This window comes from Copadichromis virginalis, linkage group LG7, assembly GCF_057382275.1.
Source record: "Copadichromis virginalis isolate Kocher_CV1m ecotype Utaka linkage group LG7, C_Virginalis_male_GT1.1, whole genome shotgun sequence".
Lineage (NCBI taxonomy): Eukaryota > Metazoa > Chordata > Actinopteri > Cichliformes > Cichlidae > Copadichromis > Copadichromis virginalis.
In genome coordinates this window covers 23,451,134-23,554,059 of record NC_140624.1, presented here as the reverse complement: position 1 = coordinate 23,554,059, position 102,926 = coordinate 23,451,134, and the positions used below count along the sequence as shown (strand labels likewise).

Genomic DNA, 102,926 nt, shown 5'->3' with positions numbered 1-102,926 from the left:
ATCCCCACAACATTACTGGCCTTACGGATCAGTTTATCGAGTCTGTTGGCATCTGCTACCCTCAGCCTGCTCCCCCAGCATGCAACAGCATAGAGGATCACACTGGCCACAACAGACTCATAGAAAATCCTCAGCATTTTCTGGCAGATGTTGAAGGACCTCAGTCTCCTCAAAAAACAGAGACGACTCTGGCCCTTTCTGTAAAGTGCTGTGGTGTTTTTAGCCCAGTCCAGTTTATTGTCAGTGTGTACTCCGAGGTATTTAATATTATCTAGGTATCTAATATTTTGTGTTGGTCCTCGTTTTTCTGCCAAAACAGCCCTGACCCATAGATTCCACTAGATATCTGCAGGTGTGCTGTGGTGCACCAAGATGTTAACAACAGATCCTTTAAATTCAGTAAGTTGCAAGGTTAGGGGCCCCATTGTTCGGACTTGTTTGTCCAGCACAGTTCACAGATGCTGGAATGGAGTGAAATCTGGAGGCCAAGCCAACACCTCAAAGTTGTTGTTGTGCCCCTCAAACCATTCCTGAACCTATTTTGCTTTGTGGCGGGGCATATTATCCTGCTGAAAGAGGCCACAGCCTCTTTTCCTGAAAGGATGTACATGGTCTGCAACAATGCCTAGGTAGGTGGTACGCATCAAAGTAACATCCACATAAATGGCAGGACCCAAGGTTTCCCAGCCAAAGCATCACACTGCCTCTTGCCTTCTTTTCATAGTGCATTGGTCGGTGGACAGGGGTCAGGATAGTTACCCTGACTGGTCTGCGGCTTTGTAACCGCATTCACAACAAAGTGTTTTGTGGATGTTTGTTGTTGCACTGGCCAGCCTTTGCTCCTCTCTGAAAAAATGCTCGCTTGCTCCTTAATATAGCCCCCCCCCACTATCAGCTGCCATGATGAAGAGATAATCAGTATTATTTCGCTTCTCTCAGTGGACATGTTAAAGACACACTGAGGACCTTTTACCTGGTTAATGACACTTTACACTGGTTACATTGTGGTAATTATGCTGTTTTCTTCTCTTCTGAGATCTGGGGCTCTTAAGTTTGCTGCTAAGTTTAAGTTTATTTTTATCCTTAATAACTTACCAATTTGTATTTATGCTCTTTATTTATTGTTATTTTTTTATCCTAAAACAAAGTCAAACTGAATTTCATTGTACTGTGTATAATAGCAATAAAGATCATTCATTCATTCAACTTCAAGTATTATCATGTATAGTGTGACATTGCAGATTCTAATTAGACCTGATCTGGAATGGAAATCCTTCATGCAGCAGTGAGAGATGATTGCTTTTATCTTGCCCTTTTCTGTCGTTGTCTCTTTTTATGTGCCATTTTCTTGTGATCTCCTCAGCAACTTTTTGCCAGTTCTGGCCACACTCTGCCAGCCTGCACAGGCAGAAGCTCATTCTTCTCCATGGTTGCTTGGTCAATGCCATGTTGCTTTTTTTTTTTTGCATCCAGACGGGGCCATTCTTTGATAAGAGGGTGGCATGCATAGGTATCAGCAAAACCTGGAAAACCTGGTTAGCACACTGCATTCCTAAACTGTGCAGAAGCAAAGAACACACTAATTAGAAAGCCAGTGATTTGAACGCTGGCTTTTTCAGGCACAGATTAAAAAACTGGTCAAAAAGTCTCTGGGCAATATTCTGAATCTCAAATTGACCTGATGCGTCCATCGTAGTGTAAGTACAACTGTATGTTTGAACTAGTGAATGTAGCCTGCAGTGCACTTTCTGTGCTCAGAGTAGTGCTTTTAAAATACTGGTTAAATTATGCTCTTAACCAAACACTAAAAAGCAACAGACTAATAGAATAGCAGAATCTCACTCCAGACTCCAGAAACGCAGGCTTCTTGGGTCACCTGTACCACACAGAAAGATTAAAAATGTTCAAGGAGGTACCAACAGCACAAACATGTTCGCGAGGTGCATTTCAAAGGTTTGAAATAATGAAGATAAGACTAAGGAAAAGCTTGTTGATCACACACCACCAACTTTAAGCATCAACATTATCCAAATGGATGAGAAATAATTGTAAAACACTAAAACTTGTACAGTTGTTATAAAGCGAGAAACCTGGTACAAGAAAATTTCTTGTATGATCATGCTTTTTATTGCTGCAAAGCTTGGCATTCATGGGAGCTAACTCCCTTTTGGAGCCAGTCTCAGGTAGCTCTACAGGAGTTGATTTTTGCACTTCTGCATTGCTGTAATTTTTTTTTTTAGCCCCAAAGGTTGCTCTTTGGTTTTCACTATGAACTCCCATACAGTGAAATTCACTTTTATTCATACCTAAAAACACTGATCAGAGCATAACTGTGAATTTATTTGCATCTGCTTTCGGATTTAGCTGTTTTCTTCGGTCTATGTGTTCTCCAAACAGATTTGATTCCCATGTGTTTCATTCTGTCTCTATAGTCCCATATTTTCCATGTTAGCTCTATCTGGCTGGCTGTCAGGCTGACTGACCATCAGTTGTTTTCATGGTTCTTTCTTTAATTTTTCAGATTCTTCTTTTGCTTGTTCCAGCCACCTGAACTGTGTTTTTTTCCCCTGGACCTTTTGTAAATGTAATCAACTTAGAATTAAGTTTTACTTTACTTCTTTATTTGCACCTACTTTGTCCTCTTTGTAGCTCCTGATTTTGATCAGATAACAGTTGAATCTTTTTTTTTTTTTTTTGAAATAGCTGTATAATTACGACCCGTTTCAAAGGATTTAAATCTTCAGTTTTAATAATCGGGCACTCCAGGGTGTAGGGAATACAGAAAGGACCAATTGTGTTGGTTGTCTTGTGATTTTTCTTAATAGAATACCACAGCTTTATTATATAAAGTATAATATTAAGGTTTCATTATTGTCTAGGTATGATGATTAGGTTTTAGGGTTTTTTCAAGTCCTAAAATGTTTCTTTTATTTTCTCTTGATTTGCAATCTTGACAGAATTCAGCCTGCACTGGTTATGACATGTAGCTTTTGGGTGTTAACAAATCCTTCACTATATTAATAAATAAGTCCTGAATTTCACACGGCTAGTTATATAACTACTGTCAGTAACACTGAACTTAACTTAAACTGGACTTAATGTCAAAAGAAGATCTTCAAACACAACTACATGGTGTAAATGTAAAAGTCTGAAACTTTAATCATGCCTGAGATTGTGAAACATGTGCGATGCAGAATAAGGTGTAATTGTAAACTATGATGTGGCAGCCTGGGCTTGAAAGATCACCAAGCAGCCAGCTTGAGTTTGTGACCTTTTCATTTTATGAAGACTCCTTCAAACAGATGACTCACTCAACACAACGAAAGCCGTTATTATTGTGAAAAAACACTTTATTTTTCTATTTGATGAAGGTTATTACACTCAGGAGTCGAGGCTGGCCACACTGTCAGGTCTTTGAAAGTGCACCAGAGTGAATGCGGCATTAACAACTGTTCATATACTCATTCTAGTCAGGTTTACATACTGACAAGGACTGCACGGGCAAATCTGATGAGAATATCTTCAGAAATTCATTTACTCCATGACTGTAACTAGAATTTGGAAAGAAAGCCCTGTGATAAGCATGAGGTTAGACTGGGGAACAATAAATTAAAACCAGGCTGGTAAGACTTAGTCTTGTCCAACAGCAAGACTGGAAGTGTTAACCTGGAGTTAAATATTGATAAAATTAGCCCCACCTTCCTTATAAACACGTATAATCTGACACCATGCATTATTCATTTGTTTGTTCTTTAAAATTTTTTAATTTCCAAATCTTTCTATTGCAAGTCTGTAGGATGGTGGTTTATTGAGGACCACTACTCTTAAGTATATCTTCCCAGTGATGTTTCAAATCCATTACTGAATATTGGATTTCGTTTCAGAAAATATGACCTTAATAAAACAGCAGTGAGAAATTCCTGGCTCATCCTCCAGGTGAAGACAAGCAGTTCACATCTCATCCACGGCACTGCCTTTCATCCCGTTCCACTGGGTTAAAATGCGAGCAGTGGTTCACTAAATATGCAGTCACACTGGGAACTCTTGCAACCCTTCAAATTATCGGGTATGAAATATTCAGACCTTGCCTCTGTGGGGACAGAGCAGAAGCATGGCAGGGGCTGATTGGGTGGCTGAGTTTCCCTTTACTGCACACTGTAACTGCATTCACCTCTTACACCAACAGGGCTGACATAAATAGATACACAGTTAGAAAATATAGTAATTGGCAACTGGAAGAGGCAGGTTAGAGGTTAACTGTTTTCCATTACCGGTGATAAAAATAAACATTTGTGAGATTGAAAATGGCCTGATGTTTATATATAGCACCTTTCTACTGAGTTTAGCACTCTAAGTGCTTTCTACTACAAGTCTCATTTGCCCAGTCATATTCATACAGCACTTTTACACTATATTACCAAAAGTATTCACTCACCCATCCAAATCATTGAATTCAGGTGTTCCAATCACTTCCATGGCCACAGGTGTATAAAATGAAGCACCTTGGCATGAAGACTGCTTCTGCAAACATTTGTGAAAGAATGGGTCGTCCTGTGGAGCTTCAGTAAATTCCAGCATGGTACCGTCATAGGATGCCACCTGTGCAGCAAGTCCAGTTGTGAAATTTCCACGCTACTAAATATTCCACAGTCAACTGTTAGTGGAAGTGGTTTGGAACGACAGCAACCGAGCCATGAAGTGGCAGGCCATGTGAAATCACAGATCGGGCTCAGCAAATGCTGAAGAAATGTCACAGAGTAGTAAATCGCTGCAGACCTCCCAACTTCATGTATGCTTCAGATTAGCTCAAGAACAGTGCGTAGAGAGCTTCATGGAATGGTTTGGACAACCAGATGCGTCGAGCAACGTCTCAGATGGTGCTAGAAAGCACGCTGCCACCGGAGTTTAGAGAAGGAGAGATGTGTTCTCAGGAGACAGAAATCATGCTTTTCCATCTGGCAAGCCAATGGATGCGTTTGGTGGTTATCAGGAGAAACAGTACTTGTCTGACTACACTTTGGGGATGGCCTCTTCCTGTTCCAACATCAATGCGCACCAGTGCACAAATTAAGCTCCATAAAGATTTGGATGAGTAAATTTGGTGTGGGATGAATTAGAGTGTAGCCCTTCTTGTCCAACATCAGTGTCCAACCTCACAAATTTGGTTCTGGAAGAATGGTTAAAAAACTATAAACACACTCCTAAACCTTGTGGAAAGCCTTCCCACAATAGTTGAAACTGTTATAGCAGCAAAGGGTGGGCTAACATTGTATTAAACCCTATGGATTAATAATGGGATGTCACTCATGTTCATATGCAAGTGATGGCAGATGAGTGAATAATTTTAGTAATATAGAGGATCTGTACTTTCAAATATTTACATGAACTCACAAATGGATGTATTTGGGGCAACTTGGGGTTCAGTATCTTGCTCAAAAATACTTTGGCATGCAGAGTGAAGGAGTCGGGGGTCAGTCCACCAACCTTCCCACTGGTAGATGACCCACTTAACCACCTGAGCCACAGCTCAGTGTTCTGTGGGATCATTTAATCATAATACAAATGACAGCGTTTATGCACATGTAGTGTTTTTAGGGCAACTTTGGGGAAATGAAAGTTTCAAAGAGATAAATGACAGCTAACAGCTTAGGTAGCTGATAAGAAAATCATAGATGTTTCTCATGTCATGACTGCATCTTAGGCAGAGAAAATAATGCTTAATCCCAGGTTCAAAAACTGACATTCATAAATGTAACTTGATACCGAAGATAAAAAAAATCAGGCTAAGTGTCACAGTTTGAAAAGAGCTTGAAGTTGTCTGTAATTCTGTGGTAGCTCTGTAGCATTTTGTTTGAGTATCAATATAGCAAAATCTCATGAAACAGACTCGGAAGTGGTGTTTTCATCAACGTGTACGGCATGACCTTCAGAAAGGTCAGAGTAGACTTCAGGCTCAGCGTAAACCTCCGTTGTCAAAGTCAAAGTCACCTACAGAGTGATGCCTGGATGTAATGGGAGCTAGAGGTGCAACTATGACTCAAAAGAAAACAAATCAAGAATTTAAAAAAATTAATAGGGCAGTGTCCTTTAACCATTTTATTTAGCAGAAATAGTTTTTCTTGTTATCCTTGTAATCTTTCTGCAACACTTTAGGCTTATCTTGTGATTCTCCAGGGGTCCTGATTATTGATTTCTTCCCTGCAGAAGCTGCATGCATCCAGTCTCACATTTTCAGCTCATCTTTGTAAACACAAAGACAATATGGAGACAGCTAAATCTTTTCCTTCCCCTCCCCTTTTGGAAAGGAAACAACAAAACTGTCCATTGCAGATAACCTGAGAAGGATAAATAGCCCTGTCATGGTTTGTTTGTTCTTTTGCTAAACGTGTGTTTATAGCCCATTTGCGCTCTTTTGCCATCTATACTGTGTACAACTCAACCAAACCCAAGGTTTACTTACTTTTAAAAAAAATATTTCTATTCAGTTTATAAAATATGAGAGTTGTTTTAAATCAATTGCATGCTCAAAAAAATATTTTGTCTCACTCCCATTTCTCCTCGTTGCATGTTGAAGCTCTACTTTGAACCTTGTTAGGCTCCAACCATGCAAAGTAAGATTTTTTCCCATTTTTCAAGTGGCCTTAAACTTTTGATCGGGACTGTATATAGATTCTCTTTGTGCCTGTGGGTCAGCTTCAAGTAGTTTGTGTTCAGCCGACAGTCCAAAGACTGTTGTATTAGCTGGTGATTCTAACTTGGATGGAAGTGTGCATGTGTGCATATAAAGAGCTGTCTCCCTGTGTTAGACACATGAAAGCTGGGATAGACTCCAATTTCACCATTGACTCCAAGCTGGATAAGATGTTAAGAAAATACATGGGTCCCCGCACTAAGCCAGCTAAAAAGGTCACAACTCAAAACAGTTATTTTATCCATACCCTGTTCTGATGGTGGATGTTTGTGTCATGAAGTCAGTGCGTGCACTTATATCCATCGTCTTCTACAAAAAGAGCAGTTTTTAACCCACGTAATCCCATGTAAGCAGTTTACAGAGTGGATATGGACATTACTTTTATTTTTATTGCACAAAAGGATGAGAGGGAGAATGTAAAATGGAGACTGCTTCAAGAGAGAAACATTTGTATTATACTGTTTGCACAACTTTGCCTCCTCGCGAGCATAGCGTGCTAATGCTAAGCTACCCAAGAACCCAGAGAGATGCTAAAGCAGCATAAATGCTAAACCCCAGTCCAGCACCGTGATGAAGTGAGCAGTCATTTGTGGTGTCGCCGCTGAACTTCAACAGGTAACAAACTCCGTTTCTATCTGTTCATATTGAGTCTCTTTGTGATGGTTTTCAATTTGGATGTATGCTGTTGGCTTTGTGTTCATACCTAAATACTAAGAGAAAGATCACGTGTCCTCGTTAGGGGCTGTAGCCTCTAGGTTTGTATTATCAGGTGGTAATTATGAGATGGTGTGTTTCATATCATTTTACAGAGTAACATAACAGTAGCGTAACAACTAGTATAACGAATGCCTTTCTCCTTGGAGAAAAAAAGTATTTGTCTTTCTCCTGTTACTTTTAAGAAACGAGTTCTGTGTAATACTTGTAATTACGGAGCCCCGCAGGGGACATGGGTGAAAAAAAAAATTAAGACGGACTTTTGCGAGATCCCGAGTTTGTTTTGCGAGATCTCGCAAAAGTCCGTCTTAATTTTTTTCTCCCATGTCCCCTGCGGTGCTCGGTATGTAATAACCTTTTACTTTTGGAGTTACTTTTTTTGAGTAATGACCACAACACTGATCACAGGCAAGATGGAAAATACCTCCAACATGCACAAACATTTGACCACACAGTATTTAACAATTTGCATGAACGCAATGATATGCTGCTTGGGGATGGTGGTGACTCTTAAAGTGAAGCCAACGGGAATTTATAAGGAATCCAATGGATAAGTGATATTGATAATGGAATTGGAATCACTAAATTCTTATCGGTTCCCATCCCTATGTTCCCACTGTAATGGCCCTGACTGTGCTTCCCTGGAGCCCGAAAGCCTTTGAAATGGCTTTGTAACCAAAGAGAATAAATGGATAGCGTCTAATAGAGTTAGTATTGCAGAAGTTTACATGTCTCCTAAAATTAGCCTGGGTGAAATACCAGTGTATTTTGCATGCCTGAGCAACTCTGGGGCACTATTCACATTCTCATTCATTCATTTATCCATCAATCATGTATCCACTGCTCCTCTCTGTTTTGTTGCTGAGCTGTGTCATCTGCTTCACCTCAGAGATCCAATGTCCCTGTTTTACCCGATGTCATTTGGATTATAGCCATTTTTTATTCTTTGCCTGAGATATTGATGCTCGCATTCTGCCATTCAGCAGTAGTTATTTACTGCCACTCATACTTTCTCTAAGCGACATGCCACAGTCAACATAAAGCTGCAGCTTTAGTTAGTGTTTCAACAGTTTTTCAGTGCTTTCACAATCAGTTCTGCAGTATATTCTCTGTCAGTCACACACATAAAGAAACGCCTTGAAACGATGCCTCACACATGTCACCTCAAAAAGCAAATTATCACAATTTTGATGTTTTGTTAGTCTAGTCTTTTTTTTAATAGTTTGAACAAAAGATGACAAATGACAAAACAATTTAATAACAGAGAAAACATCTCGTAAATCAGTATGTAGGGAGTGCAACTCAGATAAGTGTGCTCATTTGGGCTCCGCTGCTTCTCCAGACGCTGGCCAAACAGATCAGTTGTCAAGTGTTTGGGGAGCAACTGTTCTCTGACTTCTAATTTTGCACCCCAAAATCTGAGGCAATCACCCAATCAAACACAGCAGCACTGTTGTCACCATGATAAATAATAGGAACAGATGAATAATTATGCCAAGAGGAATCAATTCTAATTCAAAGTTTCTGACAGGCTAATGGATGGCGCTCCAGTTCTGTTGTGCTGGTGATGTGAAACGCTATTGGCCACCAATGATGGAAGAAGAAATCTCACTGCTGCTGCTGTTATAGTCTACGCTCTAACAGTGTTTGGAAATCGCATGATGTATGGAGGTGATGAGGGAAAGTATTGACTTTTTTACCTTGAACAATCATTGCTCTGACTGCACACCGCAAGGTCCAGTATTAATCATTCATTGCATCATGTTTTGAGTTAATGGTATTTCAGTGGTGAAAGAAGTGCTTAGAACCCTTACATAACACCATCTGTTACAGGTTTTCATTAAAGACAGGAAAATTCTCCTCCTTTATCTTATTTGTTCTATTCTATTATCAACACAGATGGTTTGTAAGCATCATTTTTGCTGTCGTAGCTGCTTAAACCCAGGTGAGTTCTATATACAGGTTGGTGGTTTAGTGGGTCAACTTCACCATCAATCCCCCTGATCGTGAATGATCAGAGGATGATTAACAGCAGGGGAAAGATGATGAAACAAGATTTTCCTTCATGAATGTTATTAGGATGTTCTTTTTCTCATGAAATATTGAGAAGCTTTACCTTTTCAAGTTTTCGACAATTATCTAAAAAAAAAAAAAGATCTAAAAGTTTAGAGGAGAAATATCTCTTAGGTTGAACTCCAAATCAAACATTTATCTGTTTTCTATAGATGTGGTTCCTTTGTTGTTGCTGAGCCAGTTCTGTCTTGCTGCTTTTTGTGAACCAGCCAGCATTTTTGAAAAGTTTGATCTTCAAGCTGCATATGCAAATCTGATGTAAATTTCTTCCCATAGCCTCTAAAGTCAGTGATTCTCACTTCGGGACCAGTAATTTCGTGCTGCTCTGGCACCTGTATATTTGCTAGAAACAAGTGGGGATGATTCTAGTTGGATGAAAGGTAAAGGACCTTGGATAAGGTCACAAGCAGATACAGATATTGTATTTATTCAGACCACTCAAACTTAAAATGACTGTGGTGTTAGAGAATACAGTTAAAGTGTTTGTGCCATCACCCAAACACTCAGTTTCACTGTTTTGACTCTGTATGATATACAAGAAGGGGGAGAATATCTAAACTGGTGATCTCAGGCCCATTGTTTTGGAATTTCAAGAAATTCTTTTGACTCACCAAATAAACTATTATTTTATGTGAGAGGAAAATCTGTTTAAAACCACATTAATCAGGCAAACACATTAGATTAGAGTCTGTTGCTTGTGTTTTTGTATCCGTGGCTGTTACTCATTTGCTATCTGGCTGCGAGGCTTGCACAGAGCTGTTATAGTTCTAAGTTTGTTTGGCAGCTAAATATGATAAGATCTTCTTTCTAATGTATGCAGATGGAGGAAATAGTAATTTGCATCCGTTATCGGAGAGACAAGACGAGGCTGTGTCAAACTGTTTGAGAAAATTCAAATATTTTTCTCTGTCCTCGCCTTCCACCCGCCCTCCTGTGTTTCCCTTGGATTAAAGAGTCATCGGTCGACCTCAAAACATTCTTGGAGAGTCTTGAACGTCTAAAACCCTTAATTAAGCCGTGTTCTGAAACTTTCATAGCCAGTTTTCCGAACAGGAAATCCATATTCACATTTCATAAAGAAGAAGGTCATGAAGTACGACACCAAGAAACCAGTACATGGTTGTATTTGAGCATATATTTGTATCACTTCATCAGTTTTCTATTGATTTATTCATCGATTCACTAAGCTTAGCTTTTCTGCAAAGCATGTGTGAATATCTAAAGTACACACTAAGCACCCGATGTATAACTGAACAACCTTGTAGTGTTGATAGAAAGTATAGAAATATTAAATAAATAATATTTAATAAAATATACTAAATATATGGCTTTAAGTGTGTGTGTGTGTGTGTGTGTGTGTGTGTGTGTGTGTGTGTGTGTGTGTGTGTGTGTGTGTGTGTGTGTGTGTGTGATACTGAGCATCAGTGGGTCTGGTGGACACTGATACCTGTTTTCTGTTTGAGTGGACTGAGCATCGACAGTTGCTTCAGGCTTCTGACTTAATCATCATGTCAACTCTCACTGCATCTTATGCTGAGTGGCGCTGGCAGAATAATAATGATAATTTACTCATTTATATTTCACAAGTGGAAGAGCAACTATTGCAAAATTACCTCTTCCCTTCAAAAACCTTTTTAAATTAACGCTTATGTGAAGTCCACTGATTACTTAACAAAGACTGCAGCCATGCTAAGCTATGCACTATGAAGCTCTAGTTAGTACAGGGTGGGATCACAGACTAAAGATACTATTCATAATACTCCACCCACACAAATGGCAGTTTTATAATATTTGATCATTATGATAATTTCATAATCAAGTTTATGGATTTTATATTAATATACATTTAATTTTTATTTATTATTGATTTCGTTTAGTTCACTAGCTCCAAGTTTAGCTATCGCCTGTTAAAATTATTCTTCTAAACTGCTGTGCATTTACCATTTAAGCCCTCGGAGAATGATAAAGTAACAAGGATTCAAATCAAGTAAAACTGAAGATGTAGCCACCATAATGTCAAACTAAAGTAAAACTTTGGAGCCACAAGGGACCATAATTGGAAAGCAGGGTAGGCAGTGCTAGGAAGCATGGCTAAGCCCCAATCAAACAGGTATAGAGACTGGTCCCCTGGCAACAAGCATTTGCTAGGAAAGTGTATATTCTCTGATGCCAGCCACCAATTAAGTTAAAAATGGAATTAATTCATTTAGTGGTGGCTGAAGTTCACAAAGATTTTGGGTTGCCAGGGGGGTCCCCCACCAATCACTAGGCTTATGTGACTAGGGCTCTAGCAGCACTGGTTAGCACATTTCATCCATAAAATGTGTGGCTGTAACACACAAAGACCTGCTAATTACAGCTAAGTAACAGACTAATAAAAGACCACAATTTCACTCTGCAAAACTAAAGCAAAAACTTATTGGGCCACATTGTTTGTCATGTATTTTCTTTGAAAGTGCTCAAAAAAGCACCAACAACACAAACCTGGTGAAGAGGCTCAATTCAATGATTCAAATCAGACAAAGTCTAAATGGATGAGTTATTAAAAATACCCACTGTTCAGTTCTCATGAAAGGCCAAATGCCACATGTTTTGTTTTTTTCCGTGTTTCTGGCTACTTTTCAGCTCATTTCACAATCAGCTCATAGTTCCTGTGTGCTACCCTTCATGTCATGTTTTTTTTAAATTTTATTTACTTGTTGGAGCTGGCTCATATCAGATGTTATTATACACTATATTGGCAAAAGTATTCCCGTATCAGCCTTCACATGCATTTGAACATGTGACATCCCATTCTTAATCCATAGGGTTTAATATAATGTTGGTCCACCCTCTGCTCCTATAACAGCTTCAGCTCATCTGGGAAGGCTTTCCTCAAGGTGATGAGTGTGTTTACGGGAATTTTTGACTATTCTTTCAGAAGCGCAGTTCAGACACTGTTGGATGAGAAGGCCTGGCTCAAAGCCTCCTCTCTAATTTATTCCAAAGGTGTTGTGTAGGGTTAAGGTCAGGACTCTGTTCAGGCCAGTCAAGTTCTTCTACACCAAACTCGCTCATCCATGTCTTTATGGAGCCTGCTTTGTGCACTGGTGTGCAGTCATATTAAGGGCTTCACTGAGACAAAAAAAATATCGGCCTAGAGTTTTTGGTCCAGGTGTCCCATCGTGATTGCACACATACAAACATGAAGTTGAGGACCACATGAAGTTTGGAGATCTGTAGTGATTGACTCTGCAGAAAGTTGGACATCTCTGTACTCTATGTGCTGTATGATTTTATACTCACCACTTCATGGCTGAGTTGCTGTTATTCCATATTGCTTCCACTTTGTTATAACACCACTAACACTTGGCTGTGGAATATTTAGTAGCGAGTAAATTTCACAGCTGGACTTGATGCACATGTGGCATCCTATCATAGTACCACAGTGTACCCATTATTGACAAATGCAGAGGTAGTCTGTATGCCTGGGTGCTTCACTTTATACACATGTGGCCACGGAAGCGATTGGAACACCTGAGTTCAATTATTTGGATGGATGATTGAATACGTTTGGTAATATTGTGTATAAGAAAAATATTTAAATTAGTTTAGGTTGCAAGAAAATTTATGTTAAAGTAAGCGGTTGTTCAGCCTAGAAAACTGAAAGTCAATTTAAGTGTTTATGTTTACATGGATTCTGATCCAACACCACTGGGGTCACTTTTCAGTTCTCAGTTTTTGCAATCATAATTATCATAATCTCAAATAACTGTGCATTTGGGAAGATCGCAGAAACATTCATATTCATCCTTGAAATATATCAAACAGCTACTATAATAAAATATAAGTGTGAAGTAATGATTTCATTACAATATTGGTGCATGTGTAAAAGCAAGTTCTTCTAGCTATAACAGTATATGTTTATTTGAACTGCATCATCCAGACAAAATATAACATTAAAAAAACGTATCTGCATGTCTGTGAATGAATCTCAGAATTGTAAATAAAGATGTGAAGGTGCCAATCACAAATTTAGATCTGGACGTCCACTAAGGGAGTCCCTCCACCAAATTTCTTCAGGATAATAAACAAACAAGCAGGCACGGAGGGATAGAAACACCTCTCACATAATCGACAGACACTCCAGCCCCCTATAAGAGCAGGACAGATGTTCCAGCAGTCCTCTTTAATTTTCTGTCATATCAAAGCTGCTGCACCTGACTTAGGCTCGTGCTTACAGCAGTGCTGTAACAGCAGGAATGCTGTGCTCCTGTGTGGTCTTACACGGTGTGATCTGCATGATTTAGGACCCTTACATTTTTAAAACAGCAGCAGCACATTTTCTGATAGTCAAACATGAAAAAACACGGAGCACCTCATGCCTTCAGCACGAGCGCATCACTGATTCTGCTTTTAATGTGTTTTCCACGCTGAATTAGAGCAAATATCATATAAAGACAGGGCGGCATGGAGAATACACGGGCTCTACATTTAAAGGGGCTTGAAAGCTAATTATAATTGCAAATTGGGAACTTGACTCCTGGCTCTCCTTTGACAGAGATCCAGCTTGAACTCATCATTAAATGTTGCATCCACTGATATTCCCCAGTCCTCAGACATTCATGGCCATATGTATGTTAAATATTTGTATCACATTAAATGCATCTCTAACTTTTGTTATCATTTTAAAAAGAAATCTCTTTATCAGTAGATAGCTTTGATATATAACGATGGATATAAAAGACACGTTATCACGTCTAAAACCGAAGCTAAAACCTGTTACTAATGGCAACACTTGAAGACGGAACGAAAAGTTGGACTTTAAAGACAGCGGGGAGGCACGGTAAAGGTACAAAGGAGATAACAGCCTTCATGGTGTCACAGCAGTTGTACACAAAAAAGTGACAGAAATAATGAGAGCATAAGAAGTTCAAACCATTTCCAAGTTTTTCAGCTCCACGTAGCAGACTAGTTACTTTATGAACTCAGATGCTGCTGGACAGTCGAAAGTATAGAGTCTGTTAACTGTCTCAGTGGAGAAGGAAAATCTTTGAGAAAATAGGAACAAGGATGTTCAGCCACACCCAGGTGTTGTCTTTAAACTGCATTTATGCTTATTTTGTTAGAAGACATAAGCTAGTGCCTTCACAAAATAGCTTAGCTATCTAACAGTTAACAGAAATGAGAGATAATTATATCACTGTTAGGGCTGCCACAAACGATTATTTTGATAGTCGACTAGTCACCGATTATTTTTGCGATTAGTCGACTAATCAGATCATGCATCCATTGGACGTAAAACGTACAGCTTATTGCACCAGCATGCATCTGCTCTTATATAACTATCATTAGCTTACAGCTTGAAGTGTTTAAGGTCTGTGCTAACTAAAAATAAAGACAAGATGATAGTTTATTAAATTTTAATGAAATTTGCAGATTGTTTCGGTGAAGTTTAATAAACTCCTTGCTATCTAAAATATAACAGGACACTGGAGTATATTCTCGAGCATCTCTCACTTCTGATAATCAGTTGTCTGCTTGACGTTTAGTCAGCTGTGTAAAAACTATAACTTTAATCTCAGCCAAACCGATTTACTCAGGAACAAATAAAATACTAAAAAAAGCCAAATAATATCATTTTTAAGTTATCTCAGTGACTTATATATCATGTTTAACCTGAGTAGCGAAAGACGGCGGTGGGTTTGAAAACGATTTGCCGGGAGTCCGGTGTTCTCACCGGCTCTATTGAGCCTTGAACCCCGGCTAGCTAACGAGCTAGTGGGTAACAGACGTCTCCGAAAACGTTGGAGCGCTTTTGAAAATATGTGGTGTCCTGATAAACTGAGCAGATATTTGAGGTTTACACAGCTACATTCTCACCTGAAAATATGTTAATATTAACACTAACTAGCTGCTGCCATTGTTGGAAACTGAGCTGGGTTGCGCTATGAATTCTGGGACAGAGCTTCTTCTTCTCCGGGGTTTAACGGCAGCTGGCATCCTTGCACATGCAGTGCTGCCATCTTCTGTTTCAGTCCGTTATTACACTCTTAAATACTACTACTTATTCCTGCGTCTTTTGTGATCTTACAAAGCTTCAAACGACGCGTTGACTATTAAATCAGTCGTCGACGATTTTGATAGCCGACGTAATCGTGACTAGTCGACTAATCGTGGCAGCCCTAATCACTGTGGTAACAGGACTTCATCGTTCGTCATCATTTGCCTTTTATGGTTTGGCTGGATTGGAATTGGGAACCTAAAATCTCTTCAGCTGTTTCATAGAAGAATGCTGCATAAAAGACGGACATTACCAACAGTCAAAGATTAGTTTGTAGGTTCTCATTCTGAAGTCTTAGCTGGAGCATACTCACTGACTGACACATTTAGTTTTTGAAGAGCCACAAGGTAACATATTAGAAGGAAGTGCTAAATAATCAGCTTAAATGCAAGACTGAACTTTGCCATTACTGACGCACAATTAACCAAACATCGACGACAGTCAGATAACCAGGTTGGCACCCACCTGTCACTCCCATGTCCCAATAATGTCCTTTGGAACTCCAAGTCGGGGGTTCGACTCCCAACCAGAGCATCTGTATTCAGTAAGGGTCCCCCAGCTAGACCCACCCCATGCTAACCTTGGAGATGAGCAAGAAAGAGATAACTGAAGCCATACTGGCTTGGAAGTCACCCAGATTAACAAGGTCCACATCAGGTGTTGAGGAACCAGCAACACTGATGAAAACTGGGCTACTGTAACAAGAAAGCATAAGTGGGCAAGGGATGAGAACCGGGCTTTTTAAATAATTCTAATAGAACTCTATTAGAATATGCCCCAAGGTTTCATTAGGTTTATTTTATAACCTATGGTCATTTCAATAAGGGGAGATCATTAGAAAGAATGAACATGATTTGTTGAAAATATGAACAGAATATAGATAGGCGTTTGGCCGTTAGACTCCAATGGCCTGTCTTGGCGGATCGGCGCTTGAGTGATGAGCGGTGGACATGGGGAGAAGGTCGGTTGCACAAAGGCGTCTGCAAAAGAGAAAGACAGATGCGCAGTGAGATTTAAATTACGCAGCATGAATCCTGATTGGCCTGGAGAATGCCGGGAGAAGGTGATCTGACCAGACCAGTGATAACACAAACAGCTTGACAGCGTGGGAAAGTGAGAGTGAAAAAGCTTAGATTTAGCCAGCAGCACCTAGGAGTGGACAGATGTGAGACCATCAATCTTCCTTATTGAATGCATAAGTTTCATTAACAGAGTCTGAAAAGAGGATTATCCAGGCTAAGCACACTAGCTCATAATTTGTCAGTCACAAAGTATGAGCCAATGAATGAGCGCCATTCTTCTCAAAATCCATTTCACTTCGCAGGTCAGGTCCGGGTTCAAAACATCAAGCCGGTGATGCTGAAACTGCTGAGCTCGAGGTTTCAAAATGCAACTTCGTAAGCCACGAGCCTCTGTATACCAGCTATGTTTGACATAAAGCGAACAAAGCACACTGTGACTACATTTATTTATGCTGTAAAGTAGGGCATTTTGACATTGGAGTGTTTTGTTTCAACTAGCCTTTGGAACTGGCCTCAAGTGGCCATTAGAGGAACTGCAGTTTGCCACACTTGGAAGCTGGCTTTAGGATGTTTTGCAGTGTGTCTGGAGATCCCTTTTTAAAGAGGACCAGAAATGTATTTTATGCATTTCAATCATGCTAATAGTGTTAGTAAAAATAAATTTGCTTGAAGTAAAAAATAAAAGTGCCTACACAAAGCGACTTGGCATAGCCTTCCAGGGCTCACAACTCCCTGAGGCAGGCACAAATGCGATGGTGGTTTTATGCGATGCTTACCCACTTAGAATAAATAAAGCGGCTGAAGTGACATGCTTTGAGTTTGTGTAGCTATAGGTGTAACACGTTGCCTCTTTAAGGCAGAAAATCCAGAGAGAGAGAGAGAGATAGTGCAGGGTGGGGGCTGGAGAGAAGAGGAGAGAAAAGTGGGAGCCAATAAGAGGCAGTGGGAGCAGACACAGTGTTTGTGACACCTTGTGGTGGAGCGTGAGGGGGTGGCAGAGTTTGAGAGAGAGAGAGAGAGAGAGAGAGAAAGGAGGGGGTACCACTGGATAGAGAAAGAGAGAGAGAGAGAGGGAGAGATCAAAGCGAAAGAAGAGACAGAGGAGGAGAAACGAGGATGAGAGATAGCAGCATTGCAGCGAGAGCGAGCGCGCGAGAGCCCTTCCTGCCTTTGCAACGAGTGTTTACTCCACTTTTCCTGAGAGCCGGTTATCTCCCCTCTGCGTGAGTCATGGAAGTGATTTACTGTAGGTGAGTGGAGCGGCGCGGCAGCAGAAATACACAGATCTGTGCGTGTGCGTGTGTGTGCGGACCGTGGGGAGGTAAGATCGCTCCGTATCTCCCTGGATGTTATTTTCACAGTTTGGTCCCTCCATCCTCTTTTTCTTTCCCATCTCGTCGTGAGAAGCCGTACAACCAACTTCTGCGGAGTTTGGGTCTTGTTCAAACAGCCGCTTCTCCTCCTTTCCCCACATTTGTCCTCTCAGGCGTAGGATACTTTGTGCTCGTGCAGGCTGTACACACACTGTGTAAAGTGTGAAAGGCACGCTGCAGTCTCTCTCTGACAGTCTGAGCAGCATTTAGTGCTTCTGTATTGACAGTCGGACTCAACGGGGCTGAGGGCTGGAAGAGGATGAGAGGGAGATGACTCAAATCTCTGCTTGAGGGACCTGGAGGGTAGCAGCATCAGCGATGATGATGTCGATCTGTAGAAGAGCAGAGATGGAGACAGAGAGAGAGAGAGGGAGGGAAAAAAAGAGATAATCTTGCACAAATAAGCTTTGGCTGCTTGTCAGATTTTTACACAGTATTTTTATGTCTGTGACAAAGCTGATGCCAAATGCGTGCATGTAGATCCTGTGTGATGGCTCCACAGCTGGATCTTCTCCCTGAGCATCTCTCTATGTCCCCACTAACTGAGGTGTGCAGCCTGTGTGTGTGTGTGTGTGTGTGTGTGTGTGTGTGTGTGTGTGTGTGTGTGTGTGTGTGTGTGTGTGTGTGTGTGTGTGTGTGTGTGTGTGTTTAAGGCAGGTGATCAGAGATTTCTGGCTCAGACATCCTGAGTGACAGCTGAGCTCTATCACAGCTTTCATCATGACCCAAGCTGGTAAACTGTAGCTCAGCTTGTGACACAACCCCCCCACCCCCCACCGTCATGAGGGAATAACCTGCCTTCATCTCATGGCTGGATTAGAGTGATTTACTGTCGCTCCCCGTTAGCCTGGATGTGTTTGTGTGGGGTCTGACCTATTATGGCACCTAATGGCCTCATATGTTATTTCCAAAAGGACATTGTCAAATGGTAAGCACTGTTGTCAGCCACATCCAGCTGGACTGACAACAGTTGTTATTAATGTTAGCTCTAGTTCTGACCCCTGTGAAAACTACTACTGGCAGATGTGCTGGACAAGAATTAATAGACCCTTTAAAATTAGAAATTACATTTAGTGCAGACTGGATTTACCATCAGCCAGGATTTCCTTGACTCTTGCTAAAGGACAACTCCAGAGGATATTTTTATATTTTCTAGCTGGCCTGCAAAGTAGTCCTCAACACAACTCTTGATTGAATGTACAAAATATTAGGGTCACTGCCCTCGCATTGATCTTCAGGCCCTCTCTCCACATCCCTGTTTTCTTGCAGCTTAAAAATCCTTTTTCATTGATTCGTCTCCTCCTTTCTACCTGCACTCCCTCTGTTGTGATTCATATAGATTTAATACAGGGAATCATTGAAGGAAATGGCTGGATTGACCTCATCTGTGTTGTTTGTGGAAAGACAAAGAGCTTCTGACACCTTTTTAGATTCAGTTTGTTACCCTGTGAGAACTGCCCGTGACTTTTAAACAAACACATTCGCCTTCTTTTAAATTCGAGACATCATATGAAAGATTCAGAGGTGCAGACAGGTGAAATAGCTCACGCTCATGGATCGATGAACAGGCAGGGAAAAAAGTGTAAATGAGAGAAGCAACAGAGCTAATAAACACGAATAGCAAGTTGTACCACAGTTGGTATTACTTACAAATCAGTGTCAGTCTGCTACCATCATATCGAGCGAGCAGAGCTAAATTGGGCAAATAAAGTTTTTGAAGCATGCACCGAATTTCTTGAGAGCAAAACAGTTTTTTTGTTTGCTTGTTTTTTACAGTACAGTCCTTTCATGTTCACTCACATCACTCACTGCACTTTGAGAAATAGGAGTACATTAAAAGTGCACTGCTGTCCTTAAAAGTGCAGTTTAAACAGTAAATGGACAAGTACTTATAAAACACTTTTCTACTCTAACTCAGCACTCAAAGCACTTTTTACTCCAAGCCTCCTTTACCCGATCACACAAGCATTTTTTTCTCTATATTCAAGCACCTTCTCTAATATTCACACCGCAATAGATGAATTGCAACCTAATGATCTGCTGACATGGAGATTGTAGCTGGGCAGCGAATCGTCAACCGACTGGTAGACAATCGGTCGCTCTACCTCCTGAGCCATAGCCGCCCAGTCAACACCGAAGTAGCCTGCAGGGTTAATTAGTGGTATCCAAAGTAATTAGGCGTGCAATCTCAAGGGTAAAAAACCACAAACAATGGTATACATGTTCCCAAGCAATAATAGGTGCATCATTGCACACTTTCATTTAGCTTTTATGATTAAATATAAATATAAAGGGCAGCACGGTGGTTAGCACTGTTGCCGCACAGCAAGAAGGTCCTGAGTTCAATTCCACCATCAGGCCGGGGTCTTTCTGTGTGGAGTTTGCATCTTCTCCCCGTGTTTGCGTGGGTTCTCTCCGGGTACTCCGGCTTCCTCCCACCGTCCAAAGACATGCAGTTTGTGGGGATAGGTTAATTGGATAATCCAAATTGCCACTAGGTGTGAATGTGCGAGTGAATGTGAGTGTGAATGGTTGTCTGTCCCTGTGTGTTGGCCCTGCGACAGACTGGCGACCTGTCCAGGGTGTACCCTGCCTTTCGCCCTATGACAGCTGGGATAGGCTCCAGCGCCCCCCCGCGACCCTGAAAAGGATAAGCGGAAGCGAATGGATGGATGGATTAAATATAAAGTTTGGTAAAATATTAATGTTGCTCTTAGATTTTAAGATTTTTACATTTTAACATGCAATAGTAGAGAGAAAACTCCAACAATGAGGTGACTCCATAAGTCAAGCACTTGGCAACAGTGGGAAGAAAAACTCCCTTTTAACAGGAAGAAACCTCCAATAGAACCAGGTTCAGGGAGGGGCGGCCATCTACCGTGATGACCAGTTGGGCTGATGAGAGGGAGACGGGACAAAAGACAAGCTGTGGAAGTGAGCCAGAGATTAAATATTAACTAATTACTAAATGCAAAGTAGTAAGTTAAATAAAAAAAATAATAATTCAAGTCTCATATTGTGTTTCACTTCTATATTGGTAGCAGACTTTTAGCACTTTTGCCTCACAGCATGAAGGTTCTAGTTTCAGTGGGATCATTTCTCCCTAGGCCTGTTTGGTTTTATGCTATATGAACTGCAGTGCATTTCCGAGGCTATGAATTTATAATTATAAAAATATTGATTGATTATTACCCCAGGATGCAGTATTTTAATTTTTTTGTAAAAGATGCATTTTTGTACTCTTACATTACATTTTAAAATGCTCCTTCAAAGCTGTTCTCTATTGGGCCAGAGATGTTTTCTGTCAATTATCTTATAGGATAGCACCCCAATGACAAGCTTTTGTACCTCTAATAGGACAATAAAGGAGCATTTTTAACACTCTCGTGACGCAACTTGTCTTCTGGTTACAAAATATGAAATGTCCACTCAAGATTTTTTTTATATCTATGAATGTTCCTCAGTGCATTTTAAAATCTCAATTGTCACGTTGCACCTCTGTCTTTGAGAAATATTGTTAGTAAGAAAGCAGAAGTCTGATGGGAGCAATTCGACTTTTGCCAGTTCATAATAAATATTCACTTTCTTTGTCACTGAAACACAGTTAAGTGTTTATGCTTGCTCAAAAGCAGCACTAGAAGAGCCTTGCTGGTTGAAAAGTTTCACATTTGTTACCGACAGGAGGTGCTGGGTGTGGTAACACTTGTTATGCGCAGCTAAAATGTCTTGGTGCTACATCACTGCAGCTGGTGTGAGAGTGGAAGTCAGCAAAAAACAAAGAAAATCTTGGTTGACTGAAATTGTAGCTTCTCTTCGATTTATTTATGTTGGATGGGTTTGTGGTTGTCATTAGATTAATTAAATCTCCTTCAATACACTGAGTGCATACTCAAGGCTTATTCACCAAAATTAATTAGAGATAAAAGTAAAAAACTAGCATTTTAAGTGATATTACACCTTGTTATGATTACAGATTTGTACACCTGCCTATACACTGCTTAGTCAAATCCAGGTGTTTTTTTGTAATGTAATCTTTTACATTACATTATTATGCTGAAGAAAAACAAGCCTTTCTGAGTAATAAATCCCACACATGATATAATTCTTTATATATCTGATGAAAGAGGAGGCTTCTCTTGTAGCATGGTATGCGTGTTGCTGCTGCTGGCAGGTACTGGGAAGCTGCTACAAACCTATAAATAAATCACACATATTGAAATATGTCAATTCTGCTGTGTTTACACTCAAAGCCTTGGATAGTAAATGTAAGATGTGTTGAAACATTGGTACAGAGACAAGTTAGCTTTCTCTTTTTAGAAGATATGGTGTGTGGCTTGCTGAGTTTGTGATATATAAAATGAGATTCAACTCGACTTTTTCTTTTTAATGGGGTCCGTCAGTTTGGAGATAAGTAAACTTTCTGCAAATTTTGGTTAGACATGCAATGTTCATTAGGTTATCATGGACTGAGGAAGAAGGACCCAAATACATACCAAAACAAGTAAAACTGTGAAAACTGACTTTAAAAAGTCCATGAGGTACAAAAATCCAAATAGTCCCCCCCCCCCAAAACAACTGGTGCTCTAAAAAAGAACTCAAGGACAGGCTGGGCTAATAGGGAATGAGCTGGGAAACTAAACACAGCTAAATCACATAAAGTAATGAACAATAGTTGAACTACAAAACATAATCCAATGACATGACAGAGAAAGTAGAACTACGCAGCAAGTGACTGCCACAATAAAACAGGAAACTGTCATGGTCCAGAGTCTGCGACTCCGTGTTTATGTTTAGTTTATTAGTATTCTGTGGTTTTGGTTACCTTGGGTGTTTGTACTCTTCTGTTTCATGGTTCATGTTCCTATGTTCTGTCCCCCCCAGTCTGTGTTAAGTTGGTGTGTTATGTCATTGCGTGTATGTGTTTCCTGTTTTATTGTGAAGGTCTGCGTCTTATGTGAGAGTTTTCAGATTGCCTCCCTAGTCTCGTCTCGTTAATCACTCCCAGCTGTGTTCCCCACCTGTGTGTAATCTCCCTGTGTTCTCTGAGTGTATTTAAGTTGTGTCTTCTGTCATAGTAGTTGCTGGTTCTGTAGTAGTTGTCTTTTATCCTGTCTCATGTCTTTTATCCTGTTTTCCTTCTCTCACCCCAACCGGTCGCAGCAGATGGCCCCTCCCTGAGCCTGGTTCTGCCGGAGGTTTCTTCCTGTTAAAAGGGAGTTTTTCCTTCCCACTGTTGCCAAAGTGCTTGCTCATAGGGGGTCATATGATTGTTGGGTTTTTCTCTGTATCTATGAAGCGCCTTGAGGCGACTTATGTTGTGATTTGGCGCTATATAAATAAAATTGAATTGAATTGAATTGGTTCGTCTGTGTTGTTTCCCCTCGGTCTCCCTGCATCTCTCCATGTGTATTTCCCTGCATCTTAGTTTCTGGTTGGTGTTGTTAGTTTACCCAGTTTAGGTTCCCGGTTTCATGTTCACCCACCATTGCTCTTTGTACCCACCCCTGTAAATAAATACTCACCTGCACCAGAGCTGCCGCCTTTTGGGTCCTTCCTCCAACTCCACACGGCTTGCCCCGGCAAACCGTGACAGAAACAGGAAACCCAAACTGAGACAGAGACTTAATTAAGACACAGGGAACGCAGGATAAACTGAAATACCGAATTATAAAATATTAACAAAACTAACCATGACCAGATCCCACATAGGTAAACTATAACAAAGATGAAAATTAGACAGAAAGAAACCAACCTGGAACATTTTGGAATACAAAATATGAATCTCTAAATATCACAAATGCAAATGCAAAAACTCAAATTCAGGCATGAAACCTGACGTAGGTTTGGGGTGTTCAAAGCTGTCACAATTTAGGGTGTTTAAAGTTTTCTTTTTCCTGCATTCCAAAATTTATGTATTGGTCTTATTCGGCTATTGCAGTTTCCATTATGTCCTTTTTAAAGTAACACATTGTCAGACCAACAAGGATGTGCTTGCACAAGAGCAGGTCAACCGGCCAAGCTGTGAGACCTGAGACTATAGCAGGTCTTACAGGTTTAAGATCATGTCAAGCAGTTCTTTAACATAAAAAAATCAATAAAATAAAAAACAACAGTTTTGCTTGCTTTTAATTTCTGGGTCCCTTCTTTTGTCCTGTCTCTCTCCCCTAACACCCAACCAATTTCTTTTTGTTAAAAGGGAGTTTCCTCTTCCCACTATCGCCAAGTACTTGCTTATTGGGGGTCATTTGATTGTTCGGGTTTTCTCCATTTATTGGGTCTTTACCTTACAACATAAAACACCTTGAGGCAATATTTGTTTTTTATTTGGCACTAAAAAATTGAATGAAATTGGATTGAATTGAACTGAATTCTGCAAAAACAGAGTAGCTGAACATAAGCATATTTGAGTAGACAAAATCTGAAATTCAGTACATATTCCATTTTTTGATAGTTAACCTCCAATCAATTAAGTTTCACTTCTGAATCATTAAATGAATCATTTAATATCAGTCATTTTATGTTGTAGCTGCAAAGTTATGATGCACAAAACAAAATGCAGTACACAAACAACAAGGCTCAAACAGAACAGATATGTGAAAAAAAGCATGTCACAACAAACCTCATAACTAGAAAAGAATAATAACAAAACAATTTCACAATGGAACAATAGAGAGTGTGTTTTGATGTGCCTTGGCCTTGAGTCGTTGCACTCCTTTTCAGCTTTGTCTTCGACAAACTAAAGTGTGAAAAATATGGAGGGTGGGTGGACAGCCTACTTTTAAGCAAGCAAGCGAAGTCTACACGGCCATCTGCTCGCACCAGAATTTTCTTTTAATCAAGGCTGCAGCCCCACAAGAAGCAGACTCCCTCTCACTCCCACAATTTAGCATCTTGTATTAAGTGGGAACAGAACACTCAGCATAACATGATAGCTACATCAAATCCAAGTTGAAATCCAAGAGTGGCTTTGGTGCCATAAACAGATGCTCCATTTGACAAATTAGTCAGAGATTTGCTGTTGGACGCTCAATGCTGATGCTTTTCCTGAGCAGCTTCCTTTTTATTTTTAGATTCTTTTTCTAACTTTGTCACAAACACACTTTATGTTAGAGTTTTACTGAAATTCATTAAAAATGTGAATCAGATTCTTCGAATACACATTAAAGCGGAATATAATGCATTTATAGGTACCCCTGAGCAAGGTACCGTCCCTACACACTGCTCCCCGGGCGCCTGCTTAGTGGGCTGCCCACTGCTTCACTGAGTGAATGGGTCAAATGCAGAGAAAAAACAAGTAATTTCCCCATGGGGATCAATAAAGTATCCATTATTATTATTATTATTATTATTATTATTATTATTATTATTATTATTATTATTATTATTTAAAACATAAGTATCTATGAATACACATTCAGAAGACCAAGTACTTTATTGCAGTGTTTCCCAACCACTGTGCCACGGCACATAGGTGTGCTTTGAGAAATGATCAGGTGTGCCATGCAAGATTATCTGGTTCCACCTGATTAGTGCTCTAAACGATCGGCGTAACGGGCAGAACAATTACATTCTCTTCCACTAGAGGGCAGTACAGCTACCTGCTCTAATTAAATGGGTTGCCAACTGACAGTAAAACAGAAGAAGACTAAGAAGAAATTACATAATAGTCATGCTGTGAGCTGACACAGCACATAATAGCGATAGATAAATATTTGAAAATAAAAAGTAATCAATCTGATCTGGGTCCTGGAGAAAATTCCGACCCAGATCAAGGCCCTAGTATGCGTAGTGGTCAGAAGAAAGCAAAAAATGGGATATTGGGGACAACCTGAGCCAATTCTGCTATACCTGGTGCGCGGGGAAAAATTATCAATATGCTTTTTGTGATATTTTTGTTTGGTGCTGTGTGCCATGGCTCCAAAAAGTTGGGAAACACTGCTTTATTGTACATTTGGTGGTACAATAGCTTGCTACTGCGGCAGTACCCTCGTATGGACCTTCTTATTGTGGTAGGACCATTGTACCCTTAACAAAGAGTAAAAGTTTGTACTTTTGTGGTTTGTCCTTTACAGACACCAGTCTTCAACTTTTAGTGGCACTTTTCTATGTTCATGTAAAGCTACAAAAACTGACATTTAAAAAAATGCATTCATTCATACACAGTGGTTTTCACGTCTACCTAGCACCTATAGCACATTTTTAGCTCATTTTTGTAAACACAAAGACAGCATGGAGACAGCTACATCTTTTCCTTCCCATTGCAGATAACCTGAGAAGGGTAAACCTGTGTTTGTTAGTTTGTTTTGTATAAAATATGATTATAAATTAATTCAAACATTAACAGATAAAACAATAAACAGGTTAGGATAACCCTTTAATGGCCAGCACCCCTGTGGGTACACAGTACCGTACTTGTATTGTTTAATTCAATCCAATTCAATTTTATTTTATTTATACAGCGCCAAATCACAACAACAGTCGCCTCAAGGCGCTTTATATTGTAGGGTAGACCCTACAATAATACATACAGAGAAAAACCCAACAATCGTATGACCCCCCTATGAGCAAGCACTTTGGCGACAGTGGGAAAGAAAAACTCCCTTTAACAGGAAGAAACCTCCAGCAGAACCAGACTCAGGGAGGGGCAGAGCCATCTGTCGCTTCTTTGGTGTTACGTAACGAAACACTTACCAGACACTTTGTCTTTCTAGAACAGGAACAATGTGCTATAAACATTCCTCAAATATTTTGGTTCATATTGACATGATAGCATCACACAGCTGCAGATTTGTTGGCTATACATCCATGATAAGAGCCATACATACATCACATCCCATAGGCGCTCTATTGAACTGAGTTCTGGTTACTGCAAAGATAATCTGAGTAGAAAGAACAAAATGTCATGTTCAAGAGCAGCGGTCCCCAACCTTTTCTGCGCCACGGACCGGTTTATGCCTGACAATATTTTCACGGACCGGCCTTCAAGCTGTCGCGGATAAATACAACAAAATAAAACTAGTACCGGTACCGGAAAAAAGAAGATTTATTCATAACACACATGAAAAGACCGAGGAAAACCGAGTTAACGATAAAAATGATAACAAAATAACGCTGAAAACCAATAAAAACCCTGAAAACCATACATTTCACACCTGAGCCTCAACTCTCGCGGCCTGGTACCAAACGACTCACGGACCGGTACCGGTCCGAGGCCCGGGGGTTGGGGACCGCTGTTCAAGAGGATAATTTGAGTGTTATGACAAGCTGTGTTGACAGCCTTCAGAAGATGGTACACTGTAGTCAAAAAAGAGATGGACATGGCCAGCAACAATACCCAGGCATTGTTGTGCCTGTCTGAATTTTAGCTGCAGTTCCCTGATGTTAGCTAACAGGGGTGGCACCTGGTGTGGTTTTCGGCTGCTGTAGCCTATCAGCTTCAAGGTTTGACTTCAAGGTTCAAGGTTTACATTCAGAGCTCTTCTGCATTCCTTGGTTGCAACAAGTGGTTATTTGAATTACTCTTGCCTTCGAAGCACTCTGGCCAAGCTTCTTTGACCTCTGACAATAACAAGGGATTTTCAGCTGGTGCCAGCCAGTGGATATTTTTTCTCACATTGTGTGGGAAATACCAGCAGATAAGCAGTGTTTAAAATACTCAGACCAACCCGTCTGGTACCAACAGTCATGCTCCATTCAAAGTCACTTAAATCTCCTTTCTTCCACATTCTAATTCTTGGTTTGAACTTCAGTAAGATGTCTTGATCATGTCAACATGCCTAAATGCATTGAATTGCTGCAATTGGCTGATTAGATATGAGCGGTTGAACAGGTGTACCTAAAACGTCTGCTGTTACAGAGATGCTCAATAATGAGAGTGTTCTGTCTGAACACATACGCAATGTTTTGGGAAAAAAACCTGTTCATCAGAGAAAATGCTGTTTGTGAAAGTCTAATGCTCAAGTCTGACTGAACATGCAGTCCTTAGTCTCTAATGGACAGACACTTCATTGGAGTGTGCGTGGGTGAAAGAGCATTATAGTCTTTTAAATGATAAAAATAAAATGTGTCACCTTATATTTGTTTCTTTTCTGCTCTGTTTCTTTTTTCTTTCAGGCTGTCTTATTGTTGTGATTAAATCTGCCCCATGCCAGCCCAGAGAGCGAACACAGGGGACAAGCAGCACACAACCTGACCACATCAGCAGGCAGGTACTGGTTTTGTATTCTAACTCTTGTAGTTTCTTTTTAATGGTGCTTCAGGGTTCAGTATGTGAATGATTTTTTTTCCACAATGTTGTCAAGTTTGTTGTAATCACACATTTTAATTGTTGCCACAAATGTGACTCTTGTCATCAGAACAGCACAGGCACTGCTAATCATTCTGTGTCATCATTTCTTCGAATGTGATAATTCGCAGCTGTAATTGTATGCAAAATCTGTGAATACTGTTTGTTCTGGAATTGGGCTGTGAGTCAGAAGTCTAAAGAAAACAAGCAGAATAACACTTTGATTTTTACAAACCCTTGAATGCTTATCAGTTCTGACCTACCTGAGGCAAAAGGAGATGTGTTGAGAACGCAGATCCTGTGAGAACATTTTTCTGTTAATATCATTTTATTTGTATTTTGAAGCATTGAAGAAGAGCATTTAGTTCTTTCAGGTTATGACAGTTTTTCTGGTTAATGTAACTAAAAGCAAAACTAGGTGTAAAAAAACATTTTAGTTATATGAAAAAATATAAACAGAGGACGTGTCCTTGGTTTTGATCTTTTGCCAATTTGTCAGTTGCCTGTCGTTGCCTCCACTTAAAATTTTGCCAATGACAAAGACTTTCTTTATTATAATAACTAAAAAAGATACATATGTTGACGCTGCTCTTGCAAGCCACTTTGCAACCCAGCTTTACCACAGCACCTCTATTTCATGTTATTTCAGACTTGATCAGTGCCATTTCCAGTTGACTGTGAAGGCTGCTCTGTTCTTTGCCCCTGCTCTCCCTCCTTTTTAGACTTTCCAGGTAAAGCTTGCAGAATGACAGGGAATTCCTAGAACAGAGCTATACCAAATATAACTGCAGATGAAATAATAGTCCCATTTTCTCTAAATGACTGCAAATTTAACAGTTAAACAGGCTCTACTGGTTTATACCTCAGAGTTACGTAAATGCGGGTTAAAGGTTCATCGAAATTGATGCGTCTGAATCTAAATAGCATGTGTTCAACTTCCAAGCTCTATTTCTCAGCAACACCAACCAAAACTACTACCCTATATGATAAACACCCACAAATGTTTGTGTCCAGTAAAAGGGAGACTTTAACATGCATAAAGATTGTTGGTGCTGATCGGGTGTATGCAATTGCTTCAGGGTGTGACCTTAATCTTTGCCTTTCCTGGAAGGAAAGTATGTAGGAGATTTATGATGCACTTATAATCTAACTTGTATATCTAAATAAAACTCTTTTTCTTTCATGCTGAGAGTTGGACGAAATGATTGACAATAAAGATGAAGCTGCAATCAGCTTAGCTTAGTATAAAAACTTGAGATTGAAGAACAGATAACCCGCTGTAAGCTTTGAAGCTTTATTTTCCCCCAAACAATTTTTTTTTTTTTTTGGTTGGGTTTCAGTTAAGCTGCTTTTGACTCCTCCCTCGTCACAAAGGGTTGCTACAACAGGTAGCTCTGCATGTTTGATTTAGCACTTTTACACCAGATACCCTTCCTGATGCAACCACAATGAGTATTTGTGTCTCCAGCTAGAATCAAACAGCAACCTTTTGTTTGCCAAGGAAGGTTTCAGACATGTCAGGTATCAGTAAATGCTATTAATTCTCTGTTGCTGACTCTTTCAGATTGAGAGAAGGTTATGATATTGTCGACACCAACACTATGGTCCAGAGTTCTTCTGAAGTAGACATTAAATTGTAAATGTATTTATTTGCTGAATTACGTAGTACTTTGGCAAATAACTTACAGCATTAACTGTATTACTCTGGGTCAATTCACGTGTACGATGACGTTTGATATTCTCCACAGGTTGCTTTGCTGTAGCTTCTAATATACTAAACCATGTGAATGATTGATTAATGGTCACATTCAGTCCTTGTTTTAGTTTTCTTTCAGCTTAAGTGTTGATCGGTGCTAAGCGATTCCTGATAAAAAAATCAATAAAATGGGACACAGGGATGAATTAAAAAATACTTTTATTAACATGCAGCATGCATGTTTGCAAGGACAGGCATCCTGAAAACATTTAATTGGAGAACCATAGACCATAAAGTCTGTAAGTAATAGTTCATCAAACTATCCACATATTGAAGTGGAACAGACCAATTATTAATTATTTAAGGGTAAAGCTGGTATAGCTTTCCTGACTATTCTCAGATTAAGACAGTAACCAACCAAGAACTGACTGCTAACACAGCTTCTGTCTGTAACCAAAGCTTGATACATCATATTTATGTGGAACTGCATGGAACTTCACTGTTGTCCCGAAACTATTAAAAACTCATCCACATGTCATTAAGAGATATCTTCCTTCATTACCATAAATACATATCCTCCTGCCAAAAATGCTTCTCTTGGAAGAATACACTTAAATTAAAATTTCACAGGTCTACACTACCCAGTATGTTACAGTCTTCTGGGGGTTTTTTAAATACAGAAACTATATATTTTGTGAGTCTTGCACGAATTTCCTTATTTTTATATAAAAATGGGAAATATGTGCAGTTATTTACTGAAGCATGTGGAAGCATTTTGTACAGTTCTAACAAGCTTGAAAGTCGATGTGTTCTGAACACCTTTCTTCTTCAACACAGTCTGAACTCTCTCAGGCAAGCTTTTCTGTGATATCATTAAGTAGTCCTGACGAATAGTTCTCCGGGCTTCTTGGAGGACATTCCAAAGCTCTTTAAAAGCTGTGTTTTGTTCTGTTCTCTGCTGAGAAGATCCCACACTGCTTCAGTAACGTTGAGATCCAGCTCTGGGAAGCTGATCTGTAACTGATAATGTCGTAGTGTGTGCTTTTCCTATCCAAGTATGCACGTGATAACTTGAGAACAATGCGACGTCGGATTTTTAAATTCATACCACAAGTGCATCTGCTGGGAGGCTGAGGGGTAGAACTGGACACTTCTGTATTTTTGCTGTTTCTGAAGGACATGACATTTGGATAATTTTCATTTGCTGTAATTTTTCTTAGGCTTCCCACTGCTTCTTTGTACTCAGATTGTCCAGTTTCCCTATTATTTTTACACAGTGCACACAATGATAGACATATCTAGTTTTGTTGATGCAAAAATATTATTTTATGTCACACTGTGTTATCCTTGACAATTTTCAAAGATTGAGCTAAAGAAATATGAACATGTTTTTGGCTGCTAGTAACAAGTCCCTTGTTAGTTCCTTGCCGGTGCATCCCCTGGTGCCTTTGTCCATCCATCCATTCGCTTCCGCTTATCCTTTTCAGGGTCGCGGGGGGTGCTGGCGCCTATCCCAGTTGTCTTAGGGCGAGAGGCGGAGTACACCCTAGTGATGGGATTTCTGGCTCTTTTTAGAGAACCGGGTCTTTCGGCTCGGCTCACTAAAAAGAGCCGGCTCTTTCGGCTCCAAACAGGCTCTTCAGGTTGTTTTGTTGCTTTAATTAATTTATTATTAACAATAATATAAAATTATGCACAAAATGAATTACTAATGTAAAAAAAAAAAGTGGTTTTATTTATATATGTTTATATATAAATATATACGGTGGCCCCTAGAGACAAAGCACGTACAAACTCCAAAAAGCACGTACAAATTCAAAAACACATTTCTAGCGTTAACTGAACTTCCTAAACAGAGCTACCTAGATCACACAGTGGTGTGCGGATCGATACTGAAATATCGATTCTTCCGATACCAGCAATTTATGTTCTAGAATCGATTCTCATATTATAATATCGATATTTTAGTACTGTGGGGTAAATTTGTAGTTTTTCCATTAAAATGAACGCAGTGGAAAGAAACTATATTCGGATCGTCTAATTTGGAAGGAACTACTTCCTCTTACGCCTTTCATAGTCATGTGCGAAATACGGCTGTATAAATGTGTCGCAGCCCCTGGTGTGCGCACTCACAACAATGGCTGAGCGCAAACAGAGTCCTGTGTGGACGCGTTTTACCTCCACAAACAGCCCAGACACGGTTTGTGATATATGTGGCAAGACAGTGAGGTGTTGTGGCAACACCACTGACCTCGTCAAACACCTTGGAGTAAATCACATTACAGAATATGATAAGCTTATGTTGAGGTGAACTGAAGAGGAGGAGAGGGACGGGTGCTGCTAGGGCGAGACAGACGTCTCTCGCAGACGCACAACGTCAGTTTTTTTTTTTTATTTCTATATGATTATTCTGCATTATTAAGCAATAAAAACAAGTTGTCTGATGTCCTCTAATCATTATGAAGCAATATGGTTATGTTATTATTACAATTACATAATACAATTACATATTGTATTATAAATGCAATGAAACATTAAGTTTTTGTACAGAGTATCGGTATCGGATCAGTATCGCCGATACCACCCTGAATTTTACTTGGTATCGGATCGGAAAGGAAATCAGTGGTATCGCACATCACTAGTTGTTGTCCCTGGCTCTCTTTCTCTCTCTCTCTCCCTCTGGCTCTGTTCCTGTGCTACTGAGTGTAACTACCGCCCCTCCCCCTCTTCCCAGCGCAAAGCACAAGGCTCGCATGCTGGGTGAAGCGGAAAAAAGTGCGAGAGAGAGGGTGAGAGAAAGAAGAAAAAAACCCCCACGGCTCGCGATAAGGAGCCGGCTCGCGTCGTTCACGTCAAAGAGCTGGCTCTAAGAGCCGTTTCGTTCGCACCACATCACTAGTCCACCCTGGACAGGTCGCTAGTCTGTCGCAGAGCTAACACATAGACAGAGACAACCATTCACTGTCTTCTCATTCACTTCAGCAAACACACCTATGGGCAATTTAGTGTTAACCTAATTAAGTGTTTCCAATTAACCTATCCCCACTAACTGCATGTCTTTGGACTGTGGGAGGAAGCCAGAGTACCCAGGGAGAACATGCTGACTCCGCACAGAAAGACCCCGGCCTGATGGTGGAATTGAACTCAGGACCTTCTTGTGAGGCCACCATGCCAGTGTGCCTTTGTTTTTCTGTAATAATTCATAGGTTAGTGTTAAATATCTTAACAGACAAGAAATAAAAATCATCTTCTGAACTTTTGGAAGCAAAATATGAAGAAATGAGAGTTGTCTCATGATTTTTGCACAGTACTATATGTATTATCCTGTATGTCCCTGCACATCATTAGGTGTGGAGTCCAAAGTCCATTTAGAGTTGAAGTTAGGTTGGGAAATGAAAAAAATAACTCGGTGCAAAAGTGCCAAAAACTGCAGTTACTCTGATGGTCATGTGAGGCTGGCTCCAAAAGTGAATGTATCCCTCCAAATTCCCATCTCTGATATTTAGCCATGAGCAAACTCTAACCCTTTTGTGACTTCAAGAAGGAATAAGGCAGTGCCGCACCACTTAATAATATATTAAACTGTCAGCCTAAGAAAATAGATTTCAGTCCAAAACCTTAAACGATCATAATTAAAATGATATAAAACTGATTCATCTTTTGCTAAAATTAATTCTTCATTTTTGGGAGTTCTTTCATATTTCAGTAAGAAACGCTGGTGCGTATTTCTCCTCGTTGCAGGTTTGTTTAGAAGGCTTTGATTACAAAATCTGCCCCGAGTCTGACTGAACTTTTATCCTGAAGTAAGATAAGGGTCAAAGGGAAACCAGGCATCGTCAATAATACGTTTGTTGTCTCTGTCAGATTAGCTCTTTTATTTCGGTTGTGTTTTAAAGGCGTTTGGTCTGCCTCCCTCTAACTTTTGACAACTTAGAAGAGGAAGGCTTATTGTAGTCCCACAAGGCTTAATTATCCCTCCATCTGATAACAACCTGGTAAGAGAGGAGGTCGGCCAGAATGAGAACAGGAACCAAGGGAGGGGTGGGGGGTAGGATTAATGTAGATTGTCTGATATTACCTGGCCTCTGATCAAAAGACTGTGTTGGCAGGCGGAGCACATAATCCTCTTGATTTCGCCTGTCAGTGCCAAAAACTTCTGGTACTGTGTAGCTCAGTGGGTAGGGCAAGACATTACTGACCAGCCAATGGGAACTCTGCCATATCGTTTCCATAAACACATATCTTAAAGCATGAATCATATTAAATATTTCATCAAAATGCACAGGTAAGTACTGACCTCACAGCCCTAGAGCAGAGTGATTTTTTTTTCCTGTCATTTTTGTTTTTATAAATATTGACAAATTTTCGTATGATAGTACTAAGAGTTTTGTGGCATTTTAATATATCCATCCATTCTCACATTTTACTCGCTCTCTGTTGTATTATCTGTGGATCTTTGTGTCCAGAGAGAAAGCAATTTTGAGCAAATTTTCATCTTTAGTCATCATCTTTTTTTTCTCTTCTGAAGTGCATCTCTCTTGCAATAAGATGCAATAAGATAAAATATTATTAGAATGTTTTTTTTTCAACTCAAGGACATTTTCTCAAAAAAAAAAGGAAAAATAGACAAAAAAGTGATGTTTAAAAAAGAGAGCAGCTCAAAAGACACTGACAAAAGAAATGATGATTAAGATTATTATGATGTGTAGCATTATATATAATAGTAGCAGCTTTAGTCTAAACATACAAAAACCACCATATGCATATCTATGTATCTGTCTATGTCATATATGCTTAATGCTAAGCTTACTGTGCAGTCACACACATCAATATGTCCTCTACAGAAAACAAAGAACAACTTGCAAACAATCTATCAAGTGCAGATCCTGATGCCACATTCTGATGGACAATGTTTCTTTTAAAGCCCATTTTTTTTGTATAGATCTGTGCTTTTGTGTATAATCTAGTTTGAAAAAGAATCTATCCTTTGAAAGAGCTGTCCTAATGCTAAACTGCTTAATGGATAGAAAAAGCAGCAATTTGACTTACCTACAAAGAAAGTACCTAAAAGAAATCTACCCATATTTTGCAACATTACCAACCATGGTTAGTTACTATATCATGATAATTGATTTTTCTGACATTTGTCCCTATTCACTTTAAGAAACTTTCCCACAGTGGATTCACCTCCATGCTGAAGGTTACATTTTAGAGATGATCTCAATTGATGATATATGATTATATCAGATAGGAGGAGAGGAGAGCCGAGCGTCCATGTCTAATGATTCAAATAGCCGCTTTCACCTCTGTTGGGAAAAGTAATTATGAGAAAGTCACGTGAGGCTGAAAAAGGGAATGTGGATGAGGACAAGATCAGTGAAATGCACCATTCATCTTTTGCAAAATAATTTTTTTGCTGAAAAATTGCGACATTTGTTGACAAGAAATTGTTTTGCATGCAAAGCAATAATTTAAAAGTCTAAAAAAGGGACGTTGATTATAAGAGGAACATAAAAGAAGAGATGAGAAGAGTTCGATTCAATTGTGTGCAAAGATAAAAATTTAAAAAGTGCAAACTCATTGGAGTATGTAGGGCAGCGGTCCCCAAACCCCGGGCCTCGGGGTTTGGGGACCGCTGCCCAAACCCCGGTCCCATGTTTCATTGCACCATAGGTGCAATGAAACATTGCAGTGCAATGAAACACTGCAATGTTTCATTGCATTTCATAATACAATATGTAATTGTATTACGACCGTGAGTCGTTTGGTACCAGGCCGCGAGAGTTGAGGCTCAGGTGTGAAATGTATGGTTTTCAGGGGGTTTATCGGTTTTCAGCGTTATTTTGTTATCGTTTTTATCGTTAACTCGATTTTCCTTGGTCTTTTCATGTGTGTTATGAATAAATTTTCTTTTTTTCGGTACCGGTACTAGTTTTACTTTGTTGTATTTGCAATGTAGCTTGCCATCACCAGTGTGTGAATGTGTGTGTGAATGGGTGGATGACTGGATATGTAAAGCGCTTTGGGGTCCTTAGGGACTAGTAAAGCGCTATATAAATACAGGCCATTTACCATTTATTTATCCGCGACACCTTAAAGGCCGGTCCATGAAAATATTGTCGGGCATAAACTGGTCTGTGGCGCAAAAAAGGGTGGGGACCGCTGATGTAGGGGACACTGGGGTAGCATGTCCTATACAGTAGATCTGGAAATAACAAAGCGTTGTATGATGCAACACAAAGAAGGAACATTGCCAAAGTCTCCATTATTAAATAACTGTGAGCTGCTCTGTACAAACCTCAAAAATTTCAAGTTACATGACCTGTTAAACTGTTCACAGATACATGCATCAAAAGTTGGTTCAAGGAAATAAACTTGCAACCTTTGCTCATTTGTTAGAAGTGCTGCCATTGCTGTGCCTCACGTTTTATTCACCAAATAGAACCGCGTCACAAGTGTCAGAAGTCCAATTGTTATTCTAAGCAATGACAGACCTTCTCTGCATCAAATCATAGCAAGACTCAAGGTTTCTGTGGAGGTGAGGCAATTCACTTTAAAACACTGTGAGGAAACTGGAACATTTGTTTCCCAAACGCGATCAGGCAGGCTGAAAGTGCCCACACTGTCAGAGGATCCAGACATTTAGCTGTATTGGCAGAGAGACGGAGAAGCAATTTGATCACAGATGATGTGAAAAATGCTTAATTTACCCTTGTTAAGGGACTTCTTACAGATAATGTAAATAAAGAAGAAGAGTCAGAAGAAGGCTGTCCAGCAGAGGAGTCAGGAGTCTCCAAACCGCTTCTTGTGGAAGGAAACAAGGTCAGATTGGCGAGGTAGTCTGAGACTAACATTTCACTGTGATTGACTGAAAAAGGTTTTAGATTTTAGGTTAGTTTTAGATTACTGGCAGTAACAGAGAGGTGTGTGTAAGTGTTATCTACACTGAAACGAGTGGGGAGAATATTCAACATTATGGCTATCATAATTTAGACCCCTGCAGTGAATCGACATCTTCCTGACCAAGGAGCATTACGGTCCTTGGAGTCATACTATTCTGACTGGTTTATATATTTATTTATGAGTATCCATGTCTTAGACCAACGTGCGCTGACTGTCATGGAATAAAAAAGCAGCCACAAAAAAATCCGTCAGTCAGATTTTTCCTACAGAAGCCAATATAAATGAATGATAAGCAATGATAATGCTGTTCATAATGAGCAAATTAGTTACTTAACAGTTCAGTAATCACTGAGTGGGCCATAAATTTGAAGCCAGAAGGACAATCAGATGGAAGCTTATCAATCCTCCATGTATATCAGCACCCTGCTGAACTGTGAAGAGCACACGAGTCAAACACATGGTCTGTGACATGTGTTCGACGGTGTTTCAGATCAGGGATTATTGCGTTAATTAGCATGGATATGCTCTTCAAAAACTGAAACCCGTCAGTGATTGGATCAGATAAGCATTTGACATTCAGAGCTTGCTTTTACCCCTCTCTTTGCAAATCCCAGGGAGGATTTCATAACAGACGCCTGCCTGCTACTGAGCTGTCAAATTCTATTTTCTTCTTTACCATTTTTACTGTCTGCAGTAGTGCTGTGCTGTGTATCAGTGTTAAGTTGTTGTAGAGTAGTGCCATTATGTTTTCCAGCTGAATATCGAGTAGTATTTCTAGACTGTATATAAAAGATGAATATAGCCTCTGGGTCTGAAAAGTGAAGCCAAAGGGGAGCTTCTTTAAACCTGCATTCTTCCTAATAACCAGCAGAGGGCGACTTGTTTGGTTTCAGAAAGTTTGTGTACGGAAGTCAAGTGTCCTTTTGTCTTAGTTTCTGTTGGATTCTTGCCTTTTCACTACTTTACACCTATGACTTAGTGAAACCCCGTCAGCCTGAGTGATCTTTGTCCTCACCATCCTCTGTATTTTCAAACTGTGGATCTGATTGTGATGTGCTGTTTATCTTGCAACCTCTTAATCACAAGTCATTAGTCAATGGCCAATACCTTCTTTCTGAGTCTTTGAATTAACATATTTTAATAATGGTAATTCTCTTAGTATTACCCAAAAATGAGTGACAGAGCCCATAATGTCATCAGAACATTTTTCATTAAGGTTAGAGTCAATTCCTGTTTTCCCACAGACAGGATCAGATGTCTTTTTGCAGCCACAGGTATCACCTGCTGGTGGTTCATCTTATATATTATCTGGAGATGTAAGTGAACTTCAATGTCTCTTTTTGTGCTCTATGTCCAAGTCTCCTTCCTTTATTCACTGCACATCACTTTGTGATCAACAATTGCTTTCTATTCTGGATATTCCAGGCTCTGGCATTGTAGGTAACCCTTGTTTATTTTGAACTCTATCATGTTATTCAGCGATAGTTTTTCTGTGTTTTCTACATTTTTGACAGGGTTATATTGTCTGAAACAGAACACAACAAATTTTCACTCTACTAAAATTATAGTTGAGTGATTTTTGCAAATATGAGCACGCTGCCAGTCCCCTGACTACATAGAAAACAAAAATTTTGACAATTTAACAAACAGTGCCACAAAAGAAAACATCATTGAGTAAAAATACATAAAAAAAAATCTGGTGCTGTTAGGGCTCTCTCACTCAGACCAGAAAATGGGTTAGTGACCCCCTGGCAATCACAGTTGGCTCGGGAAAAAAACATTCCCCAATCAGTTGGTAAATGGTTGCTGGAATTCCCTGGCTGCTGATACAGTACGTAAAACTGGTCACAAAAAGGGTGCTGCACCAAAAACCTCTTTGTAATTGGTTTAGGTGTTGGCAGGTTGCCATGGTTGGTTGTTGCATAGACGATGCAAGCTTGTCTGCAAGCACTTGCCAACTACTTACCAAGTGGTAAGGAGATGTTTATAGATATGTTGTCATCTTCCAGGCAAACTGTGGGGAACCACAGCAACCTGACAGTGACCTCCATACGCCTGTTTGCAACCAACTTCAACTAGTAATAACCAACAGCCAGTCACCAACCAGCTGAGGAATACACATTTTTTTCTAGAAACCATGACTGCCAGGGGGGTAGCCGACCCTACCGGCTCAAAAATTGTTAGCTCCTCCTCTTCAGCAAAATATTTAGTCAATATGATAACCTTTGAACATTAGAAACTTTCAGCATTCATTCAATTTGATTGCAACAAGCACCAGCATCTGGACAGTTGGTAGTGCACTGCAAGTAGTGCAAGCTTAGGTAAGGCCACAGCTGTTCTAACTAAAACAAATAATTCCTTATTCGAGGAAGACATTTTGAGATGTCACGGTAGGAAGACCACATGTGTAAATTAACAATAACAGATTCTTAACGGTTTAGGGTTATTTAAAAAACAACTTAAAGGACATTTTTTTAATCCTTAAGATTTATTTAACACTTTAAATAATAAGTATGATCAAATACTTTTTAACAAAAGAGAAATTCTTGGTAAAATGACTACATAAGTGATGTAAAGGAAGATTTACTTCTCATTCCAGTGCCCTTACAACTCGTACTTTTCGCCATCTATCTTGAGTCATTTCAGAAGAGAAAAACAGTAAAAGGCTCTTGAATTCTCAGAGTGAAAAGCTGCTGTCCATCTTCTTTTTTCCCCCCAACTGTCATATGTAGACAAATAAAAGTATGCTGGCTTCTTTCATTCTATTATTCTGTTACCCTTGACTTCATTGAGTAAAACAGCCCTTAAGGGCATTTTAAAAGTAGAAGCATAAAGCAGAAATGCACTCAGCATCTAACTTTAAGTGTGCCAAACTGCAATTTGAAATGAACTTTACACAACTAACCAGATATATTCTTTGCTTACAATAAAATAGTGATTTTTCTTTTTTACTTTGGCCCTCCAGTATGTGAAATAAATTTGAGAAATGATTCTAGTTTGCATGTAAGTGACTGAGGGGGCCTTTGGGCTATTTTTAATCTGAAAAATATGTCCTGCGCTAAATTGGTCAGTCTGTTTCTCTTATTCATATTTCCGCCACAGTTGGCCCACTGGTGTGGCAATGATGATGGAAATTTTTATATATACTTTTTAACATTATAAGCTTTCATTGTATTGTAATTTTTCACTTTTAATGCAGTAAACTTCCTGACAGAACTAGAGTAGAAAGATTTATGGCTACAGACAGTCATTGATAGATGCTTATTGCCCAAAGATAGATATATCGATACATGAGGACTCTTTTAAGAGCTGGCCGCCCAGCCAATCTGAGCAATCAGGGTAGAAGGTATTTAGTCAGCGGGGTGACTGAGGACCTGAAAGCACTCCTGCATTAGTCTGTGGAGAGAGGCAATCCTTCCAAAAGGAAAACATTTTATGTAGCACTCCACCAATATTTGTGTCTTTGTGGTAGAGTGGCTAGATGGAAGCCACTCCTCAGTAAAAGGCAGATAACAGCCAGCCTGGAGATTGCCAAAAGGCACCTGAAGGACTCTCGGACAATGAGACACAACATTTTCTGGTCTGAAGAAACAAAGATTGAACTCTTTTTCCTAAATGCCAAGTATCTTGTCTGGAAGAAACCAGGCACAACTCATCACCTGTCCAATACCATTTCTACGTTAAAGCATTGTGTGGAGATGTTTGTCAGTAGCAGGAACTGGGATACTGACTAGTCAAGGTTAAGGGAAAGATGAATGTAGCAATGTACAAAGATATCCTTGATGATGTCCTGCTCCAGTGCGCTCTAGACTTTCAACTAGGGCGAAAGTTCAGCTTCCATCAGGACAATGACCCTAAGCACACTACCAAGATAACAAAATGAGTGGCTTCAGGACTATTGGGTAAATGTCCACGAGTTAAATGGTAAATGGCCTGTATTTATATAGCGCTTTACTAGTCCCTAAGGACCCCAAAGCGCTTTACATATCCAGTCATCCACCCATTCACGCACACATTCACACACTGGTGATGGCAAGCTACATTGTAGCCACAGCCACCCTGGGGCGCACTGACAGAGGCGAGGCTGCCGGACACTGGCGCCACCGGGCCCTCTGACCACCACCAGTAGGCAACGGGTGAAGTGTCTTGCCCAAGAACACAACAACCGAGACTGTCCAAGCCGGGGCTCGAACCGGCAACCTTCCGATTACAAGGCGAACTCCCAACTCTTGAGCCACGATTGCCCGTTAACCAGCCAGAGCCCAGACTTGAACCTACTCTAGAGAGATCTGAACATGTCTGCGCACCGAACCTCCTGATCCTGACTGAGTTTGAGAGGTTCTTCAAAGAAAAATGGAAGAAACTTCCCAATAGGGTTTCCAAGTTTGTAGCATCATAGTCAAAGACTTCAGCATGTATTTGCTTCCAAAGGTGCTTCAACTAAGTATTGAATCTAGGCTGTGAATACTTATGTACATGTTATATATGTTTTTTCCAATAATATTTTTTTTCACTTTGTCGTTATGGGGTATTATGTGTAGAATTTGGAGGAGAAAATTTATTTAATTAATTCTGGTATAAAGCTTTAACATGAAAAAATGTGGAAGAAGTAAAATGCTGGTAATATTTTCCAGATATACTCTGCTTTAAATTTCAGCCTCTTAAGGTTCTTCTTCTTCTCTGTGCCCTTTGACTACTATTTCTATTCTGTGATCAGTCCCCAGTTCATCTATTTTCGGGTGTTAAAATATTGCCATATTAGTTACAAATTATATTTTAGTTACCAAAATAGTTTGGTTCCTTGACAGTCAATAAATGTAATTTGCGTAATGTTGGGTGAGCCTCACACACTTTCACAGTAGTTTGTGGTGACTTTTGTATCATTTTATACAATTTTCATTCCATTCACCATTCAGATTTGTCACACTGGATAGCAAAAAACAGGACGGTGATGACCAAAATTCCAAACTAGAGGCTTGTGGTGGGGCGTGGTCTGCGGTGCCGTGCAGGGAGGGCGGATGCACCTGCATGGCATCCGTAATCACGCCGGGTTAAAACACAGGGACTCAGGTGTGTGGGGGTTGTGTTGTGGTGAGATGTGAATAAAGACGGCTCTAAATGATACTCCGTGGTCCCGCCGTGCCTTATTCTCGCCACAAGGCTTAAAAACAGTAGTCATCAAGTCACGACAGGAACATTGACAGTAATTCAAGGAATGGGGAATTGAAAATGTTTAATTTTACAAGTATGCAAGATGCACCTGAATGCATCATTTTTTTCTGTCTGTTGAGACTTTGTTAGTTGGCTTTCAGGTTTCATTAAGAACACAGATTTCACAAGGCCTTCTGCTGATTCAGTCATTAAACTGTAGACTGCTTTAGTCACGCTTAACTTCGCAGCCGGTCGTGTTTGATAGGAAAGACACGCGAAAGGAAAGGTCGACCTCTACTATTAGTCTGTGAGTAGGTGGGACAAACTGCATTATTCCACACCAGACCCTATTTGTACACACATTGTTTTCTACATATCACCCTTTCCTTTCAGTGTTGGAATTCCCCTACTACACAAGCAAAGAAAAATGAAATCCATAAAAAGGTAAAGGATAAAAGCAGACAGCATACAGATTCAAATACAGTTTAACAGTAGAAGATTCTTTTCTTTCAGCTTGCAGGCATGCATAATATGAAGCAGAATGTGCTTAAACTGGGGCAGTATGGTTTGGCAATTGTTCTGAGATTATTGCATGCAAGATGATGCAAAGTTTGCCTTGCTGCGATGTTTAAAGATCCCAGTTGGCAGCTATATACAATACGCGGCTCCTCCAGTCCTAACAAGCTCAGCCTGTCTCTTCTGTTGGTGGCAGGTTTGCCAGACAGCCACAGGACCCAGTTTCAAAGTTTCCTGACAGATCCTTTTGATTATCGTGAATGTTGGCAGCATGAAACAAAAGGCATTACAGAGTTATTTTCTACGGGAACAAAGGCACTGGCTCACCACATTCTTAGAGCAGCTATAAAAAAATGAAACTCCCAACATACTTTAAAGGGGTTACAGTGGGAGTTGCTCTTTAAAATTACTTTTCTTTTGTCAGATCTGATGGTTTGAACCCAGCTGTCCTCAAGCCAAGGTCTCTAAAAATCAGAAAGAAGATGTCTGCGTGTTATGATCTAAGCAATGTTAGGAGCTGGTGGTTTCTTGTAGTCTGCAACAATATTTAGATGGGTGGTCAGATACTGAACAACCATCCCTGTGAATACTGAGTAATACTGAGTAGGTTTGCATTCATCCAGGTTATACAGCCCGTTCTCACTGCCGAGGCGTAACATCCTGACCATTTGTCACGTCCCGCGACGTTCCTGAGGAACGCGAAAGGTGACCTTCCGCATGCTTATGCTACGTGCCAGGTTATGGGTGAAATACAGTAGAATGATGGTCCCGCGGTAATATACGTTCCAGCCATGTATTCCAGCTCTAACCCTAACCAGCACTTTAATGACGTTAAATAGTGTTTTCCAAAGCGATTTAAGTAAAATGAACGAACATGTGTAGATTGATTCCAAACGGTTCTCATGTTTCCTCATTTTTTCCGTTGACAATTTGTCACCTAGCGTTGGGAGTGAGAACTTGTTGGGTTATAGTAGTGCTGAGAGCTTGAAAAAGGCAAATGGATATTTCGCCCTTCTTCCGAGAGGCTTCTTAACCTCTAGAACAGCCAGTGGCGAGTCCGAGGGACTGGGATGAGGGGGTCGATCCAAACATCTTCATATTATGTTGTTATCAGCTCAAGTTCATTTGGGACTTGGCTGTACTTTCAGGTAACACCAGTGTACCAGCAAGTTGTGAAGACCCCGTTCCTATATGTAATGGCAGCTTGGCAATAGGCAAAGCTTCTTGAGTAAATGAAGTTCAGGCTAAAAAAAAAAAATCCATCAAGGTTAAAGGTCAACCAGCACCCACCCTAAAACACCTCAACGGCTACTTTAAGGTTTTAGATAAATACTGCAAAGGTTAAACATGCTTCATGCACATCCTGAATATAAACAAATGAAGACAGATACTTAATACTCAAGTTTGAGTATACTTTTATTTCTGCATGTTAAGGCAACTATAGTAAAACTAACTAACTAAATAAATAATATAAAAATAAAGGAAGGAAGGAGGTGACATTCTGTGAATGAAACCTTCTTTCAGCTGTTCGCTTATTGACAAGATGTCACTCCTCATGTTTGATTTGGCAGATGCCATATGCCCGATGCACTTCTTGAAACAACCCCAAAGGGATCTGGGAACCAGGGATTTTTTCCTAGTTAGACAAGTGTGCAAACCACACTATTGGGCCACTGGGCAAACTTCAGAGACAAAGACTGCAAAAAAAAAAAAAGTGCAATTCAGAAAAAAGAACCCATGAAAGACACATATACATTAATAACTTTGCTCTCACATACTGTCAGAAGTAGGAGCCGTACTTTGCCTCGCATTAAATTAACTTCTTTAAATTTGGTTACTGCACTTTCAGTTAGATATTCACTGTAATTAAAATTTCCCCCAAATGTGCGTAGTCTATAACTGAAAATCAAAGGTTGTAAAATGCACAGACAATCTCAAAATCAGTTAGAAGTCACATTTATAGACCGTGTGACTCAACAGGACCCCCTGCAGCGTGAAATGTAAACAGTGCCTGAACATAGTCACCTGTGCTGCCAGCATGTCTGCCTTACTGACATGGTTGGAAATAGGTGTTGTTTGTCTTCTAATACCATTTAGAAGATATTTGCATATTTGATCTCAAGAGTTCAAATATGCTAATTTCTTTCCAACTCAGCCTTGAAAAGTGAAGCAGCATCACTCCTTCATGAAAAAATGTAAATTTTCATCTTTATTTTTGCTGTGAATTGAACAGGTTTGTTTAATAGAGTTATGCCGTCATGCCATTTCACAGAGGAGTCCACAGTAGAGTGTTACATAAAGAGGTCTCCCTAAAGATGAGAAACAGAATCACAGTGGACGAGATATCTGTGTCTTTGAACAAAAAAGGTGCCACATCAGATCACAAAGTGGAAGTGAGAACCGTACGAAAATGCATCACACATTACGAGATCAGTGAGAAAATCAGATTGAATTTAACCGTCTACATCCACACAAAGGTCCAATAAATAAGGTCGTTGCAGGGGGAAAAAAGGGGGATATGAGGGAAGTATTGACTTTAGGAACAAAATTAGAATTGATCCGGTCAGCAGAGAGAAGATGTTTTACACTTCCTGCAGTGAATTGTTATACTCGTAGTCGAAGTAAACCTCTGGTAGAGCCATCCTCTCATTATTCTTCCAGGCAGGCGTGCAGTTCTCAGACTCGAAATGAGAGTAACTTCAGATGGCTTAAAAATCTTAATTGATGAAGCTGAGGTTGATGTGCAGGTCCTTCTCTGTCACTTTCTCTTCTCGTCAAAACGGCGCCTCTGTGAAGAAAAACCATCAGGGAGCGAGACTCTGCTGCTCTCTGCCAAGAAAGAAAAAAAGAGAAACCTTTTCTCCCAGCACATCCACATCTCCACTTTAAAGCGGAAAGATAAACTGTGACACTGTGGGATGTCCTCAGCTAATCCTTTTGAGAACACAAACAAAATCCCACCCCAACAATCCTGTGTTAATGCTGATGAAATCTTTAGGAACAAGGAGGCTTACAGCAGCTAAGTATTAGCTGATTAATATTCATCTATTCATTTATTGCTACTAATTTAAAAAGAATTTAGAAGTGATGTAGGACAGTTTGGTTTAGCTTTTCAACTTCTTTTCGTCTTAGAGGACCAAACAGCAAATCCTCTTTTATAAAAGTCCGTAAGTCATGTTTTTTCTTTTTTCTAACTTAATTTATTATAGGTATATCCAGTCTAATCCAATCCACTCCAATTTCATCTAATATGAAATATGAAATTCCCATCAAAACCGCTCAACAATCTTCATGTGACATTTTCACAAACGTTAAAGGTTCGTTTTATTACCGACAAACTGTGTCAGTCGGGCAATTTTCGTGTCAGCATGATGAGGGAACCTCATGATGACAGTTTCAAAACCCCTGGAGTCAGACATGTTTTCCAAAGTGAGACAGGAACATGTCAAATATAAATATGTTTGTGTGGATTTCATAAGATGTGTTTCACAGTGAGCACTGAAGTTCAGTCTTGACAACAAAATGTCTTACTTAGCCTAAAGCTGCATTAGCTAAAATCCATCCATCCAAAATCTATAAGGCGAAAAAAAAAAAACTTGCTGTAAGCAGTCAACCCTCTACCTGCAGCCTGTCCCTATCTATTTTAATTCCCTTCCATAAACATGGGCTTATGCATATGTTTCATAAACTAAGAACAAGCCAGTACGTTTTAGATTGTCCAGAATAAACAGGGCCCAACAGAGCTGTGGCCCTAAAACATTCATTGGGTAACAGTTACACAATTGTGTCTTTAATAGAAGTGGTCAGGATAATATATAAAAATCCATCCATCCATCCTCTGCTGTTTATCTGGGTCTAGGTCGCTGAGGCAGCAGTCTATAGAGATGCCCAGACCTCTACTCAGCCACCGGCCTCTAGCTTTTCTGGGGGAATGCCAAGGCCTTCCCAAGCCAGCCAAAAGTCATAATCTCTTCAACATGTAGGTTTAGGGTCTCCTCTTAGTTGCTTGAGGAGAGACCCCTTCCACTTCTTTGGTGTCCCACCAAAGAAGTGGAAGAGGTAGCCGTGGAAAGGGAGGTGTGGGCATCTCTTCATAGACTGCTGTTCCAATTCCCAAGGCCCAGACCGACAAAAAATGGATGGATGGTGCAGATGGTGTCCTGTTGTTTGATAAAATACAAAGCCTACTTTGTATTTTACTTGCTCAGTTTAGCAGGTCCACATGCATGCTGCTCCTTACACTTTAAACATTGTGCCTAACTCATGATATCATCTTTAATAGTAGTGGAGGGGGGTAACTTTATTATACCTGCTCCGTAAATACAAGTCTGAATTTCAGAATTGTTATTTATCCATCTTCTTCTTGGCATGCAGTCATGATTTTGGTTATCACTACCTTGGGTGTTAATTTGAGCAGTAAAAGCGTGGAGGCTTTTCTTATCCCTTGAACGCTTCGTGACACTGCTGTCAGCCCACATTCATAACAGATATTTATTACATCCAAGCAGAGATGTAAACAGTGATCCAAAAAAATCAGACAGGAGCAGTAATTTGGAAACAAGCCCAAAACCCACATTGTAAATGTAGCTAGAGAGTGCAGAAAAACGGCAAGCCATCATTTCTCAGCTGTCTGCCAAAAGCGTGCACAGGAAGCTGCTACTATAAGATGAACATAATAGAATGCTAATAAATCCTTTGGAGATCACCGGGAGTTCAGACTGATGTTTCCCAGAATGCTCATCAGTCAGACATGTGAGGGGTTGACTTACTCCTGGAAAGCATCTTGTTTCACCGTTGCTTTGCTTCATCTTGCGAATAACTGACATTCCTTTTTTTTTTAGACTGATGTAAATAATTACAGACTGCAGCTATCATTTACAACTTCACTGTTACTCAAACTGGCAACACATCACTCCTCCAGCGTTTTCCTGCTCACGATGTCCTGTTTTCCCAGGACATTCCCGACAGTCCTGGCTAGTTATCATCTTTACTGCGCTGCTGTAATGCATGAAAAATTATATAATTTAAAACACATACTGGTACTTAGCCATAGTTTTTTAGGCGTTACTTTGAATTTAATCCTCGTGAAATTAAGTTTGTGAATGGACTTTTAAGCATCCTTTCATTAGTTTCAATGCACAAATCACTTGCTACATGTTTTTATATGAAACCTGAAAGGTCAAATGGCCAACATACTCATCCTTTCTCCAAGGGTTTGACTTGTCTTTGACTCTAATATAGAATATAATTTACAAAGTTATATTCAGCTACCAGTCCTGTCTACACACTGGTTGAAATCTGATCACTGCAAAGCCATAAAGCCGTTCGGTCATATTTCACGCTCTATAGATTACACTAGTCAAGACAGAAATGTGCCATCACAGGAAAGTTAGAAGTAGACAGATGAAACCATGCTGGAAATGCACCCCTCCACTACACAGCTGAGGCACTGGATCTCCTCGTTGTGGAAGAGTTCAGAGTTTTTCCTGAAATATTTCTTCTGTCTGTTGCATTGCAGCAAAACAGGAGGAAGGTTTAATTTTTCACACAGTTTTTGCTTACTTGTTACTTTTCGATGAGCAAATCCTTGATTTCTTAATGACAGGACTCTACATAACAACCATTTCTCATGGAATGCTCTGTGATTAACGGCAAAACTGTCATGTATCCAACGTCAGTCTAAACAGTGACGGGTTGGAACTAATCGGGAAAGAAAAAATATGACCAGGCAACATTAGGCCTACACAAAAACAACATTAGTTAAAGATGGTAGTGATGATAATGATGATGAACAGTTGGTGGACTAATGCCAATAAAACTTAATTTGATTGTATAGAGCGATATTACTACAACTAAATAATGTCATTATCAGAGATGGGCAGTAACGCGTTACAAGTAACTTTCTTCTTCCAGTCAGAGAATGTTGCATATAATTTAATGTTTGCTTCATGCGTAAAGTTAAAAGATTAAAACTAATAAAACTAGTTTCAAAAAGAAACTTTTTTATTTGATTACATTTTATATGATGGATTATTATTATTATATGATGGATTGGGCTGAAAGATCTATTGCTTTATTTCCTATTCAGGCTGTAAATAATTTTTTTAAAAAGGTAACTAAGTAACTAATTACTTTTGAAAATAAGTAATCAGAAAAGTGCCCCTCCCTTCCTTCCCTCCCCATCTCCAGCTGCCTCCCTCTTCCCGCTCCACCACAACCACCCACACATACAGGGCCTTGGAGTAGGGGTATGTCACCAGGGTGCAGAGGAGGCTACCCCCCCCCCCCCCCCCAACCCCCTTCTGGCTGCCTCTGCCTCAATTTTATCCCACAACTTAGACATTCACATTACTCACACTCTCATTGCACATACATATAGGATCTTGGGGGTGGGCACGATACACGGAGTCCAAATTACCATCAGGGTGTACACCTCACCCCTGGCGTCGTTGCCCACCTCTCAATTTTGAATACACGTAGACATTGAGGGCTAGCAGGAGGGACCATGCGCTTACCTGCTGCTCCTTGGCAGGTAGCTCCATGCCCTCCTGGGTTTTAATTGCACCTTAGAACACACATGCATCAACACTACAATGAGCGGGTGGAGGGAGGTTTGGAGTCTTCTCTCACCCCCGTTCTCTGCAGCCTGCTGGAGCGGGGGGGCTAGGAGGAGTTGGCCGTCCGACTGCGGTCTGGAGTGTGGGGCCTCCCTGCTGCTGTGGAGTCGGGGCGGTCTGCCTCCCCCCACCGCAGGGAAAAGGGAAACACCACCTGGGTCTGGGTGCAGTTCCCCCCTCCAGGGGCGGGGGCACCTAGACCCGGTTTGTAGAGTACGCTTGGGGAGTGTGATTGTGTGTACAGCGTCTCTTTATGTCTGTCTCCACGTTGGTTGAGTGTGGAGTAAGTGCATATGAGAGCATGAGGGTGGGAATGGATGTTTGTGTCTGTGTGTGCCTGTATGTCTGTGTCTATATGTCAGGTTGGGTATCAGACGCCACCTCTCTGGGGACATCTCAGGCCCTCCAAGGTTTGGAGGCCTATCTCCCCCCACCACCACTTCCCCTGCCAGTGGCGGACTCCCTCAGGTGTCGGTGCGTTGGTGGTTCTTTGTGTCTGGGGGTGGGCGTCCAGGTACACACCGGCTCACTCCTTGGCGGCCGCTTATCGGGGCCTGGAGCCTGGGGCTCGCTCGGGCCACTTCGGAGGTGGGGTGCCCCCGGCCTCGGTCACTCAGGCACAGCTGGCTGCCGGCGGAGCTCACGGGCGCGTCACTGCAACTCCCCCTGGCTTCTGCTCCGCGGCTGCTGAGTGAGCCCTTATCTGGGACTCTCCTCAGCTCTTACTGGGACAGTGGCGTGGCTGCCCCTCTGTTGGTCTTCCTTGGTCTCTTGTGTTCTGGGGGCCTCTGGATGTCTGGAGTTTTGATCTCCTCCATACCTGCTTCATGCCCTGGAGGACGGGGCTGTGGCTCCCCACACTCCCTAGCAGATCGTTACATGGAGAAACCTTTGGAATGCAAGCATACTGATCCACACAGGTATGCACACAGGTGTACACACGGGTATTCACAGATGCGGACTACAGCTTTCTTGGCTGCTGCCTCAAAGCACACTGTGCGCTGTCTATCTTGCGTGCTGCACAATATCGTTTATTATTTAGTATCTACTGATATCTACTGCTAGCTAGTTTATTGTGATGGTGCCGTTTTTTTTATTATGTTGCTCTTTGTTGTTTGCTTTCTCTTCTGTTTTTTTTCTCCATACAGGTGACCCAGGTGTTTTGGGGTTTTTTTGTTTTGTTTTTTCTTTCTTCCCCCCTTCTCACCGTCTCTTCTCCCCTTTGGTTTTCTTTCTCTCCCTCTCTTTCTTTCATTCTTTCTCCCTGTCCTATCCCCCAGTCATGTCTGTCCCGTTTGTAGCAACTGAAAATAAAATAAATTCATAATTATAATAAAGGTCAATCAAATGGACCAATATGGCAAGGCCATGATGATCCACTTGGTAAAATAAATCCACTTGGCATCTTTCTTGGCCTTAAGACAACAATTCTGATGGCTAAAGATCCAAACGGGACACAAAAAAGCTAAAACAAACAAACAAACAAACAAAAAAAGATTGTGTGGCAGGGGACAGTTGATGATGTGGCACACTTCCTTGCTGGCATACTCAGGATGGCTAAGAGGGAGTGTTGTCTTTCAAATGTAAATCCCAGTTAAAAATGATCCAGACATTTAAAAAAAAAAAAAAAAAGTAACGGGATTACTTTTGGGGGGAAATAATCAGTAATTAGTTACTGATTACTTTTTTCAAGTAACTTGACCAACACTGGTTATCACAGTGGCATATAGCAGTCACATTTAATGTGATGCAAGACCCTGTGGACTGTATCAACTGTAAACCCACACCTGATGAACTGACAGGTCAGTTACATGTAGTCCTTAGTTGATGTGGGAATTCCTGCTTATTATTTTTTTAATGCTTGTAATCTTTTGAACACAGCTTTGAGGCGATGAATGGGCTAAAAATGCCAGAAAGAGCTCATTAACATCAGGTACATTTGTAAATATATATACTTGAAAAATCGCCTTAACTGGAGTTTAAATCTCTACTCTAATCCTTGCATATGGCCATGACTGCAAATACTATAAGAATTAGAGATGGACCGATCCGATATTACGTATTGGTATCGGTCCGATACTGACCTAAATTACTGGATCGGATATCGGAGAAAAATAAAAAATGTAATCCGATCCATTAAATATCACGAAAGCACCTCACAAAACTTGCAACACGCCGTAACTCACCTCAGAACGTTAGCACGTCGGAGCAGTATGCATCACGTGATAGAGCGGCTGTGGCATGCGGGACCTGTGGTGGTCTGGATAGCATTTGGAGCTTCGCTAGCAACCCGGCATTTCATCTCCGACAAAGTTATCCCGAGAGAAGTAAAGCAAGTGTGTAAGTCCATCTCTGAATGTTTGTAAAGCATTCCTGCGTTAAGCTTAACAAGCGATATATGGAGCGACTGCTTCTTCTTGCTGCTACTTCAATCATGAAACTGCTTAATGATCAGCTGATCGGCTTTTCTGTCGGGAGTCCGTGTCTCTAGTTTGCTTTTGGCCCACTTTGCACCAGAAAGAGGAAACCAGCGGCTGAACAACAGCAGCACGTTTAAGCTTGATCAGCTGTTGTTAGAATGTATTTAATATTACTTTCTACTCCAGGATCTTTTTCTACGTAGCTGACGGCTGTAACTGTGCAGGGGCGGATCTAGCAAAGTTTAGCCAGGGGGGCCGATAGGGCATTAACAGGGAAAAGGGGGCACAAAGACATACTTTTCTTTCTTATTCTCATTTAAAATGTCTAGCTTTTAATAAATAATTATCTGACACCCAAAGTTTTAATTTGATGCAAAATGAATAGAAGTCCATTACTGTATATAGTAACTATTAAGTATAATATATATACCCTAGTAAGCTATAGTACTTTTTCCTTTGGGAAGGTACCATCTGTGCAGTCTGCAATTTTGTTGAAGAAAGATGTTGAATCTATTTAATATTTCTTGAAAAATAATTGATTTCTGTGCATTTTTTTTCACACTGCATCAAATTAAGGTTGATTACGTCGATTAAGCATCATGAGGTGGAGCGTGAGGGGTGGTTCCCTATTTTTTATTTATTTATTTTTGTTGCTGGGAGTTGGAACCCTATTAGTTAGGTTGCTTAATATATATGCTAAGTACTCTTTAAAATACCAGAATAGGGAGGATGGTGTAGGTTTACAGTTTTTTACAGACGCTAGGACACATTTCTCAATACTTAGGTCACGTTTGCAAAACTCCTCACACAGTGAGCACAACAGAAGTCTATGTGGGCTAAACTGAGGACCAGTTATCATTGTTTTGGCACAAAATGCATTCAATGACTACATCTCTCAAATTTCATGAATCATCTTCTCACTCAGACACAACAACTGCCAAAAATCTTTGTACGTACAGGACATTTTGCATGTGCTTACATACTGTTTTCAAAACTGTTAAACTTATGGCCAAAACAATAACATAATGCAAAACTTGAAAAGACAGCAAAATCCAACAGCAATATTTTATTGAAACATATTTTAAATCTAAAAATGCAGTTTAACCAGCCACAGCTTATTCTCATTGTAGATGAACATCTACACAGGTGTTACTCCTTCAATTTTTCAACTCCTTCAATTCTGGCATGCCAGAAGATTCTTTCCTAGGTGTATTGCCCTAGATGACATAAGATGTGATGTGGCCAAATGGAGAAGACCGAGTAGATTAGCATTACTATTGTATGTGTATCAGTGGATGGTGTGTATACAAATTCTTGTATTTTGGGATTACTTAGTGCAAAAAAATAAAAATACAGAAACAAATATTAACGAATTCTGCATGATGTCTGATTCATTCCAGTAACATATATTGAAATTATAAACAGAGATGTGTCCTTGTTTTACACAAGAAAACACTGTGTCATGCTACATGTTGTTAGTGTTTTTTAGGTCATTGTTTTGTGGGTGACAAAGTGTGTTTGTCGGCTGTCAACCTTTGCTAGTGTTCTGGAAGAATGAGTTTATTTGAGACCTGAATGAAGTGTTTTGGTAGTTGTAGTGCATTTTGAATGTGAAATGAACTGCTTTGCCAAGCTGACGGTCAGTTAGGAGGATTGTGTGAAGAGTTTTGCAAAAGTGACCTAAGTATTGGGAAATGTGTCCTAGCGTCTGTAAAAAACTGTAAGTTTATTAGATTGATCAGTATTGCTGAACTATGAAATATTTTTTTTGCATACAGGTATAACAGAATAGCTTTAGTGTAGTTGTTGTTTTAAACTTGAGTATGAACTTATACAAAATGCAGCAAGATATTTAAAAAACAGTTTTGTTGATTAAAAAACACTATATCGGATTCATATCGGTATCGGCAGATATCCAAATTTATGATATCGGTATCGGTATCGGACATAAAAAAGTGGTATCGTGCCATCTCTAATAAGAATGAGATCATGAGGTTACAAACGCAAACAGCTGGAATGAGTTTCCTTCATATGGGTTGAGCTTAAAGTAAGATAGGTGTTATAGTTTCTAGGGATGCACCGATCAACCAGCCAGGGACTTAATTTGGCCAATTTCCAGCTTTCTCGGTCCGAACGTATGAGCATCTGGTCAGCCTGCTGCTTACAATTATGAGCTGATTGTTTCATGCATACACAACATCCACACAGTGGCGCATGCAAATAGTTGCACACACACTCACAGCCACACACTAATATATTTATAGTGTTAAAGGTTGTCACAGTATGTAAACACACAAAGTTTGTTTAAATAAAACGTGCGACAACACAATGAAAACGCTTGCGACAACAGACCGAATCAGACACGGAAATCCCCCTTAGCTTAATATTTGAAAGAAGCTAACAAAGAAAAAGTGACTAAAGCCAAAGCTATCCAGAGCCCAAAGCCAGCCACAAGCCAGCAGCAGGGATCAAAACAAAGGATCAAAATTTTCAAAGCAATTTTTTTTTCATTATGAAAATAATATTTTGCATCGGACAATTTTTTTTCTTGATGTAATTCTTAGAAAGGAAATAGCAATGTGCTATTTGTCATGTGCCAAGAGAATTGCAATCCATGTATCTCGAATAGTTTCCAAGTTTGTGGGTTTCCTCTAACCTATGGGAGAATTTTGAGACGCTATTAGGACAGTTTGCCCACAAATAGCCAATTAACAGCTGAAACAGGAAACATTTAAGCCAATCATGTTGTTACTCACAGTGAATGTTCTGTGTTCTGTATTACAACTATTTCTGCGTCATAGTAGAAGGCATAGATTTCAACCTCTGATTGTGGTATAGTGACTTTTTTTTCTTGTTCTTCGAGTCTGGGTCTGCCAGAGGTTTCTTCCTGTTAAAATAGATTTTTTCTTCCCTCTGTATTTGCTCATTGAAAACCTCAACAACCAGAGGACAATCTACTATTGTAGGGTCTTTACATACCTCATGGCATCAAGCACCTTGAGGTAAATACTGTTGTGATTTGGCACTATATAAACAAAATAAGATTTATTTGAATTGAATTGCTTGTGTGGGATGAGTAGAGGTGGGTAGAGGCTAGGGCCACTAAGGAATGTATAATGTAATACATGCGGAGCAGAAGTACAACTTGCTTTTTAAACCTTATTTTTGTGCAAAGCCAACAAACTTTTAAACTGACTTTCCTTGAAGCCAGAGGAATTATCACGAGTCTGCTTATTTAGCCTGCTGACTGACTGAACTCGTACATTTTTTTTGTTTTTTGGTCGTGAGCTCAAGGTGACAGCTTGGATAAATAATAGTCTGAATGCTCTACTGAACTGAATAAGCCTCGAACATCAGACTTATTGTGGCTGCACTGACAACAGTTTGAATGGTGCTGTCTTCTCATCACTGCTGTAATTAGTGAAATGCATTTGAACTGAAAAAGCAGACTACAAAAGCAGAATCTTCATAATCCTTCAAATTATTTAAATCAGTTGAGTGATCTTTGATTTCCATCCCTACTGTTCAGTTTCCTCCATTCTGTCATCAGAACTCACTACATGTCACATGGTGACGACTTGCTTTATATCACATGCTGTTTCCGCGCATCACTTCCTCTATAACACTTCTGAATTAGGACACCAAGCTGTAGTGTGAATCAAGCTCTATTTTTTGATGATGATCATTTTTCTGGGGGGGGGGAAACTGGGAATTTAAGTGACAGCGTGCGCTTCAGAGCAGAGCTTTGTGCGCTCTGACACCTCTCCCTCCTCTCGCTCTCTGTAGAGGTGTGGGATGATTTCAGAGTGAGCTGTATAGTTTCAGAGTCACAAAGATTCGGGCATCTCAATGCCACTCTTCCACTGAGCTCACACTGATGTTTCTATTACACTTGTCGCCATGGAGACCAACATCCTCTCCCCCATATTCTGCTGCATCTCTAAATCTTTTCTGTTTCCCACATATGTACCGCCCAAAGTAGTGGCAATGAGACTGTGCCCTTTTTAATGCTCTGTGCGGATTTCCCTTGTTCCTGCAAAACTGAGAGGAAGTGATGTGCTTTGAGAATACTTATTATTGTCTGTATTTCCCACTCAGGCAGTTTCATTTCAGATGTAAAATCTCACTGCGGGCAGCTAGTGCGTGATTTGCACTGATGCAGCACACATTGTCATGCGTCTACAGTGACAAATAGCATTCTTCTCACCTTGGGGCATTGTTGACTTCTCACAGGAGCGTTGTTTGTTACTGAAAATGTGGTTCAGACTAGCTTGGCACTTCCCAGAACAACCCCCACCCCTTGGTCTTTTCTCACGTGTTGAAATTTATTATTGGCAGGTCCTCGGTGATATCAGATCCCTTCGCCCTATTGCCCCACAGCAAGTCAAATGCAACAACAGCAGAATTGATTATATGTGGACCACAGAGCAGCACTCAGAAAATGTGTTTACTCCCTCTCGTCTAAATGCCAAGAATCAGCTCTCAGCAGACGCTCGCCTGCCCGATGAATGTTTAATGAGTCACAGAGCTTCTATAACTGCCCGCACAAACACATTTTGAAACAGGTAGATCAGCAGCGTGTCAGTCCTGAGGCATTAAAAAAAGGTAAATGCAGGAAAGTATTTTTGCAGAGTTATGTCTGTTTCCTGGTTTATATCCCTGGACCAGCTAGATTGTGTTTTGATGATTAGCTTAGCAGGTAACTGGGAGCAATTTAATTATAGATTCATGTAATAATACACAGAATCTTAAAATCTATATAGTCGATAAGAGTCATACTGACAGATTTCTTTTATTTACTACAGAAGCATTTCACCGATCTGGCTAACTTACTACTACAAAAACACAACCTCCTTGACAAAGGTAATAATGATAATAATCATAAAAATTATTATATGACCCCTGGTACAGTGTACCAGATGTGATGTAAAAAAATATAATATATTTTAATGTTTTCCTGCATTTTGTGCAACAAACAAAATGTTATGTTGCTTGTAGCCGTCTGATAACACCTGCATCCTCAGTAAATTCTGCTGAAGTGCCCTTAAACCACACAGGAGTACCATCAAACTGTCCATCAATAAAACAATGACAGGATGAAATGAAGCAGCTGGATTCACCTATTTTAGTCCAGGACACTCACACTCTCAACACAAATATTTGAATCCTTTTTCCTCTCACAATGTTTTGGTGATTTATAGTTTTGTGTATTAATTTAGATTTTCTGGGTTGTTGTTTTTTGTTTTGTTTTTTTTGGGGGGGGGGCGGTAAAATATACACAGCAAATTCAAAAGTGTTAAATTTTTTGGTGTTAATAGTCTCCTTGCAAAAGTAGAGTTAATTTTACTCTAAGTAGAGTCACATTCTTTTAATGTAACTCTGAGGTGTAAAATGATAGTAGTTAAAATCGAGTGTTAAAAATGAGTGTTTCTCTGTCAAATCTGGAGGTGTTACAATGGAAACATTAACTCTTGACCTCTTAACTCTGAACTCCTAGAGGGGCTATGACACCAACAGAGTAAATTCACAGACTCCGCCCCCAGCACGGCTCCAATCAAGCTGAAGTGAAGCCGTTTCAGAACATTTTGCTCTACATATTTGAGTTGTTTGCCATGCTTGGTAAGTCATTTTTTCAAAGATTGTTTCAATTATTTCTATTAACTTTTACTTCTGTGGCTCTTTGGAGTTGAGACAAAGCTGTGTGAAAGGCATTAGCCATGTTGCTCGCTGATAGCATAATATTCTGTTTTAGCTAGCTGAAAGGTATTGTTTGCGGGCAAATACCACAGCCTTGAAAAAAAGCTTGCATGTGAATTTTCAGTCAAACTTTTGGTCAAATACACCTAAAACAATGTCTAGAATGTGAAATGTTGGTATAATGGTGCTACTTGAAGCCTGAAAACGATCGCCCATAAAAAAAAAAACTAAAAAAAAACGAGCAAACAGCAGTAGCAGACGTCCTGACTGGATTCTACGGTAGCATAGATCCCTCCAGAGTTTTGTGCACACGGTTTAGGTAAAAATGAAAAAAGTTGAGGTTTTACATTTAGTTCAGTATTACCTGTTGCCTGTGTCCTTGTTTTTTGGGAAAATACTTTACACAAGTAATGGCTCAAAGAGGATTCCTTTTTTTTTTTTACTGTGCTGCAATTGATTACTGGATTATTTGTGCCATTAATTAGTGTCAACTAATTTTTATTCGATCTCCACACAGGATATGCTTGTGAAGATGGAATATGGGGGAGAGCAGAAGTGCGTTGAAGTTCCACAAAGTGATGAATGAAGGACATGCATATTGTATTGAAGAAATAAGTGATGAGAATGCTGTTATTTGCATTTACCATGTCAGACCTTTTGATAAACAAAATTCTAATGAAAGTGAGAACATGTATACTGTTACATCTTTCAGAAAATGTTTTGAAATTGTGGTGCACAGTTCAGAATAAATGTTTTTCAAAAACCATTGCATCTTTTTAGTAAATGTTTATTTCCAAAAGAAATTTCTAGAAGTTCAGAACAGTAAAATTCCCGCTTTTTAGAATGAATTAGAAGATAACTCTTACGTAGTTAAACTAAAATACTCTTTGAGAGTTAATATATAAACTCTTAACACCAAGTGTTAAATTATCAACTCCAGACAGATTTGGTGTTTAACACTAAATCAGAGTTAACGTACCAACTCTCCAAAAAGAGTTAAATTAACACTCTCTGGTGTGGACCCATATAGACACTTTAATAGTGTTGAAATCAAATCCGACAGTGTTAATTTGGACATGCTGGATTTACTGTGTACTTGATTAAGAATTGACCTGCGATAAGCTCACAAAAGCTTTTAACAGAAGGAAATGCTGAGAGAATGATGCTGTGAATTTTTCAGCGTTGCACGACATGAATTGTCGACATGAGTAATTCTAACTACTAGAAATATGCCATTTCTCTTAGATGATCATGCTGGTGGTGTTAGAGTGCGACAGTTACCTGCAGAAGTGTCACGTGGACGTTATGTAACACCACACAGACTTTCTAACAAGGAGCTGGCAGGCTTTAAGAGTGTTTGAACTCTTATGCACTCTCACATCCACCTCTGTTGAGTAATGAGGGCTGCTGAGCATGTGTGAAATACACTAAAATTTCATCACATATGAAATTCTTTCTTTATTGTTTGTCAGATTTTCTGTCCCACTTCCTCTTGTCCTCTTTCTTCCCTTTACCTTTTTTTTTCATCCCCACTGCTTTTCTTGGATTAAATGAACTGGTTAATTTTGTATCTCCAATCTGGAACATTTGCAATGCAATAATTTGCCAGTCTTATAAATCCATAATTTAGTCACTGGAGAACACAGAAAACATTAAATGTTTATTGTGAGAAAATGTACCACTTTTGAAAAAAGCATTTAGCTTATTTTAAATTGATGGCAGCTCTCAAAAAGGATTGGATGGGGCATGTAGCATCCTTGAATGCCACCCAGTGCACGCTACACTCAACTGCGTGTGTTGCAGATAGTGGGCTTACAGGATGTTACACCCATACCTCTTCTTCACGCTGTGCCCAGCCAGGACCTATGGGCTAAGGCCACCAGAGGCAACCCTTGGGCACCCTCCCCAGGCCTGGCTCCAGGGTGGGGCCCCAGTAACCTTATCCTAAGCAAGGTAAACTGGTTCCATGGTTTGCCTCTCACAGGTTGCCTGATACTCTCTTCATCTGGCCCTTCATCCAGAACCAATTTGCCTTGGTCCTGTGCACCCTCACAAGCCTGTCCTCCACCATGGTAAGGCGGTGATTCACAAGCATCTGACTTGCATGCCTCCTGGCTGGATTCTGGGTGAGGCCCCGGGACATACTGGAGAGATTATATCTCTCAGATGGCCTGGGAACACCTCGGCGTTCGCTTGGATAAGATGGAGAAGGCTGGGTGGAAGGAGGTCTGGGGTTCTCTGCTTAGGCTGCTGCCCTGTGGAAGATTGGTGGGAAATGCAGTTGTTGGAAGGATGTTACATTATTACAATGTTAAACTGATACTATCAGAAGGTGACTGAACTACCATTAAAGAACAATAACAAAACCAAAACATTTAGATCTCTGTGGAATAAAGGTGTGGTATGGTGAAATTAGATACTACTGCACAAATCAAACAAACTACTACAGCCGTCAAAAAGTTCTGAAAATATATTAAAAATTAGTTGCAACTCTGCCTGATAAAGCTGACATGCCATAAGTGTACCCCAAGTAAGCCGTCATTTAAGAGCAGTTTGGGGTGGAGGAGATCTTTGAAGAAGCGTCCCATAGTTCCCAGTGAATATCAGATTTCTTTTTATCAGTTTTTTGCTGTAAAGACCTGTACTACCATGGCAGTAATTTCTCACTGTGAGTCATTATATCTGCCACTAAATACTGCTGGACTCAGATAAACACCTAGAGCACAGATAGAGCTGAGACCTTTATGTGAACCAAGCATGAGGAAACCTGACCAAATGAAAACATCTCTTTCAAAGTGTCTCTCTCTCTCTTACTCAGTTTTTAAGGTTAATCCTTTTGTATGTTTTGCTCTTAAATACCTTTGAGCAAGGCATCTGACCTGTTGTCCTTGTCAGTTCCCGGTGTACGTCTATAGCCGGCGCTGCTGAAAGCATCACACTGACTGACTTTCCTGTGATAAATTAATGGAGGAAGAAAATTTTTATCAAAGTCATCAAAGGCTATTAATGTTTCCAAGGCTACCGTGTTTCTCAAACTGACCCAGCGCTACTCACTCCCCCGCTACCACCACAAAACCAACCACCTCCTAACATTTCTACAGAATTTTGTCATTTTCCGACATTCAGCTCAGCTTTGACATCCCAAAAACCTTGGGGAGAAAAAAGCTCACTGGGTTAGTAACCACGCCCCATCATTGATCCTGACACTACATAATAATCAGTCGAGCTTTTTGCATCCTGGCTCCAACGAAAAGACCGACACACTGAATGCAGAGAACGCTGAGACGAGCAAGCCTGTTCTTTAATAATAATAATGAACCAAACTACTTTAAAAACATCTTTTAAACAATAATAGACGTATTTATGCTTTAACCTTGTAGTCAGACAGGCTTTATTTCCCCCTTTGCTCAGAGCTGAAAGCTCTCATCTGCATAAGCTACATTTAAAATATACAGTATTTTCCACAGTTCTGCTGACTGACAGATGATGAAAGCGGAATATATTACAAAGTGTTTTTGAAGTCTACATCAGCGTTGAAACAGGCGTAATGTTTCCTGGGAGATTGATTCACTTTGAAACTCTTCTCCTTCTGTCATAACTTTGCTTGTATCAGTGTTTTTTCCTATACGCTTACAGGCAGTTTGTTAGCATCAAGCAAAACAAGTTGAAGAGGCAGAAAATGATTTATATGAAAAATTAGCAGTATTAAAAATAATTTAGCCTTTGGCAGATGAAATAAACACTAACATCCTCTGCTTTCTGTACCTACAAATCTTCTCTTACATATTAATGTTTTAACTTGATGTTAATTTCATCAATTCTACATTTAGAAGCTACCGACACCAACCGAACCTCTGGTGCTGGGGCTTTGTAGATTGTACGCTTGACTTGTCAGAGCGCTTTAGACTGTGTGACTCTGGGAGAGAAATGTGGTGATGGTGGTGTTCAAAAGACTGGCCCCATTTTTCACTGTGAGACGCATCCACCAACAGCAAGATTTAGAGCTTTGGAGACAAAAGAGGCGCTTCTGAAAACTCTGCAAGTGTTAGAAGTTTAGGATCAAAGAGCAACGTAGATAGATGACCTGAGAGGCTCTCCTTGAATTTTATTCTTTGATTCTTGGGCTGCCGTTCACCGTACTGTTATTGCACTGCTGGATCTGACCAAAATAGATATCATACAGCCTGAAACTGGCTACGGCCAAGCTTTTGTTAGACTTGTCTCACACAACGTGCAATTAAATTGCAGGATTACTGATATGTCTGTACAGCAGGGGCGGGCAATTAATTTTCTCTCGCATGTGAAACTGGGACTGTTGTGGAGGGCCGCACCAATAAGCTAAATTCAGTTTTGCTCGGTATTCATTTTATCTCTTCATAAACTGCTACTGGTAAGAATAGATGTTACAATTAGGCAACGAAAATGGCACAGTACAAACTGCAACATTTTTTCACTACCAAATCAACATTTCCAAAACCAATTATGAAAATAAATTGCATGTTTTTGTAAAATTTTGAAGACTTGCTATTTTGCTCATAGTTCAGTTACTTTATCTGCAGATTAGGAAATAGGAATAGGAAATGCGATGGACCGTCATGTGAACAGCAAATGTAAGAGCTGCCTTCCATTCTGCATCTGGGAGTCCCACATTATCCTTGCCTTTGTTTTCACAAAGCTCGTGAATTTCTGCTCTCATGTCCCATACTCTTTTTAGCCCAGGCTGAGCCACCTGACACCCGTGTGTTAGCCTACGTCACCATGTTCAGTCTCATTTGCCTCCAAAAGTGCAATAAACGGCCTTTACATATTCAGTGCTCTCCTCACCCTCATGAACAACTTGCATAACACGTCCTAGTGTATTATACAATGCAAAAATATCCATTCATTGCTGGGTTCATTTGAGTAAATCTATCTTTCATCCACTTCAATAGGATGACATTTTTTCTTTTTCACATTTGCAACACCCATTTGTTGTAACACCTGCCAGTTTGTCCCACTGCATGCTGGAACATTCAAATGTAATTATCAAATATAGAATATAATGTGGGTTTAATTCTAGGCTAGGCTAGGACTGAGTTTGTTTTTTGGTCCATGAATTTCTAGTTTCTAGTATTTTATGTGTTAGCACTAATCAGATGTTATCTGTATCGTGCAGTCCATGGAAGCATCATACTAAGAAAACAAGTATACAAGTATCAAGTCATGACATTTGAAGTAAAATGTTTGAGGTCTGAAGATAACATTCGGACCAGAAATATGTAAACTTTTGCTGTTCTGTCATCCTACTTGAATTGTGAGTTGAGACAAAAGCCCCAAAACCTAAAAACAGGTCTAATATGCTGATTGTTTCCAAATTCTTGTCTGTGTATAAAAGTATTCCCTCCAAAACCCAGCTGACATTTTAGACATTCAGAACAAAAGTGAGAACATGTTACAGATTATTAGTGTAACCATAAAACTTGCAGACAAATTCTAAAAACTGTCAATGTGGTTCACCCTCTCTATCATTAACAGACACATTACACTGCATCACATGTGACTTGAGCTTTTTACCGCTCTTTTTGTGGAGCATGTCATGCATAAAAAATGTTGCTGCAGTTAGCCACCCACTTGATGTCATCCCCCACTTAATTATACAAGTCAGGTTTCTAGAGATGAAAGTTTGGGTTGTCATATCTTGTTTTGATAGTTGTTTTTTACTGATACCACCTCTCAGAACTAAAACTTGCATCACCGCCTCCCCGCTATGTTTCCTTCTCTTCGCTTGGTTAAACAAAAAAAATCACAGCTGTCAAAAAAGAAGCTAAACTTCAATTAACACTTTTCTTCCCACTCTTTACTGCAGGTCCTGTGCGTGTCCTTTAGTTTAAATCATAAACTGATCATTTTTGAATGCATTAAATGAATTCAAGTACTTGCATGAAGAACTTGGTTTCATGTCCAGAATAAAATCAGTTAGACGGCAAAACTCGACCAATCTAAACTGGTCTGCCTTGTTTGTGTCAGTGTTAGAATTTAATCCTCAACAATAATCTGAGCATTAGGATTAGGCAGAGACCTTGTTGCCATTTTTTACAACACTTCAGTGATGTTTCATTCCAAGCTGATGATGCTGTGACTTTGTCCCTGTAATATTTCAGCTGTCTGGTGGACTTCTATGACTTCCATGTATTGTGTAGGCATGCAGCCTCAGCTTACAGCTCTTCACCTGTGCAGTTATGTCAATCATAACTAGCTAGCTTTCGCTGTAAACAATACATGGAATGCCACAACTGCTGCTTTATGTTAATTAGGCTGCAGCGCTTTTTCAAGGTGTTTATTCCGCATTTGATGTTGATGCAAACAAAGTTTTGTCACAAAGGCAAATTTTGGTGATCATAATTTACATATGGATGACATACATAGACGCTGAACGTGACAAGTAAGGAAGAAGCAGGGTACAAACATACGTAATGCTGGTTTTATGCTTGCCACGCACCCCCTCCACATCGGTCGCTTTGTGCGGCGCTGCAACATCATCTCACCGTCACTTCTATTTATGCAAGCTGTTAAAATGCACAAAGCTGTTGCGGTATTGTCCTGAGTGACAGGTGTCGCCACAAAGACAATACCACCACATAGGCGCTGATATAGCAAGAGAAAAAGTCAAAAGTTTTCAAACTGTTGCAACATATCCAGTTGTATATCTGAGTTTCTGTACTGGAATATTATTTTTAAAAGGCGGTAAAATATGACTGTACATTCGTGTCTTTCACCCAGCTGTGGCAGTGGTGGCAAGTTACAAATATCAAGAGATGCACGACCGACCGAAGTGCCACAAATACGGTGGTGTACGCCAGAGGATGTGATGTCAAATAAAAAGACCGGCATATTGATGCATAGGCTATAAACAACTTTGTAGTAGCATTTCTATGTGGGTGAGAATTATGTCCTTGGCAGTTCCAGGTATAAGGTGACCGTTATTGTTATTCGTTTGTTTGCCTTTTTGTTTCACTCAAACTAAATTCACTATATGACGAATAAACGCATTTTAGGAAAAGTCATGAATTTTAACAGTGATAAATGATTTTTAAAATTCAAAGGTGTCACAATCACTCCCGTGGCAGTTCGAGTATTAAACTATCAAAATGTATAATCTATTGTGGAAAAAAACAACAACAAAAAGGCTGCTAGCAACACTCTGTGAATGTAAAGTTGCTTTTCCACAGTAACACGCACTCTGTGTCAGAACAGAACAGCTGTTTGGCATAGGCCTGCTCTCCTTGCTTCAGCCTCTTAGTAGCCTAAAATTAACCCCACAGCAAGTCATACACACTGCTGCCACTGTGAGGAGAACAAGTGAAAGAAAGAGAGGGAGAAGCAGAGCGCTGACTGTGTTTTGGTCTGCCGTAATTAGTGACTGAACTCAAGGGACAGATATAAGCTGAAACACTTAAAGTAAAAGTCGTAACATTTTCCTGATTCTTATTTATTTTTTTCTTCTGGCTCTTTCAGGGTGTTTTTTTTTTTGTTGTACAGTTAGCATTTGATTATGACAATAAACCATAAAGACATATGTATAACTGCTAGCTTTATAGTTTTGCTTAAAAACATCTTAAAAACAATGCATATTCAAAAAAAGGTGATTAGCTTATGTGTATCTTGTTACTACCATATTCACCACATCAGAGAGCCACATCATCTCTGTGTGCTGCAACCAAACATGCAGCATGAGCGCATGAATACTCCTTGCAGGTCTTGCAATTGCACATGTTCCCATTCATTTTTAATCACATCTACCCCTCATGTACAACAGCAGGAAGATGGTAACTGTTGGAGTCTAAGAAACTTGCTGGCCGCCTCCACCTTGATGAATAAGTAAACACATCGAACCAGGCAGAGATGCAGTTGGTGAAATTCCCAGCTGGAAGCAAGAAGATTTGCTTTCTTCTGGAAGAAATGCTGTTTACTTGCTGATAATTCCACTGCTCGCACTCTCTGAACTCTATTAACATTTTCCTTTGAGTCTGGATTCCTGCATCAACTTTAATTCTGGCCGGGAGATTCAATTTTAGTGCCTCAATCATACTCAGAGCAACTCTGATTAAAACATATGCAAAAATCTTCTCGGTCTTGACAGTTGCCTTTAAATAAAGTGGCTTTTGCATAACTCTTTATTTACCTGAGTTTCTGATTCAAAGCGCCTGACATGCCTGCTGTGTTGTTAAACAACTACTCTGCCAATCAGCCAGAGATAGAGCAACAGTGGGTTTTTCCTGTTGAGAGATTGTGTTTAGTGTGTCCTCAGTGATTCAAGTGGGCAGAGAGAGTTTTTTAAGGGAATCTCATGCATTAAAAAATTACAAATGTGATAACAGGTGTTGCAAATTTGCTTATTTTTCCTTGGAGATGGGATTAGATTATTGTTAAACAAACTGGTTAGGCTGCTTTCTTTCTGCTAGATTTTAAATATATATATGTTTTAATATATATGTTACTGTTGGTTTTCAGCATTGCATGATATGCTCCATAGACCAATAATCCTGTTTCTCCTTTTTGTAGTCAAATCATAGATAGATAGAGCTTTAAAAACAAATAATAGAACCTTGAAATCGACGCTGTACTTACCTTGCAGCCATGTAAAGATGCAAGTATTGGAGTAATACTGTCTCTCTTTTTGATCCCTGTCAAAATCTTTGCAGCTGCATTTTGAACACGTTGCAGGCAGAACAGACTTGACTGACAGTTGCCTAAATAGAGAGAGTTACAGTAATCAAGACATGACAAAATAAAAACATGGATAACTCTTTCCAGGTCCTTAGATGATAAGATAAGTTTAAGTTTAAAAATGTTTGTCTTGAGTTGGAAAAAACTGCCATGAAACAACTGAGTTTAGTCTTTTGTCCAGCTTGAGAGTAGAACTGAAAATGAAATGAAGGTTTTAAATGTGGAGAGGTACATTAGTTGATTGTGGGCACAAGTTATTTATTATAAGACAGACTTGCGGTTGGCAAAAATTATAATCCAGCAGTTTATGTCACTAAGACAATCTGAAACTTTCTGCAATGTACCATCATCACCTGGCTTCAGAGAGAGATGTTGTTGAGGTCCCTTGTAAGGGATCTCAAAACTGGATTGTAGGTGACAGGTGTAGGTGATTTTTGGCCACCCCCTCTGTTCAAAGATGGTTGTTCACATCGAGCATAGATGGCTTCTTTCACTCCCCTGTCAAACCACCATCTGTCTTCTCTGTCCAAAATGTGAATATTGGCATCCTTGAAAGAGAAGAGGAAAGGAAGGAAGACGAGTTTCTCCAGAACCTTAGACAGAAATGGCAGCTTAGAAATGATAAATCCAAACCAGTTTTTTTAGAAGCGGCTAGACAATAGTTTAAGAGAATGAGGAACAGTCCCTTTGGAGACACTGCTATAACAATAGCGAGGGTGTTGGGGTCAACTGTCTTCACCACATCTCTGAAAAATGGCGTAGGGAACACGTCCAGAGAGGAAGTAGTTGGTTTCATGTGCATGATTATATCAGTAAGATTAGCTAAAGAGACTGGTTTGAAATAAGTGAGAAAAGAAGAGCATGTTTGTGGCTCACAGGGGTCTTGAGATTAGAGCAGAATATTTGCTCTGATATTATAAATTATTTTAGTAATGAACCTCGTGTGTGTGAGGCAGTCTCAGCAATGGCTGTAGTGGCGGGACGCAGGACAGAATTAATTGTGTTAAATAGGACTTTAGGATTACCAGAATTCTTAGTGAGATATTTAGCTCTTTCTGCCTTGATGGTGCGCTAATAGTTATTCAAATAGTCTCTAAACACATTCTACTTTCCTGTCTTACTGCATGAGTGGCATTATTTAACCAAGTTTTAGTTTATACCGTCTGCATTTGAAATGAACGATTGAGTCCATAATGTTGGTGCGAGGTGAACTACAGCATGCAAGTAGCTCATCAGGAATATTGCGATGATTAGAACTTCCATTAATAAAGGAGATGTAGCAAAAGCAGCAGATAAATGGGGAAGGTTGAGACGTTTAGGGTGTATTAAAAAGGGGATGAGGGTTTGTTTAGGTGAGTGAGGAATGGGAATATTGAAGAAAATGAGTTTATGATCAGATGGACACGCATCAAACAAGATGAGGTCTGTGTGTCCTTGCTTGTATGTAGGGCCATTGACAGACTGGGTTAAATTAAATGACTCCAAAGTTGTAAAAATTCAGCAAACTAAGGTTTGGAGGTGTAAATATTGAAGTTACCAAGAATTAGAAGCTTCGTTGTCACAAACGAAAAGTCTGAAAATTCCTGGATGAAATCTTTGATAAGAACACGTCTATACACTAAAGCGCCGAGTACAGGAGAGGACAGATCCGTCACAAACAGCTCTAGTACAGAAGTACTGTAGTCCTTTCTGAGCATCACTCTGCATTCAAAGTGATCTCTGAAAACTGTTGTGGAGGTGGCCTGGCAACATGAGGTTGCTATGAGGTTGCCAGGTCACCTCCACAACCTGTTGTCGGGGAGGTGGTAACCTCGTGTGTTGAGGAAATTACAGTTTTCAGGAGTCAGTTTAACAAAAGGAGCTAAATCACCGGCTGGTAGCCAAATTTCTGTCATAACAAAAGGCGAAACCATAGGAGACAAAGAGGTCATGGAAGGTGAAAGTCTTATTCACCACAGAACTTTCACTGAACACCATTTAAGGGGCGGAGAATCCAGTCTAGTTGAGAAAAATTAGAGACTGTCCAGATGGATGGGACTTGCAGAAAAAGCTTTCCCAAAAAACGAGTAAATGCATGCATAGCGTGGGCTTCAAACGATCCCCAAGGGGGCACAGCACACATAAGTTTAGGGAGGCAGCCGAGTCCTCGTATTTAGACGTAGAAGTTCAGATTTTGAATAGTGAAGCATGTAGCTATTCGCATAAAGGTCCAAGCTTTTGATATGGCTATAAAAACAGCACAGTCCAACAATAAAGCCAAGCAACACTCGGCAAGCATACAGTTAAAAAAGGAGTCATAGTTTCTCCATTTGTTCACACAGCCAGGTTAAACCACATTAGCCAACAAGCCACAGGGCTACGATTAACAAGCCGCTGCCAGAAAAGTAGTTGTAATTACCTGCTTGGCACTATGTATACCACCCACAGCTTGAGAAGCCAGATACTTGAGGTGCGTTAACCAACCAAACAGCAGTGAGGGCTCGTGTTAGGCTGGTGAGTTAGGTGCTCAGAGGAGTTGATTAGCACGATAAACGATACAGCCCAGGTTTTCCAGAGTCAAATCAAAAATAGTGCTCAAGGGCTAAATGGTACGTTAAATACTTTACAGTGAAAATAAAACAAAACCAAATAAACAAACATACAGAGAGCAGCGGCAGAAAGACACAGCAGCATACGCTCACTGCACCACTCACTACGCCTACCTCCAGCTAGTATTTTGGCCTTAACAAGGGCAAGTGGGGGAGTTTTTTCAACAAAGCAAAGGATTTACAACATAGCATTTGTAAACTAGTTTTCTTTAAGAAGAATAAATGATCTCTATTTGTAACAGAATGATTTTAGGAAGAATTAACAGGGTAAATATAATTGTGTCATGGTCCTGGGTCGGTGACCCAGCGCTTTTAGTTTGTTATCATTTTCTAGATGATGATTGTTTAAGTTCTGTGTTATTTTCAATCTGCCTCTGAGTCTGCGTCTGTATCTGTCTGTCTATGGTGTCTCCCCATCTGTTTGTGAATCTGTCTGTTTAGTTCAATGTCTTGTCTGGTTCCATGTATCTGAGTTTCCTGTTTTATTGTGAAGGTCCGCGTCATATGTGAGTGTGATCAATTTACGTTTCCCCTGTCCCGTCAGCCCAGATTCCTCCCAGCTGTGTTGCCCTCCTGTCTCTCAACCCCTGATTACTGGTGTGTGTATTTAAGCCCTGTGTGTTCTCCTGCCTGTTGCCGGTTCGTCTGTGTTCCTCCGTGTCAGTCTGTGTAACTCTGTGTCAGTCTGTTACCCTGTGTTCCACGGTGTCCTGTTCCTAGTCTGCGTCTCTCTGCTATTCATCATCCGTTGTCATATGCTCCCAGGTCTGTTATTTTAGTTCTCCCAGTTTAGGTGTCTTTAGTTGTTTGTTATGCCCCACTGTTTGTTTGCCACTACACCTCTGTAAATAAAACCACCGATTTCTCATCCACTGCCTGCATCTTGGGTCCTCCTTCTATATCCACACGGCTCGCCTCGGCAGCCGTGACAAATTGGGCCTGTGAAAAACTGACCTTTGTATTGAGCTATAGCACAAATTAGTGCAGTACAATGCTTTAACTTTGTAATACTCAAAGCTTGTAAAACCAAGTTACAGCTGAGCGTTATCTTCCAATTTGCATACAGTAAGTTTGAGCTGTCACATGAGAAAGCATCAAACTTCAAACAAAAGATATTCATTTAGACTTGATAAAAGAATTGTTGATGTTCACAGAGCAAGAAATGAATATACAAAGTTATCACAGTGTTTCCAAGTGCCAAGATTGGATCATCATCAAGAAATTCATAGAGAGCAACACAGCACAGAACAAGTCTGGCAGAGATAGGAAGTGAGAGAGTTCAAAGACACCGGAAAAGAAAACTAGTGAGAGATGTGTCTGAAGACATCTGCCGAGACACGAGTGAATGACTTTGCCTAGAAGACAGTCACTATAACCTCACACAGAAATGGGCCGCAAAATTGCAGACCAAGAAAAACTCCACTTCTGCAGAAGAGACACCTTCAAACCAGACTGACGTATGCTAAGAACAACCTGGAGAAAGATCATGGGTACTGGAAGTGTGCCTGTTGGTCAGATGAGATTAAATTGAAGCTCTTTGGTGGTGGAGGTGCTGTTTATATTTGGAGAAAGAAAAAAAGAATACCATCCCCACAATGAGACATGGTGGTGGGATTATTATGCAGTGGGAATGCTTCAGCCCATCTGGAACCGAGAATCTCGTACAGGTGGAGGGAATCATGAAGAAAAAAAGACGTGCAAAGATTTTGAAAAAAACCCTCTAAGTTGCCACTTTGTCTTCCAATATGACCCAAAACTGTCACTTCAAGTAAATAACTACCTCCAGAAAACCAAGGTGAACGTTATGAACTGGGCTGCACAAATCCCACTGAAAACCTGTGATTGAAGTCCAAGTTCCATGATACAAGACCATCAACTCTGAAAGAACTTGAGAGTTTTGCCAAACAAGAATAGGTTGCAGTTTCTCAGGAGACACGTGTGAGACTTGTTGAAAAGTACAGCAAATGACTGCCGGCTGTTATCCAGCAAAAAGAATACACAACTGTTATTATGAAGCAAATAATTACTTTTACCCTCTAGTTTGTATTTTTTGTGAAATAACTTTCTTTCAGTGTATAAACTAAGCTTCCAAAATAAAGCTTGTTCTGTTACTTGTTCTGAAAAATACAAACACGGCTCAAAAAACAAATCTGCAGAAGATCAAAATTATTGGATAAAAAAAGATTGACATGTACAGTATGTATTTTTTCAGCCAGCATGTACACTTCAGTACTAGCTGATAGCAATTCATTTTTGCTAGCGCCCTAAATGGCAATTTAAGAGTAATTTTTTCTTAAGTCACCAATAAAACATACATCCAATTTTTGTGCTTTTTCATTTGGAAAGACAAACATAAAACAAAGACGCCAGGTGTCCCCGTAGTCTAATTTTCAAAGTAATTCCTACCATAAATGAGTCTGTGTAGTTTTAGTATGGTGACCACGGTGTATACAGACTCCTCTGTAAATAAAAACTCAAAGTTTAAAAAAAATTACTTGCGTAACATTTATCAGTTGAATATATTAGAAAACTTCATTTAAAAGAATCATTGAAAAACATGCGATGTGAAAACACTAAAATGTTCTCCCTTCATCAAAAGCTTTCCTGATGCCTGTTTTCCCGACACACCCACACACTCCAACCCACAAACACACAGCAGCTCAGCAGTGTCCGTGTCAGTTCATGTGCTGCCCTGGTGTCAACAGGCAAATGAACAATGGTGTTTACCAAATGGCTTTGTTGTTCAACACGCAGGCTTATTAAAATGGCATCTCATTACAGGCGCTGAGCAGCAGTTTTAAGAGATTATTTGCATTCTGTGAAACCACGTTCTCTTCATTATTATTCCGCATTGCATATGGATTTTCTGTGACCATAATAGCTGTTGATATTCATATTACAGGAAGCTTAGGAAATGGGTAGGGAATGAGGCAAAGGCGGAGCTGCGATTGTGTACACACAGATGCAAAATTTTAAGCTTTCTTGCTTTTGACATTTCTGCTGCTAAACTAATGAAATGTCCAAGAATTTATCTTCCACTGATCTTCTGTCAAGCAGAGGTTAGCAAAAAGCACAAGATTCGTCTAGTAGCTGTTTTGTAGCTTTCAGTAAATTCCACTGATCTTCATAATTATCTTCAGTCAGCCATAAACGCTTGACGTTCAAACTTCAATGCTGATCCCAGAACACAATCACATCCTCTTATCTGCAATAGAGCATTTGATCGTATCTTACAAGCTCAGTCTTTTCTCTCAAGACAAATTACAGCATCAGTCAATTCAGAAAATGCACCCGCACATTTTTTTGCATCTAAATGAGAAAAAAAAATTTTGGGGGGGGGGTTGTAGGAGTAATGTCTGACCGGATTGTTACATAGCAACAAATTCTGCACGGATAGTTGCTTGTGGTGGATGAATGAGAAGCTAATTATCATTTTACTGATTTTGCTTTAACCTCCTAGGACCTGGCGTCCACATATGTGGACATCACATTTTGGGAGGTCTAAACCAAAATACTTAATTTTTCTCTACAAGGGCCTGATATCCACTTACGAGGACATTATACTGCTACTGTTCGATCAAAATTTGAAACGAATGTCCTCATATGTGGATCTCATTTTTCTCAGAGGTAAAAATTAGGTAAAGAAAAAAAATTGGTAATTCTTTGCTTTTACATTCATCGGGTCTCAATCGACCCAAATAGCAAAGAAAAATTAAAAATGCATGCCATGAAAGAGTTCGGGTCTTAGGAGGTTAAAGTCAGACACAGTTCTCCGTGTTTTATTTCATACGAATTGTCAACCTGGTGTTATCATGATAATGATCATTGTATAACCCTGACAGTATGTCTTGCTGTGTTGTTTTTGTGGCTACATTTACATGTCGTGCCAAACAAAATCTTTGAAACAGCTGACTTGAATGAGATGCTGTCATCTTGTCTATAACATTGTCCAAATGTATGTGTGCATCAGTGCCTACATCCTATTAACTGTTAATTGGCTTGGTCTGTTTATGGAAAACAATCCTAACAAGGAATTTGGAGTGTGTTGACCTGAGCTCACTAATGACGTAGAAACCATTGTCTAATTAAATTCAGAAAATACGACCAAATGAGCTCTGATCTTTGGTGCTTAGCACTAATATGGTAACCTCTAACTTAAAACCAAAAACAAAACAAAAAACAGCAAAGACAAATATGACATAACTGAGTATTCAAAATCGCAATCAATAAAACAAAACAACACATTCAATTTATTTATATAGCACCAAATCACAACAAAAGTCGCCTCAAGGCGCTTCATAGATACAAAGAAAAACCCAACAATCATATGACCCCCTATGAGCAAGCACTTTGGCGACAGTGGGAAGGAAAAACTCCCTTTTAACAGGAAGAAACCTCCGGCAGAACCAGGCTCAGGGAGGGGCGGAGCCATCTTCTGCGACCGGTTGGGGTGAGAGAAGGAAAACAGGATAAAAGACATGCTGTGGAAGAGAGACAGAGGTTAATAATAGATATGATTCAATGCAGAGAGGTCTATTGATCACATGGCATCACCGTGGCTACATCTGTCTTTTAAACTCAGTGGTTAGTATATTAGTACCTGCTTTGCAGGTAGAACAACCTTAATTCTTCATGGCAGAAATTCAACAAGGTGCTGGAAACCTTCCTCGAAGATTTTGGTCAATATTCACATGATAGCGTCACACAGTTGTTGCAGATTTATTGGCTGGACATCCATGATGAAATCTCCTGTTTCACCACATTCCAAAGGTGCTATATTGGATTGAAACTGTAGGGGCTATTCGAGTACAGTGAACTCACTGTCACGTTCAAGAAACCAGTTTGAGATGATTTGAGCTTTGTGACGTGGCACATTATTCTGAATTATGTCGCAAACAAGATGGGTACACTGTGGTTATAAAAAAATAACATGGTCAGCATCAATAGTCAGGTAGGCTGTAGCATTTAAAAATATGTACCGAGGGGCCTAAAATATCTCTCGCACCATTGCAACAACACTCCCAACCTGAACCACTAATATAAGGATGTATTCTTATAAAGCCCAGCAGCGCCTCCATTTCTTGAGGGTTCTGAGATGGAACAGGCTGCAGACTGAACCGTGCCACTATCGAGAGTGTGCTGGTGCACGCCATCCCTGTGTGGTACGCTGGTTGCACAACAGCTGACAAGAAGAGACTACAGAGGGTCATCAGAACTGCAGAGAAGGTGATCGGCTGTCCACTCCCCTCCCTGGACTTAATTGCCAGCTCAAGATGTCTCTCCAGGGCCAGGGCAATTATAAAGGACCACCTCCATCCTAACCACCATCTCTTCAACATCCTGCCCTCTGGAAAAAGGTTCAGATCCATCAGGTGCAAAACCAACAGACTAAAGAACAGCTTCTTCCCGTGGGCTGTCAGAACTCTTAATGCAAACTAAGAGTGTGTAAAGACTTCCCCAACACATCCACTCTGACACTGCTGTTGATCATCTATGTGCAATATCTCAGTCTTTCCATGCTATGTGCAATATTTTGGTCCCAGTAGAACTACCATCTCCACCCTAAATGACCATGGCCCCTCCACCCTTATTTAATTATTATATTATATAACTGCCCTTGTATACAGACCCACAATGTTTCTGTTTCAATGTTTCTAACACATACACCATGTATATAGTTTCACTCACATATATGTATACATATACATTGCTTTTTATTTTATTTATTTTCCCCCTCATTGTATATTGGTTTCTCTTCTTCTTACTTTTGATACTAACTAATTTCATAACAATATTCTAATAAATATAATTATTAATAAGTGTTTTATGGTAATGCCCAGCTTTGCCTGAAGTTGATATCAAGTACAAAGGCAGTCTATTTTTAACTGGATTATTTCTTCTTCTGTTTTCTGACTGGCGATGATCACCTGTACATCACGTTTATCTGTTTACTGTGAGTTTATCTCAGCTTCACAGCACCAAAGAAAATAACAGTGTTATCATTATTTCAGTTTTTGCCTTTTGGTTTTTGTCAGTGGCCGTACATTGAAGTTGTACATTGAAGTTAGTCGAAATTTATTTTTTTTAAAAAGAGTAGATGCTGGTTGAAGAACAGAGATCATACTTTAAAAATATGTCATTCTTAAAAAGCCACAAACCATTGATGCTGCAAGGACGTTATCCTTTCAGTGGGTGTGTTTAAGACTTTTCTTTGATTGTTAAGTTTTTTAGTAGTTTTGAATCTAGGAAATCAAGTGTAAACAGTCTTTATAGTAGCACAACACCCAAACACAGAAGAAAGAAAAAGAAAGAAGAGCAATCAAAAATAGAATATACTCACAGTATGTTCATCAGGTACACCTGCTTAGCTTTTAATGCCCAAGAAAGTTACTCAAATACACAGTTGTTACAACCAACGTGTAGCAAACAGCATCTTTAAATAAACACAACATCCAGACTTGAAGCGATGGACTACAGCAGCAGCAGATCACACTGGGTGCCACTCCTGTCAGCTAAGAACAGGAAACTCGCCAAAATCGGACAGTAGAGGATTGGAAAACGTTGCATGTCCTGAGTCTCAGCTCTGCATCAACATTCAGAGTCAGAACATGCTGTAAACATCATGAAAGCACCATTCAGGCTGCTGGTGATGATGTAATGGTGTGGGGGATATTTTTCTTGGCACACTTTGAACCCCTTAGTACCAACTACGCACCGTTTAAATGCAACAGCCTACGTGAGTATTTTTGCTGACCACGTCCATCCGTTTATGGACACAGTGCCCTGATGGCTGCTTTGAGGAGGACAAGGCGCCATGAAGCTCAAATCATTTCAAACTTGTTTCTTGAACATAACAGAGAGTTCACTGTACTCAGTAACCAGATCTCAGACCAATATTACACCTTTGTGATGTGGAGGAACAGGAAGTTTCCATCTGACAAATCTACGAGTGTGATTTCATGTAAATATGGACCAAAGTCTCTCACCTTGATGACCCCCTGTCATGAAGAACTTGTGCAGAAGTAAAGGCAAAAGGGGGACAAACCCAATACTAGGCAGATGTGTGACCAGTGAGTATATATTGATAAAAAGTCTAAATGGACTACAAACAAAAGATTACAAAAGATTCAGCTTTTTACACCAAATTGTGCCTAATTATTTGATTATACTATCATGAGACTGTGACTGAATTGCATATCAGCATCACACAGAGACAACAAACAGTCCACAACCGAAATCAGAATCAGAGGAAAACCAAAAAAGCCTCCAGTACGTACTGATGGAAAACATTTAAACTGCAGCTTTTGGACTGTTGTTCTATGAACGGGTCTGTTGAGGTGTTTTTTCCCCCATAGTTCTCTCCAGGTTCCCCTCAAAAAACAAAACATTTTTGATAATGATTCGTGTAATTGGAATATTAAAAAGGTGCAGCATGTAGCATTTATGCTGAGCAGCAGATCTTAGTTGTTCATTGCGGGGACGGAATTTACCTTAGAGGGTAACTGCACCGATTTTACACATCAAAGTCTGTTTGCAGTTCTCGCACAGGGGGGTGAAGAGCACACGTTTGAAAAATGAAAAAAACAAAACAAAAGATCTGTGGATGGGGAGCTGCATAGTTAGAAAGACGTGAGCTTATCAGACCTCTCTAGAATGGACCTAATCTGCGCTTCAGGGTAGCAGGAAGTAGAATGCATGGAATAGAAAAGATGATATCTCTGCTCCTGCTTCTGCAGATTTTTTTTTTCTTTGTTTCAAACAGTTGTGAGTTTAACTGGAGTGTTATGCGTAATCAAAGGGAAAAATTTTCCACAGCTCCAAAATATGTATACCTACTTAAAACTGTCTGAGTAAAATCAAGCAAGTATAGGATACTCGAGCTGTAGTAGTCCCAGTACTGGTCTCAGATTTTTGCCTAAACTAATCAGATCTCTGTGAGTTACTGCAAAGTGCAGATGCTCTGTATTAGTGATTAAAGTAGGCTTTTGCCCTAAGCACACATAATTCTCTACTTCTAAAGCATGATGTGTGCTGCAGGCCTGCAGTACATGTAAACTGCAGCTGGAGCGTATTTACCTTTCAGGTCATAGACGAACATAAAAGGCTTTTGCGGTCCCAGTGGTGGCAACTGTAATGAGGATGGGCTCTCCACAGCAGTCAGTGCTTTGACCCACATTAGCTCTCTGCCCAGGGCCCGCCGAGGCAGGATGGAGATGGAGAATAATAGCAGGATAGAGTGTGAGACGTACAATGTGTGTTAAATTATATTCACAAGAGTTCCACAAGACGGCATGAAGTTCATAAACTGGAGGGGATTTTAAAAAAGCCATTAAGAGCCCTTGGCACAGATTCCCAAGCACGTCTCAGCGCTATGATGATCTGTTCTAAATCACAAGTGAAACAACCTTACTGCAAAAGCATTGTCATTACTATTGTTCAGACTGCAGTGACTTTGAATGCAATAAATTTGATGTAACATCACTCACTCAGGGCGCTTTTATTTTGTTCAAGGTGACACACAAGGAACTCCTTTTATTTTAGGCTTTTTAGTGGGATAAAAGACTGAAATGGAAAAATGTGAGACATGTGACTGGAGTGCTAGCATTTTGCATGCTGGAAGTCACAAAAGCAGCAAATTGAAGCTATATATGCTGTATCTAATCAGATTTTTAATCTATAATTATCAAACTAACCTAACAAGAAATCAGTGGGCACCGCTGTTAATGCCTATGCTAATGTGAAGCCAAAAACAGTCAGCAGCAAATCCACTATTTCCACATATTTGAACAAGTGTGAGGAAAAGACTGAGTTTGTTAAAAATAAATGAACTACACATTTATGAGATTTCTTTCTTATGTTTTTTTTTTTTTTAAATCTTCAGCAGAAACAAATGGGCTGACTCCTTTATGCAGCAATATCAGACTGATCGCTTAAAAGATAAATGCTCTGTGTGATCATGAGCAAAAGGTTGTTCTTATATTTGTTTTTGAAAATAAAATTATAGTGATAAGGAGAGTGGGGATATACTTGATATCTAGTTAAATGCACCTAACATCAACATTTTCTTAATTTCAAAAACAGTTTTAAATGTATCATCCACAGTCTAGCAGATCAGCAGATGCAGACCTATTTCTTTTTCTGCAAAATTTGAGATTTTTTGAAGTCATGCTGTCTGTAAAAAACAAACAAAAAATTAATAAAAAGGCAAATCTCACTATAGAAAATCAGTTTACATATATATACGAGCTAATTTCAGCTGCAGATGACGATGGATGTGGTTTGGCATTGTCTTGCTGAAATATCCAATGCATTCCCTCAAAGACTTCATCAGACTGGAAGCATATGTTACTCCTGTATACTATAAACTTCTATATATAGTTTTCATATCATATAAAAACTGCTTGAGTGCGTTCAGAGGCAGTAATGCAGCCCCATACAGTCAGAGATGCAGAGACCACAACAGAGTTGTTCTACTTTGCCTCAATCTATTTTAAATGAGTTTTGGCCCAGAGAAGACAGAAGTGCTTCTGGATCATGCTCACACATGACTTCTTTACATGACAGAACTTTAAACTGCATTGGTAGACGCCACGGTGAAGCATGTTCACGGACAATGATTTCTGGAAGCGTGGAAGAGTCCACACAATGATTTCCACGACAGTTTTTAATGTGCGTCCAATATTGGTTTTCAGCCTTGTCCTTTACACACAGACATTTTTCCAGATGTTATGTACTGTAGACTGTAACAGCCACTGAATTTGATAATAAGAAGAAAGACGATGAAACAATTAAAATGCTCCACAGTTTGTAAATGCAGTTTTTTGCAGATTGTTGAATCTCTGCCCATCTTTACCTCTGAGGAACTCTGCCTCTCTAGGATCATCTTTTTATACCCAATCTAAAATTGTCTGGGGTTTTTTGTGGTACGGTACTATAATGCCGTTTTGTCAGAGCGCACATGTTTTAATGTTTCATACAAGATATCCTCCTGAGGGTGGTGTCTGGGCATACCAAGTTAATGCTCCCATTTTAGAATCAGAATCACCAGTGTGTGTTAGAAGGTTGGCGTGATGGTGGTGGAGGTGGGATGAGTTGGTTATTCAACCAGCAGACTGTGGTTTGCATTCGTTGAGGATCTTTGTTTGGTTTAGGCACTTAAACTGACTTATGTTATGTTTAGGAAAAGGTTGTTATGTGAGGGAAAATACACTGGGCTTGAAAAATGGCATCATTACCCAGTCGGCGGCTGTGACAAAACTAATTGATGTTCCAGGAATGAACAAGCTTGAATACAAGTATCGGGCAATATTTGCCTTGTTGACTGATATCCGCCTGTCGCTAAATGGCTTTTATCGGAGTCACGTGCTCATATTTATCTCTCGTGTCACATGAGTTTTGCACTGACTAAATGGTCGAATATAATGAAGACAGCGTGTAGAAAACAGTCTTAAAACAGTTATTAAATACATTTTTAAATGACAACACTTGAATTAAATAACAGGGGGGTAAAAAAATCTGCAAATAAATTATATCAATTCCAGCCATCATCCAAATTGATATAAACAATATGAACAATCGGTTTTGGAGTTTCACATCTAGAGAATCAGCAACGACTGAATCAGGAGGAAAAACGAGTATGTCTCGAGTCTGCTGACAGTAGCATGTTGCTGTTTTCTTTTCCCTGAGAGGCGTTTACAGCATTTGCCTCTAAGTGAAGCTCCTACTTTAAAACACACAATGAAAATAGAGAGCAGGAAAGAAAAAAAAAGAAGCTTGGCAATAAAACAGAGGACATGTGTTTTGACTTTAACTTTTGTTCTGAAACCTGTTAAAGATAATGGTGCCCCTTCACTGTGTTATACGGTACCTTTCTTTCATTTCTGCTTTTTCAGGCTGAAGTGTGCCGATCATCCAGGCGCTAGCTGTCTCTGCTCTGTTTTAGTTGTGCCTTGCTTTTGTGTGGCAGAAGCTAATTGATGGGTAATTAGCTTCATGAGCTACACCTGGGCACGGTTAGCTGTAAAAGCCACTTTCTTCCTCCAAACCGTCCCTCAGGCTCTTCCTGGCTTCCTGACTTTGCCCAGTGCGGTTCTTTTTCTTCCTGCGATTGTTTGTGCATGTAGTTCACTACTGACCTGCGGAAAAACACCCACTCTTAATTGAGTTATGTTTTAGTACATACATTTTAATTTTCTAACTTACCACCGTGTCTTGTTCCCCATTCCTTGTCGTCGTCCAAAAGCCCAGTTTGCATGGAGCTGTAGGGAGGGGTAATGTGGCTGAGAGCTATCTGTGATGAATGTCTTTACACAGCAGATGTGGTACAGTCTCTGCTAGTGTCATTAATTATTTTAAATCATCCGTGTTCATCGAGTCAATAATGAGCCAGCTGTCATGTATAAGAATACATCCCTGTGGAGTCTCTCAGCAATTTCTCTGCTGCAACAAGTATCTCATCCATCTTTTCCTGTCTAAGTGTATACAGGCGAGAGTTTTGCTGAGCAAGCGGTTTCTGTTTCAGCATTTCACACAGTTACACGCGTTCCCACTTGGGAGCCTCCCAGTACAATCACAGTCTCCTAGTGCTGCTACTGACACTAATGGGGATTAAGTGCCTTGCTGAAGGGTACCTAGATGGGAGTTGTTGAATTCAAAGCATTTCTCATTTATTTTCTCTGATCACACTTTCACAGCACTTTTCACAACACACTCACTTATTAAAGCTTCACAAGCTTGGCTCCTATAACTTTCATACAGGCTTCAGGCCTTCAATTTTCCAAATTATTCCCCAAATCAGACTTTTTCTTTTTCTTTTTTTTTTTTTAAAGAAGCTCTAAATCTTCATTTTAGCTAGAGTTGGAATGAAGAACTAGGCACATTGGAGTTTGAAACAGAGAATACATTGAATAAAAAAGCTCTAATATGTATGTCAGATTCATATTTGCTCCATATTTTGGTCTGAAGCTAAAATACTGACAATGTTCCTTTGAAGCTGCGTGGGTGCGCAATTGCGCACTGCTGGCACGGTCTCTGCACACAGAAAATCTGCGTTGCGCACACACAAAAAAAAGGGATTAGAACGATGCCACCTTATCCCATAGTCCAGCCAATGATGCGATTTACATTCGAATATACGCAGCTAATCAACGTCGTTGACAGGCTATGACAGCGTCTTTATGTGCCGACACCGGTGTTTTAGCTAGCAAAGCAGCGTGGCTGATGTGGAGTGAAGCCACGGTAATGACAACGTGGACAACCATTGGAGATATGAGCACGACAGACGGAACAATTGTGTGAACTTTATACCAGTTTTTAAATTGTGTTGACAGGCCACGTAAAACCAGAGTTATGATAAAAAAAATGCAATGTTTGTTTTCTTCCTGAATACTATCGTTGTTTATATTTACTGCAGGAAGAAACAGTAAAAACGGCGTTTTATAAGGAAAACGCTCGAATGCATTCTCCGCCTGTGAGCAAAAACAAAACCTCCACTCTTTCCTATTGGTTGAGAAATGTACCATGTCGACCAATCAAAAAGTGATATGGCAACATGGCATTTAGCTGTTTAGGAAAGGGGGAAGTTTTAGGAGTGATGGCGGTGTTTTGAGATGTGAGAGATTTGCGACGTTTAGCGTGTTTGGAGTCTAAAGTTAGTGTGTTGTCTTGTGTAGTTAGTGTGTAGTGTAGTCAATAGTTTCTTGCGTGCGTCAGAACAATGATGCGACTGCTGAATGTTACAGGTGTTACAGGAGTGATACATCTCCTGCTGTCAGGCTGTTGTTCTCCTTTATCTCATAGTGGGCATTAATTATTTTTTGGAGTGGCACAAATAATTTGTGTGGCATCAAATTTGATGCAGAACAGCTGATTGTTCTGTAAATAGTTTGAAATGTTTATTTAAAAAAACCCCGCCTTGGTTGCATTTTTAGGTAAACAGCTGCAAAAAACTTTGTTGTTTGCAAAACTCAGTTACTGTTTTTTTGAAGAAGTAACTATATAATTAATTACCCAACATTGGTAATTATTTACTGTATTTTGCAGACAGAGAGTTACAGGACTCTCTCCCAGACCACAGACTCATAATACAAGTCAGAGCCTTATAAAAAAAAAAAAAGAAAGTTGTGTTTTCAAAATTGGAGTTCAAGTTATTTTTACTTCCAATAGTGTTAACGTACTGCACAGGTCATGAACAAGATTTTTTTTAATTTTCATTGTAAATGGGCTCAAGCAGTTAATTAAAAGTAGTCTAACATAAATGTAAATGCTGTAATTTGATTATTTTAATAAACCATGTAACTTGGATGGATTTGATGCTGGCGTGACCACAGTGCACACGTCTGCTGTTGCTCACAGTGGTCCAAGAGATCGCTCAGGGAGTTTGTGTGTTCGCTCAGACACATGAAAAATTAGAGGGAACATTGCTGCCAAAAGGTTTCATATGTTTGGAAACTACAGAGCTGTTGTTGCAGAAGCTCAAAGAGGGCCCACCGACTGTACATACTTTCCATATTTAAATAATGTGTTGTGATAACTTGTGCATCTGCCAAGAGGATCAATATGGAAAAGAAATAGAAGCTATTGAGCTAGCAGGCTACACCACACAGCGACATTACCGAACAGTGGACAGTAAGCACAAAGGAGGGGGGCTCTGTATGTATGTGAACAACAGCTGGTGTACCAGACCGATAACAGAACGTCACTGTTCACCGGACATTGAATATCTGACTGTCAAATGCAGGCCCATCTACCTACCTAGGGAGTTCACATACCACCAGATGCTAATGCTAACTCGGCAATCACACTCCTGCACACAAACATCAATAGTAAACAGAGCATTTACCCTGACGCTGTACATATCGTAGCAGGGGACTTCAATCACGCAGACTTAAAAACAGCAATCCCCAAATTCCACCAGCATGTCAAGTGTGCCACTAGGGGTGACAAGATTCTGGACAAAGTTTATTCCAACATCAAAATGGGCTACAGGGCCAGACCTTTGCCACATCTGGGTCAGTCTGACCACTTGTCACTGTTTCTAATCCCTGTATATGCCCCCCTCAAGAAAACTGCTCCTACCATCACAAAGAATATTACCATATGGCCAGAGGGTGCCTCTCAGCGGCTGCAGGACTGTTTTGACAGGACTAACTGGGATATCTTTGAACATCAGGACTTGGAATTGTTCACAGACAGTGTTCTCTGCTATATAAAACACTGCATAGACACTGTTACAGCAGTCAAATGTATCCGGGCTTATCCCAACCAAAAGCCCCAGATGACCCGGGAGGTCAAGCAGCTGCTAAAGGAGAGGAACATCGTGTTCAGGTCTGGCAACAGGGACCACTACACTAGCTTGGTACTGTAATAGGATGCCACTGCTGGAACAAGACAGTTTGTGAAATTCCTTCTCTTCTAAATATTCCACGATCGACTGTAAGTGATATTATGCGGTGGAAGCACTGTGGAACCACAGCCACTTCAGCTATAAAGTGGAAGACCATATAAAGTTACAGTGGTGCACAGTGTGTAAAGTCACCAACAATCTGCTGACTCAGTAGCTGCATAGTTCCAGATCTTCTCCTGGCATAAACATCAGCTCAAAAACTCTCCACCAGAGCTCAGTGGCATGAATTTATAGGGCTGAGCAACTCCTGTAGATGGCCCAGTACTTTTGTCCATATAGTGTAGCTCATTAACATTGTCTCACAGAACCCTCACTATTATGGAACGCCAGGACTGCCATAATGAATTAATTAAATACACCATTAAATAATTAATTAAATGTGGCAATAATTAATTAAAATTGGAATTAATTAATTAAATAAATAGTTATGATATATGTAATTAATTAATTATTGACACATTTAATTAATTATTTATGTATTTCACATTTTAATTAATTATTGACACATTTAATTAATTAATTATTGACATATTTAATTAATTATTTATGTATTTCACATTTTAATTAATTATTGACACATTTAATTAATTATTTAATGATATATTTATTTATTTCATTTTGGCAGTCCTGACGCCTGGCTCTCATCATGAAATAATTTTATCTGTCAGCCTCACCCATCAAACTCAGGGGGCGGGGTTAACGCTGATCGAGTCAAAACCATTGCTTTGGCCTGGTGGCCATTGTTTCTAGCACACAACAACCAGCATGTGGAAGCTAACAGAACTGAGCTTTGAAAAACCCTGTTTGTGTGTTACCAAATACCGTTTTAATATTTTTTTAGCCGAGAATGTAGTGGTTTAATCTTCATGTGTCTGGTCGGTTTGTCAAGATACAGCCTCTTTGCAAAAGTGTTTCGATGATTTCGGAGATGTCCCAGTCTCACGGCAAAGCGTGGGATAGACCCGCTCGCCTCGCAAAAAATCCCACCGACAAAGCGCAGGCCCCGGTACACAGCTGTAGTAACCCCCGCTGACTTCTTTTACTGAGGTTATATTTATCGGTGTTTTATTTCCTGATGTTCTTATGTGTCCTACGTGTTTCAGTCGCCAATTCTGAATTATAACTAACATTAAAAACATGTTTAAGGAGGAGAGAGAGCAAATAAATCTGTTTAACATCTGATCTTTGGGTTTTTGTTCAGTAATCAGCGTGACCTGTGTATAAACACATAAAAGAGATAACGTTGGTGTTTCCGTCATGTAGTAACTGCTGGCTTTAACTGTACAAAGGTTGTTCGACACTATGAAACACATACAGACTTCATGATGTTCGGCTAATATTTTTATTGTGAATATTAATCATGCTGACCTCGCTCTGTACACCACGCAGCGAGGTCAGCATATCCACGATATCCTCAGCTCCATGAGTTAACACAAAGTTTCCCAGCTGACTATCTAACTGCCAACTATTCCAGAGACGTGAAAATATACAGCATAAAGAAAAGTGTAAGAGACTCAGCAGCAGATTAGAATAACAGTTTGTGGCGTGAATAAGACACGGCGGGACCACGGAGCAACGTTCAGAGTCATCTTTATTTACATCTCACCACACCACAACACCCCCAAACCCCTCAGTCCCCGTGTTTTTAACTAGGCGGGCGTGATTAAGGATGCCGTGCAGGTGCGTCCGCCCTCCCTGCACGGCACCGCAGACCACGCCCCACCACACAGTTATACATTTAATAAATCACCAAATGAATCCAAGAAACGAGCAAACCTGTTCTGACAATTTGAATTTGTATTCCCTCAGCTGCAGACTCGCTGCTGTTTAAATGTTTGAAAAGGAAGATTAGATATAAACAAACGTCAAACATAGACTCAGTCTGCCTTCACATTTGATATGAGGCCAGCACGTATAGTGGCCTCAGCAGGCTATTACTGAAATACACGTGCTATATCATAAACTATGATATAAACAGGGAGGTCCTATTAACATGTTTAGTTTTAAAGGACACCTTCCTGCCTTTAGTCTCATTCATGAGCAGTATTCGTTTTCTTCTAACATCCAGAAGTCTGCACAATGTGTTTCATAGTTTGTAACAAGCCTTTGACAGGTAAACATAACATGACCGAAAAAGCAAAAAAAAAAAAAAAAAAAAAAAAAAAAAAAAAGAGAGAGAGAGAGAGAGAGTGTTGACATAAGAAGAGAAAATGCTCTCAATTATGGAGACAGGCAAATGGTTCATTTATGTTTGATGTGTGTTTATTCCTCCCTAAATATCGTCGGTGAAGTTTGCCATGCACGTCAGATTTTCCTGCGCATTTTTATACCTCTGCCAACAGAGAGAGAAAAAAAATCACATTCTAACAGACAGCTGGTGCTTAGAATACAGTTGAATAACTATTAAAAAACAGATGATATTTAGATGATAGTTCAGTCTAACACATGTGCCAGTGAACCATTAAACGTCTGTGAAACTATGCAGTTATGAAACGTAACTTTAACCTCAGCCAAACCGATTTGCTCAGTTGTAAATAAAACAGCGAAGTAAACGTGACCCGACAGACAGAACCTGAGTGAATGAAGTCCAGCGTTTAACCACTGAGAGCTAAAACTCAGCTGAGGTTTGAAAGCTGTGTGCTGGTGATTGGACATCAGCCGCTGATAAAGCTGGCTCGCCTATAAAGTGCTCTGTAAGGAAACGAGCTCCAGCAGCTCTGCGCTCGGGGAAAACACTATATTTACTTATCTTGTGCAGTTAAACTGTGACTATCACCAGGTAACTAGGCGTGTTTCTTGAATTAGCAGCAGGTGTTAAACAGCTGACAGATGAGGAGGAGGATGCATGCAGGTAAACTGAGGGTCTGCTGAGCTGATCGCTGGTTTCGTGAGAAAAATGTCAGCTCGTTCTTTATGTTACAGAAGCACAGAGACACAAGACCAGGCGGAAAGAGACGATCGTTCGGTGAAAATGAGAATCTGCGAATGCAACATGTGGAACACGGAGAGTGGAATATGTAAACAAACCGGTTAATGTACCCCCTCGGTGCGCTCTGCATGCTAACTGTTAGCAGAGCTAGTGAAATCTCTGAAAACATCTGAGCACTTTTGCAAACATGTTCTATGTTGACAACCTGACCAGACATACGGCGCGACATTCGCGGCCTAAACGCTGTTAAAAGTGTAGCTGGTGACAGAAAAAAGGCCTGTGATTTGATCTGCATTCTGGGATAACTGGCTGCCCCAAGTCTACACAAGCAATCGATTATCTAGGATCGACCTGTTTTGACTTACTTTGCACGGCAACCAATCAAATGTTAGAGAAGCTGCATGGGCAGCGTTAACCCCGCCCCCTGAGTTTGATGGGTGAGGCTGACAGATAAAATTATTTCATGAGAGAGCCAGGCGCCAGGACTGCCAAAATGAAATAAATAAATATATCATTAAATAATTAATTAAATGTGTCAATAATTAATTAAATGTGTCAATAATTAATTAAAATGTGAAATACATAAATAATTAATTAAATGTGTCAATAATTAATTAATTAAATGTGTCATACCTATTTATTTAATTAATTAATTCCAATTTTAATTAATTATTGCCACATTTAATTAATTATTTAATGGTGTATTTAATTAATTCATTATGGCAGTCCTGGCGTTCCATACACTATCAGAGGAACCTACCTAATCAAACTAGTGTATCCTGCCGTGTCTTGACATATCTGCAGTATCCATTATGGGGTGTAAAAGGTGGCATATGCTGACCTAAACTGCCTCAGTGTTTGACCTTGTTTTCCTGAAACTCTATCCCTTTAAATATTAACGGAAACTGAGATACCAGTAGTGTAAAGAAACTACTTCTTGAAGCTCCCTGAAGAAGATCAAGCAAGCTTGAAATTGCAACACTTAGGAGCTGCAAAGGCAAGCTGTGTTCTTTTTCACTTTTCCATATCAATTTAAATAAATCTTGCCCTGCTTTTTCTAATGACTGGGGTTAAAAAGAAAGCGACAATATAGACAGTATAGACAATATATACATAGACAGATACATACATCCCATTTGGAAAGGAGATACAAAAGGAGGAAAAACTGAAACCCTGTCAGCTGGGCTATAAAAATGGCTTTGATTTCTGGCAGCTTGAATATGCAGTTCAAGAACAGTCACTCTAATTTAATAAAGTTTGCTGCAATTCTCTGACTTCTCAGAACGATTCAGGACTACGTAAAATGCATTTATTTACTTTTCTCAAAAAATTTATTTTTCCTCCAAAAACCTAATACCTTTACGCATTGCAGCAATTTCCCTTTCTTTCCGTCGGTTTAAGAAAACACGTCGGGAAAAAGGAAATTACCGCTGTTCTTGCTCCTTTTTTTCCCCTGTTTTGTTTGTAAAACAAAAATATTACTGAGCGGACAAATCTCCCCCTCATTTCCGTTTTTGGAGAGACTGTTGTTAATGCGCAGCACTTAAGATAAACCCTCCTAGGACGTATAACAATTTTTAACATTGGAACTCATTGGTATTCCCCTCTACCTGTTATTATTTCGCCGGCTCTAATCTAAAATGACTTCAGTCCTAGAAATGAGCTTACAGGGCAGACGCACTGATAATTTGCTGAGGGGGAGAAAAAAATAACAACTTGGCAGAGAAACATTTTAAACTAAAGCAAACACACTAACAAATGGTGCTTATTTATTCACAGACGCACCTTCATTTCCATATAAATGTACGTGACCTATAAGGGGTCTGTTTGTTGTTTAGACTCACTGAGAGAAAGCAAACAAAAATCTAATTTCTTAGTATTTTCTCTTGCAGCGCAGGCATGTGGCTCTTATTTGGCCTTGTTGGACATTCTTTCATTGTCTCAATATCTGATGTTCGCAGGCTTCTATCTAAAACGACGGTTCATGTGTGAGTTGGTGTGTAGGTGGTTTAGGGAAGACGTTCATAATATTGACTTACAGCCGTCGTTGTCTTTCCACTTATTTTCATCGCTGCATCTCTCAGGTGCCGCCGTTTGGAGCTTTTTCATGACAGAAACATAAAATGGCTTATTTCTCTTGCAGATGGCAGATCTTTTGTTTTTTTTCTCCCCCACCTCTAAAATGGAACTCAAGCAATGAATAACACAATGAATAATAAGTTGTTTATTCAGTTATTGGGCCCAGCAGCAGGCCTTTGCCAAAATTGTCCCTGTAACTGGGGAGCTTGTGGTTTCTCACACTGAATGCTGCATTTTCACGTTACGAAACATCAAAATTAGAGAACGTGTCCTGGGATGCTTAGTTTTTGTTTTTTTAGATGAGGTTCCAAATAGGACATGCTGTGTAGTCGGGGTGATTCTTTTTCATTAGAAGACACTGAGCATATATCACCCCAAACAGGCCTGGGAGCGTTTGTTTTCTTTCGAGAGATGTCACTGATGTTTAATGACTTCTGAAACATCACCGGGCATGTGTTCCTTCTGCACGCAAGCTAAACAGATGACTGACAGACCCCTGCGCAAGCAGGTAGATTAATGACAGAAATTATCCATTAATAGCAGCCGTTTTGCATAATCCAATGATAAACCTTCAAAATCAGCCTTCTATAGCCTATTTGTGCCGTTGCCATTGGCCACATCTGTCATGTTGAGCAGCTCATCAGAATCTAATTAAAGATGGATATCCTTCCAGCTTTGTGATTGATACTCCAGGGCTGCAAAAACCAGCAATTATTATTTTTTGATTAAGCCCTTAAGGCCTAGTTTGATGTAAAAACGGCTCAAAAACTGTGTGGCCAAAATGAGCATTGAACCCTGTTTGTTGGAGAAACTATTGGAACACAAAAAGTCTCTGAGCTAGCCTGAACCACGGAGTCAGATGATGATGAATCTAAACCAGAGCGCGCAGCAGCCTTGTAACAGGGAATTAGTGTAGTACTGATGCTACTCAACCAGCTTTAAAAATTCTCAGTTCCAGCTCTCATGAAGTCATAGTGGTAGTGTTTTTATTAAATAACCTCGTCCTGATACAGGGACCACTTTGAAACAATTGGAAATAAATGTTTTTGGTCTGGCCTTTAGTGCTATTTATGCATCTATATTGTTTCGTGGAAGTTATCCAGTTTTGGTGATGTCGGCTGTAGAGATGTCTCCTTTTTCTGTGGAACAATAGGAGCAGCTGGCTCTCTGTGTGGATGAAAGTGTCATGGGATGGTAGCAGTGAACTAGTTCTAGTTAGAAATGGCTCCTATGCACTCAGTTGCAGACATGCACATAGACACTGTCATTCCTATTAGACTTTTTTCCTACACAGAGCCTTCCATTCCAGTCTGTGGGTGTTAAAAGACAGCCCAGGTCACAGACAATAACATAGGATCAAATGCTGCTAGAGCCTCGCATTCCAATCCGGTAATGCCATTTACATCACTCTGACCCAAGTCGACCCTTAACACTGGTTTAACCTCCTAAGACCCGAACTCTTCCATGGCATGCATTTTTAATTTCTCTTTGATATTTGGGCTGATTAGGACCTGATGAACGTAAAAACAAAGAATTGCCAGATTTTTTTTTTTTGCCTAATTTTTGTTTCTAAGAAAAATGAGAGCGACATATGAGGATATTAATATAAAATTTTGATAGAACAGTGGCAGTATAATGTCCTCGTAAGTGGATGTCAGGCCCTTGTAGAGCAAAATTCAGTATTTTGGTCTAAATAACCCAAAATGTGATGTCCACATATGTGGACGCCAGGTCCTAGGAGGTTAAATCTGTTCACTGAGTTTCTGGATTTTTCCAAGTAACTGGGTCAGGATATCTGGGAGTGATACATGGCTGTAGAGTTTTTCAACAAAACAATGAAGCTGGATCAAAAGTAACATGGGCCACAGGAAAAACATGTATTTTTGAATTCGGAGTGAAACGCCCCTTTAAAGCTGCACTAATTCAATTTTTTTTAAATTCAGTTTCTTGTATAGCAACTGTAGAACTATATAACTATAGAACAGGTGTTTCATATTATAAAGTAAAGATCCCACAATATTATAGAAAGGACCGCAGTGATCAGCTTTCCTATGAGCAAACTCTCTGTGACAGTGCAAAGGAAAAAACAAACTCCCTTTTAACAGGAAGAAACCGACGGCAGAACCCGGCTCGAGGACGGGCATCCTTCTGCCATGACAGTTTGGGTGTGATGGGAATGAGAACAGTAGGGGGAGCACAGAGAAACCACAAATGAGGAGAAAAAGGACAAAACGCAGGCTACAGGAGACTAGACAGAACTTAGTGAAAAGGAGTGAGTGGAGGATGAGCCCACAGTGTATCATAGCGTGGTGGCTCAAACATCCTATGGACATACACAGCCTGAGGACAGCTTTGCAGATCACTGCTGTTGTAGATGTTAATGATAGTGTCACTATCTGGCTCTGGCATACTGTACTTGTGGTGTTGATGGTCCTGCAGAAGATGTTTGATGCTTTGTATCTTTGTGATTTGTAGTAACAAAGTTCTAAAGACACAATCTATAAATTGGTCCTTTGCTGGGCTGTCTTTCACGTGTAGACACAACATTAGTTCATCCCTTGAATTGGTTTATTTTTTTATGACTGAATAATTCATAGGTCAGTGTTAAATGGCTTAACAAGCAAAAAACAGTCCTCTGAAAATTAGCAGGTGCAAGGACTGGACTGAAAATGAAAAAGCAGTCAAGAGCTATTGCTCAAGACCACAAATAACAAGATACTCTAAACCAAGGCACAATGTACATTCCAAATTCCTTTAATTTTAAATATGTTTATATTGTCTATTCTGTAAAATAGTCAGATGCAGAATTCACCTGCTTGCTGCTACTACTGCACATTCACCCAATGCATATACTATATATATATATATATATATGTATATATATATATATATATATATATATATATATATATATATATATATATATATATATATATATATACATTGTATATATATATACAATGTTCTTCCTCTACCCCCCCCCCCCCCATTTTTGCACATGTCGAGAAGCGTGTCAGATTTCACTGTGTGTTTTACCTTGAACCTTGAGCAAGGCAAGTTTATTTATATAGCACAATTCAACAACAAGGTGATTCAAAGTGCTTTACAGAGACATTAAAAAACAAAAACAATAAAAAGCATGATTTGAAATTGATTTAAAAAAACAGTAGATAAAATCAGTAGTTAAAATATAAGTTTTGAAATTTAAGCTTAAAAGTGTGGATTTGGTGCTTTATTCAAATGCAGCTGAGAACAGGTGAGTCTTCAACCTGGATTTAAATAAACTGAGTGTTTCAGCTGATCTGAGGCTTTCTGGGAGTTTGTTCCAGATATATGGAGCATAAAAGCTGAATGCAGCTCCTCCGTGTCTGGTTCTTACGGAAGCGTAGAGCTGCCACCAGGCAAAAGAAAAATACAAGTGTATCACGTTATAACGTAAAAGGTTTATTGTTCTAACAAGATACTTTTCCTGTTTGTACAATATACTTTTCACGTTTGAACAACATAATATCACGTTATTACAATATACATAATTATCACGTTAGTACAATATAATATTTATATTGTACGAACGTGATCCTATATTGTACGAACGTGATAATTATGTATATTGTAATAACGTGATATTATGTTGTTCAAACGTGAAAAGTATATGGTACAAACATGATAGTATATTGTACAAACAGGAAAAGTATCTTGTTAGAACAATAAACCTTCCACATTATAACGTGATACACTTGTATTTTTCTTTTGCCTGGGTGGCAGCTCTACGCTTCCGTAGGTTCTGACTCTGGGAACTGATAAAAAATAGGATCCAGATGACCTGAGGGATCTGGAAGGTTCATACTGGGTCAGGAGGTCACTGATGTATTTTGGTCCTAAACCATTCACAGCTTTATAGACCAGCATCAACTTTAAAGTCTATCCTCTGACGGACAGGCAGCCAGTGTATAGACCTCAGAGCTGGACTGATGTGGTCCACTTTTTTGGTCTTAGCGAGGACTCGAGCAGCAGAGTTCTGAATGAGCTTTAGTTGTCTGACTGATTTTTTTAAGTAGACCTGTAAAGATGCTGTTACAGTAATCAAGCCTGCTAAAGATGAATGCATGGACTAGTTTTTCCAGGTCCTGTTGAGCAATCAGATCTTTTATCCTTGATATATTCTTAAGGTGATAGTAAGATGATTTTGTTATTGTCTTAATGTGTTTTTCTAAGTTTAGGTCTGCATCCATCACTACACCCAAATTTCTCGCCTGGTTTTGGTGGTTTTTAGGTGTATAGATTGAAGTTCTCTGGTGACCTGTAATCGTTTTTCTTTGGCGCCAAAGACTATTACTTCAGTTTTGTTTTTGTTTAGCTGGAGAAAATTGTGGCACAACCAGTCATTAATTTCCTCAATGCATTTACCAAGAGCCTGTACAGGGCCTCGGTCTCCTGGTGACATTGTGATATATATTTGTGTGTCATCTGCATAGCTGTGATAGTTTATTTCGTTGTTCTTTATAATCTGTGCCAGTGGGAGCCAGTGGCGTGTCTAGAAAATTTTTGTTGGGGGGGCCAGGTAGGGGCACAGATTTGGAGAAGGGTGGCAGATGTAATTGGCAGATAATGTTTAAAACAAATTCTACTAACCATTAACCATAATTCAATAACCTTATAAACCTAATAACCGAATGCGCTTTTAACTCTTATTAGAATGAGATTTTAACCACTACGGTGCAAAGTTTTTAGATACTGCGTTGATAAAGTACAAGAGATACAATCAGTGCTTTGTCAGTGTTTACTCAGCATTCAAGGACAGCAATATTTGCATAGTATTTTTACTGCCATGTAGTGCACATATGTTTTGGGCAAAAACAGTTTTTAATATTAAAATACGAACATTTGTAACAAACAATTGACAAATTAGCCAATGCCAATGCAAAACTTTATCTGCCTGTTAAAAAAAGAAGATAATCTTCTCACAAACTGGTGATTTTGAAACAGGAAAAAAGTGGAGAAACAACTGAAAAGACTAACATTTGAATAAAACCTGAAAGCAAGTAAATACTTTCTATGCTGCCTTATGGTAAACTTCTATACATTTTACGTCAGATAAAAACTTTGGTTGTAAGATTCAGATAATTATTTAATAAAAGCTAGATATTTTAAATGAGGATAAGAAAGAAAAGTATTTCTTTGTGCCCCACCTTTCCCTGTTAATGCCCTACATGGACCCCTGGCAACACTTTGCTAGACCCGCCCCTGCACAGTTACCAGCTGTCAGCTACCTAAAAAAGGATCCTGGTGTTATTTGTCTCTCAGAAACAGTTCATAACTTCCCTTCAACTCATTCATGTTAACTAAAAGGTAAACCTGTTTCTCCATCACCTGTTCAGCTCTGATGATTCAGTAAGGACATCTCCTGGTTTCATCTTCATGTTTCCCTCTCACCACATATCCAAACCGACACCATGACCTGCAGTTTTACAGCTGTGGCTCCAGCAAACATCAGCTGATACTAGAAATTAATATTAAATAAATTCTGACAACAGCTGATCAAGCTTAAACGTGCTGTTGTTGTTTAGCGCGACATCCGCTGGTTTCCTCTTTCTGGCGCAAAGTGGGCGATAAACAAACAAGAGAGAAAAGCCGATCAGCTGATCATTGATCAGTTTCATGATTGAAGTAGCAACAGGAGAGGGAGGGGAGAGAATGAGAGAAGAAGAGGCAGCTGTGCAGCGTAACGACAGAATAACTCCAGCTTTGTGTCTTTTTCCATCCTAGCTAAAGTTCGGGACAAACTGCGTCTCTTCTCAGCTCAATACGAAACGTGTAATATTTTCTCTGAATGAGGGACCATTCCATTTTTTTAAGGAGCCGTTGGCAACTCTACTAACTAACCTTATGAATAAAATAAAGTTCACTATCAGTAACATCATAGCACCCACCCAGCTGTATAAAAACTCCGTCAAGCTGGCTAGAACGCAGTACGAGTTATTGTAACTGACGGTAAAAAGTCAGCACAACGAAAATAAACTCCACCTGAACTTGGTTTATATCTGACCCAGATAGACTGCAGGTCATAACTTCTTACCTGAAGCTCAGTTCACCTGACACTCGGACTGGCGGCTGCCTCGGGGCTCTCCTCCTGCCTCCCCTTCCCTCATCCACCTGCTGGCCTCTGTGGAAGCTCCGCCACAGCCACCACCAAACAACTGAGTTATTTTTACACATCGACCTGCATCTGGCCAATCCACCACCTCTCATTGTTCATGCCATTACAAAAAAAAATAAAAAATAAGTCACCGGGCATATGCCCGGTATGCCCGATGGCCAGTCCAGCTATGTTAACCTGCAACCAAATCTGCAGCTCCATACAGCAATGTTACGACTTGGATTATATCTTATAACTCATAACTCTTATGTTAGCTCCCCTCAGCAGCAAACTGTCTGAAATATTCCACAGCTGCAATTATTCTTTAAGTGTTATTTTTTCCTTGGTATTCTAATTTCACCGAAGTTTACTAAACTCAACAAACTTAATATTACTTACCGGGACATTTATTCTGTCCTCATTTTCTTTCACCGAAAAATTGTTTCCTGCAGTGCCGTCTTTCGTGCTTGGCTCTCCTACCTTTGCTAACGTGATGCACATAGCGCAGAAGCGATGCTGCATTCACTTACACTCGGATATCTGAGCTTCACCGTGAAAACATAATCGTACATTTGATATCTGATTGAATTTTATTGTTTTGCCTTTGGGGTGGCACCTGGGGTGGCCAGTCTGGTTGGGGGGGTTGGCCTGTGCCCCCCCAGGCCACCCCGCTGGACACGCCATTGGTGGGAGCATGTAAATGTTAAACAGAAGGTGTCCCAAGATGGAACCTTGGGGAACTCCACATGTGATACTCGTCTGCTCAAAAGGGTAAGTTACCTATTGATACAAAGTATTTCCTGTTTTCTAAGTATGTTTTGAACCAGTTTAGTACAGTTCCTGAAAGACATGCCCAGTTCTCCAGTCGTTTGAGTAATATGTTGTGGTCAACTGTATCAAATGCTGCACTGAGATCCAGCAAAACTAAGACTGACATTTTTCCACTGTCTGTATTCAGACATATGTCATTAAACACTTTGGCCAGAGCGGTTTCAGTGCTGTGGTTCTGTCTAAAACCTGACTGGAAGGCATCATAGAAGTTATTCTGTTTTAAGAAGTAATTGAGCTGTTGAGAAACTGCTTTTTCAATGATCTTACTTAAAAACGGGAGATTTGAGATCGGCCTGTAGTTGTTCATTTGTGTCTTGTCAAGATTGTCCTTTTTCAGTATAGGTTTAATTACAGCAGTTTTTAGTGGTTCTGGAAACACACCTGACATTAAAGAACAGTTGACGATCTGTAACAGGTCTGACTCCAAAGTCTTTGAGACCTTTTTGAAAAAACTTGTTGGCAGGACATCTAAACAGCAAGAGGAGGAGTTCAGTTGACCTCAGATGTCCTCCAGGTCTTTGCTGTTAATAGGGTGAAACTGTTTCATGGTGTTTAAACAGTTTTTCAGTGGACACAGTACATATCCTGGATCTGCTGTTGATGTACCAATTGCTTGTCTAATCTTTTGAAATTTGTCTGTGAAGAATTTGGTGAAGTCATTGCAGGCCATGGTCGAATGAAGTTCAGCTGCCACTGGCACAGGAGGGTTTGTTAGCCTGTCAACTGTAGCAAATAAGACCCGAGCATTATGGCTGTTTTTAGTGATGATGTCAGAGAAGTAGGACCTCCTTGCACTCCTCAGTTGTAAATTATAATTGTGAAGTTTCTCTTTATAGATGTCATAATGAACCTGGAGGTTTGTTTTTCTCCATCTGCGCTCAGCTTTCCTACACTCTCTTTTTTCATTTTTCACTAGTGTGGAGTTTCTCCAGGGAGACTTTTTCCTTCCAGAGATAACCTTCACCTTAATGGGAGCAATAGTGTCCATTACATGTAACATTTTAGCATTGATGCTATTGACGAGCTCATTGACTGACCCTCTGGACAGGCCAGGTGTTAAGGGGAAGACCTGGTTAAATATCTCACTACTGTCTTCAGTTATACACCGTTTTGTGATCACTGAAGTTGATATATTTGTGTGGGCTGAAATTTTACTTTCAAAGAAAACACAGTGATGATCAGACAGGCCCACATCAGACACAGTAACCTTCGAAATGCTCAGGCCCTTGGAGATCAGTAGGTCGAGAGTGTGTCCTCTATTATGTGTGGCCTCTGTTACATGCTGAGTCAGCCCAAAGTTGCCCAGAGTGTTACTCAGGTCTTTAGTCCCTTTGCCCTGAGGGTTGTCCACATGGATGTTAAAATCCCCAACAATAATTACACAGTCGAAATCAACACAGATCACAGACAGCAGTTCACTGAGGTCATTAAAAAAAGTCTGTGCAGTATTTGGGAGGCCTGTAAACATTAAGAAACACAACTTTGGATGGGGCCTTCAGCTGTAAAGCCACATATTCAAAAGACTGAAAACTTCCAGGAGATAGCTGCTTACATTGAAATAATTCATTAAATAAGACAGCAACCTCTCCTGCTCACCCTGGCCTCACTGATAAAACTGTAGTTAGGAGGGGTCGTCTCAATGAGAACAGCTCCACTGTTACTTTGGTCCAACCAAGTTTCAGTTAAAAACATAAAATCAAGGCTGTGCTCAGTGATTAAATCATTAATTAAAAATGTTTTCCCAGCTAAAGATCTAACGTTTAATAAAGTCAACTTAAGTGTTTTAGAGGTATTATTTGCCCCGTGTTTGGGAGCAGTCTGTGGCACACAAGGTATATTTACTATATTTAAAGATCTTTTAGAGTGCAGCTCTCTGTGTTTTGACCAGGCCACATGTCTCCTTCTGTCACCTAAAAGTACAGAACTTTTAAAACCCTGTCTACCCTAGTAGACAGGGTCCCAGCTTCTCCTGGGAAAAGTCACCACTGCCATAATCCTCATAGCCCGGACCCTCCACACATCACACATCAGACTGTGGAGACAGAGCATGAAGGTGGTAAGGAGGAACTAAGGGGGGCGAGGCTGGGCAATGTAACTTCGATTGCTCTGTTGAGGGCGGGGCTCAATGGCGAACCTTTGGCTGCTCTGGTGGGGGGTTTATGGGGGACAAAAAGGGATTGGGCCGGGGGTAGATCTGAGCCCAGCATTGACCCGCTCTATCATCTCCTCAGTGAATTTCAGGTGTGGCGAGGAGGGAGAAAGGGGGGGGGGGGGAGGGTGATGGCCTGTCAGGGGTTTGGGGGACTGGCGAAGGTCGTGGTCCCTGGTCCTGGTCGTTGGTGTTGTTGAGAGAGTTGGAAGCAAATAGGGACCCCTCTTCTTGCCTCTGATGTCTCTCCTTTCTGAAGCTCATCCCAGGTGGGGGCAGATGAGGCTCCTCCTCAAGGTTTCTGGTGGGCTTTGTCTGTTCTTGGAGTACTGTTTGTTCCTCCGTCTGTTGTTTGGACGCATCGTTTGACCCTGTATGCAGAACAATGTTTGTCACAGTTGGATATTCATCTGCAATTTGAAGAATTCCCTCCTTCAGGTTGTTGACCATATTCTTAGGAAAGCAGAGGACTTTAGTGTTCTTACCGCACATGCTTTGTACATCCTTTACGGCAGAGTCAGCCTCAATCAGAGTTTCAGGCCAAGCCTTTAGCTTTCCCTGTGGCTTTTTACTTTTCAACAGATTTTCAGACCTTACTTCACATTCAGTTGTTTTGGAGGTTTCTTGTTAACCTTCCTATTCACGGTTGTCCAGTCCTGTTTCCTCCCGTATACAGGGGTAGAAGAGCTTCTCTGTCTCGTAGGAAGTGAAGGCCAGTCGGTTTCAGAGATTTCAGCTCGCTGTGCCCTGCCTGTGATACGTCCTCCCCCTTCCAGGAGACATGATTTATGTCTTGGTTTTGCACCAAGACAGTCCAAGGAGGGATTATCGCTTGACGATTTATTATAATGCACAGTCTACTTTCTTGGTCATGTTATCTGTGCTCCTAGCTGTGTACTAGCTTGCTCATCGCCATTGTTTTGAATCAAAGGCAAGGTTGTTTCATTTCCACACAGTCCATTTACCTCCACGTTTACTTCTAAGCGATGAATTTTTGTCTCCAGTACTGCAATCTTCTGCAGGAGGCTGTGGTAGTCATCTGTGGAGAGGGAACGCATCTTGTTGCTAGTTAGCCTAGCGGTTAGCACCTTTCCAGGCTATTGAGGCTGTTCGGTGCCCAGACGCTGTAATCAGGCTTCAGCTGTGTCTAGGCCACAGACACACAGAGCGCTGAAGATACGGTAACTATAAAAATGTTGCTGTTTCTGTTAAGAACACTTTAGTCCTAATGATTTATAAGCTATCGCAGGTAAGCTCGTATGGAAAAAAGGGGAAAAAATCAGCATAAAAATCAATAAAATCAATAAAAGAAGCAAAGCATTTAAAGAGCAAAGAGAGGAAGCGTCCACACTCACAAAAAGGGGGAGGAGCAAGCCTGTGTGGAGGCACAATCCGATTGTTCAGTGATGACGCGACAAATCCTACTTCCGGGCCTAAAGTAGTCTGCGTTTAATATGGCTTTTGTGTTGTTAACATGTTTAATGTTATGTATTTTCTTCTATTTAATCTCAAAAAGCTCCTAAAACAGTCAGTGATCACTGTTGACCTCCCTCGGCTTTTATTACCGCTAATCATTTATTTAAGCTCTGTTTTTAAAACCTTAGGATGTAACTACAGCCCAGCCCATGCAGCAGTATATGAATGACTAACCTCGTATTATGAATGTATTATCTCAGTTGTTCTCCTGCCTGAAGTTTGGTCCTTTTACAGCATCCTGCCGTGCGATTGCATTTGTTCCTGACCACCGAGAACACTCACGTTAACTTTTATTGAGTGGAAAAAAAGTTAGCTTGTTTATATTATGCTAACATAGCTGTGTCGCTAGCGGTCACGTAGCACATCATTATATACCAGCTAGCCCAACTTCAGTAACCCTACAAACGTCACTGCTGTTTAGTTTTCTGTCTTCATTTATGCTGGAAGTGATAACAGAGATGTACGTTTTAATTTGTTTCCAAAACCCCGCAGTCAGGACATGCTATATTGTATTTAGATAGAAGCTAGCGAGCTAACTCCCTGCTAACTTCTAACTCCGTTAAATGTCATAAATTCCGTTTTCATGGATGCCTGGATGTTAAACTCAATTGTTACACCTGGTAGAGCAGAACGCTGATCATTTTATTAAAGATGAAAGACTTTAGATAGTTTTTCAACTCTCAGTAATGCCATAGTGATCGTTTGATATATGGACCTGCAGCGGAGTTTAGGTCCAGACACGGCTAGTGACGTCAGACTGAACAACCGGATAGGAAGAAATCTGGGGCGGGTCAAGAAATTGCACAGTACTATATGGAATTACTGCAGTCCAGTCTAATAGAAAAGAAGGCATTTACTGTTCAGTGTCACTCTGACACAGACTGTCTGCAGTGTTGACAATGTGACGCGGATAAAAATAGGCAGAGATTTGCTTAATGTGGGAGTTAAAGGACATCCCCAGGTCACAGACAGTACGAATGGATCAAATGTTACTAGCTTGACAACATCTGACTTCACAGTTCCCTCTGCTCCACAAAGCTTTTTAGTGTCTTTATTTCTATGGCTTACACCTTTTAATGCAAAAAAGAAGCAAAAGCACACAGAGACTTACCTTGGTTAGGTTTTTCTCTGGAATTAGTGGCGTTGGCAACAAGAGTGTAAATATTGGCTATAAACATGTCAAGTGCCAGGCAACAATATCTCAAATGAATACTAATGTTACTGGTAGATGCATGAAAAGGTGATAACACATCAGCTATAACAGCCAGAGAAGGTGATAACATCTTACTGTTATATTTATAGTTTGCACGCCAACCACCAGAAGCCATAAAGACATTTTTCCTTATTTAATACAACAGATGTCATTTGTGAATGATTTAATCAATTGTAAATCCTTTAAAATGTTACAAGTTTCTGAAAAGCTCTTTGAAGTTTATTCAGTGCAAACACAGAGTTTAGTGTGAACTGAAAAATGTTCCTATTATTTTTTTTTCTTTCCAGCAAATTGAGCAACCTCACTCACTACAAGCAGTCACGATAACCTCTCTTTTGTTTTCTTTAACAACTCTGCCCTGCCTATGATTTTCTTCCTTTATGTGTTTTCCTTCTTTATATGTCATGTTTTATTCTTTTAATTAAATAATTTTTAAAAAGAGAATCTCTGAGGTGGAAAAATTGTCACATAAGAATCTGAAGCCTGTGAGTATTGGGCTTTTTTGGAAAGATAAATTACATAAAGCAACTCTGTTAACAAAATAAATAGAAATGTTGTAAATTTACAAAATGGTTTATTGGCAACTCCCATCAGCACTTTCAGGACTTCTTTTCCAGTTAAACATGAGGTCAGCATACCTTGCTCTGTAGTCTTCACAATGCACAAATTAAATTACAGCTCCTGATTAAAACAGATTATGAGTCCTTGTTATTCTATTACCGTAAGTCTTCCACTAATCCTTCATAACGATGTTGTAATCCCAGTGTTCACAGGGATTGAAATAAAACCGAAATTACTTTGCCAAGCTCTCATAAAGTTTTATTTGCTTTTTGATGTCTACATTTCTGTTTTATCTGTGATGTTCAGCAGTGAGAGACTTGATCATGAGGGTAATGTGGAAGTCCATGGACAAGATGAGGTGCTTCAGGAAACGATCCATCTTCCCTTTCCTCGGCTTTCTCATCGCCTTTCTGCTCTTTTTCAACCATTATATGGATGATGGATATGTGCTGGTAACTTTAATCATGTTGTTGTTTGTTTTGTTTTTTGAAATTTTGACTCTTATGCCTGAAGTGTTCCTACAGGTGTTACTCTTTGTGTTTGCATGTTTGTGTGTGATTTAGGAGGCTGAAAAAAGACAGCTAGGAGAGACGCTGATCCATCCTCCGAACTCTGAAAGATACGTGCACACGTTCAGAGACTTGTCCAATTTCTCTGGGACCATTAACGTGACGTACCGCTACCTTGCGGGGCTTCCTTTACCACGTAAAAGTAGGCATTTCTACCAGATACCAGTTTGAATTCATTTTTACTTCGAACAGGAAAATATTTACTGACTGAACTAACTGTTTTTCACTGTTGGAACAGAGTACCTCACCATTGGCTTGTCGTCGGTCAAGAGGAAAAAGGGAAACTACCTCCTGGAAACGATCAAATCCATATTTGATCAGTCCAGTTACGAGGAACTGAAAGAGATTGTGGTTGTCGTCCATCTGGCGGACTTTGACCTGGTCTGGTGTGAGAACCTGGTGCAGGAAATCACCAGGAAGTTTGCACACCACATCATAGCTGGACGTCTCTTAGTAATCCAAGCTCCAGAGGAGTACTATCCGTCTCTGGACGGATTGAAAAGGAACTACAACGACCCAGAGGACAGGGTCCGTTTCCGCTCCAAGCAGAACGTGGACTACGCTTTCCTGCTCAACTTCTGCACAAACCTCTCCGACTTCTACATGATGTTAGAGGACGATGTGCGCTGCTCCAGGAACTTCCTGACAGCACTGAAGAAGGTGATCACCTCCAGAGAAGGTTCCTACTGGGTGATGTTGGAATTCTCCAAGCTGGGCTACATCGGGAAGCTGTATCACTCCAGAGACCTGCCGCGCTTGGCTCATTTCCTGCTCATGTTCTACCAGGAAATGCCCTGCGACTGGCTCCTCATCCACTTCAGAGGCCTGCTTGCACAGAAGGACGTGATCCGCTTCAAGCCTTCACTGTTCCAGCACATGGGCTACTACTCCTCTTATAAAGGTGCCGAGAACAAGCTGAAGGACGATGACTTTGAGGAAGACTCCATAGACATTCCCGACAACCCCCCCGCCAGCCTTTACACAAACATCAATGTCTTTGAAAACTATGATGCCACCAAGGCTTACAGCAGTATTGTTGATGAGTATTTTTGGGGGAAACCTCCGTGCACTGGAGACTTCTTCATAATAATCTTTAACAAACCAACAAAAATCACCAGAATTAAAATCCTGACCGGCACAGAGGACAGACAAAATGATATTCTTCACCACGGAGCTCTGGAAGTGGGCCAGAAGTCTGTGGACACCAAACAGGGCAGGCAGTGCACATCCTACATCACACTGGGGGAGTTTAAAGTTGGAAACATTGAGGTTAGCAATGTGGACCACAAGATAGGCTTTGATATTGAGTGCGTACGAATTGTCATCACTGCCAGCCAGAAAGAATGGCTCATCATAAGAAGTGTCAGTTTATGGACCGCGCAGCCTGTCGCTCAAATATAGAAATAAAGCTTTTTAAATGATTCTCTGCTCGTGGTGATTTTGGATGCAGATGCTGTGACTTCATTTGGGACTTCTACTGTTTGCTGAATTCAAATCAATCCACATTTTTCTTGGGTTGGCCAGAGATCTGCTGTATGTTTTCATTGTGATGTATTAAATTGACTGATGTGTACAGTATGGAGCTTTTATACTTCTGTTCATTTTCAGAAAATCTGTATATAAAAATATTCAAACTTGGCTGGTATTATATCTCTTTTTTTTTTTCAATTAGTGAACTCCAAGGGTTTTTCCACAGAGTCTGTGGTTCAAAAGATAAATTTGCTGCTTACTTTTTAAATCCACAGTGGGGGGCAAAATACACAAGTGTAAAATAAACAAAAACATTTTTATGGCACAAAGACTCATCAGCTACCTTTTTGTTAGTATTGTCTAACAGAAGTGAGCAAGAGCATAGAATAGCTGTTACCTACATCTAATATTAAACAGTTTTCAAAAACTATAGGGAAGTGTTTTCAAAGCTCATTAAACTATGCGTGATGTGTCGAGTGAGGACTTCTAAGTTCCTGAGATAGAGCTGTCTGACAATCTGTTAATGATTTACAAAAAATAAGGTTCCACCTGCTGTTCAGTGTAAGTACATGCCTAAAAAAGAGAAGTCAAGCTGTGTAATACTGTTAAAAAAA

The 102,926-nt window shown here is 40.0% G+C and overlaps 1 protein-coding gene and 1 long non-coding RNA gene across 4 annotated transcripts; both read left to right on the top strand.

Moving 5' to 3' along the window:
* Nucleotides 1–6,965: 6,965 nt before the first annotated feature.
* LOC146705052 (alpha-1,3-mannosyl-glycoprotein 4-beta-N-acetylglucosaminyltransferase C-like) lies at nucleotides 6,966–102,480 on the top strand. 3 transcript variants are annotated; one of them, XM_085462590.1, is made up of 5 exons: nucleotides 6,966–7,306; nucleotides 28,030–28,124; nucleotides 100,580–100,725; nucleotides 100,837–100,984; nucleotides 101,081–102,480. In XM_085462590.1, the coding sequence occupies exons 3-5, from the start codon at nucleotides 100,597–100,599 to the stop codon at nucleotides 102,241–102,243; spliced, it is 1,440 nt and encodes a 479-aa protein (XP_085318716.1). In that variant the 5' UTR covers nucleotides 6,966–7,306; nucleotides 28,030–28,124; nucleotides 100,580–100,596; the 3' UTR covers nucleotides 102,244–102,480. The 3 variants fall into 3 exon arrangements, with proteins under 3 accessions (XP_085318716.1, XP_085318715.1, XP_085318717.1); XM_085462589.1 differs by lacking the exon at nucleotides 6,966–7,306 and adding an exon at nucleotides 17,495–17,793; XM_085462591.1 differs by lacking the exons at nucleotides 6,966–7,306; nucleotides 28,030–28,124 and adding an exon at nucleotides 97,185–98,204.
* On the top strand, nucleotides 56,796–57,967 carry LOC146705053 (uncharacterized). Its single transcript, XR_014921678.1, has 2 exons — nucleotides 56,796–57,123; nucleotides 57,719–57,967. It is a non-coding gene; the product is annotated as an uncharacterized LOC146705053 (long non-coding RNA).
* Nucleotides 102,481–102,926: the final 446 nt, after the last annotated feature.

What these genes read in the sequence shown, in the direction of transcription:
- LOC146705052 (XM_085462590.1), top strand. Translation starts at nt 100,597, where the DNA reads ATGAGGGTAATGTGGAAGTCCATGGACAAGATGAGGTGCTTCAGGAAA. An exon ending in TGGATGATGGATATGTGCTG is followed by an intron (nt 100,726 to 100,836) that starts GTAACTTTAATC and finishes TGTGTGATTTAG; the next exon opens with GAGGCTGAAAAAAGACAGCT. An exon ending in GCTTCCTTTACCACGTAAAA is followed by an intron (nt 100,985 to 101,080) that starts GTAGGCATTTCT and finishes CTGTTGGAACAG; the next exon opens with AGTACCTCACCATTGGCTTG.